This window comes from Passer montanus, unplaced genomic scaffold (genome assembly GCF_014805655.1).
Source record: "Passer montanus isolate IOZ18808 unplaced genomic scaffold, ASM1480565v1 scaffold16, whole genome shotgun sequence".
NCBI lineage: Eukaryota > Metazoa > Chordata > Aves > Passeriformes > Passeridae > Passer > Passer montanus.
In genome coordinates, this window is record NW_024363160.1 from 10,449,976 (window position 1) to 10,571,871 (window position 121,896).

General features: G+C 40.3%; 5 protein-coding genes and 1 non-coding gene across 16 annotated transcripts in view; 5 read left to right on the top strand and 1 right to left on the bottom strand.

The window, feature by feature from the left end:
• The window catches only part of PLAG1 (PLAG1 zinc finger), a 52,179-nt gene extending 39,998 nt beyond the window's left edge, over positions 1–12,181 (top strand). For 2 of the 4 annotated variants that reach the window (XM_039702932.1, XM_039702933.1), the window contains exons 2-4: positions 1,203–1,302; positions 5,050–5,408; positions 6,003–12,181. In XM_039702932.1, the coding sequence (XP_039558866.1) occupies positions 5,167–5,408; positions 6,003–7,266 (1,506 nt within the window). In that variant the 5' untranslated portion in view covers positions 1,203–1,302; positions 5,050–5,166 and the 3' untranslated portion in view covers positions 7,267–12,181. The remainder of the gene's footprint in view (positions 1–1,202; positions 1,303–5,049; positions 5,409–6,002) is intronic. The other 2 variants (XM_039702934.1, XM_039702935.1) reach the window with 2 other exon arrangements.
• An 8,522-nt stretch (positions 12,182–20,703) lies between these two features.
• Positions 20,704–23,485, top strand: MOS (MOS proto-oncogene, serine/threonine kinase). Its single transcript, XM_039702917.1, has one exon. It carries the CDS (start codon positions 20,754–20,756, stop codon positions 21,801–21,803), a length of 1,050 nt encoding a protein of 349 aa, XP_039558851.1. The 5' UTR covers positions 20,704–20,753; the 3' UTR covers positions 21,804–23,485.
• Positions 23,486–38,756: 15,271 nt separating this feature from the next.
• Positions 38,757–41,762, top strand: RPS20 (ribosomal protein S20). Its single transcript, XM_039703001.1, has 4 exons — positions 38,757–38,915; positions 40,198–40,297; positions 41,039–41,112; positions 41,540–41,762. Exons 1-4 carry the CDS (start codon positions 38,913–38,915, stop codon positions 41,720–41,722), a joined length of 360 nt encoding a protein of 119 aa, XP_039558935.1. The 5' UTR covers positions 38,757–38,912; the 3' UTR covers positions 41,723–41,762.
• On the top strand, positions 40,897–40,960 carry LOC120499378. Its single transcript, XR_005626868.1, has one exon. It is a non-coding gene; the product is annotated as a small nucleolar RNA U54 (small nucleolar RNA).
• A 2,231-nt stretch (positions 41,763–43,993) lies between the features above and the next one.
• LOC120499271 (kinesin-like protein KIF20A) lies at positions 43,994–68,593 on the top strand. 3 transcript variants are annotated; one of them, XM_039702891.1, is made up of 19 exons: positions 43,994–44,033; positions 44,374–44,519; positions 45,683–45,757; positions 49,383–49,502; positions 50,379–50,517; positions 50,607–50,791; positions 54,133–54,229; positions 54,721–54,915; positions 55,000–55,111; positions 56,578–56,649; positions 58,140–58,286; positions 58,910–59,075; positions 60,590–60,760; positions 61,433–61,572; positions 63,038–63,203; positions 64,835–64,952; positions 65,031–65,098; positions 66,650–66,769; positions 67,714–67,986. In XM_039702891.1, exons 2-19 carry the CDS (start codon positions 44,391–44,393, stop codon positions 67,984–67,986), a joined length of 2,493 nt encoding a protein of 830 aa, XP_039558825.1. In that variant the 5' UTR covers positions 43,994–44,033; positions 44,374–44,390. The 3 variants fall into 3 exon arrangements, with proteins under 3 accessions (XP_039558825.1, XP_039558824.1, XP_039558826.1); XM_039702890.1 differs by lacking the exon at positions 43,994–44,033 and adding an exon at positions 44,103–44,312 and having other exon boundaries at positions 44,385–44,519; positions 67,714–68,593; XM_039702892.1 differs by lacking the exon at positions 43,994–44,033 and adding an exon at positions 44,103–44,281.
• Positions 68,594–70,362: 1,769 nt separating this feature from the next.
• On the bottom strand, positions 70,363–119,715 carry LYN (LYN proto-oncogene, Src family tyrosine kinase). Of its 6 annotated transcripts, none has more exons than XM_039702921.1 (13): positions 119,645–119,715; positions 99,050–99,186; positions 97,808–97,856; positions 97,610–97,715; positions 97,058–97,156; positions 96,861–96,964; positions 95,057–95,206; positions 93,648–93,800; positions 87,630–87,812; positions 86,041–86,117; positions 78,541–78,694; positions 77,042–77,173; positions 70,363–71,998 (listed from the first exon to the last, which is right to left on the bottom strand). In XM_039702921.1, exons 2-13 carry the CDS (start codon positions 99,179–99,181, stop codon positions 71,796–71,798), a joined length of 1,542 nt encoding a protein of 513 aa, XP_039558855.1. In that variant the 5' UTR covers positions 99,182–99,186; positions 119,645–119,715; the 3' UTR covers positions 70,363–71,795. The 6 variants fall into 6 exon arrangements, with proteins under 6 accessions (XP_039558855.1, XP_039558858.1, XP_039558860.1 ...); XM_039702924.1 differs by having other exon boundaries at positions 99,113–99,186; positions 119,645–119,703; XM_039702926.1 differs by lacking the exon at positions 119,645–119,715 and adding an exon at positions 119,432–119,598 and having other exon boundaries at positions 99,113–99,186.
• Positions 119,716–121,896: the final 2,181 nt, after the last annotated feature.

The following is a 121,896-nucleotide window of genomic DNA, read 5'->3' on the forward strand; positions in this document are numbered from 1 at the left end:
CCCTTAAGATTATTTGGGAACCCTAAAAAGTGGAGGTGAGGGTTGTGCTCATTAGTTGAAAACAAAACTTTTTATTTGAGTACTGGAGCTGTTTCTGTCTCCTGCCTGTAAGTACAGAGCCCCACATAAATGTTCCTCAGCCATCAGAGAGCTTCAGTCGGTTGTTCTGAAGCGCTTCTGACACTACTAGGTGTTTAGGGACACCTGTCTGCTCACATTCACACTCACCAACAGAGGTTGCTGGGGCTGTGCAGAGCTGAACTCGGTATCAAAAGGAAGAATGATTTTGGAATGAATGGGAAGCCAGAAGGGAAAATGTTGTGTGTGTGGGGGAAACATTACATTACTACAGGGCTCCTGCCAAGCAGCTTCAGCCTGCTGTGGGGTATGTACAGGGCTTTGCCCTTACACATCTGGAAGAATTGGGCAGGATAAACCTCCCCATACAATGAGGCACTGAACATGTTTTCTGTGTATACCTGTGTCATCCAGGAGGCCTTCTAGCAAGACAAGGAAGACCTGCTGCAAATTTGCAAAAGGATGATGGCAGAGGAAAGGGAGATACAAGGGAAATTCCAAAAAGGCCCTCTCAGTTTGCTCAGGCATACCTAGACTTGCCCTCCTTTGAGATTTACCTGTAGCATGTTCATCATTAAGAGGTTTTATTATTTTTTTTAAATTAATTTTATTTTCCTTTGCAGGTCACCTTTTAAGCTGCTATTTCCTGTATAATTAAGCAGAATGAAGGCATTAGGTTCTAGTAAAGTTGGGCCTAATCCAGAATCTTCTCTTATTCAGTCCTTTCTGAGTAAGAAACTCAAGTCTGGGCCCAGCATTTCACATGTTTTGCTGTTACATCTAAATTATTTGTGGTCTGTGGATTTTTATTTTTTTTTAACTATATGAAAACTCCTTTGCTACTTTTGTCTAATTTTATCTCTTTATGTGTCACTGTCCAGCATAGCATTAGTTGAAATTATGTAAGTATACTGCAAATTGAAGTGCATAATTGCTACTGATAATGCAAGAATGATTCCTACAGTTTATGATTAACAGTATATAATGTTCTGTGCATGGGGTGGATCTGTCCCTTTTAACTTTTCCTTTCTGATTCTTTCCAATCCCTGGTCTTGCCGCATCACAGCCTTTATGAATGTGCTGGTTTTGCTGGAGTCTAGTCCATTGTTCCTTTTGTTTTTCAGACCAGTAAAAATGGGAAGTACTGGATTCTGGTTTCCTCCAAGAAGAGTCAGCGGAACTGGTTAAGACCAAAATCTGAGGACTTTAGTGGGCAAACATCAGGTGTGCATTGAACAGAGGCTGCTTTAATCCTCTTTAAGTATATGCTTCTTTAAAAATAGTATTTTATTATAAGCTTTTCTGTAATGTGTTTGTTATATTTGATACTGCATATAATCATTCATCCTGCAGTTGTGAAAGCACCAGTAAGAATGTGGATTTTAAGTGATAATATGTTGAGACACAAGCAGGCAATATTACTCATAAAATTCTTTCAGCTGGTCTTTGGAAAATTTAATATTTGAGGATCGGTGGTTTTTTTAAAGTTTTATCTCCATTGCTCAGTCTATATATCCACACCCCAAAAAAAGGAAAAAAAGTGGTTATTTGCTATTCAGAGATCAATACTGACATTCTTAATTGCCTCACCTATTGAGAAGTGATACTGAGATAGTAGTGCATACGTGTTTTTTAATAAAACTGTCATTGTCAAAGATTGGATCCACACTATATTTGTTCTAGTGGTGCATTTTTAAGGACACTTAAACGCAGTTCAAAGTCAGCTTAATTAGTTTTGATTGTAGAGGAACAAAACCCAAATTTTTTTGTCCCTGTGAATGTTCTGACTGGTACAGCAGCTAGGTTACCTGTAATTTTGGAGAAGACAACAGTGATCTTATATTGGCCTGAATATAGGATGGTCTTCAGCCTGAGGTGTGATCTTTGCATTGAGAAAAGGAGTGAGAAGTTGTCAGATGTTGTTAAGCTTAATATGCTGTTTCATAACAAAGGCTGCTATCGCATCAGATTCACCCTTCTGCATGGCTTCCTATCCTGCATCTCCCCAGCCTGATGCATGTTCAGTTCCTTCCCACCCACCCCAGTGTTACCAGCTCACCCCTATCCTCATGTCCTTAGATATTCCCAACACCTATGCAGCAGTACCTGAGCCTCTCTAGCCCTACATCCCCATCCTGGCTCTGTCCATCTCCCTCCCTGTGGTGGCTCACCCTCCTTCCCTGCATCTTTCCTGCTGTCCCTGCTTCTCTTGTCACTGTCTGGGCACTGACTCCACTTGCTGCTGAGCTGAAGTAGCACCACCCTCGTGCAGCAGACTGTGGAGGCTGGTCCCTTGCCTTTTCTGCTAATCCTGCCTTCCCTGTCTCAGGCTAGGTATGGATTTGGCAGGGGGACCAGGGGGCTGGATCCCTTGTACCCCACTGGGGCCGTAAGTGTGCCCTGGCCATGCAGTGAGGGCTGTGACTGCTGTGCTCTCAGCTCTGTGTGGTGGGTCTCCTGCAGGTGCTTGTGTATATAAAAGTACCCTGTGCAAGTGTAGGACAGGTTGGATTTTTCTTCTCCCCCCTGAACTTCATTTGTCAGGAGAGATTAGACTGAAACAAAATTTCGTTCTACATTCAGGCCAATACTGAGGACCACACTGAAGACCAGTGTGTTCATTAACAGAACAAAATTAATTTTATTACCAGATTCTGATTAAAGCCTATATTAAAAAAATACCTTTCAATCCACAGATATATTGCAACTTTGATGTGAATCAGACTCTCCTTTTGATTACATTGGTGGCTTCATTGAAGTCTTTGGAACTGGTCTTCATGTATTTTTACTGAAGAAAATTACCGCTCTTATATCTCCAAACACCTGTTCCTTATGAACTAGAATTAGTGAACTAGATTGTTGATTATGAGACAGAAAATAAGATTAAGCTGATACTTTGAAGACCTGTGCATTTTCTCACTCATGGAGCTGATGTCTCCAGGCTTCATCCCACGAGTGGGAATGAGTTTAAGACAAATCTGAAATCAAGAGAGTCCTTAAAGAAATGCTTTTTCTTTCACTAAGTATTTATAAAAGCAGTTACGGGAATAAGGTGGTCTTGCAAAGCTGCTCGGTTAAAGGAGGTAGCATAGTTTAACCTGTCATTCAGGACTTCAGGGTTGAAAGGAAGCAGATTTCCATCTTGGTGTACCAGTAGTTCTCCTCTAAAGACAAGGGAAAATGGGGAGGAGGGAGGAGAAGGCTTAGACAAAGACATACTCTGTATAAACATTTCAAATGGAGGTCTCAAGTCTGAGGATTTCTTATAATGCAGACATTAAAGAGGCACTTCCCCTTCCTCTCCCTGCTTCTCCTGTCCTGCCATGCATTGAGGAAAACACAGGCTTTCCTTCCTTCTCGCTTTCTTCCAGGACCATGCTGGGGCACTTGCAAGGACCATGTAGTTTTCCCTCCAGCACACCTGGGTGCTGCTCTCCACTCCTCTCTGGAGCAGTTGGCTGCCTCCATCTCTGCTGAGCCTCAGCAGGGGTGAGAGGACAGCTATGGCTGGGGCTGCCTCCCAGCTTCCCTCCCTGCCAGCAGGGAAGAGCCCGAGAGCCCAGTTTGTTTTCCAGGGAGGCGGCGTTGGGCTGGAGCAGCTGCAGCCGGGTGGTGCCTGTCCGGCTCCAGCTGCCCAGCTCCACCTGTCCCAGCAGCTGCGGCTCCCCCGGCCCTGCTGCCAGGGCTGTGGCGCTGCCCGGCCGCCGAGCCTGGCCCGGCCACTGCCCGGCCCCGGTGCCGCCCGGCCCGGCCGCCTCTCGCGCAGCTGCCCCAGCAGAGACCGGAGGGGACAGCAGCTGCCAGCCGTGACACCGGGGCTGGGGGTGGGTGGTGGCACTTCCAAGGGAGAAAGGCTAAATTTTGGGAGAAAGGCCCTCAAAAACACTTGCATTGAGTGCTGTCTTGCTGTCCTCCTTGTCCCTGCTGCTGCGGACCTCACGCTCCACCCTTCCCACTCTGGCTAGCGCAGGATTTTGGTATCTGTAGTAGCAGTTGTGCGCCAAGCTGTCATCAACCCCTGACAAAAGAGGGCTGTTGAGTGCCCTGTGGTGGCAGGTGCCCAGTTGCCACTATATGATACCAGATGACAAATCGAAAACTTCTCACCCGCAAGTTAGACACAAGGATCACGTCACGCACTTCCTGACAGTGAAAGCCTCCGGTTTAGTTGACATTTTGCTATGCCACAGGGGCAGGACTTGGAGCCTCCATCCTGAGCTAGCCTGAGTCTGAGTGCTTACAGCCTTCGTGTCTCACAGGGTAGTGTGAGCAGCCTGGGGGTTTCTAGCACTGGGCTGATAAAACCCTGATCTATCTAATCTAACCCTAATCCGTGGGACTTATGCCATTCATAGATCAAGTCTCTGCTAGCAGAGGGTGAGTTTACAGGAGAATTTCACCTGGTGTTAGGCATCATTGGCAGTGCATGCATTTTCCCAGAGTAGATGCGTAGATGTGCAGTAATCTCGGGGAGGGAGGTATATCCAAAAGGGAACATGAGCTTTGTCCTCCATAGTGTCTGCATGGGTACTGCTGTGTTTTCAAACATTTTGAGGCTTCCAGGCTTTGACGGTTGTGTGTGTGTGTGTGTGTGTGTGTGTGTGGGGATGTCTGTGCAAACACCACAGGCGCGGCTGTGATTCCTTTGAAATCAGAAGCGACCAAAAGGTGCCTGGGTAGGTCGGCCTGTGCCTGATGCCTCCCTTAATCTGACAGAAACTCTGCTGTTTTCCATCAGTGCTTGAGGGGAAAGTTGTGAGGTGTGATTTCAGGGCATATGTGGATCTGTTCATCCTGAGCAATGCATTTTAAGAGTTGCAGCAAATAGTATAAAGAAACCTGTAGGTATTACGTTAGACCAGCTGAACCTAACTTTATTTTTAAGTTTTATTCAGAAGCATCACATAGCAAGTAAACTTCAAAATCTAAGTTTAGTTACAAACTAGTTGTTTCTTATTTTTTTTTTTCCAGTCCCCTTTTGCTTTCTTTTACGACCACATGAAACTTGAGAAGCCATCTAAAGCTAAATCATTTAGTGGAGTTGGGCAATTCCCAAGTGTCCAACAAGAAGGCCTGGTTTAGGCTGCGATGGCCACTGTCATTCCTGGTGATTTGTCAGAAGTAAGAGATACCCAGAAAGTCCCTTCAGGGAAACGTAAGCGTGGTGAAACCAAACCAAGAAAAAACTTTCCTTGCCAACTGTGTGACAAGGCCTTTAACAGTGTTGAGAAATTAAAGGTTCACTCATACTCTCACACAGGAGAGAGGCCCTACAAGTGCACACAACAAGACTGCACCAAGGCCTTTGTTTCTAAGTACAAATTACTAAGGTATTAAACTCTATTTATCTTTCAGATTATATTATCTATTTTATGTTGGCCGTGTTAAGCCGTGTAAAAGTATATATTTCTGTACGCCTTCAGCTGATTGCAGAGAGGATGTGTTAATTAAAGTAGCTATTGGATTGTTTCTAGAATTCTAAATTACCTAAGTTTGCAAGCTAATGTCTTTGATTTTGTTTCTTAATTTGTTTTCTGCTTTTGTTTTCTGTTTGTTTGTTTTTGTTTTGTTTGTTTTGTTTTTAATGAGCATAGAATTTTCACTTGTATAAGGAATTGTCACAAGAAAAAGAGTATGGACTGAAAGTTCTTTGGCTATGGACTTTTACATGAGTACTTTCATACTTGCCCATATACCCCTGTTACCGTAGCTAAGACCCACCAAAACTAAAGTGTCAATTTAAGAGAAATGGCTCGCGTTTTGCAATATTTAAATTTGTCAAACTGTCTTTGTAGTGTCATGCTTTCAGTTAAAAGGTTCTGTTGCAAAGCAGCCCTTAGTGTAGTATTTAGCTGCCATTAAAAAATGAGCACGTGTGTTTTTTGATCAAAATAATTACTTACAGAATATATCTGTGTTTAAAGGCATATGGCTACTCATTCTCCTGAGAAAACCCACAAGTGTAATTATTGTGAGAAAATGTTTCACCGAAAAGATCACCTAAAGAATCACCTACATACACACAATCCCAACAAAGAGGCCTTTAAGTGTGAAGAATGTGGAAAGAACTACAATACCAAGCTTGGGTTCAAACGTCACCTGGCTTTGCATGCTGCAACAAGTGGTGACCTCACCTGTAAGGTATGTTTGCAGACTTTTGAAAGCACAGGAGTGCTGCTGGAGCACCTAAAAACTCATGCAGGCAAGTCATCGGGTGGAGTGAAGGAGAAAAAGCACCAGTGTGAACACTGTGATCGTCGGTTCTACACCCGAAAGGATGTCCGCAGACACATGGTAGTGCACACTGGAAGAAAGGACTTCCTCTGTCAGTACTGTGCACAGAGATTTGGGCGGAAGGATCACCTCACGCGCCACATGAAGAAAAGTCACAACCAAGAACTTCTGAAGGTCAAAACAGAGCCAATGGACCTTCTAGATCCCTTTACCTGCAATGTTTCTGTGCCTATTAAGGATGAGCTGCTTCCAGTGATGTCTTTACCTTCCAGTGAACTGACATCAAAGCCATTTACAAACACTTTGCAATTAAATCTCTACAACACTCAGATTCAGTCCATGCAGAGTTCTGCATCTGCACACCAAATGGTTGCCACATCGTTACCATTGGGAATGCCTTGTCCAATAGATATGGAGTCTGTCCACCCTTCTCACCAGCTATCGTTGAAATACCCGCTCGGTACTACCTCATACTCAATTTCTATGCCTGAAAAAGAACAGCCATTGAAAGGGGAAATTGAAAGTTACTTAATGGAGTTGCAAAGTGGTATGCCTTCTTCATCCCAGGATTCTCAAGCATCTTCATCAAAACTAGGGCTGGATCCACAAGTAGGGCCACTAGATGATGGGTCTGGGGAAGTTTCCCTTTCCAAGGGCTCCGTTCCTATTAGTGAACCTCTAAATGCCCCATCATTGGACTTTTCTCAGCTGTTCAACTTCATACCTGTAAATGGCCCTCCCTATAATCCTTCTGTTTCAGTGGGAAACCTCGGGATGAGTTATACGCAAGAGGAGGCACATTCTTCTATGACTCAGCTCCCACCACAAACCCAGGATCCACAAGATCCCAGCAATAGTATAGGTCTTGGGTCTCTGCACTCATTGTCAGCAGCTTTCACAAGCAGTCTAAGCACAACCACCACCCTACCACGATTTCATCAAGCTTTCCAATAGGATGTACAAAGCTGGCTTGTTAACTGTCTATTTGTAGAAATGCCTTAGGTGACCATTTTTAACTTAGTGCCTACTATAAGACATTATAAATTCTCCGCTTTTGTACAGTACCAATCTCATGAAGCCAGTAAGAAATTTAAATTAACTTTTTTTAAATGTTTTGAAAGTGTTTATTCTCAGCTGTGTTTACTTTGGTTTGTTGTTTTTTTTAAACAGTCTCATTGTATTGTTTTCATTTTCACTGCCAATTTACACATTCAAAATGTTCAGTAGAAAGTCATCCCAAGCAAACTCGCAACACTCATCCCGTTTTTAAAACTTTTTCAACCATACCAGCTATTCTGTTTTATTGATGTCAGTGGTAGAACTGCCACTTTTACCTTTTAATATATTTTACTATTTGCAAATAATCCATTTAAAATATGTATCACAAGGATTCCTGAGATTTGGGGAAAAATTATCCAGTCTGTTTCCAAACAAATCCTCTTCCCAAATGGTGACACATCTGACCTGTTCTATAATGACAAATCTAAATTTTTTAAATGAATATAGAATTCAGATTTTTCTGAAAACTTGTGTGTGTATATATAGAAGTCGATATATACACATGTACATATATATAGCATTTTGACTTGTATTGAAGTCATTATAAAAGTTTTTAAGAATTTTGCCATTTTCTGGCTTAAATTTTGGTGGCCTGTTATGGATAACAGAAGAAAAAAAATTAGTGTAATTCTCTAAAATTAGGGCTGAACAGAATTTCGACAGAGAATCTCTGATTGCCTAAATGACAGATGTTTCAAGTTGAATTTGAAACTGTTGTGCTTTCGTGACTCTGGTATAGGGAAACAGGCAAAAGTAATGGCTGATCTTGAAATATAAAAGTGTTGTAATGTAGTAATGCAGAATATTTTGTCGCAGTTTTTGTTTTAATTCTTAACTTGCTGGTTTTTTTCTCTTTAGTAGCATAGAAAGAGTACTGCATAGGAACCTTCCAGTAGTGTGTTCACGTCTGTAGGCGTCAGTCTTCTCCCCGCTGCCACCGCCAAAGGGTGGATCAAGTCCAGCCAGAAAGTGTGTACCTATTTTCAGTTCAAAACTAGTGTGCAGTCAGAAAGTGAATGTAAATTTGCAGCTACCAGTTTGTTTTGTTTTGTTTTGTTTTTATTGGAGTGATCTTTTCAGTTGTGTTACATGGTGTGTTATGTCCTCCTAAGCAACAAGTTAGATGTTAATCACACTTTCTACACCTGGGTACTTGGTTAGGGACTTTTTGCCCATTGCCAAGATTTAAAGACAGGACTCTTAGGAGTGAAGTAAAAGCATATTGCTTACACCACTTTTACCTAATGCAATATATATTCTATCCCCCAACCCCTAATAACCAAAAGAGGAAAAAAACCCTAAAAAAACAACCAACCCTGTGATGCATAAAAGCAAACTAGATTTGCTGCAATTCAACAGTAACATTATTTTCCTTGTCATTTTCGTACAAGGAATTAAAAAATGGAAATCGAGTACATTAGTATCTCTCAAACAATAATGAGAATTCAAGGTTTTAAGTGGTTAAACTAAATATACTTCACAGAAACAAAAGTTGCTCCCATTTAAGGAGCTCATGCTCCGGATGTTTTATCAGTAGCTCCTACTGGTTTTTTTTAATGCTAGGAGCAATATGCAGGTGTAGTTTTACTATTTTATACATATGTGTATTTAAATTTTATTACTGAAAAATAACATTTTTATAAATGTGTTTATGTTCCAAAGGCATTAAAATAAGGATGTATTAATAAGGAAAATACCTTTTGAAATTCTGCAAACTACTCCTAGATTTTGGTTTTAGGAGCACGTTATCTCAAAGTGGGCGTTTAGCTCTGCTTCACGACTGCTTCCTCTGGTTTCTGTGAAACAGATTGCTCGCTTGCTTACATCTTTAGTTGAATGACTTGTTCAATATTGCTTTTTTTTCCATTCACCTTTCTAAAGGAAAGAAAAACACAGATGAACAGAGCACAAGCTGAATGCAACCGAACGTAGCTCTAGTTTACATGAACGACCATAACGCATCTAAAAAACTTGGATTTATTCTCAAGCCTTTTAATCTGAGATGAAGATAAATGGACTTAATTCCTCCAGTGGGTTATGCCAAGCATCTGCAACTCTCCCTGCCGCAGAGGAAAGCTGCAGGTGCTTGGCATCCTGCAGCTGGCCCAGCAGTGTGGCCGGGCAGCGCTGCCCTTCCTGGGCAGCCTGTGGCAGACAAATTTCCAGTCTGGAGCCGCTTGTTATCAGCCCCAGCTGCTGAAAGACTTAATAAAAACCAAAACCCACAGACACTTTGCCAACACCTGTTTCTTAGTGCATAGCCAGAACCCTTACTACCTTGTTTGTGCCTTAGCTTCCTGAAAAGGGATTGACATTTCACTTGGAGTTAGATATACATTTCACTTGAGAAATAGAGACCTCAGACAAGATATTGAACCTCATTCAGTCAGGGTTTCAGTGGGTGACTGCACCCAGAGTGTTTGCAGCTGAACTAGGATGTAGGGTAACATGGAAGCAGACCCTTTAAGCAATACCAACACCACCAGAGTGCTTTTGAGCATCGCTTAGGCAGAGTCAATATTGGCCACAACTAAACCATCAGTTTTTAAACCCTGTTTTCTTGATTTCCCATGGATTCTTGGTGGGAGGGGGGAGGGCTGGCTGATTGTGCACCACTCTTTGTGCAACTTCTAAACTTCTAGTAAGGTTGTTTTGTTGTTGGTTTTGGTTTTTTTTTAATATATATATTTTTGTGTACTTGTTGCTTGTGCTTTATTTAGTAGTAAATTGTGGAATAGAGTGATTTATTGTTAATTTGGCAGTAGCGGTTTTTAAAAACCATATACTGACTGAAACATGAGCCAGAGCTGATTGCTTTATTAAGCTAATAATGAATGTTAAGAGTACATATTTTCAGGATCATTTGCCTAGTGAGCTAAACTTGTATTATAGGCCAATATTTTTTAAAATAAAGCTTGGTCAACCTCTATGTTACACATATTACAAGATATAGCACTTTCAAAAAGAAAACCTAAACCTTTTAAGAAAATTTCTTACAGGTTATGCTTTTTATTATAAAACCTTTTATTATAATTTGTTTCAAGTGCCATTAGATTACATATATGTAGGCCTTTGGTATAATGCTTTGTGTACAAAATGGTAGACATTGTAATTTTAAACAGGTACATTTTTACAGTGTTTTCTTATCAATTTGCTATATTGCACAGAACCAGTGTGTCTTTCTTAAGGGTTTTACAATGGTTTTTACTAGGTTTACATGTTTCAAACTACACTGTCTTCTACTGCCATTTTGAATACCAGTCAAAAACAATTAGGAGTTCATCCTCACCATTTGCAAACTGTCTTCTGGAGTTCTTGATGGTAAACTTTGTCAAAAATATTTAACATGCAGTATTTGATGCAGTTTTTTTTTTATCACATCCTATCATCGCTATGCTGCTGTCTGAAGTTAACTTTGGGCCTGATCCTGCATCCGTAAATGCTATGGGGATCCTGCATCCTTTGTTATGTCTGTCTCATACACTGGTTTAGCAGCTTCTCCTGTATTCTTCTCAGTCTATAGATAAGCCTCTGAAATATATGTACTTATCTGGTATATAGTAAACCATTATAGGCTTAGCTGCCCGTCCTGCTTCCCCGCAGTGTACATTTTAAACCTCAGCTTACTTAGCATCATGCTCAACTTACACGTAATGCCACAGTAGTTCAAAATGTGTTTGGGTAGTCCCAAAGCTTTTATGCAATAAGGGTGTCTTACTTTTGTTGGAAGGCAGTGTCTTTTGATAACAGTTATCTAGCCCTGGAAGTGACACAGAACTATTGCTAATCATATGTAAACACTTTTCAGTATAAGCTTCAGTGGTACAGTTGAACCAGAGTGAATGTTTATCTCCTCAGAAACACTCCTGCAATATTGTTATATTGGATCATGCTGCTAATGTAACTTGGGATACAACTCCTCTCATGGTGCTACAAACCTCCCTGTCTCATTCAGATGTATTTTTACCCATAGAAAAAAAGGACTATACTAGACCTATAGTTGTATGATATATTTTTATACTGTGACTTAATTTGTCATTAATGAACTTTTGTGCAACACCACAATGTATTCATATGCACTTGCAAAAGTAAAATTTTGGACATGCAAATTTAAACGCTGACAAGCCCAGCTCTTCTGTTCACAAAAATAGGTGACTGCTAGTTAATGTTAAATGTTGGCTTTTTATATGGTGTGGAGTGAAGAACATACTATATGTTACTAAAAGCCTTAGACAAAAACTGGGAAGAGTATATTGGTGAATGATGTCACATCCAAACCTGACTCGGATTGCTGAAATTATATTTTTAGCTAGTGGGAAAATTGTTTGGACTTGTATGCTAAAATGTTTTTAATGATAAAAGTTTTGAGTCAAAAAAATAGAGGAAAAAAAAAAGAACACAAAACCCTGCATTCCAGACTGAATTTGTATATGTTTCTTGCATTTAAAATTTGCTATCCTGTGATATGGGAAATCGAGTTGCTTATCATGTATATGTACTTTAAAATGTATTCACAAACTACTGTTGTATTTGTATAAAATATAGACAAAAAGATTGCATATATATTTTTGTGTATAAGCTCTGTAAAATAGCAATCACGTTATGAAGCTGCAGCAGAACTTCATTTTAAACATTCACATCCAAAGAAACAGACTATTTATTGTCCACATACCCTGATTATAAAATATACCTTGCTGCTATTAAACAATAGTGCTGCAGCTTCTTGTGGCCTACAGTGTTATGTTTGCTGTACAAAAATATGTGAACTCCACAAAATATATCAATAAAATTACAGAATGGTTTTAGTTAATGAATAACTTATGCCTGGCATTTCAATAGATAATCTTGATCTGCATGTTTGGGATTGCAAGAAGTAATTACAGAGTCTGTCCAGTTTTGCTGGGAGTAGTTTGCAAAGGCATAACTGTCTTTATAATTTGTGGCTGGTAAAATGTCAGTTTTCAGAAAATCTTAAGGCACAAACACCTGCAAATCTTGATCTGCATGTTTGGGATTGCAAGAAGTAATTACAGAGTCCGTCCAGTTTTGCTGGGAGTAGTTTGCAAAGGCATAGCTGTCTTTATAATTTATGGCTGGAAAAATGTAAGTTTTTCAGAAAATCTTAAGGCATAAATACCTGCGTTTCATGATTTCACCAAGGAACAAATGGGATGATGCTACTGTGTCTGTGACAAGACAGATCTGAACTGAAGGAAGCAATTGAGTTTGCCATCAAATTGCACTTTGAAACACTGTGAGACACTGCAAGGTAAGTATAGGTGTCCATAGTGGGACCATTACTTTGGGACACCTTTAGGTGATTCCCCATCATTGCAGATCAATGCAAGTATCATACATCGTTTGCTGTAGTTTGCAGGAGAGACTTTAAAGGTGTGCCATGTGCTAGACACAGTATTGTGGGATGTCTCTGCAGTATGTCCAGGAGAAACTCAGTTGCTTTGATCCCATAGATGTCTGGCTGGCTGTGGCACTGACATCTGCAGAAGCCAGGCTAATGCTTGGGGAGGAGGTGCCTCGGAGCCAGACAAGCAGCCTGCACACAACTGCAGAAAGTAACTTCTGCTCATTCCACACAGGTGTTCCCTAGCATAGACTGTTTGCCAGAAAAGTAAAATTTCACATTAGCATTTCACATTTCATTGCTTTTCAGAACATATTTTGTTAACATCTTTTGCATTGTCTGGGTTTTCCTGCTTTTGAGTTCCTCTCTCTTCCAAATCTTGGCTTTTTAAGTTCCTTGCTATAACCCACTTGGAGAGAAGTGACTGTTAGAGTTGGTGGCTTTCGCCTTCTCCACGTGCAGACATCTTTCCTTTCTTGTGATCCCTACCCCACTCCTCTGAGCTGACTTACCACTTCTGTGCCACAGGTTTCTAACTTGTTTGAGAGGGTTGGCCTTGTTATTTTGAGAGTCAGAAGCTCAACGCATGCTCTGTGATATGAAATCCTCTGCAGAACAATTTATAACCACCCACAGACACATACCCCCCACACACCCCTCGAGAGAAAACCCCAATCACTGTGTTGCTGTCCTAGCTGGTCTCACCCACTGTAACTGATTTAATGTGCCCTCCTTCCAAACAGATAGCCTCTAGAAATTCCATCAGCCTTTGCAGTAATTGGAATGGGATTGCACAGATGACATCTGTGTGTTATACAGAGATCTCTTGATCTCTTGCCTCAAGTATTTCCTTCTTAAATTCAGAGCCACCGACATCTTCCCTTCTGTCTCTCCTGTAACCGCCTCTTTCCAAAACTTTCATAAGAAAGTACAGAAAAATGGTTCTGTAGTATCCTCTGTAGCTGGTCTCGCTGTCCTTCAGGAGTGGAAGAGGAAGGCTGTTCTGGTTTTCCCCTTCACTTTCCCTCATTCTTTACATCTTCTTTTCCTTTCCACATAATAGCATGTCCTAGGAAGAAAACTGTTTTTTGACAGAAATCCAGAAGTGATGCAGAGCTACTGCTGGATGAGCAAGAACTGAGCAGCTACATGCTGTTGGTTTCCCTGCTTTGCAAATCAAAACATTCTATAAAATCGGATAGAAAATAAGTTTTCCGAGGTGGCAGCTGCTGTAGTTGGCACAGCAAGGATTGGCGGTCACAAACAGGCAGCAAGTGGGACAGCGAGATAAACTCTGTTACAAAATTTAGTCTGTACTTAATAGTTCAAGAAGTATTTTGGAAGATTAACTGGTGCTTATCAGTGTAAGCTGGGGCCTTTAGCAAATAAACAGCAACACTGTATTTCTGTTTTGAACAACACCAGAGATAATGGTGTTGAAAATGACAGACCCCAGCAGTGGTGTGAAGTTTCAACTTCCTGCTCATGTGCTATAGCCCAGGTAATTCAGTATGAACTTTCTCTACTCCTAATAAAGATGTAACAGTTTGCCTGGTGTTTTTATCTTTCTATAAATGTATTTATTTATTAATTGGTCTGCATGTCCTCGAGTAATGAACATTTTCAGAGAAGTAAGCATTTGTAAAAAATATCATGAACAATTCTGTTCTTCATTGTCATCACTCACCCGTTTGTCATTTGGGGATATTTGTATCACAAGATCACCAGCTACAAAGCTAGTTTGCCTCAGAGGGGACTGAAGAGACATCAGCTGCCAGCTGAGCTCTCTGAAAACAGGCCTGTGGTAATGCCTGCTGTGGCTGAGCTGCAAATCATTTGAATTGATCCCTTGATATTTTATCCACGGGGCCGATTCTCACTGTTGCACTGAACTGCCATGTACAAAGAAGAATGGTTTAGTGTCACTTTCACATGTGAGATCTCTGTTTGATGTGTGTTAAATAGTGCAGAAAACCTGAAAAGCCAGAGTCCCTAAAAATCAGTACATTGCTTAAACTCTGGTGAATGTTTTGTGTGCACATGTATGTGTGCATACTTGTGTGCATGGGAAAGTAATCCAAGCTGGAAAGGTTGTTAAATTAGTTTTAGTTTTTTTTAAATTTTGGTTTCCTCCAAAATGTTTAAGTCTAAAGCATTTGCGTTTTACAAATCCAAAGTGAATCATATTGTTTGTTAAGGAATCCCCAAGTTAACACAGTGCATGGTTTCCCAGGCAAGCTGGCAGAGCTTCTTCCAACTACTTGATTAATCTATGAGAGACAGCAGTTTATCTAAAGGGCGCACAGACTCCAGTGAGGAAGGTGTTTGTCAGCTCTCCTTGTGTAGTCCTAGATACAATTTCAGCAGAAAAGCTCTATAGGCTGTGCCTCTGAAATTAGGCTCAACTCTTTCTTACTGGCTTTTGTGTTAAATTGTTACACACATGGTCATGGGTAAATCCTTAAAGTTCCTTCACAAGTACTTACATTGAATATAAAAATAAAATACAGGCTTTGTATGGTTTAGGAGCATACCATAAGTTAGCAACATCTGAGCTGTAACATAAGACTATCAAATAAGACACATTCATGACAAATAAACACAGACTAAAGTCCCAGACTTTCTGAAGTCTCACCTGAAAATTGTCTCCTTTTATTTTGTCAGTGTTTGACTTCTTACACCAGTGAAGTATTACAGAGTTGCCCCATAGTTTATATGCTCTGTTCAGCTTGGGTTGAATTCAGCAGTGTTTTTACAAGAAGCTTCTGCTTACTCACTGAAAGCCTTGCAATAATATATTTGAATGATCCATTTTAATGTTGGGCTTAAAACCTTTTGATTTAAGGCAACCTCTGAGAATTTGCTGTGCCCCACCAGACTACCCAAGCCACCACTTCAGAGCTACCAAATTTAGCTGATACTTTTGCCTCTTCACCTCCACAACTCTCCAGAAATGGTGTTTGCAGGAAGCCACCCCATTTGCTATGGCAGTGTATTCAATATACGTCACAGAGCTGGGTGTGATCTGTGTTAATGGAATTGTGCAACTGCTGGGAGAGACTCACCGCTTTAGGCATCAGTCTAGGCATCAGCATTAAATCCATGTACCTGGCAAAGCAGCAGCCTCCCAGTGCTCAACTTAGCACTAACATTACCCCCCTGGGTCCTTTGCTGTACATGATTAATTCTGCTCGTTAAGCATTGAAGCTGTTTCCTAGTCCTTAAGCTACAAGTCTGAAACTCCACCACTATATTTGGCATCTCCCTGTGACCCAACAAAGTCAGCTTTACTCCATGGGCAAGACTGCAAATCCAGTCTTGGACAATTTGGCTGAAAATACTGCACAAGGTGCCTGCCACATGATAGCAGTCAACCTGCCAGGATAGGTATTGGTCTTTGCATGGCCAGAAAATACTGCTGTGGCTGAGAGCCTGAAGTTTACATTTCATTGTCCTTATCCCTAAGTTTGGATTCTTTTAGCTTGTCACAAGGTGCTCGTTTGAAATTGTAGTATTAATCTACAGCAGCAGGTCTCAGGTTGTTATCCCTGGTCCACCTCGGTCACTGAGCCCCCTGTAAATTAGCTGTGAAACCTCACCTGCCTTTCCAGTGGCTCCAGTTAAAACCTCTGTGTGTTCAGGTAAGAAGAGCCTTTGCTTCATGCTCTTGAACACATGGAGTAACCTTAGTGTGAAGGAAAAAAAGCATCAAACAGCTGTTTGGCAGTGTGTGTTTGAAACTTGATCTTATTATTTATAAACTAGGGTTTAACCTTTTAAAATGTTTATTATTATTATTATGTCTCAGCAGTAAAACACCATCACAGTTCTTGCAGATGTACTTTTTTCTTGCATTTGGGTTTACCTTTCACTGCTTTAATGAAAACTTGCTTGTATTTGCAGTTCCAAGGTGTCATTTGTCTCACCAAAACAGCCAAACTCTGAAACATGAACTGGATTCTTTTCTGGCTTGTTCTTTTGGGGGGGCGGGAGAAAAAGAAAAAACCAAAGTTGTTAATCAGTGGCCTATCTTCAGAGCAAGCCTGTGTAGGGACTGGCTCCAGACAATGCTATCACTTACACCTGTGTAATTGATCATATCAGAATTCCTTTCAGGCAACTCTGAATATCATTTGAGGTCTGTGAGGTGTGGCCGGAAACAACATTTGGACTATGAAACTGAGCATGAGGAGAATGTAGGTTCATCATCAAATCCTAAACTGAGATCTGACAGACTAACAGTAGAAGAAGAAAAAAGAAAACTCTTGGTTTCAAACAGAGAAGAAAACCTCTCCGAAGTCATTAAGCCACAGGCTATGGAACTGTCTTGCTTTGAGTAGGACTGTAATTTAAGTACTGAAGAGCTCCACTTGGCTCCCTTAGCAAGGTTACAAAGTAACCTATTAGAAACACAATGCTACCTCTGTATTGGGAGGCAGTAGAAGCCTCTGGACAGGCAAGCCTTCAAGGGATTGTTATATAGTACAACCACCAAATGTACAAATAGAGTAATCATTGAGAGGTAGATAACTATACACTCCTGAACTCTGAAGTCAGTTCCAATCCCCAGCCCTGTCCCTCTTGTTTTAGACAAAACTGACTATTAAGCACAAGAGTGATGCGCCTTGATGAAAACAAAACTGGTGTTTGATACATGCCCTGTGCTGTGCTGGGTTATATCCATGCCAGCCCTTTAAGGCCCTTGATATCAGGGCTGACTTCTGTGCAGTGACCAAACCAACAGCAGCAGTAACTAAGAACAGTGGCAAACAAAGAGTCTCTATATTCCTGATATGCAAGTGAAATATGAATGGGGGAGCCCAGCGAGATTCTGTATTCCATCTCATCCAGAAGCACAGACCAGATTGGGCAGCTGGTGCAGCACTGGGTGCACAGGTATGTTTCACTTGCAGAAATGCAACCCCCAAGCTTGGAACAAACCCATTGATGCTGCAGTTTATTGTAGCTGTGACATATTGGAGCGCACAGGACTGTGTGCTCCCTCCTGTCACTTGTGAAAGCTCCTGTTGCACTCTGTACTGATGACTTCTGGCTCCTACAGCTTCCTTTTCCCCCATGGAAAATGCAGAGCAATGGGAGCAGGTGGTTGGAGGCTGCTCAGGGATGCCCCAGGGAAGGGTTAGGGTTAGGGCAGAGTGTCCCCAGCAGCCCTGCTCCCCTCTGCAGGTGGCTCCCCAGCATCACTGGGAGCTTACCCATGGGAGCCAGCCTTACTGGGAGCTAAGTGGGGCCATGAAGCTTAACATGGACCTCCTACAGCGACTGTGGCTCCTGGGAAGTCACTGGGCCAAATCACCAATTGATTACAGGAAAGTGGTGTTCATTAAGAATAAAAGCCTGCTTGTATTTAAACCAGATTTAATTGTATTCACACTGAAAGACTCTGGATGTTCCCTTCCTTCGGTCCTCAGCCATAAGATTGAGACACTTTACATCCCAGAGAATGGCCCTCTTCCTGTTAAAAAAATCAGTGTATTCCCCAAGAAAAATACAACAATGTCTACAATGGCAGGGCAAAACAGAAAGATTTCTGACAGAAAAGGGTAACAGAAAATTATAGCAAAAGGACAGCTGACAGATGTGGACATGGAGCTTGGAAATAGTAATGTGGAAGGTCTGATACAGCCTTTCGAATGTGATTTTAATAAAAGAAATTTGGAAACAGCCCTAATTCTGTCTATTTTATTAACATAGATTTTATTGCTGTTTTATATCATCAGAAAGGCTGCTATAGTTGTTAACATGTCTATGCTCAGTCTTTTCATCCACACATCCTTCTACGTGTGCCTCTCCAGACCCAGTTTTCCCTTTGAACTTCACTGCCACCATAACCTGGTAAAAACAGGCTTGGAGAATTCAGAGCAGAAATGTCTTTCTGGTGCTTTTACATGCTGTATGGCACAGAAGCCCGCTGAAGAATTGGAGCCCTACTAGCACTCAGAAAACAGGCATAAAAATATTTTCTCTCTCTTAGGTAGCTTTGTCCACTTTCTACAGCTTTTCATTTCCACCACAACTCAGCTGCCTAGAAGACTTTCTCTGCAAAGATTGGAAATGAAGACTTCTACATACAGGCTTAACATCATAGTGCTGCCCAAGAAAGGAAAGTTAATACCTGTTGTCTCCGTGGCTTATTTCACTGTGTATTTAAAACCACACTAAAGATCCTGTGGTCCTCTCCCACCCCCAAAACATCCCTGTGTAACTGATGATGATCCAGAGAAATGCCCCGGAGCAGGGGTAACAGTAGGATATTACTTGATTGGCTCATGCTGTACAACAGGCAGTGGTAGCCCCTGAAGGGTCCAGGGGCCTCTAGCACTGCCACAGTCCCTTCTGGGAGGAACCAGGAAAGAGGAGCCTTGTGCTGTCAAGCAGCCCCATCTGCAGGAACTGTGCCACCCATGGCCCTTGAGACGCCTCTTGGCATCCCTTCGTCTTTGCCTCTCACTTGCTAACAAGTCCTGTTAGCACCTGTTTGTCTAGGTCTCCCCCAGCCTGTTTCACACTGCCAGATGATAACCCAAATTCTCCGTTCCCACTCATCTGTGGTCCAAGTTTGTTTCCCTGTGAATTGCTGCAGCAAATTTCTCCTGATTGTCCTAAATCTCAGTACTGGGGAAGATCTCCATCATTGCTTCACTGAGGAGTGATGTCTTTGAGACCCCCCAGTCCAGCTGATCCAGAGTTCAGGGAGGGTCAGGAGATCACTTTGGGACATCAGATTTGTGTGTTAGGGTGAAAAACTGACCCCATCTCAAGGAGAAGAACACTCCAGTTCTGCTTGCACATGGTCTAGGTACTCTTGAAATCCCCTCTCAGCAGCCTGCAGTCAACATTATGCACATCCAGATTTTAAAAAACCAAAAACAAACCAACAGAAATTAAAAGAAAACACCAGGACTGCCTGCAGAGTCGGTGCTGCCCAGAGATAAATCCTGGAGAAAGAGGAACTGTCAGTCCAAAGTCCCATGGCAGAATCTGTACTGAAAAATCTGATACCCAGAGGAAGGTTCTGAAGAGTGAGGAGGTAGGAAATAGAAAGATACTGGAATATTCAAAAATCCTTAACTGTATATGTCCCATAAGGGTGCTCTGCTATCTGGGCAGTACAGCTGGTACCAAACACTGTGGCAGTAAGCACGAGCACTGCAAATATGTGAGAGGGTCAAAATTTAAAAAATGTCCTTAAAAATCACATGGGCCACTAACACAAAATTATGCTTCTTTGATTTCTGCCAGAACAGCCCTGTAAATTCAGCAATATTTTTTCTAAGAAGGATCTAGAAATAAAACACACACCTGTAGTACTGCATGGGGTGTGATGGGAAGATGACCAAATACTTATGTGTAATTCTAGTTACTGTATCCAAAGGATAATGCACAACAATAATTTATCTTTATGCTGCTACTAAGGTTGCAGTACTGCATGGGCAAAGCTGAGTACCCAAACCAGTCCCCTTGTCCCAGTCATGTTTAAGTGGTAGGGTCCTACAAACACAATTTTATATTTATGCCTGCCACAGCATCATCAAACATTATCACTCACCACTTCAGCTTCTTCCACTGAGAAAGACTTTGAGCTGTTTAATGCACCTGATGCTGATCATTCCTGCCTGAAGCCATGGTTAAATGCATTCACCTGTCAGTGCTTTATTTACTTCTGGGGCATTTTGCTAGAGGCATTCAATGGGCAGAACATATTTCTTTTTCTTTTGAGATTAGAAATTATGTGAAATACTTATGAGTTAATAATTTTTTAGCTTTAAATCCGTTGGCCTTGACTTTCTAGAGATTTGTTTCAGGGCTGGAGAGGAATGTTTCCAGGTGAACCTGATTTGGTTCTGACAGTTGTGACAGATGTAGTTCATTTGGGGGAGGGAAGGAAAATAGTGAAGGGAGGATAAAAGGCTTTGGAAGGTGGTTTAGAGTCCTTTCTGTCAGGGAAGCTTTCCAGTCTTCTGTCTTAGTAGCTGCCTGTTGTTTTCTCCTTCATATTATGCCATCACCTGTTCCTCTTAATCGTTTTCTTTCTTTTGAGTATTCCCCCTCCGCAAATTTGCGCCCCTGCAGCAGCCCTTTAGTTATCCCTGGCAAAGACAGCAAAAGCTTTTTGGGGGGAGCCTCTTCAACCAGGACTCATCGCTTGCCCTCACGCCTGTCCTGGTGCTCCATTGACTGGGAGCAGCTCTGCCTCCTGCAGCCCTTAGGATCTGGGGGCTTTGGCTCTGTCTACAAAGCCACCTACCATGGTGCAACGGTGGCTGTGAAGCAGGTGAAGAAGAGCAGCAAAAACCGGCTGGCATCGCGGCAGAGCTTCTGGGCTGAGCTGAACGTGGCCCAGCTCCAACACGATAATGTGGTACGTGTGGTGGCTGCCAGCACCTGTGCCCCGGCCAGCGAGAACAGCCTGGGCACCATCATCATGGAGTATGTGGGTAACATCACTCTGCACCATGTAATTTATGGCACTGGGGATGCATGGAGACAGGGGGAGGACGATGAAGAAGGATGTGGAAGGAAGGCCCTGAGCATGGAAGAGACCGTGTGCTATTCTTGTGACATCATGACAGGCTTAGCCTTTCTGCACTCACAGGACATTGTGCACTTGGACCTGAAGCCTGCAAATGTTTTCATCACTGAGCAGGGAGTGTGCAAGATTGGAGACTTTGGGTGCTCCCAGAAACTGGAGAAGGGCTCGTCCCAGAGCGCCCGCGTTTGCCAGCAAGGGGGCACGTACACACACCGTGCCCCTGAGCTCCTCAAGGGGGAGAGGGTCACTGCCAAAGCGGACATCTACTCGTTTGCCATCACCCTCTGGCAGATGGTGACGCGGGAGCAGCCGTACCTGGGCGAGCGGCAGCACGTGCTTTACGCCGTGGTCGCCTACAACCTGCGCCCTTCGCTGGCCGCCGAGGCCTTCCAGGGGTCAGCGGCCGGCTGCACCCTGCGCGGCATCGTCAGCTGCTGCTGGAAGGCCAACGCAGAGGAGCGGCTGCGTGCAGACCAGCTGCTGCCCAGCCTCAGGGCCCTCAAGCAGAGCCTCTAGGACAACTCGGCACTCTTTATATTCCTTGTGTCCACTTTTCTTTCCCTCTACTCTTCCTCTAACTAGTTTAGCCACTGTGAGATCTAAAGGTTTTGTTGCTGATTTTTATACTTGAAAAAAACAAACCCCAAACTGTTTTGATATAAGAAAATTTAAAATAAAGAGATTAATGGAACTGGGGTTTTATCCTGGAAGGGAATAGTGGCAAAGATGAAGATGCTGGCAGACACAATTTTTGTCTGGTTGATGTGTTGTGTGCTGCCTTGCTCACTAGGAAATGTGACGTGCAGAAAAATTATTGGTTGTAAGTAAGTGAAGTACAAACAAGGGTCTGCTTTTGGAAGGTTCTTTATGCATAATACCTTTTGGTATTTTTAAAATGTCAAATATGAGTAGTTCTTGACACCAGCTAGGGTAGTGTATTTGAGCTTTTCCTGTTCACTTACCAAGGAATGAGTATGTATTACAAATGCAGAAAAATAAATACAGTGTGTCAGTGGTCTATTTAACCCGTTCTTAGATGTGTTAATTTCAGTAAGTATACTGCTTCTGATACGGAAAATGTGAACTACTCACATACTCCTTGAAATAAGGAACCTTTTTGTCAGTCTAAGCCTACTAAGAGTAAGAAGTTGTATTAACAACCTGTCCTTTTTATAAGGCTTCCCTGCTATGAGGTGTGTCAGTAGCAACTTGCTAGTTGGAACACTGTAAATTTTGAAGCATTGTGAGATTTTGTGCAGAACAGAGTTTAAAAAAAAAGTAGGGGGGAAAGAATGGTCAAGTGAGGATTATTTTGCTTTATAACACATGGCTCAGTATTGGACAAGATACTGGAAGTACTGAATAGGAAGTTTGCTTACAGCAGTAATAATGTTCCTCTGCCGGTGCTCAAAGCATGCACTGTTGAACTATCCTGTGCACGGCTTATGTCTTATCTGCTATCTTTCCTAATCTGGTTGTAGTGTGTCTGGGAAAGGAAGTGCTGTAGGCAATGCTGAAGACAAAAAGCTCTGATCCCTGACTTATCAGAACTGATAATTGTACATCTGCACCCTTATCTGGAGCTGCCTGCTGTAGATGATATTGCCATTCTGCTCAAAACCTCCGCTTCTTTTTAAGACAGGAGGAAGAATGATGTTTCAGTCAAATTGATTTTTCTTCTTTACCCTTCCTCCCCCTTGCTTCCATTCTGGAAAAAAAAAAAATCCCAAAGGAATTGAGCCCGTTTCCTGATTTCTGACACACATCTGTTCTTAGCCCCGTGAAATCCTGGAAATGAGCAACTATGTGAATTTGAGATGATTCTGTAGGTCTTTATGGTATTTGGGTTGGTAATTGAAATTAATGGTTTATAAAGCATATCTAAGCTTAACTATTTCTTGGTCTTCTGTCCCCTTTAAGTGGAAATAGAAAATGCTGGCTGGAATAAAAAACCCTGAAGTAAATTCTGGAAAAGTTTCCTGTGTTTCTCTTTCAAAATAATTATGCTATAGAACTAGATTTTTTTGTGTGTGTGAGTGTTGTATAACTTATTTAATAAAGAAGTTGTTTTATAGAAGTTATCATAAGTCAGTTACCTTTTGAAATGATTAGCTGAGGGCATGCAAGATAAATTTTTAGATAAAGCCATTGATGTGCCTTACCTTAACATCAAGCAATAAAAATGTTTCTACAGCTTTGAAAATAATAAAAAATCGAGTTAATTTTTTTAGTAGTTCCTAAATGCTTGTGTTGTATTTATTTTGCTAGTCTAGAAATCTTGCTGCTTATACTGCTAGAAATCTGTGATTTTTTGCTTAATGATACTTTAGCATCAACAAGTGCTACTTGAGCCTCTGTGAAAAATCAAGCACCCTTCAAATTCTCTCTTGTACTTGACAGAAGGATACTGAATGGCCAAGGTCTGCTCTTGAAGTATAATCAGCTCTGCAGATGTTTCTGTCAGTTTTATGGTGCTCTCTTTTGATAGTGTGAGAGAGAACTCTGCCCAGCACTCAAGATGTAGGCACACCATACTCTGCTGCTGTAATGATGGTCTCTTTTTTTAATTAACTTCAAAGGTTTGTTTTATTTTTTGATTGCTAATGAGCTCTGAGTTAATACTAACCAAGAAATAGCTCAAGCCTAACAGCTCAGAATCCTTGGTTCTATGTGGGATGGTAAGTTTGCCTGTTTGCCTCACTTTACACCAATATACCTTGAATTTCTTTCTGCCAGTTTGTAGTTGGCCCTTGCAATTAACTCCACCATTAGCAAATTTGTTTATATTCTGGCTCTCTGTCTTGCACTTCATTTGTGGATGTGCTGGGCAGCAGACTGAAACACCAGTGGGGACTTTCTCCTGCTGAGAGAACTGACAGTTTTGCCCCCTGTGCCTATCTTTTGACTTATCCAGCCCCGGGTTTTCTCTCCTAAATGTGGCTGCTTAGTACCTTTCAAAAGTTTGTAGTGAAGGATTTTTCAAATACCTTTGGAAACCCTAAGGGAATATATCAATCTGTGCCTTATCAACATGCTGTCACTGCTCCTAAAGAATTCCAACACCACTGTGAAGTGCAATTCTTCCAATGAAAGCAATATTGGCTCCTTCTAAACAAATCATGTCTATGTATCTGTTATTTCATTTAATACACAATCTGCTAATGCATCTTGTACAGATGTCACTCATGTAATTAGGAAATTTATTTTTTAAAGACTTCCCTGGGATATGATCCGAGGGAAGGGAGAACAACAGAGAAGAAGGGCCAACAACACCTGGTTGATTTTCAAGGATTGCCTTCTCCAAGCTTAAGACTGGTCCATCCCCATGAGCAGGAAATCAGGTAAAGGTGTCAGAATGCCTCCAAGGATAAACAATGAGCTTCTGATTAAACTCAAGCATAAATAATAACTACACAAGCAGTGTGGGGTCTGAAGCAAAGAAGATTTACTATTGATAAAGAAGGATCAGGTTAGGGAACACTGAAACAAACAAGGCATACAGAAGTTCATTTGCCCTGATGGGATTCATTCACAAATGCTGAGGGGGCTTGCCAATATCATTGCTAGGCACCTCTAGGCTGTCCTTGGAAGATCATGGTGCTCAGGAGAGAATTCTGAGGTCTGAAAGAAAACAAATGTAACTCCTGTCTGCAAGATGGCTAAGAAGGAGGATATGGAAAACTTACAGTCAGTCAACCTCATCTAAATCCCTGGAAAATTGGTGGAGCAAACAACTGGAAATCATTGCTAAACATATGAAGGACAAAAAGTGGTTTGGAATAGTCATTTATGAAGAGGAAATCATGCTTGATGAACTTTGTAGCCCTTGGCCATGAGATTACTGGGTGCTGGAGGGCAGTGGTGGTTGCTCATCTTGACCTTAGGGAGGTTTTTAGCACTGTTTGCCGTTACATCCTCACAGAGAAGCTGATGAAGTACTGACTAAATAGTGAAAACTGAAAATTAGCTGAGCTACTGGGCTCACAGGGTTGTGGTCAGTGGCATGAAGTCCAGTGGGAGACCAGCCATTAGTGGTGCATCCCAGAGATCAGCCCTGCGCCCAGTGCAGGCCAACATCTGCAATCACGGCTCGGATGATGGGATGGAGCACCCTCCGCAAGTTTGCAGGTGATACAGAATTGGAGCAGTCAATACCTTGGATGGTTGTGCTGCTGTTCAGAGACAAATCTGCTGATGGCATCCAGTGCAACTTGGATGGTTGTGCTGCTGTTCAGAGACATTCCCGAGCTGGACAAATCTGCTGATGGCATCCAGTGCAGGGAGCTGCAGCGTCTGGCCCGTGCACCAGGTCGCACCCGTGGCCGGTCGCTTGGGAAGGAGTTTCTCGGGAAGGACTTTCTCGGGAAGGAGCTGGAGCTGCCGGCATTCCCGAGTTGAAGTGAGCGAGCGATGCACCCTTGCGGCAAAGGCGGCCAACAGCACCTGGGGCGCTCCGAAGGCTGCTCCAGCTCAGCCAGCGCGGCTGGGGGACATTGTCCCCGCTCTTCGCTGGGACACGCGTGGGGAAACGTGGTCGCCTCAGGGCTCTGCCAAAACAAGAAAATCGCGGATGTACCGGACCAGGAGTGCAGCAAAGGGACATTAAGTCGATCACAGGATTGGAACTTCTGCATGTGAGGAGAAACTGAGAGATGGGAGTGATCAGTCTCAAAAAAGAAGGCTCAGGGGGATGTTACCAGTTCGTAGAAATACTCATGGGAGGCAGTAAAGATGGAGCCAGTGTCCTCTCAGTGCTGCTCAGTGGCAGGACTGGATGTAATGGACACAAATAGGAGGACAGGAAACCCCATTTAAATGCAAGAGAAAACATTCTTGCTGTGAAAATGGTCAAACACTGGAGCAGGTTGTTGAGAAGGGCTAAGGAATCTTCATCCTTGGAGACACTCAGAAGCCAGCTTGACAGGGTACTGAACAAGCAGCTCCAGCTGACCCTGTTTTGGAAGGGGTTGGACCAGACAGTCTCCAGAGGTTCCTTCTAGCCACAGAAGTTATCCAATTATAATAACATTTATAGATGTTTGAATTTCAGACATCTCCTGAGCACTACAAAAATCCCTCTAGCTTGAGCCTATTTTGTATTTCCTTCAGGGACAACATACACGCAAGGGTCACTCTGCTTCTTTACAATGGCTTTGTTGTCTTGGGGGGGAAACAAGTTAAAATGTTTAGGTGAGGGTAGTCTTGATCTTGTTTTCAAGGGTTTTTTTATTTGTTTTGTTTTTCTTTAAAAACCTGACATCAGTAAATCTGCGATCTGCTAGAGTGTCTTGGCATATTTCTTGTTCTTGATATTCTGAAAATAAAAAATTATGGAGTTTATGTGAGTTCCTTGAAGGTTTCCCCTCCTCTGTTTTTATATGTAATCCACCAGACTTTTTTCCTTTTTGTTTTCTTCAGCTGGACCCAGCTTCAGGTTTTTAAAATATTCTTTCCTGCTCCTAAAGCTGGAATGATCTAATGAGTGTAGCTGCACTTTGCTCTTAACTTTGTCACACTTGCATACCAAGGCACATGATGCTAGCAGAGCAGTTGCAGACAACTGTGTCACAACTCTAAGGGGATTCTGTTCATCCAGGTTTTTCCTTTTCTATAAACTGGTTTTGTCCTTTCTCTCTCCTTGCCCATACATATGTAGGCAACACAGCTCCAGATGGTTAGCAAGACATGGTTATAAGTTACAAACCTTAAGGGCTACTTGTACAAAGTTTATTTATACTCTTTGTTTCTGGAACTGATTGCCGGTAGCTTGATCAGCCTAAAAAGAAGATTTATTGAAGTATTGCAGAGATTCAGATAATGCAACTGTAGGTCTGGGAATGGTGGTGTTGGAATGTCTTTGACAGCCAGGCATGCTCTATTCAAGGCATGGGGTATCTGATGCTAAGAACACCAAATAAAAGTGTACCTCCTCAAATAACAATCACCACTCGTCTTGACTGTGTTCTGGGGAAGGAACAAAGGCTCATTTCTTCCAACTGGTAAATGTAAAGGTCAGATCTTTCTATTAAGATCAGATCTTAAGATCAGGTCAGATCTGTCTTACTATTAACCAAGTTTCACAGCTTGATATAATTATTTTCCTTGGAAACTCAACTATTCTGGTGTTTAGTTTGTTTATTTGTTTGTTTTGGGTTTGTTTATCATGTGCTAAGTACTGTTTCTGGGGCCCTGGGATGCCATGTCACAGTAGCCAGCTTCTCAAGGTGAGCTGCTTTTTGTTTTATGTTCTCTGTCCCAAAGCAGGACAAGGTGCCTTTCAAACTTCCAGCTCTGCAGCACTGAGAGCTAACTATTCAGAAACTGGGTGGGTTAGCTCTTGCCTCATAGCAGTCTGGGGTAACCACAGCCTGCATGGAAACCTCAGCCCTTTCTCAATAATCTCCCAGTACCTAACTACCAAACCTGATTGCATTTCCTAATTTTGGAAAGTACATGTAAAGAAGATACTGTAAAGTGCTTCCATTCTCGTGGGTACTAACCCACAGCAGTAGCCCTGGACATGTTATCCATATTAGAGTGTAGTATTTTGTGCTTTCTTGGTTATACAGTGTTGTCCACTAAGGGAAAGCATGAGTCAAAAGTTCTGATTCTGGCCTTTTTTTCTTTTATTTTATAAAAAATGTCATTCACCATCCCAATCTCCCCTGACACATCTTCCTCAAATGGGCATAAAGCTTGAGAGGATGCACTTAATGAATAAATTATTTTATTTAATTTTACCTAATTCAAACTGAATCCCCAGATAAGAGCCAATACTAATTAGTGCTAGAATGGTTTTATGTCAAAATTATTTCCTAATTTTGGAAAGTACATGTAAAGAAGATACTGTAAAGTGCTTCCATTCTCGTGGGTACTAACCAACAGCAGTAGCCCTGGACATGTTATCCATATTAGAGTGTAGTATTTTGTGCTTTCTTGGTTATACAGACAGTGTTGTCCACTAAGGGAAAGCATGAGTCAAAAGTTCTGATTCTGGCCTTTTTTTCTTTTATTTTATAAAAAATGTCATTCACCATCCCAATCTCCCCTGACACATCTTCCTCAAATGGGCATATGTGTAAAGCTTTAGAGGATGCACTTAATGAATAAATTATTTTATTTAATTTTACCTAATTCAAACTGAATCCCCAGATAAGAGCCAATACTAATTAGTGCTAGAATGGTTTTATGTCAAAATTATTTTTTTTTCATGCCTTACAATGAAAAGCAACTTCTACATGCTATCCTGAGTTCTGCAAAGTGCAACAATTCTTTTAGCAGTCAAGTGATTACAAGAAAGACAAGAAAAGATGGCTAGAAGCATGGGAACAATGCAATTATAATAAACAGTTTCTAGGAAAAATGAGAAATAAGGAAAAGAAAAAGCATGGAAGCCTATAATTCCATATCAATCCTCAATTACTATAGCTATTATTGAAGGCTAAGTGTCTTTGGATCCCAAGTAGAAATATCAAGAGAAATTTCATGACAGGTTTTAAAAGAAGTTAGCATAAGACACAATGCCTGATGCTATGCTCTTTCTTCGGCTTGTTCTGTTTGCTCCTCCTTCTACTTCTTTTTTTTGGATTATGCTTTATCTCAATCCAGAAAGAAAGTGATAACATCACTATTTTCAAACAATAAAAATACTACATAATTTGGAAGAGACACATAGTCAATTCAGAATGTAGGATGGGAAGCATGAAAACATAAGTCTGAAGAAGGATGAGTTGCTTCTGTATTCTGTGGTAAGATATGCCACAGCAAAGAAAACAAACAAAAACTCTTTCACACAATATACCACAAACATCTGAAAATTCAATGGTACTTAAGTGGATGCTTACTATTTGACTTGTGTATAAATTTTTTGCAGTGTTAGTATCTGTGTACATAATTTCATCTGCTACAACTAAAATAGGGATAGGAAATTAATGGTTATTTTTAAAATTAACTGTATGTGGAATATTCTACTTTTACTTTGTTCTAGCTATTTATCTGGTGCAAATACCTTCATGCAGCACTCAAAGAAGCTCTTTCTATGCTTCAGTTAACCCAGCTGCCAAATATTTGTCTGCCTGTCAAAGAAAAGCCTTAAAACCAGTTAAAGAAGGCAAATGGAACAAAAAAGTTTACTGGCATCTATCCCAGTCTGCCAGTAGCTAAGGATGCCATGGGACAATTTGACAGTCGAGGCACCACCACCCACCCCTGGACTTCTGTGAGCACGAGGCTGAGTTCTGCTGTCGACCCAGCCTGAAGTTCAATAGCCCAAGTGTTCAGCAGAGCAGGGAGGTGACTGCATTTGCCTTTGCAGGGCACCTGGGATAATAGGGCAATTCATAACTTAATAAATATTCTACTGCACATGTGCCAGGCTACAAAGAGCAAAGTAGGCTGCAAATTGGAAATGTAAATGTCCAGTTCTTTTTAAGTCACTCCCTCCACAAGGGCAGGAGGAAAACCAGTTTTATTTTCAAGCCATGTATTTTTCTCCATCACTTACAAATGGTGAAAGGGTTTTGATTCAGACATGGCACAAATGAAGCTGGTCCCAGAGGCAAGTACAGCAAGTTGCACCTGAACAGAGATTGTAAAAAAGCTGAATGTAAATAAGGGAACTGATAGGCTGGGAGGCTGGATTTCTTTTAATAGTAGTAACTAGTATATATTACATAGTGCAGTAAATTTAGAGAGATACCATACACCTTTTCTACATCCTTGTTTTTCTCTTATCCAACAGTTCCAACAAAATGCTTTACAGGTAACACAAAAGCTACATGCAAAGCTTCTGAAGGAATGTATCACTGCTTTAACACACCAATAGATGAATGTCACCGATTTCTCTTTGTTAAGAAGGTAACAGAAGTCCAGATCTCCCATGAAGTTGTCAATTCTTGTACAGCTTTTGGGAGTGAAATTATTGCTATTAAATGTTTTCTGATTTAAAGGGGAAAATGAGATATTCCTAAAGTTAATAAATCATTCCTGCAAACAGCTGACTTTCAGAGGAAACAAATGTAGTTAGCATGTCACCTGTAGTTAGTAGTACATTTTTAACACATTTTCATGGTCGCACTGTTTATTTAGAAAGTTATATATTGAATTGCAAACAGCATTTGAAAAAGCGTCATGATCATAAAAAATCAGCACTACCTGACTAATCACAGCAAAAGAGCCATTTGGCCAGGGAAACAAGGGAGGGGGCTGGAGGAGGCAAGGAGATAAGCCAGAGACAGGGGGAGAGGAGACACCCCAAAATCCAAACCCATTTGCTACAACCCTTTCAATCAGTGAAGCTCTCACTGAAAAGTGAGTTTATACTGGTGTGTGGCTTTCTGTGTTGTATGCTGGAGATACCTGCCCACTGGACTGTCAGGGTCCTGCTTGACTTAAATTAAGGTCTTAAATTAGTGCTTAACATCAGACAAGGCCACTGATTCAGTTCAGAGTGGTCGCCTGTTTCCACCAGGTCAAAGTAGTCTCCTGGTTTGTTGAAAGAAGCATAGACTTCCTCTCGCTCCCAACCCCCAAAAACCCCAGCTGATCTTGAAAATTTCTCTAATTTTAATGGCTCTGCAAGCCATTACTAATCCCCAGACTGCCTCAGAGGGTTTTAAAATTTCCTTTTCTTTATGATTGCACTAATTATCATTAGTTAATGCTATATTTAAGTAGCACCAATGACTTAGAAATATATGCTAGTACAAAAGTAATGGTAGATTTTTCATTGTAAATTTCCTTTATATACGGAAGTTTTTTAAGAGTAAAAAACTCTATTTTCTGTATCAAAGGTGTGTTGCTGTTTTTGCCTATTCTTCCCCTAGGAAAAAAGATATCATTCCTAGGTATTAGCATAAGCATTCGTTCCTGCCAGAACAAAGGGATTGGCTCTACCTCACACCAAGAACATTTCACAAGAGTGTATGAAAATCAGTTATTTCTCTGAACAGGTAAGGGACTCTCAAAAAGGGAATACACCTGTGGCACTGTGGTAAGGGGCTATTGGTAGGATGAAATGACTGCTGGATGCTCTCAGAACAACTTCCAACAGTCATAATTATTGAAACAGTATTGTTAAACATATGTGTTTCATACATAAACTAAAAAACCTAAGGTCATAATGCTGATAAAATGACAAGTATTAATATTCTGAATATTTTTCAGAGGATAAAGGTACCATACTCAAACCCACCTTCTACATTTACCACAATACTTAATTTTATTTGCCTAAAAATTGAATGCTTGACTACAACCCTAATAAATGTTAATACTATCTTTTCCTCAGTTTTAAACCTGTAGGAAATACTGCTTCCCTTGATCTGGAAGACCTGATGCTGGGGATTTCACTGTGCACGGAGGCAGGAACGTTGGATGTGCAATCATTTACACATAAATGCACATTAATTTACATAGAGTTGATCTTATGTTATTTAAGTGATTGCTGCAGGGGAAAAATACTTTTCTGTTTTATATCATTTCCTAGGGGAAAAATAGAGCAAACGATATTCTACATTTACAACCACATTTTGTAGACTGGTGTGAAAGGCCATGCACAAGCCCTGTTTTCATGAAGTAGGAACTTGTGAAGTAGGAACTTCTGGCATGCATTTAGGTGAAAGATAAATCTAATAGACTTGCTGTAATCTCCTAGTAAGATGTTCTCTTAAACAAAACTTCTGGGCCCTCTATGACTGATATTTCAAACTCTATGGCTGTTGTTCCTGCCCTGCTACTGCAGCCGCATAACTTCCATGCAGTAAACTGCAGCTGCCACTTTGCCACATTAGCCTTGTGGAGAAGTTAGTAAATCCTTTGAAACCAGAACTTCTTCATATTTGATGCCTCTTGGATCACTTTCATGTTATGTTGTGGATCCGACCAGCTGTTCTGAGCAATCACAGCATGATGATTTCCTCAGCGGTTACTAACTCCTGTTTCTAAAGCACATCTTTAACACCACAGTATCTCCTTTAGTTCCAGGTCCTAAGTTCTACGTTACTATTCCTGTTTCTGTCAGGTTTTGAGTAATTTAGCTTGGCTAGTTCACAGAGGGTCAGGTCACAACAGGAGAAGCATTGCTGAATTGGCTTTAATCTTTCTTTCCAGATGCCAGGGTTGGGAAGGGCACCTCAAGTCCCAGAGAAGGCCGACACCTGGATGTAATCTAGATAAAATTGCAAGTTGCAACTAATATCCGGCTCTAACAGTCCTGCAACATCAAGGTGGAAATCACCCATTGCTTTTAGTCCCTTCATCATGTGGCAAGCATTTGCTAAATTTTGTGCTTGCAAATATTCACTATCTGAAAACTCATTGCATCAAGACTATCACAAAAGGACACCAGTCCTAACGAGATGAGGAAACACTTTTCACTAACAAAAACTCATAAATGTGAGGGAGTGATGCATTCCACATCAAGAGAAATTTTTCTTCTAGTCATAAGGCAGTGTGAGGCCAGAACCATTCCTTAAATTATCCCTGTTCCATTAAATTATCCTGTTATCCTGACAGAGAAGCAGCACAAGCCCCGTGAAACAATTCCCTCCTACTCTGTCTCGACAAAGAATTACATTAGATTAAACTGGTCTTTGGATGAAAAAATGATCAGCGACTTCATATCTGGGCTCTAAAACACATGGGCAAACGTGTATGGGCTACATATACTGGTAAACAGAATTGCTGTAAAATTAAACACCATTTTTCCCTCCCAGGACAGATATCCAACCATGCTAATACCCTGAGGCTGGCAGCTTCCCACAGTCTTTGCAGGGGGCAAACATGAAGGGGAAAGACAGCTCCAAAGTTTTTCATAGCACAGTCTTGTGAGAGTTTGTATGCACCAGTATGTGCCACTAGCTCCTAAATGCTCTCAGTACAAAGCATCCATGGTAAAGCATCCAAAGCAGCGAGGTAAGAGCAGCAAGACAACCCGTGTCCTGGAAGCCATTTCCAATTCCGGTGTTAAAACAGCTTATTCTGTTCAATGAGTCCCATAGATATTATTTGAGCAGGTACTAAGTTTTCAATGTGTTCTATGAACTACTGCAGTCTTGAACTATTTTCACAAAGTGAAACAGACCACAACAAACAGTGCCAAGTGGTGCTGCCTCAAGTGGCCCTATCCAGACTGGAGAGATTTGTGAAGTTTATTATTTTTTGTACCTGATTAACTTTTACCCACATGAAGTCATCTGAGGTGATTTCCAAAATGAAAACTGGATGCAAAAACCCCACAGTTCTGTTTGCATGCCCACTAGTTCTGCTTTCACTGAGCTGATGCTGGGGATATTTTGGTACAGGAATTGCATGCCTCCACGCTTGGTAACCTGGCCTGGATAACAACAGGTGATAGGATAGGAATGCAAGTATAAATAGTGTGTGTGAACAAAATACCCAAACTGGCGTGTTCTGAGAAGATGCTTGCCCAAAACCTGATAACACCAAGAGGAAATCAACAATAAAAAAGCTTGCTGAAGACAATGACCACCCAGATCAAATGGTAACCAGGGAATTAGATTAACAAGAGCTTTCTGAGGGAAAAAAAAAAAACAAACAAAACAAAGCTTGAAAAGCAGCATGAGAATTCGAGATTATTGAAGAAAACTTATGGTAGGTGCTAATATTTCTAAAACCCTGCTCATCAGACATAGTAAGTAGTTGCCACTGCACTCCAGGTACAGACTGGGTGGAGTGACAGGATGAGGGAATAGTAGGGACCCACACCCCTCCTGGTATATGGAATGGCTGCACAGGCTTCCAAAAGTGGGACTGTGTATTGTAATGCACATTTCTTGCAAGAGACTGGAAGTGCATGTAAATAATGTGTGACTATGTAAGTGGGATCAGTTGTAGAAGGGTATGAAACTTGCAGGTGCCTACCAGCAGTTTGTAAGACTCTAGTATTGTGATTTCTGCTATAGGGCTGATACTGATCCACAATATGTAGTTCATTGATTACCAGTAAATCATAGGCTGCTAATCAATAAACCACCTTGGTTGCTATCAAGGCTGTGTGAGTTACACAGTCATTTTCTGCCAAAGGTGTTTTTTTCTTTATTACGAATTTGACAGAAGCATCACATCTGCAGAGCAAGGAGTGGAGAGAAAACAAACATTCTTCCAAGAAAGCAGAGAACATATAATTCATCAATTTGGGGAAAAAAATGATTGAACTAGAGAAGGATGAATTCAAATATCCTCCTGAAAGCCTCCCAGATGGACAATGCTGTTTCAGCCCCAAGTGTTTGAAGACATATTGTAATGATGTATCACAGCTTTGATGTCACTAGAAATGCTGTAGCATATCAGTAGCTTTGTATTTTTTGTCACAGTGACCTGTGTCAGAAAAACAAGGCAAAACAGGCTGACAAGGGAGAAGTTTTGCTCTAACCACGTCAATGATACTAGAAGCCAAGTGTCTTATCTACCAGGCAAAAACACATAATTAGAAAGAAAGAGCTTGTGGTGATAATGATGTTCAAGTTGCCCACTTGAAAACATCTCCTAATAATCAGTATTTGTGGCAATGTTTGTCAACAGTAAAGGACTCCATCAAAGCACAGTTGCTCTTTTTTCTGAATCACAGACCTAGATCATGTTTTCCATGCTTATATGAAGGCTTTTTAAGGTAAAGACAGCCTAGTATTTTCAGGGGTGATTGCATTTTTATATGTTGAACTTTATGCTAGAATTGGCATGAAAATTTAGAAATGGTAAAATGGATAGGCTAGGTGCAATATGAGAACTGCAGCTGTGCATTCTGTCTGCCTGCTACCTGCAGAGAGCAATACCAGTTAGCACAAATCAGTCTTTTAAACGCGGGTATTTTTTAGTTTCAGGTTTTCTTCTGAAGTTTCAGTAGCTCAGGCACTTGTAGAGAAAGCTAACTGCTGAGCAAAGAACTTGGATGAAAGTTCTGCAACACTATAAAACTGGGAAACAACACAAGAGGATTAGCAGATACCTACAATTAAGACCAAGCAGATGCTGCAACCTTTCTTAAAAGGGTTGAAAATAGATTTCATTGGATTTTTCCTGAGAGGTTTAGAGACACAATTATCTATTGATGAACTTCATGGAAGCCTGCTTCCTATGATCCTGCTTCACAGGTATTTGAAGACAAGAATCTCAAACAAAACCCTTAAAAGTGTGTTCAGATCCCAATGACCTTGGAGAAGGAAGCAATTTACAAAGTAAATAGCAATATGTTCACCACCACTGAAAGCAAATACTAGAGGTGTTAGGCTGGCATAACCAAGACAGCTTCCAGGGAGCTGCCCACATGAAATTACCACTATGAAAAGTGACACAGCAGATTTAAGGAAGCTTCTTTGGTGAGCCCTGCCAAAACCATCCACGGGCCACCAGTGTGAAACAAGCAGAATAAATCTGCTAAAAAAAATGGATGGTGTTCACAACCCAAGCTGCAAAACCTGGGAAATATGTCTGTCCTTTGACCCAGCCCAAAGTTCATCAGAAAGGTTCAACATTCACCAGAAGACAACAAAAATCTGCATTTCACTAAGTTACTGCAAAAGACCTGACTGACTACAGCACATGCTCCTTCTGTCACATCGACAGACTCATCCCAGGATCTAATCTTTTGAAGGACAAACTAGTCAAAGGAAGAGAGAAAAAAAATCCCCAGTAATCTGTAAACCCCAAAACAAAAGTCAGAAAGTATCATGAATGCACATGGACTGATACTCTGCATGATAAGCGATTAAATTAGGTATCAAGTTATTTTTGCAACAGACTACTAAATCATGTCAAAAGCATGTCTTGCTTCTTAATCATTTATCTTCTTAATTACTTGACATGAGGGAAACATTCCTGGAAGCACTATCTAAAAAGCACAGGCTGTTTAGTATTAATTTAAGTCACAGATTCACAATCTCTTAACTAAAGTTACCATTGTCTGAGGAGAAAAACCTACATGAAAAGCAGTGTGTAATCAAAAGAAAACCAGGCAGAATTCAAAATACGAATTAGAAGCTAAGAATGACAAAATACAAGATAAACAAAAAGTTGTATTTTGAATGACTTTTTACTCACATGAATTGCAAGGAGCATTTTTTAATATTTCAGAGAAAACAAAGTTTAGATAAATTTCTGTTGCACATTTGTGAAGAAAAACAACACACATCAGAAAATTCCAACAATAGCCACGGCAAGCCTTAAACATAGGAACAGAAGTGAGGCGGTTTTTAAATCAGCAGCTCCAGATAGCCTGCATCCAAGAATTTTAAGAGCTGGCAAAGGAGACTTGTGTGCTGTTAATGTGGATTTTCCATAAACTCTGAGAAATCTGGGGAAGCTCAGAAAAAAAAAAGAAAAATCTCAAAGACAGCAGAGGTAATGCCAATAGTAGGAAAATAAGTAAGAACGGAACAAATTCAGGCACTTACGGTCAACCTCGCCTTAATCCCAGGGGAAAAAAAAAAAAAAACAACAAACCCAAACCAACTTCTTCATACAGGAATAAGAAATAAATGAGCAAATTGTACTTAAATTACACAGCTTAAATGTATGGAAAACGTATATTTTTGGAATTATTTTTTTCTCATGCAATTACAGCATTTGTGGACAATAGGAACAGTGTTGATATAACACATTTGCACATTGACTTTTTCAGTAGGACACAGAGAACCTGGCACACCTGTGCACCTACAGTTCACAGCAAGCAAATTAAAACTAAGGCTACAGGTCTGTCTCAGTCAGACATCCTTCTAATTGAATCCCACAGGAATTAGTTCTTGGCAGCAAGGTACTCGGTATTTTATCTGGAAATAAAGTTTACGAAGAACATTCATAAAAGCTCTAAGTAAATAGTGCAGCAAGGCTGATTGGGAACCATCTGGATTACTGGGAAACTAAGTGCTTCAGCATGATCAGTGTGAGGTCATGTATTTAAGAGTGATGAATTTAAAACACTTATAGATGGAAAACTTCCTCAGGAAGTAGCTGGAATAGCTGGTAACAGAATAAACATGGGTTCCTTGTGTATGAGTTAAAAAATAGTATATATGTAATGGTTAAATGGCTCCAAAACAAACCACCAGAACCAAATAATGTTTTCATTGCAGGGTGGAAGAGACCAGAGAAACGTGAGTATCATCAAAACAGATTTTTCACGTACTGATCTCCACTGGCAAAAGACATTGCTGCATTTCAGGAAAAAGCAACAGGATGACAGCTTTTTTATCCACATTTTTTGGAGCTGCTTTATCAGAATACAGCCTCTAGTACTTTCAAAGAAGATATTAGTAAATTAGAGATTTCAAAGAGCAAAGAGTAGAAATAATCCAAATGCAAACCAGCCTAAACAATGGAATAGTTGGCATATAAAAGTTAACTGCATCACATCAGGTTTAAGGACCAAATGAAGACATCTAAAGCAACCATTAGGGGAAAAAATACATTAAAGCAGAGTGTTACAGCTGAAAGTAAGCTCATGTTAAAACACCAAGCAAACTTTCTTGAATGACTGTAGTAATAACTAAGCTTCTGGAGATGCAGTAGTTATGCTAACATTATGCATGTCATGATTTCTGGACAGAACTCCAAATTAGAATTTAATTATTAATTTTAAAATATAGTCATAGTGACACTACTATAGGCCATCATTTCAATACAGGTTTCTCAGGTTCTCCAGCGATGTAACTTGAAACAGACATATTTTCAGCTTGCTTTGGGACTAACAACTACCACTGTCCAGGCCAAATCAAAGATAATGCTCAGTAAAAAATATCTCTTCAATGTCCAACCCGAACAGATAATGGAACGTCCATGAATAAAACTAATTTACATTCTTACATTTAAGCAGGAATAAAATAAGCACTTTTACTTAAAACTTCTGCTCTTGCACCTCCACTTTAGAGGTTCACAGAATCAGCTGGGCTGGAACAACCTCTGGGGCCATCGAGTCCAACCTGTGACCCAACACCACCAGCTAGGCCATGGCACAGCCAGTCGCTCCATAAACACTTCCAGTGCCCACCATCTCCCTGGGCAACCCATTCCAATGTGTAATCACCCTTTATGTGAATAAATAAATCCCTACTAAAGTCCAACATAAACCTCCCCTGGCACAGCTTGAGACCACGTCCTCTCGTCCTGTCGCTCTCAGTAATGAAAGAAGATAAAAAGACCCAAAGGCTCAGACGGGAACGGACTCGCTATCACTGGAAGCGATGAAGCCTCGACTGTACGCCAAATCCCGGCCCTCCCCCCAGCAGAACGCCGAAATCTCCCGGGAAAGGCAAGCAGGACCGAGATGCCCGCGGGAGCCGGGCGGGAAGGGCGCCGTGTCCCGCGGGACGGGCCAAGCCCGAGGAGGGGGCACAGCAGCTGCCGGCCCGGCTCCCGCTGCACTCGCCACGAAGGGGACAGCAGAGCCACCGTCCCGCAGGAAGCGGAGCTCCCGCGGCTTCCGCGCCCGGCGGGCGGGTGAAAGGTCCCGCGGCGCCCGGATGGAGGCGGCGCCGCTCCGCTATATAAGCGCCCGCCGCCGCCGCGCCCGCCTCTCCCGCGCCGCCGCTGCCGCCTCCTGGCTCACCGCTGTTCGCTGGGCCCCGCGCCGCCCGAGCCCGGGAATAAGTCGGTCAGGAAGGCTCCGCTGCCGCCATGGTGAGGCGGGGGAGCGCCGGGGACGGGGGGAAGGAGCGGGGCTGCCGGGCCGGCCCCGCCGCATGGGCGCCGTGCGGGCCCGGGCGGTGCAGGCCCTGGGCCCCGGGAAAGCGCTGCGCTTCCCGGCCGAGCGAGGCTCCTCGGCTGCTGGGGCGGCTCCCGGGGCTCACCCTGAGCCGGCGGGCAGGGAGGGCGGCCTGGGGCCCGGCGGTGCCGCTCCTTTCGGGAGCAGCACCACGGGGCAGCGCAGGGGAGGGCAGGCGGCCGCAGCCCGGCGTGAGCCGTGCTCGTCCGGCCTCGTGTCTCTGCCCTCAGCGGCGGCCCGTGTGAGGGAACGCGGTCACTTAATGCGGCAGGTGGCACCTCACGGTCAGTGTGACACCCCGTGTTTCACAGAGTCACACAATAGGTGGAATTGGAAGGGACCACAGTGGGTCGTTCTAGAGCACATGGCAGAGGATTGAGTCAGACGGCTCTTGAATATCTCCGGTGAGGGATACGCCACACACAGCCTCTCTGGGCAGTCTGTTCCCGTCACATGCACCGTCAAAAAGTTATTCGTGTTCAGATGGAACTTCTGTGCATCCGTTTCTGCCCGTTGTCTCCTGTGTTACTTGTTTGCACCACCGAGAAGAGCCTGGCTCCATCCTCTGAGCACCCCCCCGTTTACATTTTTATAGAGGCATATGTAAATATGCATTTAATTTCTCTTCTCTTAGGACCTTTCTTTGTGTTTTTATTCCTATTTTATCAGCTCACTTAACTCACATTAATGTCCCATTATTTGCGGTGTTTAGTTGCTTAAGCTCCTCAAATCAGTTTTCTGAGTGGCTAAATTAGTCTTTCTTGCCAGGTGCCCCTTTTTGTTCTCATGGAGTGAGTTATTGCAGGTTTGTTGATCAAGTCTTTGCTGCTTCATTTGTGGTGAGATTAAGTTGTATGATACATGAAGACTAAATTTTTTTCTTTTTTTTGAGGAAAAGGGATGTTGGTGCCAGCTGTATATAGGCAAACCAGGGAAGGATGTGCTTTGCTTGCAGCTTCCCACCCTGAGGTGTAGTTAGACACAAAAAAATTGCTTTTCCTTAGAGTTAGGACTTTGCCCTTTCATTATTTTCCCATTATTTCTACCATGCCACCATGCCGTTCATATAGCTCTTCTAGTCAATAGTCCCATAGCTAAGTTTGTCTTTACACTTTAGAGATCTGTTTCTAAGAGGCAGTGGATAGTGTTAGTTGGTGTTCACTGTAGTGTCTGATATTTGTAACTTCAACATTTTAGGCTTTTAAAGATACTGGCAAAGCACCTGTGGAACAAGAGGTGGCGATTCATCGCATTAGAATCACTTTGACAAGTCGCAATGTGAAATCACTGGAGAAGGGTGAGTAGTGCTTCTCTGCTTACTTGGGTAGCTTGTCAGGTAATGAATAATAGGTGCCATGAAAGGCATTGCAAAGCACAATGTACTGAAACCAGTTGTAATTAAAGATGTTGCCGTTTGCCTTTCTGTACATGCCTCGGCTCGCAAGGCCAGCCCAAAGTGCTTCATACACCAGAAAGCAAATTCTGATTTAATTTTTAATGAAAGTTAGTATTTTGGGGGTTTTAATTAGGTGGAAAACTTATATGATAATAACTAGTGTAAGAGAGTGCAGCTTCTTCCTTTTAGTTCTTAGGGAGAATTTTGAAATAGTTATCACACTTTGAATGTATAAGAGCTGAAAGGCACTGGTTTCTCCATATTTTGTCATTTGTGTTATGAAGAGTTTAGTGTAACGTTCTTTAAAAAAACTTAATCTTGTTAGGAGCTGAGTTTGCCAGTGTTTAATCATATAATAAAAATGTAAAAAAAGCTACTATTTGCAGGATCTTCAGGCTGGTAACAGCTTAGATATGGTTTAAACTTGTAGTAATGGCTGTTGCTTATTGTTGCACCATGACTTCGCTCATCGTGTCACAACACTTCCAGTTGTATGTGGTTGGCTATGAGGATAATGCTTTAAATGAATGGCAGTGATCACTCATACGCTATTCTGAGCCAACATCTTGTTTAAAATATTTGCTTAAAAAATGAAGCAAGTAAAATAGTTGCAAACCTGAGCTGTTGCCTGTCTTTTTTCAGTCTGTGCGGACTTGATCAGAGGTGCTAAGGAAAAAAACCTGAAGGTGAAGGGACCTGTTCGCATGCCCACCAAGGTACTTGACGCTGTTTTTCTGTCTTAAAAGTTGGTTTTCTTTCTGCAACTATGTGCTAGTTGGAGAAAGAACATATGTTTTTTTAAAGAGCAAAAGGTGAGGTGAAAAGCAGTGCTACTAAAATGAGGGTGACCCAGTGTAAAAAGATGATTTCAAAATTTGCTTGGACACCTAGGGTAACTGTTAAGTGCAAACCATGTTGAATGTGGAAGGAGCCTTTCTGTTCACTTTATTTTAGTAATAAACTATTTTTTAAAATTAAATTATATATGTAGGGAAGGAGTGTTAACATCAGCAGACCATATCTTAAAAGGTAATTTTTTAATGGCATAGGTCCCATACAGTATTTTAGGTGATCATCTTTTCACATGATTGTAGATTACTCCTCTCAGTGCATCAGCTAAATACCCCGTGTTTGACTTTCCAGACCCTGCGGATCACTACCAGGAAGACGCCTTGTGGTGAGGGTTCCAAGACCTGGGATCGCTTCCAAATGCGCATCCATAAGCGGCTCATTGACCTGCACAGCCCTTCGGAGATCGTGAAGCAGATCACTTCCATCAGCATCGAACCAGGCGTAGAAGTGGAAGTTACTATTGCCGATGCCTAAGCCATGGTCATCGTTGAATAAAGTTGATTTACAAATTTTCGTCACTTGTTTCTTTTCTTATGTGTGCCGAGAGATAGTTCTGTGATGGTTTTTGTGAGGAAGCACAACAGAAATCACAATCAGAATGCTCTGTGTATTTAAGGAAGAATATGCCAGCTGTAAATACCAGGAAAATTTCACTTGGGTGTCCTGGTTTCACTGGAGGCTAGCAGCTGTATGGTTGTGCTGCACTTTATGAAAAATATATTTTCAGTAATTTAGGGTTTGATTTTGGCTGAAATGCTAGTTTATACACAGACATTATACACAGTACCTGCATTAAAATTTATATTTAGCTAAAATTACCAAGTTTTCAGCTCTTGGTTCTTGTTGTGCAAGACTGAACTAATGCTTAGCTTATTTGGGTTTTCTTTTCTTCCCAACTGTCACAATCCTGGGTGGGGGTGGTAGTTACAAAACTTCATAATTTGTGTGAACACATTGATTTAACAAGTTTATTCTTTTGACGTGCATGCAGACTCACAAAACTGAGCTATGGAACTACCTAGTTGTCTTTACAGGTTTAGATTTCCATAGATATTAATGCTAAGAGTAAGCTTCATATGTAAAGCAACAAAACAGCCATTTTTATTGCTGTTTTTAAGTCTCAAAGGAACTTCGATTAATCCTTAAACCAACAAAACAAAGCCCAGAGTTATAGAAAACAGTTTTGTTTAATCCATTAAGGATCAGGTTGCTGCTTCTGCTTTGAGCATAGGAGAGGACTTGAATTCTAATTAAAACAAGCAGTGGTGGTTCTCTGCAAGCAGGTTCAGGTCCTCTTAATGTTTGCTAGGACCTAAAATTGACCAAAGCTTGAGCTTTCCTACTCCAGATACAAGAGGCCTGAAATTTAAGGCCTTATGAGGATTCTGACCCTCCATTTAGTAGGCTTGAGAGCTTTGGTAGAAGGGAGGCGAGTGAGTTAGTGGGAACTCAAGCCTACTTCAAGAACCAACTGTGTGAGCAGAGGGGAAAACACCCCCCAACACAAAACACCTGAGTCTTCCTTAAAGTCTGTTTCTGGTACTATGCCACAGATAAAAACTGCCTTGACAAATACTTCTAGCTGTAGTTTTAAAATTACTTATATTATATGGGTTGCTCTTTACAAGAATAAATGGGCAAACAAATAGCACATGGAGAGATACTTTGCACTCACTGACATTAGTTGCTTGTACTCAAGTAGTCCTCCTGATTACCAGAGTAGCGCTGTGACTGAAAGCACTTGGCGGGATCTAGGCTAGGTTTGACGCTATTTCTGTCTTCCAAAACTGGAATGGTTTGGATCTGCTTACATCTGGCTGTGCCTCTGACTTGCCGGGCGCCTCTTAAGCACACCTAAACAACCTAAGTCCCACCGATCTTTGATCTGCGGCATTTCACGGACCAATTTCCTTTGTCATCTCCACTTGTCTCCAACTTACGGAAACACAGCTGCAACTGTACCTTTGTGTCTGGGTCCCGCACCGCGCGGATATTTCTGCTGCCCGCCTACTGTGTGAACAGGCCGGCTCACACCGCAGGGCTTTGCATTTGTTAGCGGGACGCTCGGTCCCCGGCTCACACCGCAGGGCTTTGCATTTGTTACCGGGACGCTCGGTCCTCGGCTCACACCGCAGGGCTTTGCATTTGTTAGCGGGACGCTCGGTCCGCAGCTTGTGGAAGGCGCTGGAGCGCGGAGTTCCTCCAGGCTCCTCCCGCCTTGCCCGCCGTCCCTGACCTGCACACTCCTGGCTTCCCCGTGTCCCGCAGCTTCGCGATTTTATTTATTTCCTAACTTCGCTTTCTACTTCTACAGCGCCGGAGCGGTTGCGTAACACGCCCGCTAACTTTATATAACCCGCTCGGATGGAAACATTTAGGTACGCGCCTCTCCCCCGCCCATCCTCCCCTTCTCCTCCTCCCCCTCTGCCAGGAGAACACCCCTCTCCTCTGGCCGCCTGGCTGTCGGTTCAAAGCTCTGCTTTACCGCCATGCCTTACTACGGACGATAAGCAAACTCTGCGTACCGAGCCACGCCGCTCTGCTCCGCTCCGCTCCCCTCCGCTCCATCCCGCTCCCCTCATTCCCTCATTCCCTCCTTCCCGGCCGGGCCGGCGGCGCCCCCTGCCGGACCGAGGGAGCCCTGCACGCGCCTTCCCGCTGCCCCGCGCTCGGCCAATCCGCGCCCGCCTTCCCCCGCGCTCGGCCAATCAGCGCCCGCCTCTCCTCCCAAAACGCCCCCCCAGCCCTGCGCGGGACCGGCTCGCGGGCTCTCGCGCGCGCCAAGGTAGCGGCGCTCCCGGGAAGAGGGAGCGGGAGCGGGGCCCGGGTGCCCCTCAGCCCGGGTGGCCGCGGGTGTTGAGCCTGCCGGGGAGGGGGCTGCAGGTGGATGAGAGCCGTGCCCAGCTGGGGCTGTTAGCGCGCTTTCCCTTGAGTGTTTCCTAGTATAACCTGCCGGGTGGTTTTTCTTTTAAAGGTCGTACTTCCCCAAAACTTCTCTAGGTTGTCCTGTCTTCTTCGGAAGTGCCTGTTTATGTATGAGCTGGTCCCATCTTTGTTATGCTCCGTATGTATTTTTGTCCGTTCTCTCAGAAAATGATGGGCTTTTTTCCTCCCCCACTTTTAAGTTCCTTTGCAGAAAACGATGGCTGTTGAAGGGAAAAACGATGTTCCCATGGAAGTGTGTGACGTGGAATCGGTTTCTTTTCTGAGTGTAGAGGGTAAATCTTCACCCTTGGAGTCAACAGTATTGCCTAATACAGAGGAACAGCAGGTGTGGATTGGTTTTACGAGGTGTATTCTGGTGATGCTGGGTTGTTTTTTGGTGGATTTGGGGTTTTTTTTAAGCTTTAATAAATGTTTCTTTGGTGAGAACTGCTGTACTCCTCTTCCTCTGAGATGTGTTTGATTCTTCTGCTTATTTCTGATTGATTACACACGGGCCATAGCCATATCTGCACCAAAAGCAGACACGTGGTCAGTGCTTTGCAATCTGATGCACTAAACTTTGAGAAAAAAAAATAAAAGACTTCAGTAGCTGCAACTGGAATGTAATGAGACTGTACTGCTCTTTTTAATAAGCTTTAAAAAATACATGGATCCTTGATGTGAAAGCTGATTAGGTGCTTAGAAATTAAAAATCTATAATGCTCTGCTGTGCTCCAGCAGAAGATAATATCCCCAGCTCTGCCTTTTTAGAGGGATCTGTTTCCTGGGTGACTTTTCCTCAGGTGACTTTGCTTTGTCTGATTAGTGCTGCTGGTCATGACAGAGCTGTGGAGAACTCTGGTAAATCCATCTGCTGAATGAAATGTTGCCAAAGTGAAAACCAAAACTCCTTAAGAAAGGAAGGAGTGCTGGCATCCCTCTAAAATGCTCCCTGCTACTATTGCTTTACCTGGGAGGGCAGATTGTTGGGGGATGGAAAAGGCCACCTGAGCAACTGAGGATGGTTGCCTGCTTGTTGCTGTGAGGAAGATGAGGGTCTGGTGCCTGGGTGGTGGTAAGGAAGTGGTCTCTTGAGGCTAGGAGTGTGTCAGTCAGTGCTAATGCTCCATATGAAATCCAAGTGCTGTGCAGCAGCTGTTAGGATAACACAGCTTGAATTCGGTACAGCGGGAGGCCAGAAGGTGGAAGCACTGCAGTTTGTGCCTCTGATAGTGTGCTCTTTTAAAATGAAAATACCGGTTTTGTCGTGAAAGAATGCTAAAGGGAGGGGGGGAGTGGGGGAGCCCACAAGAAGAGGGTTACTTGAGGACATTAGAAGGGAAAGAGGCAAATAAAAGCTTAGAGTCTCACCTGGATGTGAAAGGAAAATAAGACATTAATATAAAATAGGAAACACTGTATCAGATGCTATGCTGATATGATTTGGGGCTGTTCTGTTTAAAAAGTGGCAATTATAACTGTGTTTTGTATTTTCTTTTTAATTAATAGGTGTATGAGCCTTTGAAAGTCTTCTTGAGAGTGAGGCCCTTTTCTATAGCAGAGCTTGAAAGCCATGAATCCCAGGTTTGTTGTAGAACTAAGAAATAACATTTTTTTTCCTCCCCTGAACAACAGTTGTTGTTGTTGTAAGGCAGAACTTTCTTTTGCATGAGCCCTTATGTGGAATTATTTGGCATCTGGATAGATGCAAGATTTTTTTTTTCACACTCCTGTGACTTTTTATAATTTGTATGCACACCTCTAGCTCTTCAAAATTTCACTGGGTACATTATTTAAAAATTGGTGTCAGCTCTCTGTAGAGCTGAAGATACAGAGGAGTTCCTTGGAAGATATTTTGCAATTCTAGGCATAATTTGAGTATCTGACCCTTAAGCTTCTTTGAAATGCTTGAATAATCTCCTACCTCATCCTGGTGACTTCTTGCTCAGCCTGTCCAAAATCCTCTGTAACCTCTACACTGTCAGATTCAGATGCTTCAGTGTTTTATACACACACATGTACAAACACTTAGAAGTGCTCCCCTTTCCCTCATTGTGGGCACTGATGTGAAGAATTCCTTTAGCTGTCTGTCCTGAGAAGGACAAGGTCTCTGTATCATCTCTTAGTCCTTGTCTTTGCAGGCTGGCTGATTGAGGAGAGGTCAGCTTGAAGAGCTCTAAGAAGGATTTAATGTTAGTTCTTACTTACTTATTGCAAATTGCTTTTAAAAAATGCATTCTTGCTTTTGATCTACCAGAGTTGGAATCTTTGTATTGTTTTCACTGGGATAATTCTTCCCTCCTCCTTGCCCCCAGCTTTCTTTTGCCTTTTCTTAGCTCTCCTTGAATAATGTGTACTTCCACAGTGCTTCCAGTTTGGTAAATTCCACAGTCTGAGCTGTCTCCAAGTGTAAATTGATTTGCAAAATCAAATTGTTTCAGGAGTTGTTTAGTACATTCCTCTTTGGAGTCAGACATTTCTTAAAAGCAGGGAGGAAAAAGTGAACATTGATGTTTGTCTAAATTTTTTTGTTTGCAAGTAGTTCAGGCTGAAATAGTTGATCTTCCAATCTCTTAGCTGTAGAATTTGTTTTGCTTGGGATTCAGGCTTTTTTCTCAGCCTCCAAAAACAGAATGATTGAAAGATCTTCAACATTTTTAGTGTTTTCTACTTTCTTTACTGTCACCTGAATCCAAGAAGAAAATGCTTGATCACAAATGGAAGAAACCCACACAAAACAGTTAAGTTAGCCCCACTTCCTAATTGTTAAACAGCTCAATTTAATTTTTAGGTCTTGTCTTCTTCCTTGCCATGCATAATTTTCAGAAAAGCACCTTTGTTCCAAATCTGGCACAAAAAAAAGAAAAAAAAGAAAAAGTAGAACCCAAGATGAAAATGCTTGATCACAAATGGAAGAAACCCACACAAAACAGTTAAGTTAGCCCCCCTTCCTAATTGTTAAATCAAACAGATCAATTTAATTTTTAGGTCTTTTATCTTTCCTTGCCATGCATAATTTTCAGGAAAGCACCTTTGCTCCAAATCTGTGGCCAAAAAAAAAAAAAAAAGTAGAACCCAAGACCTATTTCTTATAGTTACAGGCTGATGCTTTAAACAAAGACAATCAACAGGTTAACTGATCAGTTGTTGATGCTTATAGAAATAATGGTTTATGGAAGTAAAGCTTAAGAGCTCTGGGTGCAATTCTGTACTCCTGTCAGCAATTCTCCAGAGTCAGCTGTGGGAAAGTAGGAAGTTATGGTTTTTGGATACAAATGATGTGTATGGTGCCAGAAATGGTCCAGCTTCTGCCAACTTACCTGCAGGGTTAGCTGGGGGAGACAAGTGGAGTGAGTTGTTACCAGCTGGCTTCCATCTCTGCAGATCTGACTGCTTTGGGCCTCTACTCACAGGCTGCCATGAGCTTGGTGGCAGCTGATGGCACATGCTGCAGATCTGGATTATTCTGTAGCTCTCTAGGGTTTAGTACATCTGACCAGCACTCCTGTCCCTGCTGATGTGGGAGAAATGTTGAAGACTACATAGGTTCAGAGCCTGGCACAGTGAGCAGGTGATTGGTCTAAATTCAGAAAGCAGTTTCTTAGAGCTTCTCAGAATCACAGAATAAGCTGAGTTTGAGGAGACCTGCAAGGATAGTCAAAGTACATCTTCTGTCCCTTTTGGCACAAGAGTCACACCATGTGCCTGAGAGCATTGTCCAAATGCTTATTGAACTCTGTCAGGCTTGGGGCTATGACCACTTCCCTGGGGAGCCTGTTCAGTGTGCAGCCATCCTCTGGGTGAAGAACCTTTTCCTAATTTCCAGACTAAACCTCCCCTGACGCAACTTCAGGCCATTCCTTCGGTCTAAATTCAGAAAGCAGTTTCTTAGAGCTTCTCAGAATCACAGAATAAGCTGAGTTTGAGGAGACCTGCAAGGATAGTCAAAGTACATCTTCTGTCCCTTCTGGCACAGGACAGCCCCAAGAGTCACACCATGTGCCTGAGAGCATTGTCCAAATGCATCTTGAACTCTGTCAGGCTTGGGCTGTGACCCTTTCCCTGGGGAGCCTGTTCAGTGTGCAGCCATCCTCTGGGTGAAGAACCTTTTTCTAATTTCCAAACTCATGTGCCTGAGAGCATTGTCCAAATGCTTATTGAACTCTGTCAGGCTTGGGGCTATGACCACTTCCCTGGGGAGCCTGTTCAGTGTGCAGCCATCCTCTGGGTGAAGAACCTTTTCCTAATTTCCAGACTAAACCTCCCCTGACGCAACTTCAGGCCATTCCTTCATGTCTTGTCACCAGAGAGATCAGTGCCTGCCCATTTTCATTTCCTTGTGAGCAAGTTGTAGGCTGCTATGAGGTCTGTACCAGTTAATTACTGGCATAGAGCTTCTATATCAGTTTATAATCACACTTGTTAATTGAGGCTCCTAGGAACAGCAGTGCTTCCTACATACACACCACACATGGATTATTGGCTTTAGAAGTTCTGGCCAGTCTCTGAACATAAATGTCAGATTAAGTTAAATCCTTTCAGAAAATGCATTGTTAAGCTATACTGGGAGTTCACTTTGCATCTTTGTTTGGTAGCCTATCTGGTATAAAATAAATTTTTCTTTAACACTGCATCCTACATTAATCTAGCTAGTAAGTGTTTGGTAGTTGTATTTCACCTTTACTTACTTGAGAATAGCAATCAAATTACTTGAAACTAATTCAGTTCCTTTCATTACTGGTAACACTATTCATCAAAGGATAATGCTTCAGACTTAATTTATTTCATAAATTCTGCTCATAGTCTGTTTCACACTGAAAATGACTGATGTGGAAAACCAGTAGATTTCTATGTGATTTTAATTTTGTAGTGATTATGCAAGTCACAATCACAACATACAAGGATTTAGAAAGTGCTCACAAGGAAAAGTTGATGGAAGGAATGCTAGTAAAAGTTTTTACCTCTTCAAAAACCCCAAATGATTGCCTTGACTTTGTACTCTGGCTTTCATGTGAAGTGAATACCTCTGTAGTGACATGCCTCGAGATGATATAGGTAAATTGTGGGACTTCTTGTAGCTCTGGTAAATGGGTGAAGACACTTGGCTTTCAGGGTTTGTTGGAGGGAGTGTTAATTTTTTGGTTTTTTTTCAGATAGCTTTTTTCCTGAATAACTTTGTGTTGTGTTTTGGTTTGCCTTGTTTTTTAAGGGCTGTGTAACTATTGAAGATGCACAGACAGTAATTCTTAATGCACCCAAAGAGTCTTATGCAATGAAAAACAGTGAAAGAGGGATTGGTCATGCTGTGCACAGCTTCACCTTTTCTCAGGTAAGCCAAATTCTTTCTAATTTTTGGTTTTGTATATTTCACTATAATGAAAGCTGAATTTTTTATTATTTCATGCAATGTGATTTTTAAAATTTTAATTACATGTGGTACTTGCCTTTTAAAAAAAAAACCTGCTTATTGATTACTGATAAGCTGTCAGGAAAGCTGTATTACAATGGAGGTGCCTATTAGATGAGACAAGGAAGCTTCTTTGGCAGGTCTGTGGTTTTCCTTGATTAGATGCTACTGAAACACCTTGTAGGCACAAACTTACTGTGTTTCTGCTGTTCCTGCAGATGCTTTTATCTCAGAAACCTTCTGTTTGTAGGAATTTTTGTAAGCATGTATTTAGTAACTTCCTTTTGAAAGCATAGCAGCTTAACTGCTTAAACCTTCTATACTGAAAGCAAATTTCTTAGCTTTGCCTACTGCAAGAAATTCTGTTCTTACAGTACCAAAAGATAAACAGTTCCAGGGATTGAGTTATTTGGACCATTGTAATGCTGATTTTCTCATCAGTTGTGGGTAACTGGTGAAGAGTGAGGAGGGAGTTTTACATCACCAGCAGAGCTCTTGAAAGTGTCCACTGAACAGCATGTGCTCAATAGAATTCTGAGCAGTTTATTTTAGGAGTAGGAAAATAGTCAAAAATGAGTGCAAGCCTGAGTGCCTCTCAGAATTAAGCAGGCATCCTGTGAGAACCCAGCAGAAAACACTGAATCAGAAGGGGTTCAGGCAAGACAGGAAATTAAACTAGTGTCTCCTACTCAGCTTGTTCTGAAAAATCAGTCATGTCTAATCAGTACTTAATATTTTGGCTTATTAAACTTTTGTGCCGTTTATCCCTTCTTTTTTTCTTTCTTTCCCTTATCCTAGGTCTTTGGACCAGAAACTACTCAGAGTGAGTTTTTTGAAGGCTCAATGAAAGATATCCTGAGAGCATATGTTAATGGAGTGAATGGACTGGTATTTACTTATGGAGTTACAAATGCAGGCAAGACATTCACTATCCAAGGTATAAAATGTTTGCATGTACAAAACCCAAGTAAAATCCAATGACAAGCTTACATGAATGCTTACACTTAATTTTTTAATATTTTTAAGGGACTTCCAAAGATCTTGGTATTTTACCTCGCTCACTTGATGTGATTTTTAACCACATAAGAGGAAGACATTACCTGAAGATGAACTTCAAACCATATTTGAGCACTGATGTTAAGAAACTAGAAGATGAACAAGTTAAGCAAGAAGAAGCCTTAAAAACTGCTATTCTTGCATCACTGAAAGAGGTCAGTGTCCAAATGCTTCTTAAAGCTGTTCTGTAAGACAGGAAGTTTTAAAAGTCTTTATTCCACTATTGATTCTTTATATTTATGAAAATATACAGTATGCATGCTTGGTTAACCTTGGAATAATAAGACAATTGGCTGGTTTTGGAGCTCAGGGTAAACTGGAAGAACGTTCTGCAGCACACAGTTCAAACCAAAAACCATCAGAAACCCAAATCTCAATTTCTAGTGAGAAGTCTCCTCTTTAGAGGAGCAGTTCTGATACTGCTACTGTGGTGACAGTGGCCTTAGAAAAGTCTGACAGCTACATGACCTAGCTAAAACCTGGTTCTTTTTAAGTGGCTCTTCTTGCAGGTGGGGTTCCCAGGCTGGATCTTGGTGCAGTCATTCAAATGCTTGGACCAGCTCAGCAGAGATGATAGCACTGTCTTAGCAGAGGCAGTGAAGAAGGCAGGGAGAGTCCCTTTTGGTGGAAAACAGTCTTAAAAACAGTCTTATAAACCTGTGATTCATATAATTTCATAAAGAAGCTTTCTGACTCAGCAAGTGAAGTCAGGTGTCACAAAATTAATGTTCTAAAAGGATTCCTCTCTGCTTTAGGGGACAGTATGTGACTAAGGCTGGTCTTTGAAGACTCTAGGTAGAATAGAGAAGTCTTTACTGTGGTAACCCTCCTGTTCTTAGTAATTTCTCTTTCTATAGTAAGAAACTGTCTCACCAGAAAATGGGCATCCATGTACTTGGGACTATTTTATGCTTCTAAGTCCAGTTGCAGTTTGCTGTCAGATTCCTTTTGCTCAGAACATTTTCCCCTGAACTGTGATTCTGTGCATCTAATCCCAGAATGCAGTAGGCTCAGCTGGTTATCATTCAGAGCAATTCTAAATTAATTCTGGGATGTACAGAAATAATGATTAGATTTTCTTTTTTCTGTGGTCTTTAACACTAACCTTGTTTAAATGCTCCAGTTAACCCTGACAAAATATCCTTCTATGATTCAAATTTATATGTTAAGTTCCACACTAAATTTTGTTGCTTAATTTATATCCTGCAACCCAAAACTTTGTTTAGTCTGAGTCTGGTAAACTCTTGAGGAAATATCTCAGATGAAAAATCTGAAATATTTGAAAGATTACATATTTATTTTGAAAGTGTCTCTGAGTATGTGTATGCACAGAGTGGAGGAGGGCTTCTTAAAGAAAAGTTGAGATGGTTGGGAGGTTAGTAAATACCTCCAAAAATTTTATGGAAGCTGCAGCCTTGAAAAGAGGAACAGGCAGGACCCCATAGATTACATATTTATTTTGAAAGTGTCTCTGAGTATGTGTATGCAAAGAGAAGAGGAGGGCATCTTAAAGAAAAGTTGAGATGGTCGGGAGGATAGTAAGTAAATACCTCCAAAAATTTTATGGTTCCTCCCAAAGTCTGGAACAAAAGGTCAATATCTTATTTTAAAGATAACTCTATAAAAATATTTCCTTCTATTAAATCAGTCTGACTTACTTGTAGCTTAGTAACTGAATGTTGCAGTAGGTGATCAAGATGCTGATGCACTGCAGTGCAAAGAGAGCAACACTCCACCATCAAGAAGGACAGGTGAAGATGAATCAGGAAACTATTCCATGACAGGACCCAGTTTGTGTGTTACAATGCTTCCACAGGGATAATTCAGTGATCTCCAGTTCTGAAGCTGTGCTTCTTTATAAGTTGTGAATGATTAGCGTCACTGTTTGGATGCTCCCTCAGCTGTAATCTGAGAGCAGATACATTTTGGTGCGCTTGGCTTTGGTTGCTCTCAGATTACAGCTGAGGGAGCATCCAAACAGTGACGCTAATCTGAGAGCAGATACATTTTGGTGGGCTTGGCTTTGGTTGACATGGATTTCTGTAGGCTCCTTTCCCGGGCTCAGTTTACACATCTCACAGAAAGAGCTTGCTGTTCCTTTCATTCTCCCAGTTTTAACTGCTCTGAGTTACTGCAGCACTTAATGTCCTACTGTTTATGTTCTGTATGCAGTACTGCTGCAACAACTCTTGCTTAGCATGGTTCATACCCTCCCTTCCTTCCCTTTCCTGGTTCTTTTCATGGGGTTCAATACTGGTTTTTACTGGATTAAAAGATGCTTTACATGCATTCCTATTCCCACCTGTTATTGTCTTTCCTGTTAAATGTCAGCTTCTGTTGTTGGCAAACAATGTCAGTTCCGGTTCATTCCCACTTGTTTTTAGGCACGCATCTTCATGCTCTCTTCTGTATTTCACTTGAAAAACAGTGTAGCAACAGTTAATCCACTCACTGAGTGTCAGTCCCATATCCTGCTTTGCACTTCACAAACAATGGTGTGGTTAGGTTAGGCTTCTAATACTCAAACAATCATATAGGCAGTCAGCTTCTGCAAAATGGTCACTTGTATGATTTTGTTGTAATTTATTCTATGCTATTTATCTCTAAAATGAAGAAATCAAAGTGTGGCTTTGTGCCTCTCTGTTTGTAAGAATTCTGGTTTGGGTGTACCAAGTGGGTAATGTTGGCATCAGCAGTCAATCCATGATCGAGTTGGTGCTGCATTTGAGTAGCTCTAACACTAGGCTTTGCTTCTCTGGATCTGTTCCCTCCTACTGTAGGATGACCCTCTGTCAGGAAAGAGAAATCAGGGTGAATGTCCTGATTTATAGGTGCCTATAAAATATGGAAAGAGAGAGGGAGTAGGTAGAGATGCTGGGCTCTAGTGGGAGTTGCTACTTTGTTACATTAGTTTTTCCAGAGGTAGCTTCAAGGCTGTGCTTTGTTGACTCTTGGCAGGTTTAAAACAATTCTGATGGTGTAAAGAAATTCAGCAAATGTGCATACTTAAAGAAACTGTCCTGTTGTCTGTTTTTCATGGCCTTTTAGTGCAGTCTGAATTGAAGCAACTTAGAGTGTTGGTTTGTCATAACTTAAGTCCTACCACCTTGGCAATTACTCCTGGAGGAAAGTTCTCCAGTTCTTCTGGATGACTGAAGCACTGTTCAGACTTGGTCAATAGCTCATAAAGGCAGTCTGACAGAATCCTTCTTCTCCTAGGACTCTGAAATTAAATCTCCATTGTTAGCAGCAACTGTCCACCAAAACTGGTTGCTGGGAGAACCAGCAAGCAATAATTCATGTGATTCATGTCAAAGAGCATTTATTGATTATAGTTCAGTGTTATTAAAACATTTCATTTTCAGCCAGAGTAAGGGTGGCGTAGCATTTAATACTACTTCAGTATTTTAATCTTAAGTACTGGAATTGCTGTAATTTTTAACTTCTGCTTTTCTCATCTGTTCACGTGGATTTAATAGTCTTTTATTTTCTCAAGGAGACAGAGAGCATCTCAAATACTATAACAAATTTCTGTGATGTGAAGTTGGAGTCTTCTAACTCTACTTCAGACAATCACCCTTCTAACTCCCTAGGTAAAGTGGAAAACTGTTGTGTGTGGGGAAAAACATAATTTGAATTAAGAAATATTAGTGGGTTACTGCCAGTGGATAAAAAAATCCCTATACTATACTACTAAGTAAATATATATAGGTTTTTACTACATATTTGTCTTCCTCTGGAGAAAGCACAACTATATAAAAATATTTTGGTAGTTTCACTCCTTTTGGGGGGATGAGGGAGACTTAGTTTTGCAAATATAATGTATAAACTGCTGGAAGTCTGTGATAAAGCAAGGCCATCAGCTTAGAACTTGGGTATATGCTTGTAACAGATGACTGCTGAGAAGTCTGGACATTTTTGGATAAAGCTGAAGTTATCCCTGTTTATATAACTGTACAATACAGATGTATCTAAACCTTCTCCTTTAGCAGGTTCTATAGGTCCTTTTAGAAGATTCTGTATACTGATTTAAAATCTGTTAATGAGTTGATCTTTGAACTCTTCCTCTGTTTTGGGTTGGCAGAGAAGAACTTTGTTCCACTTAACATTCACAAGACTAATATGCAGCAGAGAACACAAGCATCTGTGTGGATTTCCTTTTGTGAAATTTATAACGAATATGTGTACGACCTATTAAGTATTTTGTCTACATCAAAACCTCAAAGGCGCAGAGTCCTAAGAATTTGTGAGGATCAAGGAGGAAATTGCTACATTAAAGGTAATAATACTGTTTTATGACCTGGGCAGTTGCACAGAATTTCTCTGATGATCAGAAATGTATGTAAAAGATCTCTTTTTGCAGACTTAAAGTGGATTCAGGTTCAGAGCACTGAAGAAGCCTGCAGACTGCTAAAAATAGGAAACAAGAACCGAAGTTTTGCCTGTACCAGAATGAACGAGCAATCAAGTAGAAGGTTTGTTCCTGTAATTATAAGCATACTCTGTCCCTTTTGAGGGGAAGGGAGGGCACTTCAGAATATGTGTGAAATGAACCACTCTTCAATAATAGTTTAATAATTCCCTTGATTATTCTGCTTTTTTTATGAAATTCTCTCTGAAAGAAAACCAGGAGAGGCTCTGTTACTAGTAGTAGCTGCACTCAGGTTGCTATTCATGTCTTTGGGCAACCAAAAAGATCAAATCACATTCATTTTTGAGTGCCAGCAGGGCTGTGCATCTTGGCAAATGCTAGTGGTGCTGAGTGAGAATGGCTATGTGAGGATGTTGCAGGAAAAGCTGGTTAATTTTTCATAACTGGAAGTATAATTCTTGGAAACCTGGAGCCTGTCACTGGGGGATATAGGAAGGATCAGGTCGTGTTGTATCTTGCAGTGCTGCTAGATTTTCTAGATGCTTTTAGATTGCTGTGTTCAAGCTGAGCTTACTTGGTGTCTTAAGAATGAAACCCCTACATTTTTATCCAGCTCTGGACAGGGATCAGGGAGAAATTGACTTTTGATGGAGTGAGAAGAAATAGAGAAGTTTATATAATGTCTATTGGAAGTGCCTCCTTTCTTGATTTTAATGACTTCTTAATAATTTGTCCTTTAAGTGTGAAAGGGCCATGTTTTATTTTTAGCTAATACAATCATAGTGTTACTAAGCCTGCTTTTTTCTGTAAAAAGCAAGAGTTATGTTCTGTATTAGCTATAGACAGCTGCTGTTAAATTGCATGTTCTTCTTACAGAGTTTTATGCCTAGAATGCCCACTGCTTAAGGAATATACTAAAGAAGTTTGTGTGCTGTGCTTCCTGATGAATCAGAGAAACTGGGCACTTCTGCTTTTGTGAATTTTCTCTTTGGTTTCAGACATGCCTACTGTCTGTGTAGATTGTTGTCTAAACCAGAGTTACTGGATTTTCAAGTATTACAAACTCAACCTTTATGGAAAACAATTATTTTAAATCAATTATTTTAAAACCAAACAAGTAACTGTGCATATTGAGGTGGGCAAAACTACAGGACTGTAAAACTAGAACTTATTCTCTTCTCATCATTTGTTTCTAAGTTAATCCTTCAGATTTGCTGAGTTCAGATACTGTCAAAGGTTTTCTATATTAAGTGGCTACATGACTACTCTTCTTTTGATCAGCAGACTTCAGTGAACTGGCTTGGTGTTTTTCTCCAAGACAGGTTGTAGGCTTCATGTGGTATTTTTCCTTTTCCTGTGTGAAAAGAAAGTCATAAAATGCAGCTTTTTTTTGCTGCTGAATGAATGCATTGCAGAAGTAATATACCAAGATAACTAGTTATTAATTCTATAATTAATTTTTGTCTCCTCTTTACCACTGAGCTTTCTGTAGCATACAAATTTTACTTTGCTTCAGTGATTGCTTAATTTTCATAACTGATTATTAAAAAGAACTTCTTTCCATTCCAGTCACAGTATATTTTCCATCAGGCTACTCAAGCTAACTGATGAGCATCAGCCACGTGTTCTTGGAGTATCAGAGTAAGTGAATGCTTCATGTGATTACCAAGAATGTAAATATTTTGGAAAAATTATTAAGGTGTAAGCATGCCAAACTGCTGAACTTTCTAATAATAAACAAATTCTCTGAGAGCTGGGAGGGAAATCAGAACTCTAGTGAGCACATAAACTGACTGGAAGCTCAACAGGGACAAGCACAGAAGTGTTTTCCTGTCTCTAAGGTTTTGGTTTAGCTGGAGCAGCTCTGTCAGTATTGTCCAAATTGAGGAAAATGTTATTTTCTCACATAATGGGGAGGTGGTGGCAGAGTAAGGCCATGTAGCACCAGACTATATGTCCTGGTAAGCAGGATTCAAGTGTCTGGCTGGTGCAGGGTGATCTCTGCAGCTGGAGGGCAGCAGTTGGTGCTGAAGGCCCCAGGGCTGGCGTTGCCTATGCCAATCTATCTTTCTGCTCTGGGACCAGAGTAGTCTTCATGGGTCAAATGTTTGTGGCAACACATTTGGTGTGCTCCTAGAATGCAAATTAAAATCTATCATCCCAAAAGAATTCTGCTGACATAATCTCAGACTATTCCATGGTCCAATGTACAGTAAGGGGGGACCATCAAATGATTTACTTAAAAACTGTTTTCCATTAATATAAAATGCTAATGCATTTATGCATTTAATGCACCCTGAAAGAGCAGTGTTAAGTCCTTATATTTCAGTCTCTACTCTTTTATGGTTTAAAGGAAGCAGCCTAATCTTCTGGCCTGATGTCATTTAGGTAGCTTTTTTTGGGGAAATATGTCTTTTTTTCTTCTAATTAATTAAGTTTGATACAGAAAAATGAGGACAGCATGTAACAGAACATTTTAGTTCAGTCCTAGCTTCTACTGATTTCTCTCGTCTCTGCCGAGCAGGGATGGTAACAAAATATACCTCACTGTGAGATAACACATTTAAGTGTCAGATGCTACAGTGATAAATACTCTCAAGAAAAGATAACTTGAGAAAATGACTGGATCTGTATTTTTTTGCTGTTCTCTATCATAGTATACCCCCCTGGCAAAACTTGTAGCAGCTGTAAGGTGAATGACAGAGTTGGTATCTTAAGTAAGAAAAAAGCTGTTCATCTTGTGCTGGAAAGGATAAAGAACATAAGGCTTTCATACACTTGAAATATGTGCCTTAATTTGTATAGGATTTCATGCTTTAGTTGTATGAAAATTTATGGTCTTACAAATCATTTTAGTTAAATAAATTTATGTATTAGTCAGTAATGGTATAGTCATGTAAATTAGCTCACTTGCAGAGTTTCCTGTATTTCAGCAGCTTTCCTAATATAAAGTAAAATTTATGGAATTCCTTGATTATCCAGGATGATTTTCTGATTGTAACCTATTGTGCCATAAGGGACAATTCAGTGGCCCAAGTTTAGCAGCAAAAAATTGCTATAGCCAAGTAAAGAGCTCTGAGTTGAGCTGGGAAGGACTTCATGTGTGTGTTCTGGATAACTCTTCCATGCAGGTTGTCGTTCTGTGACTTGGCTGGTTCAGAGAGGTGCAATAAAACACATGTCTTTGGAGACAGACTAAAAGAAGCAGGAAATATTAATAATTCTCTTCACATCCTTGGAAAGTGCATTGCAGCACTGAAGCAAAATCAAAACCCAAAGTAAGTGACAAGTTATTTATATGCCAAGTTTCAGGTGGAAACACTAAGGATCCCTTTATATTTCTGCAAGTAGTTTGCACAGAGAAAATTGGAAATCTACAAAATCTTTTAAGTCTTCTTTATTATAGATGTCACTGTAATACCTGCAGAGTTCTCCATAACTGGTTTTTGTGTAGAGCAAAAAAAGGGCAATTTGCAGCAAACTAACAACATTTTTTTAGTGTACGTATATGAACAATACACTTTGTGTACAAAGCTTCAGTTTTGTCATCTTCACTTCCACCTGCAAATTATACAGGTAGATTCATCAGGCAGCTGATAGATGACCTGTACTTAGCTTTTGGATTGTTCCACTTTTTTGGCTTGTTCCACTATCTGCTTTGGAACACTAGGAAACTGTGATGCAGACAATGTGCTACTTTTAAATAGTTCAGTTTATTGGAGTTTATTGGAAATCCAGGAAAGATCTTGCTCTTTGATGTAAAATCACTTAGGCTTAAAATATGAGCATCCTACTGGATCTCTTTCCTGAAAGAGAGACACAGAATTAAGGTGAGCTACAATAGCCCACAATTTTACAATTTTTATTTTGTTTCACAATTTTATTTTTTTCCCTCCCTGAGGATGAAGCCAAGCTACATTCCATTCAGAGAAAGTAAGTTGACTCGTCTGTTTCAGCCATTTTTTTGTGGGAAAGGCAAAGCTTGTATGATTGTAAACATCAATCAGCATGCTTCCACATATGATGAAACACTGCATGTAATGAAATTTTCAGCTATAGCCCGACAGGTAAGAGTACATCTATTTTCTCTGCTATTCTGCTTTTTTTTGTTGTTGTTGTTTTTTTGGTTGGTGAGGGTTTTTTTGGGTTCTTTTATTTGGTTGGGGTTTTTTTCTTTTTGTGTTTTTTGGGATTTTTTTGGTTTTTTTTTGTTTGTTTTTTTTTCTTTTTGTGTTTTTTTTGGGATTTTTTTGGTTTTTGTTTTATTTTGGTTGCTTTGATTTTTTTAGTAGTGATTTTTGAAATGATCAGATTGTATGAATTCTAGTGTAATTTGGATTATTGATTCTTCATATTAGTTCTTCTGCATGTGGCCTCTCTCTAAAAGGCTTCTAGTAGTCTTTCCCATCTTCAAACCTATTTGTGGTAAGAAGTTAAGAAAACTGCAGGTGTCTGTCTGTTCAGTTCTACACCACTGATGTTCTGTGTAAAACACAGGGCACTTTCAGATATGACTGATTTATACCATGTATCTGAGGAAATGCAGGATTTCAATTCACACTCTTGATGAATTACTTAACCTCGGTGCAGTTAAACATCTGTTGCACAAGATGAGTTGTTCACACCTTCTTGGACAGTTGGTGGTGGTGGTAAAAGGAGTATAATCTTCTTCTGTAGCCTAAATGAGATATTTTGCAACTGCATTGCTCCTATTTGGTTAAATGCAAGTAATTAACAATGAAGAAATGTCTTGGCAAGCTTTTCCTCCATCTCCTTCAGTACCCTTGGGTGGATCCCATCCAGCCCCACAGACCTGTGTGTGTCTATGTGCTGTAGCCAATTCCTCCTGGATTATGGTGGCCTCGTTCTGCTCCCTGTCTCAATCTCCCATTAAATTCAGGACTTGGGGTTGATGTTTGGCCTTAACCTCATCCAAGTTCCCTGAAGCTGCTTCTTGCAGGGAGTGGGATGGTGGGCTGTGCTGTGTTTCATGGCAGAAACACAGTAATTTTTTAGTCTGGAGCCACAGATTATTTCTGTCATGTTATTACAAATCTGTAATAACATGTCTAATATGATCTCAGAGGAAGATTTTTCTAATTCTTTTCAGGTGTGACTTTTGTTATAAGTGTGTTCTATGGAGACAAACTTCTCTGACATGCTGTTCTATGACATAGTTACTTAAAATCTTTATGTAAATAGCATGAATTTCTGAATCCTCATCATGTTGTTTCAGGAAGGAGCAAATATTGTAGGGATTTTCTGCTTTTCATTAACTTTGCAGGAAACTACACCAAAACCCTTATATTTTAAGGGAAGAGAAACCACCTGTCTAGACAAGTATGCTAAGTTTGCTAGCAGATCATTTAATTTTCAATCTTTTTATAGTACTTATGTTCATGTAAGAATTGTTACATTGATGGATTCTTTTTTTTCTGCTAAAAGGCATGTAAGCTTTTGTTGGCATTCATGTAATCATTAAATATTGTGTAAATACAACAATGCATTTATGCTACTTCTTCCTGGTATCCTGATAACTACAATATCAACAGCATTGGTAAATCACCTCTGGATTTTTCAGGTTATCCAGACAATCCTGCCCAAAAATTTTGGTTATTTTCCACCAAAGCTAGTTGGAGGTGATGGCAAACCTATGATGCACTTTGATGCTAACACATCTGTAGATGACTTTGCTGACAGTGCTGAAACCTCTGCAGAAGAGGAAGTGGACATCACCATTCTGAGTCACGAGGTAAATACGTGTCTACTCAGAACTGCACCCAAGGAAGCCATTCTGTTAGTTCTTATATTGTTTTAGCATAAGAGATATGCTGAAAGCTGCATCAAATGGGAAGTTTAAGTTTCTGTTCAGTGTCAGACTGACTAGACTTAGAGTGGCCTAGTTCAGTGTAGCTGTGGAAGGATGCCCTGTGGCTTTCTAGTTAGGTCAAGTGCTAAATTTGGAATTCATCTGATTGCCCAACAAGAAGACTAAGGAAGCAGTACATATATTTAAAATAACATAATTTAGTTTTTTGTGCCTTTGTTTTTTTTCAGTAACAGCGGTAACTGTTTTTTTCAGTAACGAGTTAAGACACAGCATTTTAAAAACAAAGCTATACGATCTAATAGCAATAAACTGTAAAAATCAAGTAGGTTTTATGTTATGTTGTACAAACAAATATTTAAATGCCATAATGGAAGTGAACTTTTTCATAGTGGACACTATCAAGATGAACACAGGATGTATTTGCAGTAGAAATTTATATTTGAAAATATTTAAACTTTGGTGCAGACCCCCAAAAAACCATAAGTTTGTAAAAATTACCCTCTATGGATGTCTGCCTGTATGAATATTTTGTTTGAGATGCATGTTGATATGTGTTTCAGTCTTGGTTTTTGAACTAAAATACTTTAAATTTAGGACCTCTTGAAAGCTGCAGAGGACTTAAAGGAGAAGGTAGCTGCAGAAAGGCGAAGTAAGCTCCTTCTGGAGGTGAAGATACGCAAAGAGATGGCAGAAGCAATGTTCCAACAGCTGCTGGAGACCGAGGAAGCCTGGAGGCAAGTCACATTGCAGTCTGCTTTGGGACTTAAAGGGTTCCACGTGTATGCATTTACACATGTATGTGCATACATGTGTATATTCAGGACAGATCTACTCATGTTATTTAGAGAAGACAGGGTTGGACAATTTCAAAACCTCCGAAGGAAAGGGAAGAAAGAACATTAAACTTGTTCAGATCAGCCTCTTCCCATTTACAGTGAAAAAGTAATGCTGCTTTCTGTTCAACTTTCCTCTGTTGAATTTGTAATTACTGAAGCTTGTCCTGGCTTGTTATTACTATTTAGCAGATGTGGAAGGTTGTTACAGGTACTCCACTGAGGCTATTTTTCCAAAAACGTGACTCTGTCACGTTAATATGCATGCATGTGCTTAAGGTAGTTTCAATCACATCTCTTTTGAGCTCCTCTGCATGACTTATGAGCCACTGTTAGTTTACTATCTTATGAATTACTGTGCCCTTATGAATTATGAACCATGCACTGTTGTTAATTTAGCAGGTTTTTTCTCAAGTCCAGAGTCCTCAAATTGAGTTCACTTCCTCTTAACTCTTCTTTAAATCAGTTTCCTGCTGTTTGAATTGTTAAAAAATTAATACTAAGGTGCCAGCTGAGCACACTATGGTTTAACCTCTAGCACTAGCTTTAAAATTGTTTGGTTGCCTTTGGCCAAACACATGAATTAGCACTGATGCTTTTTCTCAGTTGAGATGATTTTCTGCATCATTGATGGGGCATGTTTTTAAATTTTGACAGAAATGTGGAAAGTATTGAAATAATAGATGGGGAGGAACTTCTCACAAGAGTATGTAGTGACAGGACAAGGGGGAGTGGATTCAAACTCTGAGAGCTGGTTAAGCTTGTTTGTTAGGAAAAATTTCTTTACTGTGATTGTGATGAGGCACTGGAACAGGTTGTCTAGAGAAGTTGGGGATGCCCCATTCCTGGAAGTGTTTGAAGGACATGCTGGAAAGGTCTAGTGAAAAGTGTCTCTCCCCATGATAGGGATGAGAGAATTAGATGATCTTTAAGGTCCCTCCCAACCCAGGCCATTTTATAATTCTATGAAAATAAATTTGGCGTTTATCTTGAATGGAAACAACAACTAAAACCCAAAGTGAAAGAAGGCCCCAGGATGCATGTTTCAAATACAACATCTAAATGGGTGTGGTCACTTCTGTTGCTGTATGTTGGTGGATTTTCTTAATTTCTATAACTTTTTTTCTGACGGGTGTTAAGTACATGTTCTTCTATAGCATTTCTTTGGTATATGCCAAGTAGAAGTTACATTTTGGTGCAAGTCTGTAGGATCATTGAGATTAAAAGGAAAAAAGTGCTTCTTTGTCTTTTTGTTTCACTATTTCTGATTAGAGAAATAACTTGAATATGCTCAGTTAAATACATGTAGTCCCATGTACTGGCTGGAATGCAAACACATTGTACATAACTAACATGTTCTCTTCAGCAACCGCTTGGAAGATATGAAAGACAGCTATGAAGAAAAACTCGAGAGCAAATTTGAAATGTATAAAGAGGCCATTAAGAAACATGCATATATGTGTGCAATGGAACAAATTGAAGAGCATTATGTTCCCATAGAAGAATTTCTAGCTGAACAAGAGAAAGTTGAGGTATGGCTTGACTGCCATTAAAGTATGCTCTAGACTCTTAATTGTAAATTTTGCTTTTCTTTATCAGAATCACTCTGGGATTTTGGATATAACACTAAACAAGGAAAATAACTAGCAGTTCAGCCTTGCTGTTATGTGTTCAATGCTCACCATAAGCATGTAGATGTCTTTTCTCTGGCACCACCTGTAGTGCACACCTAAACCTTTTGATTTTTGAGGGCACAGTCCAGTTAAATCCAAGTCATCTTTAGCTTTGCGGTGCAATGACTGGAACACCCAGGGAAATGATGTATACAGGAGTCTGGCTTTCTAGAGATCTTTGGAAGTAGATTAAAATGCTACTCTGAAAGGGTGATGGGGAATTTGTTACAGGATAGCTATTTTAATTATATCTAATCTGTGGTCTGGAGGTAGTGGGAGGATTGTGGGATAAGAAACTGATGAGAAATTCAACTTCATGCAGGAGAGAACTGAATCTCCTGAATGTACTTAAACATAGAATTGCTCAGACTTGGCATTAGTAAGTTGCTACTCCTTTTGCAATGCAGCCAGGTTAGCTATGAGCAACTCAATTTTCTAAGCTCTGCATAGATGGTTAAGTGCATCCAGGCAGCAGATGAGCCCTGTGGGTCTTGTTGTTTTCAGAAGGTTTTTAGTGGAAGAATAGACCAGCTGTGGTATCCACCAGAGGAGCTTTCTCACTGCACTCTCCTGTTCTGGAACTCATAAGCCATCACACTCTATGGATAGGCAGGTTCCTTTCAAGACTTGAGAAGTGGGTTTCTCTTGTATATTGTGATATATAAATATTTCTGCTTTTACAGCTCTCCATTCAGGTGCTGACAGGCAACACCATATTATGTAATGGCCTTTGTTTTTCCATCTCCTTCAAATTTGTCTCTTTTCCTCACTTGGACTCTGTTTCTGTGTTCAATTAAATCCTAGCTATACACTATACTAAAGTGGACAAAAAGAGTTTTTGCTCTTTTACTGGCCAAGAGGCTGCATAAGGGAGGATTCAAAGAGCAAGATACTTTGGGTAGCAAGTCAGAGAAGAAACTATTGAAATTCCTGAGATGTAGAAGGGTTAGTTGACAAAGGGAGAGGACAGCATGAATCCAGGTGGGCAGCTTCAGAGACCAGAATAGATGAATCACTTTTCTTGATGATGCCACTTGTTTGATTTCTCACTCTGAAACACCACACCAGCAATCTGACAGATACTCTGGAAAGAGTTTGAGATTAAAATGTAGCTCTATGAAGTAAGTTTTTTCTTAGTCAGCAAGGTAACTTGCAACAATGTTTAGCACATACATGCTGAAGTTTCCTTTCTGCCATATGATTACATTTAATAGAGTTTAGAAATGCTCAGACTGGAAGAGTTGACTCATTTGTAACTTCTTCCTAGATGTTTTTGTGACCTGAGTGTGATTTCCTAAGCATAACCTGTGAAATAATTTAAAGTTACACGTGTGTGTGGTGTATTTGTGACCTGAGTGTGATTTCCTAAGCATAACCTGTGAATAATTTCAAGTTACACGTGTGTGTGGTGTAATTGAAGGATGTGTACTAATGCACCAGATCAAGCAGAAGTGCAGGCAAATTCTACCATATGCCCTTATTTTTTTCAGGATAGAGAGAAGAAAATACTGCAATTGGAAAGGCAGCTTGATGAACAGTCAGGGAGACTGTTGGCTCTGGGAAATCTGAGCTCGGCTGTTCAGACTACTGAAAATAACATGGAACGAGGTAGGAATGTAACCTGGATATTCAAAGTTCAGTTTACTCCTGGTAATGTGTATAAACAAACTTTTCTTTTGCCTATAGATCTTATGGACAGCACATTGAAGAGAGCCAATGAAGGATTGCAGAAACAATGTGAAGAGAAGGAAGAGGTAGCTCTTGCTTAGTATTTGTCTGGGGATAATGGTTGTAAACTCTGTCATGGTTCAATGCCTAAAGATGTGCATTGTAGACATGCATGAAAATTCCTGCAAATGGGCATTGAGCTTATTAAAAAATAAAGCCCTTGCTCAATTGTGGATGACTTTTGCCAGAGACTGTTCTGTCATTAGTCTGGTCTGTAAAACTATTTGTTGCTGTAACAATTCATGGTGAATGTGGTGCGAGTTGGAAGTAAGGAAATATGTTTAGCTTTGGGCTGGAATTTATTGTAAATATTGCTGCCATGACCTCAGAGCTTTCCTTCCTGAAATGCTGCCTGCTTCTGCACAGGGGAACAGTTACAGAACCTGGTAATATTTTAGATTTTAGAGCTAAAATCAAAATAGTGCCTTAAAACAGTCCTTTCTGGAAGTACTCAACTCCACTATCACTCTAAACTTAAGTAAAGTGAATATCTCTGTTCTTCCAACAAGATCTCTGTGCTCCAAGTACCATACAGAGGTGAGAATTATAGAAAACAATAATTTTTAAATATGCATTTTTATTCTCTTCCTTGAGTGATCTTCTTGTACAGATAGTTTGTTTCCCATGTTTAAAGAGGGTGTGGGGAGAAGACATGAGTCTTGCTTCTTTCTCTAATATCAAGTATGAGTAGGGATTGGAGAAATAGTTCCAGCTGGTTCTAATAAACCATGTAAATGGAAAGAGAACTTAAATATCTTTCTATTAAGAAAGAGTACTCCAAAAATAACTGTTCCCTTACCAAGTTTAATGTCTTGAGCTATGGCTTTAGGATTTGTTTTCTCACTGTTTTTGAGAGCTCTACATAATTTTCCCATGTCACTTTCATATTTTGGTGAAAGTTTGGCTTTTATGCTTGTTAAGAGGATAAAGTTATTGGTTGGTTTGTGTGGCTAGACAATGTTAGAATGATGATATTGATTCCTGGCAATAACTGAAGGAAGAAAGGCAAAGCAGCAGAAAGGCACTAATGGAATGAACTGGTTTAAACAAAAGATCAGTGCATGTGTGACTTGTAATTCACCACTTTTTTCTTCCCATTCAGCCATTAAACATGGGCTAAGGGTGTGAGTTTTTTTAGCAACTAGAAGTAAATTAACAGTCACATCTATTTTTCTTCAGAATTTTTTGCCTCTTGGGGCTTAGGCTTAATCCATTAATTTTCCCATTTGAAAGGTGAGGTCTTCTGTGGTAACTGTGCTCCAATGTGAATAGTATTAATGAGACAAAAGTGTTCTTTGAACTACTCTTACTGAAATGGAGCAGGCTGTTCCAGATGTAGCTTGGTCTGTGCTACTGTTTATTGATTGGCAGGTCTGTAAATCACAGTAGCTTCAACACAACAGCCTTTGAATGCTCCAGCTGCATTTTATCACCTGAAATGATGAGCTGGGACAGAGGAGGCTGGGAGAAGCAGACTTTCTTGTTTTGATCTAGCAGTTTGCACTGTTCTAGTCATAAACAAAATTAATGTAAAACATGCTCTTCTGAACTTCCATGTGTATGGGCTTTATTTTCAGCTTATAAAATCTCTGAAGTTTAAAATACAGAAACTAAATGAAGCCCTGCTAGAAGCTAATGAAGGCCACAGAAAAATGGCAGAAGAAAACAGTCAGCTGAAGCACACAATCATGCTCAAGGTTAGTCAGTGATTTAAAAAACTTAAATATGGCTTGTACTGGCTGCTTCTGCATCTTTTTACATGTAAAACCACTGTTAAATTAGCATTTGTTTTGATGTTAGCAGTTTTTCTGTGCCTAACTTCCTGAATTATGAGCTCAGAGGCCTTGTGTTTCACTACTTGACTCTGAATTTTGTAAGACAAAACTCATTTTTCAGCTTAAGGGATAGACTCTGTCAATGGGGTAACTCTGCTGACAAAGCCTGCTAATCTAAAGATGTCATGAATTCTTGTCAAGCAAAGAAAATACTGCTTAGAACTCATCATGAGCTATGTTGCTGAGGCAAGCAAGGTGTCAGTGCACAAATGCTACTGCAATAAGGCCTAAGGATCTTTGGCTTTACAGCTATACTGATGGTCCTGCCAGAAGTAGCCAAACTGGATGAGAGATATGGGCAGATAAACTGTTTAACACAGAAACAGACATCTTTCCTTCAAAATCAGGGACTTCCTAAAGTTTACTGCATCTACCCTCTGATATCAACTAGATTCCTAAAAAAAAAAAATTAAACTTTTCAACTCTTGGCATTTTGAATCTATACCTCACTTGTAATCTACAAATCTGCAGGTATAATAACTGCTTATTGCAAGTTATTGCAAGGCAGGAAAGCCACCTTTATCTGGTTCCTAGAACATCATCAATTCTTTGCATAGTGTGGCAGAGCATTTTAGCATCAGCTTCTTAGAGACTTGGTCTCTAACTAGATTGGATGGCCCTGTAGTTTGCTGGGTTTTTAATTACTTTGATGTAATTTAGAGGAAATGGGTAGTGAATGGCCATATGGCATAGTAATAACAAGGGTGTTTATGGGTTTAATAAAATAATGTGAACCAGAAAATTAACTGCATGAAAGAGAGAGACCATGCAGTGGTCACATACTTAACACAGCCTTATCCTCATAGGATCAAGAAATGAATAGTCTTCAGAACTGGGCTAAACGTGTTCTTGAGCTTGAAGAAACAGTGTCTTCCCTGCAAAAAGAGCTTGAAGAACAGAAAAAGAATTTCTTTGCAGAGGAGTCAAAACAGCAGAAATCCAGGAGAGGCTTGCTGGCTAGCCTTAAATCCACAGTAGCATCCCCTGCAAGTACACCTCTTGGTAAAGGCTGGGGGAAGTATGAAGAGGCTTCACTCTATTCAAGAAAACAAGAACTGTTGCCTCATAAAGCAAAATAATATTTGAGAAACCAAAATGTGCAATTACTAGGCTTCTTTATTAGCTACCGAACTGTTGATAGCCCTTTCTCACTCTTGGAAGCCATCTTCACTGTCATCTTCATGTTGACTGAGAAGAATGTTTAATACAGAACTTTTTGAATTGAATCAGGGTTAGAATTTAGAGCTATAAAAATTTGAGTCTAGACATGTGCTTTTACTGTTGATATAGGGATGTGATTTGAGAAATATATGTATATTTTAATTCTGGAGTAACTGCTATCATGTTCTTCTGTACTGATAAATGTGTGGTTCATGCAAAGTGGAATGTCCCTCGTCTGCTGTTCGTTATGTTCATAACTTATATCATTGTTGATTCCTAGAAATCACATGGCTTGTAAACTTAATCCTAAGTAGTTAAAATAGCATGGTTCTTCAGTTAATATTCTGGTTTTACCCTGGAGACTCCCTTCTTGGGACCAAACTAAGCAAACTGCTAAAGAAGGTGATGAAATTAAATCTGATCTGGCTCCTTGCTATTTTTCAGCTAACTTGGCTTTGTGAAGAAATTTGTTTTAATAAAATTTGAATTTCCACTAGGAATATGTATTAAGTTTTGAAACATGTATTTAATAAAGTTTTCCATTGCTAAATTCAGCTCTGACTCTTCATTTTATAAATTGGCAAAACCAAGATAAAAGATCATGAAATTAGAGCCTAAATCCGCCTGCTGTTCGTTATGTTCATAACTTATATCATTGTTGATTCCTAGAAATCACATGGCTTGTAAACTTAATCCTAAGTAGTTAAAATAGCATGGTTCTTCTGTTAATATTCTGGTTTTACCCTGGAGACTCCCTTCTTGGGACCGAACTAAGCAAACTGCTAAAGAAGGTGATGAAATTAAATCTGATCTGGCTCCTTGCTATTTTTCAGCTAACTTGGCTTTGTGAAGAAATTTGTTTTAATAAAATTTGAATTTCCACTAGGAATATGTATTAAGTTTTGAAACATGTATTTAATAAAGTTTTCCATTGCTAAATTCAGCTCTGACTCTTCATTTTATAAATCGGCAAAACCAAGACAAGAAAAGATCATGAAATTAGAGCCTAAATAATGTCAGTGATTGATATAGGATGATCTTGATTTGAAAGAATCATATCTTTGATTATATTACTTAGCTTTTACCTAGTAGCTTAAGGATGGAAGACTGGAGCATGATAAAATTTGAAGTAGTATTCCTAGAGCCCTTTCCAGTCAGTGAAGGTGAGGGGATTTTTAACTACTGTGGAAGTAGAATGCCTGTAATTGCTGGAGGCTTGCTGTGGAATCTCTAAGAAAATTGGATTGATCACTCCCTGGAAGGGAGTTTCTCACACTGGAAGGGGACAGAGTTCAAAGCAAGAACCTCACCCTCCCAGGGGAGACAGTAGGTGGTGCAGCCTTCCCGTGTGACAGGAGGACAGCCCTGCTCTGCTGTGACTCCTCTTGCCAGCTTGCTGAGAGTTTTGGGCTGGTCTGTGATCAGTAATCACTCTGACATCTATTTAACGAGGCTGTAGAGGTTGTACTTCAGCCGCTGCTTTTCTCATGTTTTGAACTGTTTCTGTTAAACACAGGGTTATCTGGTTTTAGTAGTTCTGAAGGTCTATAATCCCTGCAAGGTAGAATTTCTAAAATATTTGTCTACTCCCACATAAACTATTTCAGCTATTAAAAAATATTTTGGTGTAGTTATATGAGACACTCAATGTTGATCTCTTGAATAAGAAAGCTGTTATGTACAAATTGCTTTAGGAAAAGCAGTTAAAACAGAAGTTAAAAAAATCATCAGGAAAGGCTGATACTGGAAAATTTCCATAATACCATTTCAAACATGCTACACCCTGGCACCCTGTCTAGCACTATTATGTAACACTAACTATAACCTCCTACTCCCTGAGCAACTGTTCCGTACTTCCCAGAGCTCTTTGGTTGGCTACAGCAAATGGTTTGAAAGACAAAGTTACATTATCTAGAGCTTTTTTTTTTTTGCTTTTTTTCACTCTTAAAATAAAATGAAGCCTGTAGTGAACTACTGGCCAGTGCTGAACTGTTAATGTTTTCCCAAAAGTTGCTAAAGCACAGTGTAGCTATTATGTTAAAGGCTTTTGACAAGCTGTTTTCAAGAATAGCTGAGGGTTGGTTCTTCTCTTCATGCCCTCCAGGATAACAAGTAACCACAAGAAGGATGCAGCAATGGTGGGTTTGGTCCTTTTCAGTTTCTCAAAGGTGTAAGGACAGCAGAGTCCATTAATCTTGGTAGTGGTGACAATCAGAGATTCCCCTGTTCCATATGAAGCTACCACTGGTTAGAACATCAGCCATTTGTTTTATCTCAAATTACTACCATACTACTAGCTTCAGATTAAGTGTTTATTAAAATTAAAAATCACCATACAATAAAAACTATTTACATATTTAACTGATAGTCTGTTTAAACTGCACAGTTTGACTGAAGGAAGCCCCTGGAAAAGAAAAGCCATGAATACTTCTGCTGCTGAGCTTCAACTGCAGGCACACTGAAGCTTTCTCAGAAAAGTTTTAAGCTTCTGCAAAGTACCATTTGCCTAAATAATTGGGCTGAAGGATGGCAAAGATGTGTACTGGGTTTCAGTTTTAAGAACCAGTGTCACTTTGAAAAAGAAGTAATCTATGCTGTGCTGTGGTTACATTGCAAGTGCACCAGCTCATCTGTTTGGGTAAGTAATTTGATAGAACAATTCAATGTAGAGAGCACAGCAACTTGCCTTTTAAGAATTAGATTTGTAATACTAAGCAACAAATGACAATGTCACTGCAATATAACTTGATATCTTATTGCATGTTTCCACAAATTTTTTTGATAGTGCTAGAGCTAGTTTTAGCTTTCAAACAGGTTTGAGGTTAGTTGATTAAAGCAGCAAAAATACAAGGAATATTTTTGAATAACCACAGAGGATTAAAAATGAAGATTAAAATATTTTCACTGGTAACATTTTCAGCTACTGAAATGAAGGTATTAACTTCCTTCAATATCCTGTGCTTTTCCATGGACTTCAGATGATGACTTTGGCCTTGTGGGAAGCTGAAGCTTGAACAGAGAGTAAGGTGTGCTGCCACATCTGCAGTCAGGTGTGTTTGTCTTGCACTTCTGCATCTGATGGTTCCATAATGCTTTGAAAATTATTTTAAATTTAGAGAACTTTTTTCAATGTAAAGAATTACATACATTACATAACTCTTCCTCCAAGAAAACCTTGACACTGTTTAGAAAGTCTTACAAGAGGTGATAGTATGCCTGATACTAATGTGAAACAACAAGGATACAAAAATAATTTTTGCAATATGCTGTATTCCAAAAAAGATGATTTAAGAACATCACCATGTCTTAAATCTGTAAGTTCTCCTTTGTGACTTTTGCTTTGAAAACAGCTGTTCATGCATCCTCTCAACCCTTTCACCAAGGTCTCCTTGTAACATATTGCAGGACTTAGATCCTAAGAAGGTCTTGTCAAACTGTACCAGGGCATGATTGCTTTCCTTCCTTCTCCCTCTCCACCCCAAAAAGCCTGCTTGCTTTGGCGTGTTTCTACAGATGCAAACCACATAGCCTTTAAGGAGAACTTGAAGCTTTAGAGGAACCGTTTTAACTAAATAAAACCATTATTTCTCTGCAGAATTATTCTTCAGCATTTCAGCTTCCACACTCAGTTAAGACATCTGAATGCATGAAGTAACTGGTTTGAGCAGTCTCTTCTAAAGACAGTCTGTGCCAATGATCTGTGGCAACAGAAAAAGTGTTCTTTGCTCTATGGCTGTTGTTGATACTGCCCTTCTGTTGCTGTGTAGAAGTCATCAAGCACACTCTGTAGGTAATCAAAGGTTGGCCTCTCTTCTGCTTTGTCTTTCCAGCATGTTTTCATGATATCATAAAGCTCAGCTGGGCAGGTTTCCATGCGTGGCATTCGGTACCCACGCTGAAGAGCAACCATCACATCAGAATTGCTCATACCTTAAAAAAAAAAAAGATTTGATGAAATTATCTCCATTTCTAGAGAAGTTTAGAGAAGTTTTTTTTTTCTTTTTTTTTTTACTTCAAAGATCTCCAACCACTAGTGTAATACCTTTGCTACTTATTTTATAAAGGCAGCTCCTAGCATGAGTTCGATAAACAAGGTCGGTCCCTCATGCACCAGCAATGAGGGACTTGCTCTGAAAATCCTGGTGGGAACATTTCCATTTCTGCAGCTGAGCACCACAACCTCCTTAGTGCCAAGTCTAACAAGACTGTGGGAAAAATCATAATTCTTGTCTCCAGAACCATTTCTGTTCCTTTCTTCTGACCAGTCCTGTCCTCATTTACTCTGCTTCCCATGGTGTTGTGATTCCCAGCAAAAGCCTGACCTGGTACCAGCCTTCATCTCTAGCTGCAGAGCTGCTGCTCTGCTTGCTGGAGACCCATCCATCCTGAGATGGAGAGCAGCCTCCCTGTTTGCCCACACTGCCAGTCAGCCTGCCTAAAACTTTCAGTATTTCTTCTATATCAGCTTTTGTGTAAAAGCTGCTGATTGCAAGATACTGGACGCTGCTCTGCTTGCTGGAGACCCATCCATCCTGAGATGGAGAGCAGCCTCCCTGTTTGCCCACACTGCCAGTCAGCCTGCCCAAAACTCAGTATTTCTTCTATATCAGCTTTTGCGTAAAAGCTGCTGATTGCAAGATACTGGATAGTCACTCATGAAATCATTAATTGCAGTAGGCAATTTCCCCTCGTCCTACTGCTGTCATGCAAAACCTTCTTGCCAGCAATGCTGAGCTTTGCTTTTTTTGCCTGCTATGGTTTTCTTCCAGAGGACAAGAACTGTAAGTACCAGTGGTGCATCCTGTGCCTCACATGCCAGCTAATGTCACATGAGAGAGTCCTGCCCTAGACTCCATCCTTCTCCCCCTGTTTTAAATTTCCTGTCACCCTTCCCCTCCTTTATCAAACTCTTGAGAAACTGGTTCACAGAACAATTTCAACACCTAGGTCAGCTATGCTAGGGCCACCTTTTGCTATTTTAGGCTCACCACTTCCTACCCAGAAACCTGCCTTTGGGCTTGTCCCTTCCTCTGCAAATCTAATCATCCCAGTGGTTGCATTACCTTCTCTGGCACAGACTCTTTTCTGTACTCAGTGACTGCTGTTTGTTCTGATGGCTGGGCATGCAGGAAGCACCTGTGCTTCAGCCTAGAGATTCCTGCTCACCAGAGAAGGCTTTTCCTTTTGAGAAGGGTGTCCCAGACCTCTCAGCCACCGGCCACTCCTCCTCAATGCTCCATGTAGTGCAGTTCTGCCCAAGACTACAGTTCCTCCAGGTTTTCTCAGGCCATTCAGCCCCTGGTCAGGCCCATGCAGGACAGTCCCCTGCACACACCAGCTCCCCAGAGGTGCAGGGAGAGCAGCTCTGCTCGGCTGACAGGAGGAAGGATGGGTCCTGCTCTGAGCAGGGTCGAGAGTAGAGATGCAGATGTGGTGTTCCCCTGAATCCTTGCTGCAGACTCTGCAGGCCTTTGCCTGTATTATCTGACTGCTGTGGCTGTGGGTTGAGCCACTTGGCAGGTGAGGACACATCTGAATTACAACCAAATGACAGCTTTATCCAGTATAACTACTTGGATTATTCAAGATGACCATAGTTCATATAGTTGACTTCAGCTCAAGCTTGTTGGCTTTAAGCTTTTCCAAAAATACCCTCAGCCATGTAATCTGAGTCTGGATCAAAGTGCTTGTTTTGGGCACATCTTTTGTATTTTCAGTTCCTCTTTGGAAGGAGAAGGGAAGTTTTCCTGAACTAACACTGCCCATATGCAGAAAAGAAGTATTTCAAAGTAGGGGAAGGGAATGTTGTCACAGAAAAAGGAATTACTGCTATATAGAGACAAATTAAATACAGGAAGAAAGTCAATAAAGCATTTTATAGAGAACAGTGATTGCACTGCCTGAACCTCAAGAAATGGATTGCATATAATATATGGAGTAAAACAGTTATTCCTACCCTACAAAATCTTAGTTAACCGTGCTGCTACATAAAGACTGCTGCTACTGGGCTTTTTTGCAGATTTGGGAAGATTTTTTGGGTTTCAGTACTTCATAGGATTGTGCTTAGATCTGCTGTCTGCAGGACTGATTGTTACATTGTGAATGCTAAGGACAAAGCCTATGTTTTAGTAACCCTGCAGGAAAACTATCTGTTTAATATCCATTTGAATTCAGAAGCAAAAAATGAAAACCTTTTTATAGTAAATATGTCATATACATACTTCCATAGGTTTGGGGTCTTATTTAAAACAAAAAGGGTTATCCACAGTCCAAACAGTATTCTCAAAATATCTACTTGTTTAACTTTACTTTTTTTTAATGGTTTCAATTTTTTTTCTTTTAGTAGCTAAAGAATCACTTGCCTTACCATATCTACATCCTAATCAGTAACAGAAATATATCCCACATACGTATTTATCACACTCACACCCTCTTGAATGCTGAAGTTTTGGTACACGTCTGTTAATTTATGCTGTGGTACCTGTTAGGTTTCACAAAGACATATTTCTTTATGCTAGGGCCTGGGAAATGATGTGAACAGAGTGGTATGGAGGAAGAATGCCACTGCACAGAAAGGGTCACACCTTGTGAAGAGCAGCATGTATAACTGGAATGCAATTATGGAGCTGCCAGTATTGACATACTATGTAATCACCCAGAAATTAGGTTTTAATTCCAATTCAACTTATGTGCCCAGAGAATCAGATACTTGTTTTATATTTCAGAGGTAGTTCCTGAAACTCTAGTTCCTCTAATGGCTTTGAGTTTCTCAGGAGGAGAAACAGCTGTTGGAATTTAAGAACAAAGATCACAAAAGCTCTAAATTTCTTGGCTAGAAATGCTTCCTACCAAGTTGAGCACAGGTATTAGCTACTTGCCAATTTAATCTCCAACTGTTTCATATGTAACTACATGCTGAATACTCTGGTTGCTAGAGCTGGTTAATAATTGAAAATATTATTTTGAAGCATTCCCACTGGAAGTGAAAAATCAATTTACTGTTTCTGTCCAGTTGCTACTGGTTACAACCTATCACCGGGTTACTATTGCCATGCTGGGTAATTTGCCCAAATCTGTCACATTTCTTCATGTAAAGTAGATTGGTCACCCACGTATTTTGCTGTGATTCTGGTGCTCAGAATTGACTTTCAGTCTAATAGGCTATTTCAATTTATACTTCTGTTTAAAATAGATGTAGATCTTGCATCCATTTTAATGCAAGTAATACTTGCAAATATTAAAAAAAATACCTGCAATATTAAAATCTTCTAATATGCAGTCAAGAGCCTTCCATATGCAACTGCTGGTTGATAAATGAATCCACAGTGCATGGAATATTTATGGTGCTCATAAAAATGCTCCCACATTTAAAAAAAAATATTGCCCAGACTTCCCCTAGAAGAGAGATTTTCCCACAGCAGTGCAGCAGTACCATGTCTGCTGTACAGATGGACTTTTTTCTTAGAATAAAACCTTGATATGGCTTATGAAGGTAAAGAGAGAGCAGATTTAGCTGCAGAATTAAGTACTGGATTGGATTTTGTATTTTTGTAGTGCTGGTTTCTAGGTGACCTTGTAGGTTTACTCAGAGAAGGACCATTTTCTAAGCAGAAATTCTTCAGAAAGAATCTTGTGAGCCCAGCTCAGTGCAGGAGCTGTGTGTACACACAGCCAAGTGCTAACGGGGAAAAAGGTATCTTGACTGTGGGAAGAGCCATGCATTACTTGGCTGCACACATCTCCCTTCTGATCCTTCCCATCTCCCTTCCTTGATCCTTCATCCACCCTCCTTAAGCAGTGCTTCACCTCTGTATGGAAAGTCACCATGTCACACTTCCATAGCAGTGTAAAGTTGTGCCATCACCCTCTTCCCACTGCCCAAGTCTTGTGGGATTTCCCATCTCCCTGCATCCAGAGGTGTTCAGCCTACTGTCACTTCAGGGATTTGGGTCTGCCTCTTGACCATCTCTGGCAGTTCAGGATGCAGAATTCCAGCTGCTCATAAAGTGGTGAAAATGTTTTCACTGTTTAAAAGCAAGAGCTCCCGTACCGGAAGCACTGGGAAAACTTTGCTTGGATGAAATATCTGGTCTCCCTTTCCTGTCAGATCCCAAGGCTCTTAGAAGTTACTCTGCCTATCAGATGTGCAGTACAGGTGAACATGACTGTACTTTCCCCATTTGCCCACAAGATAAGGGAATTTAAGCTATGGGAATCAGTAAGCTTAAATGAATGCAGTCTGTCGCCCAGAATTAATCAGCTATGCCTGAGATGTAACAATTTTATGTGCATAAAAAAACCCTTTATACAAGGTGTCTCTGCATGCTAGAAACATTAATATATATTTTGTTGAAGAATGAAAAATGAAACATGAAGCACACTACCATCTCACAGCTACCCAATGCAGCACATCTGATGTGCATACCTCTGTGGCCCTGTACCTGACGGTAAGGAACAATAAACAGTAAACATTCCTAGTGGTACATCAACACTGCCTTAGGGTCTGCTTTCATATTTGTTTAGACTATCTAGCACTGACAAATTATTACAGCCTATTTGCTTGTGAAAACTTGCTTTCTTAGTGTCTTCACATATGATGTTATTCAAGTCCCCAGCAGCTTACAGAGCACTGTTAGAACTTGCAGCACTGCATCCTTGACATGGGACTGTGCTTCTCTCCACAAAACAGGGTGTCATAAATGCAGGATCTGAGTTTCCTGCAGTTGCAACATGTTTAGAACATATAAAAATGACTACAACCCGTGGTGCCATTAGTCTGTTTGCTAAAATTTATCCTGGAGAGGCATGTGCCTTACACACACAGTGACTAAATTTTCAAAGCAGTAAGATTACTTCTAAGACATTTTTCCAATCATCAGTGTCACTACTGTCAGATGCCAGCTCTCTTCCTGAATATTTTCTTTGCCTTTTAGCACCAAAGTATAAATACATGGTAAAACCACAGGCCCATACCTGGATAAGGAATCTTTCCATATGTAACAATTTCATAGAGGAGAATCCCAAATGACCACACATCAGATTTAATAGTGAAAGATCCATAGTTAATTGCCTCTGGTGCCGTCCATTTAATAGGGAATTTTGCACCTAAAAAAAAGTACAGTCTCAAATAGTCACTTTAATCCATTTCACATTCAGCCATAGATGCAAAAGCAGTAGCAAGACATACCTTAAAAAGTCTAAATATCTTAAATTACTGTCTTTCATATCTAACTAATTGATTCCAGAAATTGCCATATAAAAGCAAACTCCTGACAGTTAAATAAAAAACATTCAGGCAGCCTTTGTTGGGAATACTACATTAATTCATTTGACAACGAGGAGTAATACAAGCAGAGTCTCTCTGAGCCCTTTTCAGCCTGCTCTAACATTCTGGCACAAAATACCAGGTGAGCTAGGAATCTTTTCTGATAGCAGAAAACACATCAAAGAAACTTGACATAAAAATTTATAACCTGAGAAGTTAATTCAATCAATACACAATGTCCAGAGCTAGCTAAAACTCACAGATATGGGTCTGTACCTCTGAAAACTGCTTAATCAGTTTCCCTCTGATCTACTGAATTACTATAACTCAGTGCCTGCTGAATAGCTCATCTTCCTTTAATCGCAGCTGTAGTGCGTTGTTATCTTTCTTCATATTTTAATGCTTCCCCTCTTGCCCATGTTACCAGAGCATCCATCCAGACTGTGAAAACCTGAGGCAGTGTCTTTAAAAGGAGAAGGGCAAAGCTAACAAACCACTCTAGAAAGTTACCCTTAAGCATGGAAGCAAAAATAAAAACTTTTCACTACAACCAACAATGCACTTCTTGAAAGGATCCTTGACAACATTAGCAAAACACTCATGGCAAAACCCAGACACACACCCTTCACAGCATGTTTTTCCTCTGGGCAGTCCCGACCTTGCTACCTCCCATCCATGTGCTGAAGAGGGACATGACTCAGACTTCCAGTGTCCCTACAATGCTGCTGAACATGCAAATTAATGCTGCAGCTCCTCAAACAGCTTCCAAAGCTAACCAGTTCTGCTAAAACTTTTCTTGTCACCAGCAACTAAACCTGCTAGGGTTTCTTCCTTTGAAAGGAGGTCCATAAGGCACTTAAGGATGTTAAGAGAATATAAGGTCACAGTTTCTTGGCCTTTAATTCTGTGAGAGGGAAGCTGAGACTATGCAATCACTTTGTTCAATTTAGGAAAAAATTGTGTGCAGTTAAATACCCTAGGTTGTCCTTGTCTTTCAAATTTACTTAAAATAAACTCATCAAAAAGCTTGGGCAGCACAGAAAAGTTATTTGTTTCCTTTATTCATTTTAGAAGTTGTTGGCATTAGAATGAAGCCCCTAGGAAGCTGTTACAGCACTTCCTATCCTTGGTGACCATGTTTCTGTTAGATACAACCTCACTGCCTCCCAGAGGCAGAAGCTTTAAGAACAAAAATAAAAATACATACCTTCCCTTGCTGTGTATTCATTGTCTTCAATCACTCTTGCTAGTCCAAAATCAGCAATTTTGCACATCAGCAGGTCTGAAACCAGAACATTTGCTGCTCTCAAATCTCGATGGATATAATTTTTTCTTTCTATGTATGCCATCCCTTCTGCAATCTGTAACCAAAAGAACAACTATTTTGATATTTCAGTACTGCAGAGCTCCATTAGCAGGTCTGATCCTTCTTTCTTCGAAGGTATCAGCAAAGCCACATCCATTTATTCATTACTGGTGTCTTTGGAGAATTTTTTAGATGGAAGTCAGGAAAGGGGGGATTGCTGTGGAAAACCTATGCACAGATCCAGTCCTGCAAAACTCTGCTTACGGTAGCAGCTCTGAAAGAATTATTTGGGTGAATAACAGCTGGCAGGATTAGAGACGTATGGAAGACATTTCCTGAAACAGAATCTTGAATAAAATGTTCCTAAGATTTCTATTAAAATATCATCTTTTCTAAATTATTAACCAGTTTATTTTCTAAATACTAAGAAAATAGAAAGAATTAATGACTTAGGGTACAGGTGTTCTTATGAAGTAGGTACTGATAAAGCAACAATGCAGAGATAGTTAATGAAACCAAATAACTTTCTCTCTGCCCAGTATAAGCTTGGAAAATTAGGAAGCAATTACTAAGACAGGGAAAACAACTTTATTTTCTTCTGCAACACGTACCTGTTCATACATGAGGAATTTTTGGCAACAGCCAGCTCTCAGATAGTATCGTAAGTAAATATAATCTGCATTTCAGCAGCCCAAATTGATTTCCAAACCAAATTAAAGAGGATTAATAACCTCAAAAATATGCAGAGGGGGTGATTTTTTCCAGATTAGTTTTTTTTTTTTTTTTCCCTGAAGAAGAACATCTTCCTTTACAGGAAAACAAACAAACAAACAAACAACCCTCCCCCCCCCAAAAAAAAACCTAAAAAAACCCAAAAACCAACAACAACAAAAAAACCCCTGAAATGATAGCTCCTAAATAACAAACAAACAAACAAACAAACAAACCCCCCCCCCCCCCCCCAAAAAAACCTAAAAAAAAACCCCCAAAACCAACAACAAAAAAAAACCCTGAAATGATAGCTCCTAAACTCAGAGTAATAAAACTGATGTGTAGACTGTATTCTGTCCAAAAGTTTAAGCAGAGTTAAGAAAAAAACTTTGGGAACCATCAGTTTTCATCTTTCTTGTGAGACTGGTGATGGGACATTCCCAGTCAAGGTTCCACAGGCACCTCTCTGGGATGCCTGTGGGTGACAGACCCCTCTTGGCCACATGATTTGGGGAGCACCCACGCCCTCAGATGTGCCAGTGGAGCAGCAGTAAAGCAGAGAGGGACCAGTGCCTGTCCCAGGCACCTTCACCACAGGCTCTTTCCTCTCCCCCCGAGGAGCAGAGAGTGCAGGGATCCCTCCCCAGCACCAGAGGTGCCTCTTTCAGCTGTGCAGTAAAGCAGGCAGAGCAGCTGACTGAACCTGAAGAGAACATGAACATCACTTCTGCTTATTCGTTTTTAAAAAGTCCCCAAGGGGTACTGCCAAGGCACACACTGCCACCACTTACAACACAAAACTACGCAGTCTTTGTTCCTCTTTTTCAGTTTAAGCAATGGAAAAATAGAGCCACTTGCCCACCCACTTCCTCCACTGCAAACCTCTTGTTACAGTCAGATACATTCTTCAGAGAAGTGTGACATTGCCCTTGTACAGTGCAGGGGGGTTCTCACAGTAAACCAAGAAGAAACTCCTATGAGGAGAATGAGCAACACCTGTATTTCACATTTTCGAGAAACAAGTCAAACATTTACTAATGAAGGAAGTAGCTGCTAGTGAATTATTGCCACAGAGGGTCTTACAGGCACAACAGAAGAGCAGTATTTAGTTTAGTCTGCTCTGCCTCTCTCTGCTCCCCATGCCATTACATGGGTCTGGGGAGGAAGCAGCGATGAACGGGAAGGTTTTGCTGTAAGATTGATGCTGAGTTTGGACTGGCCAGCATGGCAGATACACCCAAAATGCACACAGGTCTGGTAATGCCACCAAAAATACATCAAATGCACAGAGGAATCAGCTTCCCTCCTTCTTCCCTGCACAGATATAACATTTGGTGAACTGCTGGATAGGGAATGAAGGATCACTTCACAAAAGAAACATTTGTGATCATGATATTTAGTTTCCAAGTCCAACAAAGAAAAGCCATTGAAAAGATGACTTTATTTCCTCTTATTTGTACTAGATTCACTGAAAAATGTAGAAAATTCCAAAGTAGGAAAAAAATTAACAGCAAGGAATTTTGAATCAGCAAAGGAGGGGAAACACAGTGACTAAACAACTGAATTCACACATCTGGTCATGTTAAACCTTTGCTTCTAAAAAGAACAACTATTTCGAGATTTTTTGATTGAGATGGGTGCCAGAGCCCACGTGATTAACTTCTAATGATTATTGTTGGGTTTTCATTGCTAAATGAAATGTTAATGTTAGAGAAATTCATATGAACAAAAGAAAATTAAAGCCTTTTTCCCTCTCTTTTAATGATCATTGGTACCTGTCAAGACTGCTCAGCTACATGGAACATTTATTTGGGAGCAGAATGGGAAAGCTAATTTGGGCTTCAGGAATATGTTTTGTGGCCTTTAAAAGAGAATTCTGCCTACACTGCTCAAGTGTTACTGCCAAGAAGGAAGTAGTTCCCAGTCACCTTTAATGAAGTACTGACACACACTTTTAGAAATACCCAAATTAAATCCTTTCAAAAAAACCTCAAACAAATCTTTACATATTAGGGACTACGTACCCAGGGTAAGCATGAAAGAAAAGTCCTCCAGGAGACTGTGGAGGTGTTATTGATCTGGACAGGGCTGTCTCTGGTCTGGGATCAGACTTTCAATAGCTGCACCTTTCAATAATGTCCAGATGCATAATAAAATAAAACACACTTCTTGATCACAGAGTTTTCAAAAGGTCAGTTCATCTTCCCATGACTCTTTGTCTATGAAGAGGGTGTAGACCCTTTGTATCTGGCCATTGAAAACTTTGCAAAAGACACATATCTTCAAATGATACAACAGTGTAATAAATTTTCAGTGTGCAGCAGTGCTTATCCTAAGGGTGAAGTCAGGAAAGGCTGCAAAATCATATTCCTCCTTGTCCCAGTCAAGCAGCTATGTAGTTAAAGCAGATTCACAGGGAAAAAAATATTATAAAAGTAATATATATAATTATGCACTGGAACATTAGAATGTATCATTAAAATTCAAAGAAGCGTGAGAAGGAATACACAGTGGAAATGTTACAATGCCAAATAAGACTTAAAATTAATTGTAATCTAGGGATGACTTTCTACTATGACTTTAAAAATGAGGGTAGAGAGGAATTAAAACACTGCATCAAAAATCTCCATGAATTTTATTCTAAGCTTACTATTATTTCAATGGCACTGTAGCCTTGGAAGACAGCAAGAAGTTGCCAGTCAAGCTGTAGATCATGGAAGAATTAATGAAAGTATCAGCACTGCATGAGGAAGAAGAAATTACTGTTTTTAGGACAAAGCTTTGACCCTTTCAAAAGTTATGAGTTTGTTTAGTAAAAACAGGTACAGTTTTCCTAAGCACAGCCACAGCACATGTGCATCCCACACAGAAGGTAATGGATTTGCATAAGAAGCAGGAAGAGTTTACACATACAAAAGGTTTGCTGAATTCGTGTCATATGTTTTCAGCAGATCTAATCAACCAGGAACAACTATGAATTCAGGAAATGTGAAACAAAGAATTGAAGGCTCTTCTGGTAAATTGCCTCTGAGGCAAGACAGAAACCAGCTAGCAAAACCCTGAGTCTTCCAGTTGCTGTAGGAACTGAAGGAGCCAGGCTGGTGCTGACTCCTACAGGAAATGCCACAGCTCTTCTCTGTACTAACGTAGATAGAATGTGCTTGAAGATATGCTTGCAAAACTCATTTCCCTTAAAACATTCTAATTTCAGAGACTTCTAACATTCACCTCCAATGGATAAACTTGTCTTTGCCAGGGCATAGCTGACGTTAAATTCCCCCAGCCCCTTTTCACATGCACTGATTAAAACACGAGAGATACCTTCAGCTCTGTCAGAGAGCAGGTTGCTTTAGAAACTGAGCTGGACCACCTTCCCAGCAAGCATTTTCTTGCCATCTTTTCCACAAACCTAATTTCCACGTGTACTAATACTAATTTCCATTCTGTACTAATGTGACCATTAGTACAGAAGGCAAACCACCAAAGTCCAGAACCACAGCTGTAAGTTAAGGTAGGCACTAGATGTAAGTGTAACCCAGTAACAGCTATCTCTGCCAAAAATGTCCATCAGCAGGTGTGCTCAACTAACCAGACAGCTAAGTCAGTGTAGCAGAGCAGCAGTGTATTTCATTACTTGCTTGAAAAATGCTTACTTTAAAGAAGTTGTTTATTTCACTTAGAGGAGCAGTCCTCATTTTGCAATGCCAGAATGTTTCTCCTCTTGCAAACACATATTTTTTTCAAGACTCTTCAAGGCAAAGGCATAATGAGCTCAGGGAGTAGAGGACTAAACAACAGCCTGGCAATGCAAACAACAGCCCACAGTGCTCTTGACTTGGAAAATCAGCTTCATTTGGGGTTTCCTGTACAACTGCCTTCTTTACCCAGCTAATGGTCACAGAGACCACATCCTCCTCTCCCTTTCTCCCATTCCCAGTCCCTCCTGTGTCTTGTAACATCACAGATGGATGAGGGCAAAAAAAAAAGCTAATGCACAGCTACCATTTCTTGCATTTTCAGTGTTCCTGAGAAGCATGGATAAAGCAAAGTAGTTTACCAGAATGGTATGATCAGAGAGTAATGAAGAGCTCAATTGTGTGTCCACGAAGGAAAAAAAAAAAGCCTGATCTTATCTAAGAATAAGAATCTTCACCACAAGCTTCCTTCTATTAATTTTAAACTCTCCTGAAACATACCTCTCCAAATTTCTTTCCCCTTTGCTCTGCAGAGAGGTTAACATCACTTCTGTAAGAATAAATTAGTGTTCCATTTGTACAAACCAGAGTCATGCCAAAAAACTATACACATCTTGTGTTCTCCTTTACACACAGCCTACATTCAGGAAAAGTGTGATCCACAGGTTACCTTAGCAGAGGTCTGAAAAGGTTTTTTGTCCACCTTTTGCCCTAAAGACCTATCAATTAATTCAGACTGTCAGAGATAGAGAAGACCAGTGGAACGTCTGTCTTGGTCAGAGGGAAATCTCTGCTCTGGAACGACACACATGCAGCCTTCAAGTCTATTCCACACACTCCTGTTATCACACAGCGGCATTAAGAGCTCTTCACAAATGAGCTCAAAAACCCTACAAATTCTTTCCGTAAGAAAAATCCCAGTATCTCTGTTCCAAAGTTTTGTTTGGGCCTCAGCCAGAAATCCTCAGAGAGGCATTCCTGAACATCCCTTTAGGATGACTCTAAGCCAGTCTCAGCAATTTCTCTTGATGGTCTACATCTTATATGACAAGAGGGACTTCCCACATCACCTGTGCAGCACAAGGTCCTGGCCCCTGGGGCCCAGTGCAGGAGCTGGCTGTGAGAGGTTGCTGTCAGATCAGGGTGACAAGCGATGTCCATTTGAAGTGACCTTGAAAGCTCTCTGAATGACAATCTCTGACCCTTGTTATCTTGAAGTGATTTACCCAGGTTGTACACAGAGCTGCTCTTTAGTTCATTACCCTTTTCAAGCCTTAAATTTCTAAAAATGCAGCATTAATTTAAAATGAACACAACGTCCCTAACTCCTATGAAAAGGTCTGCTGTGAAACCACATGTGCTTTTCTCTCCTCATCCCAGGTCTCCTTTCACATCAGCACTCACAGATATTCTTCTCTCTCTTGAATTCTAGACATTATTTTCAAAGCTACCTCTTTTCTGCCCACTGTCACTCATTTCTTCAGACCATGACCTGGGATCCAGCAGATTTTCCACATCTACAAAGCTTTTATCCCACTAAAAATAAATTCTCAAGGACAAATTGTCCAAAGAGTTCAGAAAATTTAAAGAGCCTATAGCCACACTAAACCAACAATTACAGGAAAAATATCTCTTCCATTGAGTCTATGTGAAATAAAAACCTACATTTGATATATTGAACATCTACATAATAATAGAATATGATAGTTCCAGTTGGAAAGGACCTTCAGTGATCATCTAGTCCAAGTGCTTTACCACTTCAGGCCATCTAAACCAACAATTACAGGAAAAATATCTCTTCCATTGAGTCTATGTGAAATAAAAAGCTACGTTTGATATATTGAACATCTATATAATAATAGTCGATATATAATATACAATAGAATATGATAGTTCCAGTTGGAAAATACCTTCATGATCACCTAGTCCAACTACTTTACCACTTCAGGCCACTTTAACCAGAAATTAAAGCATATATTAAGGACATTGACCAAATGACTTTTAAAATATGACAGGTTTGGGGCATTGATCACCTCTCTAGGAAGCCTGTTCCTGTGTTTGACAACTTTTTTGGTAATGAAATACTTCCTAATACCTAATCCTATAATTATTTACATAAAAGTTTATATCATATTATTTTTGTGAATTTTTGGTATAAATTCCTAGTGCTTTATTATACTTATTCTTGTTTTCCCATCTTTCCTCATGAGTTATAACAAGTTAACATAACAGGGTACAACAATCTGTAAACACTAATGCACATTAAAAAAAAAACCAAAAAAGGTAGGTTAACAATAACCTACCAGAAATGCCATCATTACCACTACTAACATGAAGTACAATCTGCAAAAGGAGAATTATTACTCTGTTTTTGTTACATTCCTCCCTGCACTGTCCAAGACAAAACACTGATAACTGTCCAAGACAAAACACTGGGCTCTGTGAGCTTTGATTGAGGCTTTGACACACAAATCACTTTGGAGTCTCTCTTCAGATTTCATTTAAGACAGAGATAACTTGTATATTTTGAAACGATCATCCTGGTTCATACACTAGTACCTGAAACAGCATTTCACAATAATTTACCTAAGAATTTGAAATCAAGAAGAGTACCCTGAGGTTAAGAGGAGTTTGACCAGTTAACCTAACTTAAGAAGTAAAAATGACACATTTATTAACTCTGAAGGGATCTGCTAAGCAAAAACTCACAAACTTGTCCTTATACTTTCAAATTGTAGCTGCTCAAAAGAAGGCAGCTGGGTACTCCATCTGAACACGTCACTAGTGGTATCTAAGAGTTAAGCCTAACCACATATTCCCTTTGAAAACTCTTCCATCTACTTCCTCTTTTCAATTAACTGTATTTACTCAAATTGATCTGTGAATTGCATTTTTAAGTGTAAAAATCCTTAGGATAAAATGGCCTGGTATGAGTTTCAGACTCTAAGAGAAGTAACCTCAAAAAATTAATTTTGAGCACATTTTTCAAGTTTACCTGAGCAGAGAAATCAATTAGCTTTGGAAGCAACAGTTTACTTCCTTCGTCACTCTTCAGAAAATCCAGCAAACTTCCTGTTAAAACAGAGAAGGATTAGATCAGTGCATCTTACTACAAGAATAAACGTCACATCTGGATAACAAAACTGATGCAGTTAAATATTTTGATGTATTTTCAAGTTGACTACAATAAGACAGTCTCTTTGCATGATTTAACAGCAGGAACACCCAAATCAACGTGTCAGACATACAAGTTTTGCTATTTCCCTGGCTGTGGAAAACTCCCATGAGACCATACCTCATTTCAATGGGGTTGAGTTTGATAAGCACCCTACTCTCTGGTCTATCAGGAAAGCTGCCTAGGAGAATCACATACATCAATCCTTTCCAATTCATACAGACTAAGTGCCTTAGTATTTGTTCATTAAGTTATCAGCACAATTGCTTGAAAACAGAACAAAACAAGAAAAACTACTACCCAAGATAATCTGAGAGGGAAATTTTGCATATTTTGTGTAGTAATGCTCTATAGAGTCCTTTCCTAGTAGTGCAGCCCCTCTTGTACTACTTGCACCTATTCCTCACTCACCTTATTACACACACCTTTCTCAATTCTAGTCCCACATAAGGCAATTCCTAAGGTTTGCTTTCATTGCCTTGCTATGATACCAGAATCAAAAGTTAGGTAGGGAGTCCAGAAGAACCAGAACTATTGTGGGGATTATCTTCCAATTCAGAAACAATAGAAAATGCTACATTTAAGAAGACTGTAAAAATGGTTTCTCTCACAAATGCAGTAATGAGTCATAAAATTAAAGCCTCAGCCCATCTTAAGGATAGGTGCTCCTTCCCTTAATATTTGAACATTCAAAAATAACTCCTTTCTTTAAGAAGAAAAGGAACTGGTTTAGGAGAAGCAGAAGAGTTCACTAAACTATTGCTTGCAGACTGTTGTGGTTTAACCCCAGCCATCAACCAGGCAGCCACTCACTCACTCACTCACTCACTCACTCACTCACTCACTCACTCACTCCTCACCAGTGGACCAGGGAGAGAATCAGACGGGTAAAAGGTAGAGAACTCATGGGCTGAGATAATAACAGATTAATAGGAAGAGGAAAAGCAAAAGCTGTGCACACCAGCAAAGCAAAACAAGGAATTGATTCAGTGCTTCCCAAGGGCATTCTCATTCCCAGCCATTTCCAGGAGAGCAGGACCCCATCATATGTAATGGTTACTCAGGAAAACAAACACTGTCACTCCAAATGTCCCTCCTTCCTCCTCCTTTCCTCACTTTCTGTACTGAACATGATGCCACATGGTCTGGAATATCCCTTTGGTCAGCTGGGGTCACCTGTCCTGGCTGTGTCTCCTCCCACGCACCCCCAGCCCCTCACCAGCATGGCAGCACAAAAAGCAGGAAAGGCCTTGGCTCTGTGCATGCCCTGCTCAGTGATAACAAAAACATCTCTGTGTTATCAGCTCTGTGTTCAGCACAAATCTAAAACACAGCCCCATACACCCACTGGGAATAAAATTAACTCCACCTCAGATCAAACCAGCATGCAGATCCAATGTTTTTCTCACCTTTTGCCATGAACTCTGTTATAATATAAATAGGCTCTTCTTTGGTCACTACAGCATAAAGCCTAACGAGCTTATCATGCTGAAGTGTTTTCATGAGGTTGGCTTCCTCCAGGAAGGCTTGCACAGACATGGTTCCAGGCTTCAGAGTCTTCACAGCCACTTTGGTACTGTTATGATAATAACCTACAAAGAGGGAATAGGATCAGTGCACTGAAGTCACTCTGCAGCCCACAGGGTCCCGAACAAGCTGGAATTTGTGAAGCAGGTGAGGTTGGATTCCAGGAATACCTAAGAGCCTGAAAACAAGTGCCAGATGTAGCACAAATATTTATGCTAGAATTCCTTTTTATTTTGCAACTAATACAGCACTGCAGAGAAAAATGATCCATCCCCTATTTTTGGAAATCAGTTATCTGAAAAAAAAATAAAGCAAGCAAATGATCTTACTTCATACCAAGTTTCCATTCACAAGTAGCCCCTGAAATACTTGGCAAGGCATGTTTCAGTGAATGTCCACTTGAACTGCCTCAGAACAATAGAGTCCAAGGACTGGCTGGAAGTTTCTGAAGTATCTTAAATCCCATAATTACACTTATTTCATGCATGCCAGTCTCATGCTTATAATCCTTCCTGTAACCCTTAGTGCCCAAAATGGAGCATTACGGGAAAGTGCAGCCAAATGGTTCTCGTGACCAACAAGGACATGCTGCCAGGACTGCAATCCTGCAGTGCTCAGCACAAGATTTAAAAGGTGATAACTTCTTATCACACAGCCCGTGCCAGGAGTGGAAGAGACTGTGGCTCTGGTTCATTTCTCTGAAGGTTTAGCAAAGCTTCTAACGTAACATTCTAATGATATGAAAAGCAACTATCAGTAAAGTGAAAAACAGTGAATTATTTTCAGATTTAATGTTTGCCAAACAATAAATAAATGTTAAAATAGCATTAAAATATAGAGTAGCAAGCACTGATTCTAAGGTTTATCTTGTGAAGTCATATAATTCAAAAATTGAAGAAATAAAAGGGAGAGAAGGAGGGATATAAATGCAACTTTTATCCCTCACCATACCCATTGCAACATCGTAGAAATATTTCTCAGAAGAGGTAAAACCTTCATGACTCAACAAAATAGCCTCATTTCCTTATTCAGCAACAATCCAGACCATTGGATACACTTCTAAACTGGAATCCACCTTATGCTATTTATTGTCCAACAAAAGAAATCAGAGGCAAAGCAAGGACCTAGCTTCCAGATCTTAAGTGATTGCTCTGAGCACTGCATCTTTTTTGAAGAAGGATCATCACCTGAGAAGAGCCACTATGCCACAAGCACAAAATATTCACCTGCATGATTATTAAATCTATTTTTTCAAAGATGGTCAGGTCAAAACATAACAAAGACATTTCTCTAAGTTACCTAATAGTCAGAAATTACAGTTACAGGTCAAATCCACTGTTAAAGATCAGGTATATGATTTATAACTATCAGAAAAACAGAAAACAAATATATTTCTCTCTGTTTAAGATGCAGAAAGATTATTTGTAGAATTTCTACTATTCCATTCCATGCCCTAAAACAAAGCATGACCTCCACTCTCAATTTGTTGAATTCTCTACTGAACATACTACTTAATATAACTATTTCACTGAAGCAATTATAACCAACACACTTAACATTAACTATGTAACAGTATTTTATATTCACTAAAGATATCCATCAAACTCAGGTATTTTGTTTTAAAAAAAGATAGTTTGCTTTACATCTCTGTGATACTGAGGTTTTCTGCTGTAAAGAAATCTACCTTGAACCTCTGGTGGTATTTTAAAAAACAAATAGCTGGTGAGAGCACTAGAAATACCTGATCTTGGATTTCTCTCTTGTTCATTTATTTCATCATGTATTGGGAGGGATGGGACACCAAAACAAGATGGCCATGAGCTCTATGAGCACACTCTGGTATTTCTAACAACTGCAGAAGAAAATACACTTCCAAAGAACAAGTTACTTATATTTTAATTCAGAGCTTATTGAATAAGAAAATCTTTTACACCTGAGATGCAAGCAAGATGTGACTCATTAATAAACTACACTATAATCACTGCATTTGCCTTGTTAACTTTCCTCTTAGCTCTGCTTGAGAATTCTCTTCATGGATTATTAATACCACAGAGCATCATGATTCACATCATATCAGTTCTCACTAGGAACAAAAATGCATAAAACATAGACCCTGCTCTTGCAGTGCTGCTCTGGTTCATCACATCACCAAAGTAGCTGCCCAGATGCTCTGAACTCCATGGTCTAAAAACCTTTCATACCATGGCAGGAAGTCAGTCTCTTGGCAGTTTTAGCTACTGTAAAATAGCAAATGTGAAGCAAGACACAGCATGAAAGCCTGAGGATCGTGTGATGATGTCTCACACAACAAGCCATGTTCTCCCCTACATGTTAGAATTGAATTCTCAAAAAAATTAAGTGTTACAGGTATTTATTTTGCAGTTGATTACTATTATTTTGACAGTGTCTTGCATAGCCAGGTTGTCCCCAGATTCTTGCAAGGGCTTAATCAGGCCAAGGTGTGATATAAACTTATGAAAGACAAGGGAGGTTGAGCCTACCATTTCTGAACCATTTCTGAAGATGCAGAGCTTTGTGAATAAGCTTCTAATATGCAGCTTTCTCCTTCCTCTACTTTTCCAGTAATTCCCTGCACAGTATACTGGGAACAACTTGCTAGAGCTATGGAGATATGACACTGCTAGAGGGCAGATAATGGCTGGAGCAGTTACTATTGGAGGAGGTACTGGGAAGGAGTCTGAGGAACAGCAGCTTCTCTGCATGCAGCTGCACATCAGCACTTCACTCCTTCACCTCCTACAGCCATCACTCAGCTGCAGAGCAGAACAAAGCAGCAGTGGCTCCATCTCTCACTCACCTCCACACAGCCCATTAAATGTGAAGGCAGAAAGCCCAGGCTGCACAATGATGACCAAAATGCACACATAAACACTAACTTGGTAGCCTAAATACAGAAAATCTCTATAAAATGCATAAAATTCCACTTGTATTGATAGAAAAAACTGTAAAACTGATAGCAACTTTTCTCTGTGTAAAGTAACTCTTCAGAGCTGGAGGACATTCACCTGCCCATTCCATAAAACAGATTTTCTGCACAGGTCATACAGGAACACAGCCAAGTGCTGGGGACATATGGAGGCCTGCTTTTTGTTCCTAGGATTTTCTTACTCCTTCCACAATATAAGTTAATTTCCTCCAAACTGTTCAAGATGTCCACATGGATGCCCAGAAAGTAGTTATACTAAAAAGAAAAGACCATAAAAGCTATAATTGCATATCTTCACACTGCAGTATCAGCATTATCTCTATATTCCCATATCTCTCAGAAACACAGAAGGGACCTGTGGAAAGCACCTGAGTTCAACATCCCCAGGGACACCTAGAGCTGGCTGTCCAGGCATTGTCTCCAGTTGGCTTTTGATTCTCTCCAAGAATGGAGACACCTCAACCTCTCTGGGCAACCTGTGCCAGCGCTTGGTCACTCACACAGTGAGTGTTTGGCAGGAACCTCCTGTGTTCCAGTTTGTGCCCGTTGTCCCTGGCCCTGTCACTGGGCACCACCGAGAACAGCCTGGCTCCATCCACCTTGCATGCCTCTTTCAGATATTTACAAACATGACAGGATCCCCCTAAGCCTTCCCTCAAAAGAGAGGTGCTCCCGTCCCCTCATCATCTTTGTGGCTCCTTGTGGGATTTTGTCCAGTAGCTCTACATCTTTCTTTACTCAAAAGCACAATTCCTCTGGGTGGGACACTGTTCCCTCTGAAACCACAATTCTGAGCATCCTTTATCAAGAAGAAATTCATTTAGTAATTAAACCGTGGAACAATATTTCTAATTCATACAATGGCTGAAAAAATGTTTGTTCTCTGTGAGGAGGCAGTGTAAGAGCCAGCTCTCAAATCAGGAGAGCACAGCAACCAGATTATTGCTCAGTACCTCTACATACTCCCTGGGTGATCATTACAATACACAGTGTTTGCTGACATCCTGCACCACACAGCTGACCTAATATACTTTTCCATCTTGAACTTCCTTGGTTCTAAGATTAACCATGCTCCTGATTTGAGAGGATCTGTGCCATGCAAATCATCTTCTTTCGCTTCAGAAAGAAAGCAAAGAAGAGGAAATGCAGCAATTGCTTTCACAGTACATTAGTTTTTCTCACAGTGCAGCAATTCAGACATAGGGTTCAGGCCCAGTTTAGATGTTAAAAAAAAAAAAAGACAAAAACAAGAGGAAGCATCTTGAAGCAGAAACACCCTTTTAAAGTTTTATTCTTTTCTGTATGTGCAGAAGTAGTCACTTCCCAAAATGATCTGCATTTTCAAGTAGGTGATTAGTTCCTACCAGAAAGTCTTCCACAGTGTTTCAGTGTAAGTTAAACATTTGTTGCCCTGGTTTATTAGGCAGAAATAACTGCACAATAGTTGACACTTGTCCTGACTAGTATCTAAATTGTCATTCATGTATATCATAGCTAGAGGGTTTCTTAAAGCCTCTTCCTGTGAAGGCGGATAACAGGCTGAATTTGGCTATATTACATTAGAGACGTGTTGCTTGCACTTTTTACATGATTTATACCAAAAGATTGCACCTGAGACTCAATTAGAGTTTTCTGATTGACACTGTAGTTGGGTGTGTTTAATCTGCCACTCAAACAGCACTGTTTGAGTGCTTTGCTTTTCTAAATGAGAGCATCTCTTCAAAGCAATGACATTCCCATCAAAGTGACACACTCCCATGGATTATCACAGACCCCTTCATAGCTTTGTGAATTCTAGCCAGCTTTGGGATACACTTTTAAGTTGCTCAAAAATGCTCTGCCTAGAGAACCTTTAGGTCTTAAAATTAATAATGATCATCATCACCATATTCTGATTTTTTATTATAACTAAAACTAATATATTCCTATTTAAACACAACACCCCAAAAAACAGATTTGGGGAAAGGCAAAGTGAATGACTTGGCCTGAAAAAGCATCTTAATGAAGACTTTGGGAAGAAGATATAGTTTACCTCAAATAAGATGCTAATTGGCAAAAAGTGTGTAAGCAATGAATAGTACACAGAACACACAATGAGGAAGCCAAAAGAATATTCTGATGTCAGAATAGGCAGCACTTCCAAAGCAAGATGATTAAACCATTTTCACAGAATGTGACACTGGGCATAGCCCCTTGTCAATAGGAAGTCACTAAGGCTGAGGAAATACTGCTTGTAAGCCAACAAAGCAGGTTATTTGGGTTATAATAATTAATGCTATCATTTTCTGCTGGGTATATATTAATGTTTACAACTTGTAAGTCTTATGACAGTTTTATTATTGGGGTCTTGCCTGATGAGTCAAGGTATGGGCTGTTCAATCTCTAGTCTTCTTACTGCATAAAATCACCTGCCTTCTGAACAGCACACTGGCAGACAACACTCTTGGGTTAAGTCTGTTCCCTTTTTTTCACCCAGAATGGCAGTACCATGCAGGAGGCATCTTCTTCACAAATGGACTATGATATCTCTAACCACAATTCACTAAAAGACATTGTTTCTTTCTCTTTCATGTTCTTTAGCACTTTCTGATTTGAAACAAAGTTCTGAAAGGCTCATCGGTTTTGAGCTTCAGGAGCCACATGTTACTTATGATCTTGTATTTCTGCCTCAAAACATAACAAAAGACTCTATTGTCTTTGACCTTCTAAATTACAGCGCTTACTCACTATATTTTTTCCTTTAAAAGACACCAAAAGGATTTGTTCCACTTCCTTGTCAGGTTATCTACCCCCTTTTACAAGCCGTCTCTCCTCACAAGAAGGTATATTCTGGGCCTGATTCTGCTGTTTTACAAGTATACAGGATCAGCTTTATGTCCACTATGTTTTTTGAATGACTCTGAAAAGACACTTCTTTCAGAATTAAATACTTGTTTCAAAAGAATAAACTTACCCATCCAGACTTCTCCAAACTGACCAGCCCCAAGTTTCTTCACTAATTTAATCGATTCCCGTGGAATTTCCCATGCATCTTTATCCCATGGCTTTTGAGGTTTGGGACTAATACAAGCTTTTTCCAACTTTCTGCACAAGCCATCTGATTGCCCTGGTTTTCAAAGAAAAAAGCAAATACAAAATACATCACACTCCTGTGCCGCATGACTTGAGACAAACATTGCTTACTTGCACTAGCCAGCCCACAATAATGTTCAAAATAACCAGATGCTATGATGAAAATGTAGCCTTTCTGGTGCTTTCACAGAAGTTTAAGCGCCTCTCATCTGAAATTTCGCATTCAGAGACAAATTTAATAAAAAAGTACCACATGCATCTGGTTACTGTCAGATTATTAAGGGGTTTTAGTACAATTTGCACCAAGTAAATACAGTATCAGATCTTATTCCTGACACTATGTTGGTTAAGATGCACATTGCAGTCAGGGTTGGGATCTGTATTCTGAATTTGTCATTAAATTTTCTTGCAACATATTTTCAGACAGATGTGCATGCAAGCATAAGTAGGTCAACATTATTTTTTCTCCAGACTCTGACCAGCTATAACTTTTATATGAATGTTGAATAATTCTCAGGTTTTCCAGCTGTGCTGAACAGCTAGCAAACATATCTAACTACTCAGAAAAATTTCATGGCCAAGTCCTCAGAATGGCTTTGAAAAACTACTATGTGATTTTACTATATTTTAGTGTCCTGTCTTTTTTTCCAGGTACAAGATTCAAAAACCCCTGAATTTTGGAGCTATTCAGTAGTAGGTTATGCAGAATGAGAAGTCAGTTTTGCAGTTAAAACATGGATAGACTTGTCCCTTCCTCTCCTCATATTTTCTTTTTTTAAATAAATGTACACATTCTATGTGGGTGTAATTTTATTTCTTTGAAGTATATGGAATATTTCTTCCTTTAAAAATAAATAACTAAACAATCACATTTACAGGAAAAATAAAACAAATTTCACACTCAGCATTAGGTACAAGACAACATTCACCAGTCTATATGTATTTCTGATAATTATGAATAACAATTTACTCTCAAATAAAATATTATTCACAATGCAGGTAATTCTCATTATAGTTTCACATCACCCTAAGTTTGATGAATTGTGTTATAAAGCTAGTCTTCATCTCACAATGGTATGCCACAGAACAAGATCTGGTTATGGTAACAACAATACTTGGGTTCTAATTAGTTTTACTTTATCTTTGATATCATGCATGCCCAACATATTTAGGGCTAAAAAAAAGAGAAAAAGAAAAAGCTTTGAAACAAAAGAAGAAACTATTTCTTTTTCCTTCATTGGAAATAATTGCTGCATGCTAATAAGTAATTCACTAAATGATTTAACTTACTTTGATAATGTTTGATCATATCATTGATGTTAGGGAAAGTTATTCTTGGAGAGATGTAAAATCCTCCATTGTCTAGGCTCCTGATTTTGTAGTGCTTAATAACATCGCCATGCTCCGGATCGTAGTCTCGTATGGAGAGAGAATAGCTGCCTGTGGATAAAGAAGGAACACTCATTAACAGACAGCAAAAATCTACAGTCCACACATGCACAGTTGAGCCTAAGAAAATCACCAACTTGTCTGCTTTTCTTTTTGCTCCCTTATTTCCTCAAAAAGCATTTTGCAATCCACAGGAGGAAGTTGGTAAAAAACCAACCCTGAACTGGTCACCAAAATGCTTACGGTCACACTTTCTTTTTCAATCTTATTCAACAAACTTACTGGTTCCATATTCCAGGCAGCTCCACATTCTGTGCCCAGTTTTGCAGGAAGTCCCCCAGCTTGAGTAGAAGTGGCTGGGAGAGCAAGACCGGGCCTGTCACCCTGCTCAGGCAGAAGCTGAAATCTGGAGATCAGCATTTTGAAAAAGGAACATGCTGGTTGTCAACTAGCAAACGGATAGTTTGGAGATGGCTTCAGGCATAGGGGAGGGAGAGCAGATCTGTTGATCCCTAGGCAGCCCTAGGAACCTAACATCATCTGGGATTTAAATTGGACCGGGCCTGTCACCCTGCTCAGGCAGAAGCTGAAATCTGGAGATCAGCATTTTGAAAAAGGAACATGCTGGCTGATAACTAGCAAAAGGATAGTTTGGAGATGGCTTCAGGCACAGAGGAGGGAGAGCAGATCTCTTGATTCCTAGGCAGACTTAGGGAGCCTAACATCATCTGGGATTTAAATTGAGGTAGGAGAGCATCTACCTTTAGCTACAGCACTCTTTGTTTCTTCTACTTGTACAATTCTTGCCCATTTTCAAAGGATAAAAGATCTCACCCCCTTATCTCTCCTCACACACATAGCCAGTGATTCTGGGGGGTACTTTCCCATACTCTCAGTACCCTATGTAGAATTTAGGAGACTTCTTTTGAGAACTTCATTTAGGAGTCTTCATCTGAAGGCACAATGATATGGGCCCATTACAGATGATACCTAGTCAAGAATCTGCAGTATTAGAGCCAAAAAAGCTACCCTGTGGAGTACAGAGGCATGGCCTGCTAAAAGGCTTCACGTCTTCCTCTGGAGGATGCAGTGTTATAGCATCCAGGTCAAATATCCATCCACACTTACAGTCAGAGTCCACAGGCTGGGCCAGAACTTCCCCTACTCTTCTCAAAGCTGAAGAGCCTGGAGACTTCACTAAGCTTTTCAGCACAAAGCACTCTGTTTATGGCCAAAATTTTACTAAAAAGCTTTCTGAAAACAATTCCTCTACACTGTAGAAGTGAAAACCCTCATTATGCACTAATTACAATTTTAAACTTGTACCAATGGATACAGACCCAATAATGGAAGACTATAGAATGAAGCAGTTACTATTTTACTATTACATGTACATGCCTTTCAATAAAGGAGTCAGAAACATTAAGAAGAGAAAAGATGTCACTTCATTCATTCCTGCATCTTGTCAGTGTAAGCACACACTAACATTTTTTTTTTCCCCCTTATCTCAGCTTTGGGTGTTAGCCTACAACTCTCTTCTCACCTTTTCTGGTAATTTTCTTATTCTTCTCACTCCTAGAGAACTCCAGAAAATTCACACAATAGGATGCACTGAAACTACTCCACACCCAATGCCAATTTTTGTGTAGACTGACTGCATTTTTTTCTCTCTATATCAATTCCAAAGTACCACCCCAAAACCTACCTTTTAATGTTTCACTTTCTCTGATAAGGAAAGCTCCAGGACCATTTCCAGGAGCCAGGAGCTGTCTTTCAGCATCTTTTCGGGTTATGTCTTTGAAGAACCATCTGAAAAGTATTTCAAAGAATTAGAACCACCCACAAAGGATACACCATTAAGGTGAAGAAGTTTGCCAGAATTTGGAGACTGGGAGAACTTACTCTTCTGTTTCCAGGGTGTTTACTTTTGCTACATAGTTGCTGGGAATGAAACCTTCTTTTCTTGTCGTGAGAGATTTTGCCCTCCACCATTCTCCAGATCTGAAAAACAAACCCAGTAGTACTCACAGGAAAGGAAAATGATAAATTGTAATTTAGGTTCTAGTCTGCTGAGAGCTTTGCCCAGTCTGGAGAGAGAAGCACAACCTTTCCTCTGAGGTCAAGTGCCCTGAGAAGCCACTGGCTCCCCTGGATCAATGTGTGGTCACTGTTACTGAGGCCAGCTGCCAAGTACCTGTAGACTCAAAAATGGGTTGGGTTAGAAGGGACCTAAAAGATCATCCCTGTCATGGGCAGGAACACCTTCCACTGCAGCAGGTTTGTCAGAGTCCCATCCAACCTCGAATAACTCCATAAAGCATTTGTACTACCACATGTAAGAGAGCTCACTTATCATTCATACACCTGTGGTACAAGCAGGATATTAACACATTGTAGAGGGAATTAGATGAGTCCAAAGAAAATCTGCAATACAACCAATATTGCCATACTTACTCTTCAATAACTTTCAGTTTTTCTCCTTTTTTGAAGGACAAGTCCTCTTCATGAATGCCATCATAGGGATACAAAGCTACCACAATGACTCCCTGCTCCTCTGCATCTACAAAAGCAGAAAGACAAAGGCACATTCACATCACTTTGCAGGCTGACATGGGCACAGCACACAGCTGTGAGATTTCCATAGAAACATACCTTGACTGACAAACCTCTGTCCTGGTAAGAGCTGTGCCTCTGGATTTGCCTACAATAAAATATGTCCTTAATTAAGCAGTTTTAGATCTTTGTGATGATCTTAAATTATCATTACATATTATACAGTTGCTTTGGTATCATCTCATATGTCTTAAAAGGAATTGCTCAGATTTTTCTACACCATTCTTCAAAATTATCTACATGTATTATCTATAAAAACATATATTATTTGTATGACAATATAAAAATATAGTAAGTCCCCCTAGATTTTAAACTGAGCAGCTCAGACCTTGTGAAGGTGTGGCACAAGCTGTGGGGAAGAAGTTCACAGCTTTGGGACTTCTCCTGAAGAGGCTTTAGGTAGGGCACTTAAGCAGGACAATTATTACTGTGTAGCTGTCATGCTAAAGAACTACAAGCATGGTTAAGCCACTAAGACTGTGCAAGGGAAAAAAAAGAGTAATTTTAAAAAAAGGTAGTTTGTGATGTGTGTTCATCAGCTGAGAGCACACAGAGTTCACTGTGTCAGCTGGGGAGAGAGGAGAGCAGGGAGCCATTCACACCTGCAGAGAGCAGGTCCCTGAACACGGGCAGTCAGGACACAGTTTCCTCAGCACAGCAGAGAAGGTGGGGGAAAAAAAAGGTACCAGTCATGCTGCAAATTAGCAAACCCACTTGGTACCCAGCAGAATTCCCCATCCCAGCACTCCTCCTTCCACTGCCAGGCAGCACACATGGAACACGTTGGCCTGTTCCTCCTGCACAGTGCTGCTCCCAGCACCACTGCACCCTCCCAACCCTACCCACACACCTCAGGCAAGGCCAAGCAGTGGCCTTCAGTAAGTAAAGCTAACTAGAGCTGGTAAAGAATCACCCATGATTACTTCAGCCTTTTAATGGAATAACCAACACCTAGATCCCGTAGCTATTAAAAATCCAATACCAATGCTTTAAAAAATGGATCTAAACTACTTCAGGTATTCTAATGTCATCTAGCATTCTTCTACATAGTTATATCTACTCAAGAATTGCTAAGTTACTTTTTTTACGCAGAAAACTATGACAAACATAAAGTCACAAACCACCATGTTTTAATTTTTATTCCTCTAGGTTCTTATTCATTGAGGGTGAACTGCACACAATTTGAATTTTTCCATGCATATGCTTTGGATTGAAATTTAAGTTATGCCAGTCATGCTTTGTTCTTGCTACAGGAATTCTCTCCTGAGACTATCTACTTACTGGCCTTTGCTGTTTATTGGACGTTGGATCCCTCACATAAATAGTTCGTTCAGTTTTACGTACTGGTTGATTCTTGAAATCTAGCCCATCTCCATGCTGATTCTCTTTCCTTTTTGATTTTATACACCCCATATTTCCTGTTGAAATAAAAAAGATGTTAAACAAAATCATTGTGCCATAAACCAAGCCCTTTCCCATGAAATCATCTGAGCTACATAGTAAAAATGTGCTTCTTTGTCATACAAAATAGTTCAAGGGAAAAACAACCGAAGGTTAGGCCCACACACTGATAGCACTTTTCTGTTGCAAAGGAAAGAAATTACCTCATCTCAAGCCACAGATGAAATAAATAATTATTTACCATTTCTTCAGATTATTGATGTTTTCTTCCCAGTCTACTTTTCCCTGCCCAAACCCCTTATATCTTTCTGATACTTCTCTGAGCTTTGGAATAGATATAACAAAAATGCAATTATTTCAGGGATAACTTTTATCTGTATATTTTAAAGAAGAGACTTTTGGAAGATATAGGAAAAAATTCCTGTGCAAATCCTGAGAAGTGCAATTGGAAGCAGCAACGCCTGTATCTCCCCACTTCATTTTGCAGATGCCAGTCTAGCAGGGAGCTGTGTTTGATTCAAATCCCTGTCTCACATGAGGCTGATGACTTGTGCAGTCCCAGCTCCATGGCAGACGTGCTTCTACTGTGACCTTGAGCAATGCATCTCCTTGTTCACACAGGCACGTTACAGCAGCCTAAAATAGCCAATGTGTGTGCCAGCGATGGCAAATCACCACACAAGGATTTCTTTTTCAGTATAATTTAGAAGGCTAATTCTTCTCTCAGGATGTGCATCCATGCTAAATCAGATGAGATACAGCTGTTGGCATCTGCATGACTGGAACCTGACTGCTAATCCCGTGATACAATTATGTAGTACTCCAGCAAATATATATATAACATTATCTCTACAATCCTCCCTCCGAGGAGAGTAATTATACTTACTCTTCAAAGAATCCACTATGAATGCTTTTCAACCCTCTCCTTCCTTCCTCTCTCCCTTCTTTCAGGTCAGTGCTCTAATGCTAGGTTCACAGTCACATTTTCCCTTGCAGGCACACAGTCTCACTCCCCCCCGCACTAATTAATCTTTAAAGCCAGTTCTTTGAAGAACAATGCAAAACCTAAAATAAGAGCTCGGTGCAAATACAGGCTCAAGTAAACAAACACAGCTGGAGAAGCTAAAGCACATTGCAAGACTCTCATCCCACTTTTACCTTCATCTCTAGGATAGAAAAGGTTCATGGTAGTGAACAGGTAGAGTAATAGCAGAAGTGTCCATTGGCAGACACAACTGTATCAATGGGACAGCAACTGCAAAAATTAACCAGACTGGACTCGGTTCATTTGTTACTTCTGTAACAATACCTATGATAATCACAATCCTAACTGATTACAAAAATAAACCAAGGCAACAAGCAGTCTCACATGGAAAGTCTCAACTTCCACCTTCACCTTTATTTAATGTCCCATCCTGCCATTGAGGAAGCACTACATAATGACACAATGCACTGTCCTACCCACAGGCAAAGTGTTTTCTTCTAAATATGACAGAAGGATACTTCCTCTCCTACCATTTCTGCAAATTATCTGTCACCTATTCCCAACACGTCTTGGATGTCCTTAAGATTCAGCAGTGATCTGTGATCCTGTTTTAAAGCAGCATTAGAATCCACTGCTCCCCTTCTTCTATTCTTTGGAAATAAAAATAAAAAGAATCCTACAGAAAATCAATTGGCCTTGTCCAGGCAGAAAATAAAAGTTTCCTCTTCTTGACTGTCAACCTTTCTGCGTTCCCACCCTTATTTGAAAGCACTGGAGCACATCTTCATGCAGGAGCTTTCCTCAGAAGCAAACATCTTTAATGCTTAATTTTAATGCTTTAATTTTTGTAATGCTCAGCTACATGTGGGTTGCATACTAGTTGCTTTGCAATACTGAGAAGGATTTTAAAATTTATTTTATTTATTTATAACTGTGGGGATGTAGATGACTCTTGTTCTGTCATTAATGGTTCATAGGAAATTTCTGTACACCCACAGGCAGACTGGTGTTTGCAAACTCACCCTGGACATCAGGAAGGCCAGTGTTTAATTACTTGCTGTATCTGCAAGATTAGGTATATATCCACTTAAGTGCTAACCTTTCTGCTCTTGAATAGTTCTGCTTGTACAGAACAAACAGCTGAAGTGGAGGGCATGAAGTAATTTGATCTAAGTTGCCAGCCAAAACTCCCTTTCTGTATTCCTGTAAGAAAGCTGAGCACATCTTTAGAGACTGCAGCATGCCCAGTGTCACTGTAAACTCAGAGAAAAGCATTTTTTACTCAGATTTTTTTCTGCATCTGCAAGCACATGAACAGCTGTCAGTTAAATCTGCTGTGAGGCTGTGTTAAGCTCAAGGTTGGCATTTGTTCATGACAGTAAGATCTCATCAGTAATAACTATGTAGAAGTGCTTTGAAATCACACAGAAGTTTACTTGATGTCATGTGAGATGAGTGAAGTCAGTTTGTGAGACGACCCTTGTGATGGCTTCAAACAAAGAGAAGATCCTGAGCCTCATCATGAGGCACTGTTTTTTCTGGGTTCTTTTCCTCACAGAGGTGAAAGTCCACAGTCCCCACAGGACTCAGCTGGTTCTACATGAGCAAAAAGTCCCAACAGTGGGTGCTGAAGCCCACAGCTGGTTCAAGGGGGTTCTTGCCCCTTTCACTCCAGTACAGCCCCAAGGACTGAACATCTAGTACAACAGGGGTTTACCTAAAGCTGAGCCTCACACTGCATTCTCCCAAAGCAGCCCCCTTCTTGCACTCCAGTTCTGCTCCAGGACACAGATTACAGCTCAGCATGTGGGCAACTGCTTCAGGAGTGGCATCCTGACCTAACTAAAGCACCAGTGCAGGGAGAAGTGTATAAATAAATAAAACATTTTACTTGCTGTAAATGTTTATTTCCCCAGCACTCTGTTGCTGTGTCACAAGGAAGTGTTTTGTGCACAGAGAAAGAGAAAACAGTAAGCAAAGAGCAATACAGAGAGCCCTGCATCCTTACAAACCAAACTCCATTATTCTTTATCAGAGATAAAAATAATCCATACATCAGAGAAAATGCTGCCAGTCCCTACACAGATGTTTCCCATTCCAACAGTTCTGCAATACAGGAGACACTACTTCCTATTCATGCTTTTCATTTATTGTTCTGTCCACACTTCTAGACATGAAAGACAAACACTGAATTAAAAGAAATTCTATTTTACATAGCTGTTAATCTTTATAAATAGATATCTAAAAAAGTAACAGCTTCTCTTTTAATGAAGAGCATACTGTAGTTCATGGCTAAAAGGTAAACACAAGGTACTTAGGTTAACAGCTGCAGCAAGGTGACAATAATCTAGGTTCAGGCACCCTTCAAAAAGCCACAGGGGTATCCATAAGAGCTATCACACAGAACCTCTGCAGAGGGTTTTTCCAAGATACTGATTTTGATGTCTACTTTTGCCTTGAATTTTCTCTCTGAATCCCCTATCTCATCTTGTTACTACAGCACTTGGGTCTTCATTCCAAAATGGTTTGGGAAGAGTGGAAGTCAGAAACAAACGCAGCATACTGCCAGGGTTAATATCTGCTGTCTGTCCCCAAAATAGAACTGCTTTATATGCCTTTTCTACTTCCAACAATGTGTCTAAAGACACAATACTTCCTACTGCAAGCAGCCAAGTTTCATGTGACCATCACCTATCCAAGCCCCATCAGCAGCATTTGGGGTTTCATTTCATCCCAGTGCTTACCCCTTGTATAATCTACAAAGGGGGTGTCATTTTTCATTTTGTGTTTATAATCATTCTCTTCCTTGTGATTTTGTTACATACAGCATATCTGGTGCATATTAGAAGTTATTTCCTAAAAAACCCACTTGACATGCCTGGTCTTTTCTTGATCAAAGTCATGTCTTCATGGAAATGATTCTCAAATCTCCATAGATTATACTTCAGCTTTTCCAATAATAAAGTAACTTTAAAAATAATTAGAACTACAATACTAAGCATACAAGCTCTCCTTTATCAAAGTATGTATTTTATTCAATAAATACCTGTTGAAAAGGTCAGTAATCATGTATCAAAACACCTACGTGGCTTAGGGTTTTAAAAGATATATAAAAATGCATTTTAAGAGGTGCATAAAATAAATTTGTATTCAATTGAGCACGAAGAATAAACTCTTCCTTTAAATCACAAATTTCTCATGCGTAAGAATATGGGAAAAAAATAAAAACCCCCAACTTACTCTGAGTCTTGGACATTGCTTTACATTTAAACTTCTGAATCAAAGAGCAGGAAGCAACTGTTTACATCTGTATAGAAAATCCCAACTGGTTTCACACCTGGAGCTTTAAAGGGGGTTTAGAGAGCAGAGGAGTAAATAGTTTTATTTTTAATACCTCTTCCAAAATTTGAAAACAATACCATTGCCCTCTTCTGTTTTAGGTGCTTCATTCTGGCCTTGAAAGCCAGTTGGTTTGCTGCTACTTCACAAGTTATAGTCAGAGGTAACACAGCAATGCCTTCATCAGATCTCCTGAACTCCTGTGCATTTCCCTCAAGGTCAAGGCAGAAGTGCCTCAAAACTCAGAGTGATCAACTTAGATTGAAACTGCTGGGGAGGAAGAATTGTAAGCCTGCTCTGCTCAAAGACACAAAAACCTGCTGTCTCAGAGCTCATCCAACATTCTATGTCACTTCAATCAACTGCTCAAATTTATAATTCTATGGGAAAAAAAATTTAAAATCTTAAATGTAAGAACTTCATTTACCTTAATCTTCAGTGCTTTCTTTCACTTTATATTGATCTGCTTCCACATCATCTGTGCTACCCAAGCGTTGCAAGGATCTCCTTTATCTCTGTTATTGGAACTATGAGGAGGACTATTTCTGGGAAACCTGGGTTCATTTCTGATCCATCATTACATGGCAAAGCAACTGCCAAGGAATACAGAGCAGGAATTTAACTAGAGGTGGTAAAGCTCAGCAATGGCTTATGAGTACTGGTCTACACATATTTGTGCCAGTGAAGATTTGCCACTAGACCACAGTGAGAATAAAAGTGACAAAAATAATTATCTGTGATTAGGAGCAATATGAAAAAATCAACTGGAGAGCAACTGAAGAGAAGTAATTTTCTGTTCCTTGCCAGTCTCAGAAGTTGTTAGATTTAAGCTTGTTCAGCCTTATTCTTATACCTGCAATTCACCACATATATACCTATAGCTTATACATTAATTTAATGAGATATAATATTATCTATAGATACACATTTAAATTTTACTGTAAATCCTGACTGTCTGTTAACTTTCATCAAATTAGACTCATGCAAATGCAGAAATCTTTCAGCTTTCATTTTGAGCTTGTTTCACTTCCTACATCTTGTTTTTGCACTGGCAGCTAACTAGGGGAACTTAGGCAGTTTCTTCCTCCATTGCCTTTCTGCTAAAATGGTTCTGTTTGCCTCAGTCAATCCTTGTTGCATGTATTTTAACATCTCGTTAAATTTAGCTTATTTCTGTAGGTCTGGATCGCCCCATCTCTGTGTCTCCCAAATGGAATTCATGCCTTGTATGATACGTATGGGCAGACACACAGGGGCACAAATCACCATGTGCTCCCTGCAATGCTTTTGGAAAGGAGCATGGATAACCTGAATCTACTCAGTGCACGGCTATGACAGACTTGCCCTCTGTAGACTCCCACTGCTCCTCAGTTGTGAGAAGCCATAGCCCAGCTGCCAGCATTTAAAAGAAAATGAAAAAATAATGGGGGAATTCTTTTAACTGCTTCAATCTTATTTGTGGAAAAAGGTGAGACAAAGTTAAAATAATATTTTGACATAAATGTCTATATAAACAGGTCAAGAAGAGAAGTTAATCCCCAGTGTAACCAACATTACTGTGGTGAAAAAGTATGCAACAAGCATGTTACTTTAAAATTTCCTCATACCTGGTCTCACTTAAGTCAATCCCTCAAATTTTCCAGGGGTGCGTGTCTGTCACAGCAAGACAACACTGCTATCTAGTTTATCAACCATGATTAGAGCAAAGGACTACAAAATACTCCCTGGGAAAGGCAAATCTGTTCTAGGCAGCACAATTATGTGGCACAAGCTCAGAAGCAAGTTTTCCATGCTTCATTTTTAGAGAGATTAATGGGTGATGGTGGGGAAGAACAAAATATTATTGCTGAAATTTTTCAGAATCTCACTCCGCTTGGCTTAGAAGCTGTCACGTAAGTCCCAGTCTTAAAAATGTTTTGGAGACAATAATGGCATTTAGCCCTTCATCCTCTTGGGAGATTAGGAAGAAGTCACATCTTTTTCAGCCTGTTTTCTAGACTTTAAAGACCAAATGCTCTCAGTTTTTTCCACTTCCACTGGTTATCCTAGCAGCCCTTCTCCACATCTGTTTCACTTTGAACCCATCCCCCTTAAGTACAGGAGGTTGGAGCTGCCCAGATGTTTCAAGATGATTTTCAGCAATGTCTTGAAGAAAATAATATTACTATTTCTTCCATCTACTGAAACACATCACGCAATAAATCCAAGAAATTAATTTATGATTTTCACACTTTCATCACATTGGCTGTTCATCATCATATGGCCATTCAATAAGACATCCAGGTTTGCATCACTTTTCAAAATTACAAACTATTGTCACAGCAGACTTTCCTATCTTCTGTGGCATTATTTTACATACTGATATTAAATTTCTCCCCATTATTTTTCCCAGGCTATTTGTTGTGCACAATATTCTCAGCCACCTGTGTGTTTCTAATGCCTCTTAATATCACAAGGGACCTCATATTTTTTCATTGCAAATGAAAGTACTTTTTTAAAGTCTCAGTGTAATGCTAATGTAACACCAAGAAACAGAAAGTGGTGCTGCTAAGAGACTGGCAGTGGTTCCTGTCTGCTGCACTTCCCCCTCTTCTGCTTCTTTCACAATTCCTTCCTTAGCAATTGAGACCAAAACAATTTCTACTTTGTCCATTCTAGCTTATTGTTTTTAAGCTTTCCTACATCAGTTACAGAAAGTACCACCCTTCATGGTCCCAAACACCTGCATTCCTACTGCACTCATACATCTATCATATTTCTACTTCCTCTGCAATTTTCAGTTTTGAGCCCTATACCAGTATTTCTGTCTCTCCTTTTCCGAGCCCTGATTCCCAACATACATGCACAAATATCTCAGTCCAACTAAACCAGTCTGGGTTGGCAGACACCTTCCCTGAACCCTCTACCAAGTACTTAGGTACTGTCCTCAATGAAATTCTCACCACACAGCCTTCTCTTCTCCGGGCTGGACAACCCCAGCTCTCTCAGCCTTCAGACTTCTCAGTCTTCATAAGACAGAGGAGTCATACAGCAAAAATCCCCCAACAGATGACATAAGAATGAAAACTTTAGGTGAGATAAAATATCTGAAGTTGCCATACCGATGCTGTATTGATGTGCTTCTGGAAAAGGCAGACCTGTTCTGAGCAGCAATATAATATAATATAATATAATATAATATAATATAATATAATATAATATAATATAATAATCATATCATATCATCATCAATCTTTTTTCCCTATACTCCCCATTTAAATTTTTTTTTCTTACTAGATGAGGCTTTTTAGTGATTCATTAACCAATATGAACTAACATATTGCTATGCTAAATGGCAAATAAGTGACTTAAGTTATCACACCTCAAACTTCCAATAGGAAGGAGTGCTTTGGTAAAACTAATTCTATCAAAGTAAACACTTTTCTATATTCAAATGGCACTTTCCAGCCTTTGCCTGTCTTGCCTTTAAGTGTCCAGGGAGAGAGTAACTTTATTCAGTGCTTGGCTAAAATACACACTCTTTGCTGGAGCTCATAAATGACACATAAAATAAATATCATCATAGCTGATGACATGAAAAGTAGCTCTAACAGGGGTGGGAAGCTTTGGCCAGGAAAAAAAATCTTCCATTTTTCTGAAAATTCACTACAGTTTTGTCTAGATTAGTTAAAATCTTGCTTTCAAGCAAGAATTTTGGCAGTCGTTGAAAAAAACAAACAAAACACATTAAAGTAAATAAAAATCAGCAAGAAACACTGAAAATAATGTCACTGTCGTAGTATAAAGATGTTATAATGCTTTCAGAAGGATGAAAAATAAAATCCTGAAACAAAACATCACACTGAAGTGGAATTTGTACAAACTACTGATCCTAGTTTATTGACTTGAAGAAAAAAAAAAACCCAACCAAAACACAAGAAAGTTAATCCACAGAAGATTGTAATTTTGCTAACATTGCATAATAGACTTTATATATTATGAAAATATTCCAGATTCATTTAGTCAGTATTTTTGGCACTAATTTTAAACCATTTTAAACATTAAAATAACATCTGTTTTCTGACCTTATAATACTTGCTTCATTTTATTACAATCATTTGCCTCAACTGCATCCTCCAGAATTTTGAATCAATATCAACAATGAATTAATTCACTTTGCCAGCCCTCAGGCAACCACATCTTCCATTTCCTCAACTTTTTTCCACTGTACTATATCTTTTGAAGATAGGGGAAAAGGTCAAATAACATCTTAATTTGACATAACAGAATAAATACTTCTATCAAATTCTTCAAAAGGATCATATGACATGGAACAGAAAAGCTGTGCCAACATGTTAACCAACTTAAAGCAAAGTTTCCCAAAATACTTTAAAGACTTTAAAGTGTAATGCAAGCTATAAGTAAAAATGTCATTTTCTTGACTGGTAAAAACTCTAAGTAATGACAAACAGCAGCTTCCTATAACCAAATCTCCATTTCCAAATGAAAACTTGCCAAACCACTACACTGAAAAGGATCAACATTCTTCCTAACTATTAGGAAGCGTCCCAATCCAGCTAGCAAACCCCAAGGTCAACATCTACTTTCCAAGTTGAGTGTATCTATGACTCACATACTGGTTTTTTTCAGCTTTAAATTGATGATTTTGGCCAACAATGGCAGTGTGCTGAATTTTCAGTAGTCTGTCTTTGCTCTGCACTTTATGTATGTATGTTACTATGTATGTCTACATCTGCCACTAGGATAAGGATCCTTCTCCACTCCTTTTCAGTGATCAGAGCAATAATTGTGGTATAGGAAAATGAGAAACTACCCATAAAAAAAAGGTGTTGGAGTGAGGTCCAGGAGTAGCCCAAAGGTCTTCATCCTCCTTACAAGTGACATGATGGAAGGATAGGACAAGTTTCACACAGTTTCTTTGGAGAACACACATCTGGGAACTATCCTTCTTCACTCCCAACAGTACTTACCCAGCTATTTATCCTCCCCTTCTCTTTCACAGACAAACACTTTGCCTCCCAAAACAAGGTGCAGTTGATAGATGTGCAACCACAGCTTCTCTGTGAGTCCAAAAGGCCTGGTTCATGCCCAGTGGCTTTACTCAGGTGTTGACTTTAAGATGTATTGGAAAGCAAAGGCACAGCCAGACAAATCATCTGCATATTACTGTGCAGTGCCCCATGCCTGCATTTACAATGTGACACATGGAAGAGAAATGAGAGCTTCTCCCTGTTTTCACTGAGCCTCAGAAGACAGCAAGGAACAAAGTGAGCAACTTGCTAACTTACAATGAGTTTGGGGAATCATCACCAGGCTGCACTCTAATGAGCTCCTCAGCTGGAATTTGTTACTCTGACCTCTCCAGAAGGTGCAAAGGAAGGTATATTTGCAGGTGGCAGCTGATACTTGAAACCTTTGTCACCTTCAAGGCAGCTTAATGCTCAACCTCCACGTGCCTGGACAAATGGATTGATGAGACTCTTGTTGAAGCAGTGACGTGAGCTAACACTCAAATTATTAATAGCTACTACGACTAAGGGGAGAGGATAGCTATTTATGAAGGTGGCCTTCAAGTAGTTAATATGTTGTTGGCAATAAAGATCATTTTGCAGATGTGATCTCTTGCTTTGAAGTGTGCCTGTAATTCAAACCCATTGTTGCATTGTAAACAGAATGCAAAGATCATGAACATCATGAAATCACCACAACATAAAATTATAGACTTGTTAAGGTAGGAAAAGACCTCTAAGATCATCACATCCAAACTACGTCCTCAACTGCCACATTTAGAGAGACATTTTGAATGCTTTCAAGGGATGGAGATCCTACCACTGCCCTGGGCAGCCTGGCCACACTGTCAGTTAAGAGATTTTTCCTAATATCCAATCTAAATTTCCCCTGGCACAACTTGAAGCAATTTCCTCATGTCCTGTCGCTTGCTGTTTGGAAGAAGAGATCAAAGCCTGCCTGCACACAACCACCTTTCAGGGCATTGCAGAGAGTGATACAGTCTCCTCTGAGACCTTTTCTCCAGGCTAAACAGCCACAGCTCCCTCAGCCACTCCTCATAGGACTTTGTGCTCCAGACCCTTCACCAGCTCCGCTGCCCTTCTCTGGACTCATTCCAGAACCTCAATCTCCTTCTTGTAAAGATGGTCCTAAAACCGAACGCAGGATTTGAGGTGTGGCCTCACCAGCACTGAGTACAGGGGTCAATCCCTGCCCTGCTCCTGCTGCTACAGCCCAGGATGCCACTGTCCTTCTTGGCCACCTGGCTGGCTCATGTTCAGCTGGCTGCTGACCAGCACTCCGAGGTCCTTTTCTGCCAAGCCACTTTCCAGCCACTCTGCCCCCAGCCTGTAGTGCTGTGTGGGGTTGTTGAAACCCAAGGCAGCACCCACTGTTTGGTCTTGTTGAACCTCATGCAACTGACCTCAAGCCATCAATCCAGTCTGTCCAAGTCCCCCATCACATCAATAAACATGCTGGAGGACAGCAAATTCACAGCCAGCAAGACCTGATGAAGGTTTTGAGGGTGGTCTCATAGAAAGTATACTTTGGGTTTATCTTCTGTTTTCAGTGTGTTCAATAATAGAGAAATGGGGAACAGAACATAAGTGCATATTAGCTTTTTTCTTTCAAATTCTATATCCACAGGGTATAAATAAATTTTTATAAACCTTACCTGGTTTCATGCATTCTACAATCCTCTTTCACTATGCATTATGACAGTTATGGCTAAATCAGGGCAGAATGACTTCTGTGTCAATGGATCCTAACTGTAACAGCCTTCCTATTGTGTAACTAATATTACTTTGCCCCATGCTGAATTTACAATTCTGCTTCATTGATCAGAAGGCTTCTTTATCTGCTGTCACCTCCATGTTTGAATGCTGATATGTACTCATGACTAAGCTTGCAACTAAAACATAGCAGTCTTGTAAAATAGCATCATATTATGTCTTGAGCACTGAATTTCACAAAAGAGAAACAGATTTTTTTTCATGCTATCTTCAAACACCAGCATACATTTAAATTGTAAAAAAAAAGTTACTCTTCCTGCAGACTGTATTGTGTTTCATTAGCTGTACAGCACTAGATAAACACAGAACTCTCCTGAAACAGAGGACATTGTACTGGGATATGTAATATGGATTCAAGAATTAATTTTATGCTCATATAAAGATTTGGGGTTAAATCATTTATGCTGACGTGAGCTAACACTCAAAGTACAGTTCCTCCTGAAAGTTTGCAAACATTGGACAAGTTTGCTCAAGTTGCAAGAGGAAACTGCAAGAGCTCTCAAAAAAAAGAAAAACGAAAAAACAAAACAGCGTCAAATGTGCTGCCACTAAATTACATGGCAGAAATGACATTTTTTGCTGTTTAATCTTTGCAGGGATACTAGACCAGCATTCAGCACCAACTGTTACAGTATCCACAGAAGGAACCACCTTGTCTTGTTCTCACAGATGTTAAGTAGCAGAATCTCCCTTAACTCCAAGGGTATACAAACATCCTCCAGGTTCTGGCACTTCGCAGAAGCCTGTTTCTATCTCAATTATTTTACTTAACTTTAAACTCTGTGTTATTATATTCCTTCAAGGGCATGAATCTAAACCAGGAATGCAACAGTTGATTTTTCGTCCAGCTAGTAAACTGTTAAGTAACTGTTGTAATTTATCACAATTGGTGGTGTAGCACCAAAGGGTATCATCTGAACTAACAGTTTGCTGCAAACATGATAAATAGAATCAAAAGAGCTCTATTAAAAGAGCTATGACTGGCAATTTGGGGAGGTTTTTAGATCAAGTCCTTGAAATCAGAAGAGTTTTTTTAATAGACACAAGTCTCTTAAGATTATTTATCTTTAATAGATACAATTTCTCTTAAGTCTACCAAACATATCCTGAGGGGCTGCAAAATTTCACCAGTTTGGGTCTGAAAGCTTGTCAAGTAAAGAGGGAAGCACTCTCTAACTGAAGTCTTGTGAAACTACATGCTCAAGCTGGAGTGGCAGTAAGAGTGTAAAAGGAAATACCTCACAGAAGAAAATATGTCACTGAATGAACATCAATAAGAATTCACACCCAAGTTTCTAAGCATATTTTTCACATTTAATACACACATGAGCACGAATAAGAAGTTTCTCTAAAGTTAACCAAAATTAGAATATTTTATTTGCTTTCTATTTCCATAAAGGAGTCAGAAAGACAATTTGGAAAGCTGTCTTTGAAGGAAAGATTGTAAATACCTGGTGTGACAGTTCACTTGGCTGTTCCTGCTTCAAAGGTTCTAAGGAAGAACTGGAGTGCTCCAATTTTATACACAGGTGTGTCTTTGCAGATGATCTTTCTCAAGGGCAAGAATGAACAGTTTCCCACATTACCAGGGCAGCAGCTATGCAAGTATATTAACTTGGTTAAAGTTCTTTTCTATTTGAGAGAAATTATTCTATACTAAACAGAAGATCTGACTTGGAGACTGATTTAAAGAAGCACGTTGAATTTGCTCAATATGCTAATTTATTTTATTTTCAAAACTGATTAATAATTTGACCCCTGCTACTATTTTAACTTTGCCTTGAAATTTATTGTTTTCTCACTCTAAAAACAACTAACATTTTGGTATTCACAATATACCACCACTGGACTGTGCAGCACTTAGTATTTTCTGTTGTTTCTAGTCCTGCTTAATGGTCAGTTGATAGCAGATGAAGACCCAGCAGTTACAACCATAGCAAGTTTCACTGAACCAGGCTCTGATCCTGCAAGTGACAGCACACAGACTGCAGGAGCTTGACAGACTTCAGGAGACTCACACCAGGACTTTCTGCACAAAGGACAGCACACAGACCTCAAAAAATAGGCCAGCACTCACAATAACTCTGGCAGATTTATACTCACGGTCAACTGGAGGACCACGACAATGATTATTTTCACATTCATACAGCAGACTGCAAGAATTTCACAGCACTATTATTGCAAAGGGTATAAACTTTAATTATAGTTTATACCCTTTGTAACTCCACATAACTCAAGAGTATACAGCTCACAGGCAGGACATGTGATTATGCCATCCTTTGAAAAACTGCCTTAGATTGTGCACAAGCCCCAGAGTTTAAATGTGACTTCAGCACTCCGAGCCCATGCAGCTAACTTCCAAAGCAAGAACTAAAACCAAATCAGTGTCCACAATGGGTATCCAAGTTTGTTTCAGGAGAACAGTAATGAGTCCACAGCTTTCGTTTTCATTCCAAAGTATTAAGTGTCGTGCAAAGAAGATGCTTTAACAATGGTGAGACTTCTTCATTGTTTGGCCATGCATGGGAAGACCTCAGGACAACACAAACCATATGAGAAAAGGTGTAGGTAGGAGGGAGGCCAAAAACCTTAAGAAATCAGAACTGGGGTTGATACTGAGAAACAAATTAAGCAGGAAGGCTGCAGAAGCAAAAAGACACAAAGAGAAAAAACAATCAAATAAGAATTCAAAGGACAATAACTAATTGGGTAGAGACAATTATAGTCCCTAGGAAAGCATAAACTCTCAATCAGTATGACAAGATACAGAACATGTAACAAACCTATGTATTCTGTGCTCCGAAGAGAAATTACTTCCCTGTGTCATACCATACAAGCCACCTGCTTTTATTGCAAGAGTAGGGAAAAGGACCTTTCCCTCAATCCACACTTAGTCCAATACATATTATTTGAATGAGCTACTCAGATGCATTTTTGACACTTGTAGCCTTGCTTAAATGCTCTATTAAGAGCAGAAGTATTTTACCTGAAGCACTCTTCTCCCACTTGCTCACTCCACCAAAACTCTTTTCTGATGCTGCCAGCTCCATTGAACTAGGTTCTTCTAAACTTGCACTGTCTTCTCAAAGCTAAATTTCTTAAGTTTCACTTTGTGTGGGGTCAGTGTATGGGGCACACCAACACCAATGAGCACAGAACATCAATCCTGGAGAAAGAGCTGTTGTCTCAGCACTACATCTCCACAATACCAAGACTTGATTTCTTCTCCACAGGCCAGCACGCATGCTGATAAAACTATGCTCTACTTTCCTGAACCAGAAGTGTTTACAAGGAGGGTCAATGCTGGCTCAAAAACACTTTATATGTGCCATTACACAGCACACAAAAACCTGCATGCAACAGAAAAGAAACTTGACCAGAGAAAGTCAAAGCAGCATCACAAGAAGGGCAGACAAAGTGGCAGGGGACAATCCACACCGATCATTTTCAAAACAGAAACCTGTTTTAAGTCAGTTTGAGGTCACAGTTTTAAATCAGATGAGTCGAACAGCAGTTAGCTGTCTCTAAAGATCAATAAAATACACATAAAATGTACTCTACACAGAAGAGTCCTTGCTGACCGCCTACAGAAATCTACAGAAATACGAAGTTGCGCTTAAACAAGGCACAACCTTAAAATACTTTGAAGACCATGTCAGTCCTGCCAGGTTGGTACTCCACATCTCTTCAACAGGCTGGGGGTACATGGGGGTACGTATTTCTGGATGAGTATTCCCTGGCAAGTAGTTTACAAATGACAATTGGATTATCAAAGGTGATAAGGCTTACTCTTCCAGAAAGGGAAAAGAAAATTTACTGCAGACATCTAAATCAAGAGATGAAATAAAGAGTTTATAACACTGACAGTCCTGAAGACTGGAAACAACGAAACAGCAGATTGATGTTGGCATAAAAAAAAGAATGATGGGAGAAGAAAAAAAGGAAATCATGGTAGGGAGTACTCCTACATCAGGGTAAAGACTGAAACATGTTCATTCAAATGAAACAATTTCCAGGAAATTGGGGAGCAAAAGCCTCAAACAAACAGCACATCATTACTAATGAAGACATTTGAAGCAGTGTGGGTCAAGGACTTTTTTGGAAACACTGGTACGCATTATGGCAGAGGGAGGAGAACTGCTCCCAAGGAAATTTAGCAGGAGATTTTGAGAAGAGGCAAGCTCTCCTGGTCAGGCATAGTGGGAGCACTGCTGTCTACTGCCTGCCATCAATCAGGCCATCTACATCCCAAGAGAAATGGGCTTAGAATTAACCTCAGGATGAATGACTTGGTGGTTCTCCACTGGTGCCATGACAGCTGCTGCAATCTGTCTTGAAGCCAGTGCAAGTATAGCTGGACAGAGAAAGGAGGACAAATTGCCACACCAGCAATCCAGCAGAAGAGTTGCTTAAAAGGCAGGTTTTCCAACACCCCTCACAGGCTGCAATGCTTCCCCCCAGCCTTTACAGAGTTCAGCATATCTTTTGCAATGGTAAGTCCAGAGTTACAAAAATGTACTTTGAATCCCATTTGCACATTCTGCTACATCACAATGGCACATTCAAATGACTCTTGCAATGTATTTTGAACAAGTCGAACACAGAACATCCAATAGAGGATTTCCTCTTTCTCCTGCCCATCCCCTTCCTGTTTGTTTACCAAAAACTTTCACTTCCTCAGTGCCACTGACACCAGCTCTGGCGATCACTTAACCCTGTTCTTCAGTCCTTGTCCACTCACACCTGAATCACAGCTCCCCAGGGCATTTAGTACTCACCGAAGGGTTTTAAAGATCCATCAAAACACACAATAAAGCTGGGGCTGCCCTGGAGAAAACAATTTTCTGTCCACTGGATTTAATGAATATAAACTTCATTATTCTGGCAAGGGACACTTGAGCAGGCAATTTCAATATATGCAATAGATGTGCTACTGTTCAGATCTTTCCCTACTCAGTTGATACTACCATGAAATATTCTTTTTGTCTGAATACAGTAGAACTTAGCCATAGGTCAGACCTACTGATTTATAAATGTTTTACCACTACATAGCAATTCACTCAAACCATGGTCTTTAACTTTTGGTATTAATTTTGTTCTAAGCCCCTAGTACAGATACATGGAAAGAGAAAATCTTAGCAGCCAAATCTACTTCTGTACTAATTCCTGTGATACCATATTGCTTCAGTTTAAACCTAAGGCAAAAGCCAAGTAAGATTTCATTTAAAAAAAATTAAACAGGTTTGTATACACCTATCTGTACAAAATAATGAAGGAAACATAAAAGAATTCAATAGATTGTAGATACCACATCAGAAAGCCCACTTAACAGATTATGCTTTTTTTGACGAACTTCCTGAAACTGCTTTTTTTAAACCAACAAACAAGAAGTTAAAAGCATATCCCAGAGGGAGTCCTTTCCATTCAAAATTTTATCATTTCCATACTTAGAGAAACCCTCTAAAATAGAGAAAACTGCAAAAAGTGCCATTGCAGAAGAGTAGCTGCATCCCATACTTCAACACCTTTGGTGAACTATCACATGTTGCAGTTTAAGATTGCACTATTTCCTATCACAGCTGGACTTTGCAAATTAAAGTAAGAAATTCTACAGTATGTCAACCACAGGAAGGTGAAGCCTTCTGCCACATGCAGCAGGGACCATAGAGGAAGAAGAACACTTTGTTCAGACTGTTTATCATTGGAGTCCTTTGAACTGAAGACGTAAGACAAGTGTGCTGCGCAAACACAGGAACCAATTGTAGATACTTAAGATGCCAGCAGTTTGAAAAAAATAGGCAATGCTGACCTAAGGGAGACCAAAGGCTGGCCTGGACAGAACTAGTCCAACCTTTTAACCCACCAGAGAAATGAGATCTACCCATTATTCCCTCCATTTTTCCCTAGTGTCCTCCTTTCTTTTTTCCCCAGCAAAGTGTTACTGTCAAAATACCATTTTTCTTCTGACATTTGCCTGACAAAAGCAACCAATCTATTTACCTCTACGAGTAGTTTTTTAGGGCACAGAACAAATACAAGTATCCCATAAATATTTGGAGGAAATGCTTCCAGCACATGATGAGTTCTGCCTTCACGTTTTGTTCCACGAACCCACATTTTTCAGGAAAGATGCTGAACTCAAACGTGAATAATTCAGTCTCGGAAATTACAGCATTTAATGACAATGTCAACAGGAAATGTATCTGAATCAGGCAAAAATAAATATGAAAGCACAGACCTTTCCATCCTTCCCTGAAGGACAATGAAGTTTAAACTAGGAACAGTCATACTGAGGACAGTTACATTGCATTTGTCTTTTATTAGTACAGGCTGATTTCTTGGAGAAGGCACCATTACTGTTTACAGGGTGGCGGACTCCTTCACCCTGCATGCGTCATTAAAGACTGTTTTCATACAAATGCAATTTTACATTTTTATCTGCAGTTTCCTGTGGCATGGCTTAGCAAGTCTGGAAGACTTTTTTATTACACCATCTCTAGAATTTCTGTCATTAAAGAGGGGAGACAAATAAATGGGAGAAATATGAAGTAGGAATATGAGCAACAGGACAAAAATCCTAATTCTCAGCTGGGCAACTGGTTTTTTGTATAGAATGATGCCTTTTTGCTTAGAGACGGAAATCCTACAGAGGCAATATTGTAACAAATGCTGCTTAACAGAGTCACATGGTTTGGTGTAATTACTTACACACTTGGCTACATAGCTTCAAAAGGAAGTATCATTCCCAGCATATAAAGCTCACACAACCCTCAGGATCCCCAGCCCACGGATTCTCCTCCCATCCCTTGCATTAATAAGGCTCATATCCTTCTGAGATCTCTGCGGTAGCAGACATCACCTCTGTGTACAGCCATGCTACCACAGCAGATTGCTAGGAATCCTAGGTTATACCTAACGCCCTCCCCATTAATTGATTAGCTAAGTTAGTTAGTTAGTCCTCATGTACTTGTCTTCGCTGCTCACTCAGTTTGAAAAGGGCTCTCTGAACTCTAAGAGTAAAAATGGCTTTGCAACTCCCTGGACAGAAGAAAAAAATGTCACTCAGTTACTCAGGATGGGCACATATGGAAAGGAGGAAACATCTCATCCCCTTCCCAGATCACCTGGACCTTTGACAAAAACAAAAATTGTCTCCTGACCAACATGTGTTCATCCCAAAATCTCAAAGATTCCTATTAAGATTCAAAATAACATGCAGAGTAGAGGTAGGCAAACATCTCCTTTTTGTGACAGCAATGGAAAAACATCTGAGATTAAATACGGGCAGCACTTAAACTTTCCCAAATAACTACAGAGAAGTCAGTGTTGCTCCCTGATGTGCCCCACAAGAAGGGTCAGGTGTAGCATCTCTCACTTGGTGAGACAGTTTTTATCCCACTGAAGAGCAGAACTAAGCTGAGTCAGGTGACCTTGGACTTGTTTTCATGGCCTGTCACAGGAATTGTTCCCCTCAACACTCGCTATTCTGTGATGCCATTTAGCTTAGGAGTCAAAAAGGCCATAGGAAGAGAGGTTACTTCAATACACAGATAAACTGGGGAGGGAAATACTATGAAATAGTTACTTATACATTCATAAATACTTATCTATTCATAAATTCCTGCAAGGAATAGTTTCACATGTATGGAAATTCTCTTGAAAAGGGTAACATTAAACCCCATAGTATTAAACAACTTAAAGGCAACAGGGTTTAACTTTGTGTTGTAAAGTTTCACAATTGATTGCTTTGTCAGAAAGAGTCATTGCACAACTCAACTGGTCAAGGGGCTTAAAAAGGAAGGCCTAAACCTTACCATGTCTTCTGCATATTTCTGTAGGGAAAACCTCTCATTTACTAAAAATTAGAGAAAAGCAGAATAACCTGAAGTCAGCCAGCTACTGTACAAAGATGATCATTCTATGTCATCATGGTTTAAAAAAATCTATGTCAACAGCACACAATTAAGAGATTTCTATGTTATTAAACAAAGAATTCTTTCCTAAGTAGTCTGTAGCTCACAAAGTTGAAACAGAGAAAGAAAATCTTTAAAATCTCCAAAGAGATCCATAAAACGAGACATCTTTTGATCTTAGTTCATTAATTTCAATCCTTCTCCAAGGTCTCATAACATCCTATTAACAGTGTCTAACTGATTTCTAGCCTGTTGCTACTTTTTCAAAGAAAACTACTTGATTTTTTTCCTCATCCATACTTTCAGTGTTGTCGATAGTACGTATTAAAAAGATAACAGCTATTCTGTCCTCAGTGTTGGGTTGGAAACAAGCTACACAAACACAATTTGATTCTCCTTTTGGTAAAACTGAGCTATGTTTTCCCAACATAGCTTTGCAATTTCTCAACACATATCTTCTGCTTTTTGTTTTAACTCTATAGTGATACTGTGTTGAGTGCAGACTTATCTACGTGGCACTTGTATTTCACAGATACTTTCAATTAACATTACTATTGCTAAATTGCAAAAGTCATACAGGTTCTTGATGGGATCAAGCTTAAAAATTTTAATTTTCAATTTGTACTACGAGGTCCTGCAATACATTAAGATTGGTCAGAGTGTTTATCTTTTTTCAAAGGTGGGAATGAAAGGCAGGAGATGAGATATTGACCAGGGGTTCCAGGTGGGATATTGACCAGGGGTTCCAGATGAAACCAGCTTTGTGCTCCCAATGTATATCCACAGGAATATAACCTTGCTAAACAAGCTTTAAGTGTTAATCCCTTTGGTCTTCAGTGCCAACAGAGGGGAGCAAGGCAGCAAGATGAGTTTGTGCGACCCATTCACTGCAAACACTTGAAAGATGCAATTTCAACAGAAACTCTTAACTGCTTTACTGAAGGCACAGCATCATCTTCTAAACTAAAATTTTAAGGAGAAAACCCTTCAAGACCGTTCCTCAGGAATACAGCATCTATAACAGCAGTCTACAAGAAACACCGTGCACCAAACATCACCAAGATAATTTTCTCTTCTTTCTTTTAATTCCAAGCAAATTTGAACATACGCTTAAAAAGCGTTCTGCACGTTAAGAAGCTTTAACGTGCAGAACGCACCAGAAAATTCGCTCCTAGAAAAAAAGCAGTGTAAGAAGGGATACCCAGGGATCACATCACCTCACCTCAGTCAAGGCTATCGTTTTGGCTCGAAACGCCGACTGCGGACTTAAACCAGCTAATTTCACGCGCTCCCCGGCACGAAACAGCCAGAAGGCACCCGAGCCCTCCGATCACAGCAGAAGCCAGGCAAAGGGGTACGAGAAAAATCACGCTTTTGAGAACGCTCATCCCATCCCAAACGCGGCTATTTCCCTTAAGACCCCATCCAGTCCTACCGGGCAGGTCGGGCGGCGGCGGCACCTCCTCGCGGGGGCACAAGCGAGGGAGAGCCGCCGGCACCGCGCCGGGTCCCAGCGCAGGGAGCGCGCCGGGCGCGGAGCGGAGTCCCGGGCGGCGGGGCCGCGGCGCTGCTCTCGCTGCGCGGGCGGGGCGCGGCCCGCGGGAGGCTCGCAGCCCGGGTACTTCCTGCTGCCGGCGAACATTTGCATGTGGTGGACAGCGGGGCGAGCGGCAGAGCCGGGGGCGGCCCGGCCCGGCCCGGCGGCTGCAGCTCCTCCGGCCGGAGGCTGTGCCGGGGTGCCGGGGGTCAGCCCCGCCGAGCTGCCTCAGGGGGAAACGAGCCATCATGAGCCTCTAAAAGTTACAGCTAGATAAAACCCTGTTAGTCTGAGAAACGAGAAGAGGCTGTCTTGTTCCATCAACAGCCAAAAAACCATCTTGAGCCCCAAAAATCCACTGTAAGCAGCTTCTAAGGTTCGTTGGAGGCTTGGTTGAGAGAAACAAAGAACGCCGCTTTCTTTTAAGCTTATCTTTCAATGATTCTTTTCTTTCAGGAATGATTTACCAGCCTGGTGAAAAGTGAAATAAAAATCTCACAGGTCAGCAAAACAGGAAATATGAATGCGTGGACATAACAGCCAGAGGATGCAGGTGGAAAGCTTTGCTAGAGTCAAGGCGTCATGTGTGTACTGCCAGACCACATTGCTGAGTTCAGGTCATGGGGATTTCTAAGGCAGAATTTCAAATGAAAAGCATTTAAGCTTTTCATATAAAAGTGTTTAGATAATGGATCAAGTTTGAGAAACAAAGTGTCACAAAGATGCAAGACACTCAAAGGCACCTCTGTACACTTTCCCAAAGTCCACCAGTGCAGCTGAACTGTGGGTTGGAGTGGACTCGGGAGCTGGTGAGGACTTCTAACAGGACACCCAAATAGCTGAAATTAGCTCAGTGCAGCTCACACCCTGTTGGGTTTATGAGGAGAACCTGATTAATGTCAATGGGACTTACAGATCTGTGGTGCTGATGTAAGGGCCTGGCACTCCTGGTGAAGTGCAGCTGGCACAATCACTTCACTCTGGTTGCTGCAGTCCCCTCCCCATGCCCTGGCTCCAGCACACAGCCTTCATCCTCTCAGTCCATAGAAGCAGTGAGACCGTAATCTGTCGCATTTCTTAATCAGTTCCAGATGTCCCTGGGCATCTGTCGAGCTCTGAAAAGTAGTGGGCAATAGTTTCTGTCTTCTTTGAATTGTATCATCAATGATTAAAATAATGCGTAAATACTCAGTATTAGAGCAGCCTCTAAAAGTATTGTAGGGTGAGACAGTAAGGAATTCCTCAAGATCTATCAATAAAAAGTTGGTAAATGTTTTCTCCCCTCCCCCAACTTAGGTAAAGATATTTCATAATAACAATAACAATAATAAGAAACCAACAATAAAAGGAGCAAACCAGACAACAACCTTTTTCCCAGTGAAAAGTTTATACAAAAAGGGAAGATCTGATTAAATATACATTGTCTTGGGTTTGGGGGTTTATTTTGGTAGAAAATTTGGGTTCCAAAAGTTTATGTAAAATGAGCTTTTTCTGTTTGGAAGTGCACTGTTAGTACCTCTTGTTTCCATTTTCCTCTACAGAGCAAGCACCTTGATCTTGTAAGTTTCTTCTTGGAGAAGTGCTGCACATATCCCACATCTGTCTTGCTCTCCCTCCTCTCCTCTTTATATCTTCATTTCATTATCAAGTGTTCTGCTGAGTTTAATATTCACCTTCATCTAACAAAGCATTGGTGAAAATAAAATTTAGTTTCATAAATGCATAATAGATTCCAGCAGTCTAGTAAAATACAATCCTATCTATAATGTGAATAATCTGGAAAAATAAAAAGAGGTGTTGAATTACCCTTAATAGATTGCTGTGCAATAGTAAATTGAGGAGACATATAACAAACTCATCAGGTCTGCCCTAAAAGAACTAATATGAAGAAGGGTTAGAGTAGAATAAATACACTGTGCTTTATAAAAAAAAATTAAAAAGACAGGTTAGTATCCTTTGAAATGTCATGAGTTTATGTATTCTTGTTCTCACTGCTAAGAATATATTCAAAAACTAGTTTAGAAAGTGTAAGCAGGAAAGGAACTCTCTCTCATTATATATTCATCAAAAGGGGGGAAAAAGCTGATTCCAGCCTCACTACATCTGTAGATCAGCTGTTCATCACGTTTTAAATGTCTTTGTGCATAGAT

What these genes read in the sequence shown, in the direction of transcription:
- MOS (XM_039702917.1), top strand. Translation starts at nt 20,754, where the DNA reads ATGCCATCACCTGTTCCTCTTAATCGTTTTCTTTCTTTTGAGTATTCC.
- RPS20 (XM_039703001.1), top strand. An exon ending in TGTGAAATCACTGGAGAAGG is followed by an intron (nt 40,298 to 41,038) that starts GTGAGTAGTGCT and finishes GTCTTTTTTCAG; the next exon opens with TCTGTGCGGACTTGATCAGA. An exon ending in CTGTTCGCATGCCCACCAAG is followed by an intron (nt 41,113 to 41,539) that starts GTACTTGACGCT and finishes TTGACTTTCCAG; the next exon opens with ACCCTGCGGATCACTACCAG.
- LOC120499271 (XM_039702890.1), top strand. Translation starts at nt 44,280, where the DNA reads ATGTATGAGCTGGTCCCATCTTTGTTATGCTCC. An exon ending in CTAATACAGAGGAACAGCAG is followed by an intron (nt 44,520 to 45,682) that starts GTGTGGATTGGT and finishes TTTAATTAATAG; the next exon opens with GTGTATGAGCCTTTGAAAGT. An exon ending in AAGCAAAATCAAAACCCAAA is followed by an intron (nt 58,287 to 58,909) that starts GTAAGTGACAAG and finishes TCCCTCCCTGAG; the next exon opens with GATGAAGCCAAGCTACATTC.
- LYN (XM_039702921.1), bottom strand. Translation starts at nt 99,181, where the DNA reads ATGGGGTGTATAAAATCAAAAAGGAAAGAGAATCAGCATGGAGATGGG. An exon ending in AAACTGAAAGTTATTGAAGA is followed by an intron (nt 97,157 to 97,609) that starts GTAAGTATGGCA and finishes TTTGTTTTTCAG; the next exon opens with ATCTGGAGAATGGTGGAGGG. An exon ending in AGAAAGTGAAACATTAAAAG is followed by an intron (nt 95,207 to 96,860) that starts GTAGGTTTTGGG and finishes CTTTATCCACAG; the next exon opens with GCAGCTATTCTCTCTCCATA.